Genomic DNA, 144,179 nt, shown 5'->3' with positions numbered 1-144,179 from the left:
TGAAATAAAATACATTTAAAAGAACCAAATGAACAGATTGATTGATAAAGGGATTTCTAAAATAAAGTCTCTCCACTCTGCCGAGATTTTCAAACATACAAATAACTAGAACCCAGAAATTGTGAATCAGCATATTTGAGCAGTGCCAGGATATGTGGATTTTTAAAAACTTACCTACATTTTAAAATGCAGTCTAGGTTAAGAATGGCTAGGATTAAGAAAATATTTTATTTAAATTCTTGGATTGAGAAAATAGTGATATTTCTATTCAGGTTACCAGCTACTAAAAATATTTATACTCCCAATTTTTTTTTCTTCAATTAGATTGTAAATTTCTTTTAGAGTAATTTTTTCTTTTTCTTTTAACTTCCTGGTGTGATGCATAGTGGTCAATTCACTTTGGAAAACAATTCTGAAACTAAGTTTACAATTGTTTGTTAGATGGTACATTCAATTTAATTGTATTATTTTGGACCAAAACCTTTTCTCTTTTTAGTTGACAATTTCTCTAGCAATTCTCCTGATACCTCTTAAAAAAACATTGTGTACATACACACATGTACAAATATATATAAACACAAACCTGATAGAAACAAATGGAAAAAATGTGTGTGTGTGATGTGTGTGTGTGTGTGTCTCACTGAAAGAACAACAGTTTCATGTACTTATTGAAAGCTATCACTTGTTTGACCAGCCCCATATTATGAGTAAATCTTAATCAATTCACTTTTTTTCTTCTTTTTTTTTTTTTCAATTCACTTTTTGTAACTGGTATAGCGTATTCATTTCAATGCAATAAAGATCAATATGAGGGGCTCCTGGGTGGCTCAGATGGTTAAGCATCTGCCTTCGGTTCAGGTCATGATCCCAGGGTCCTGGGATCGAGCCCCACGTCCGGCTCCTGGCTCAGCGGGGAGCCTGCTTCTCTCTCTGCCTCTCCCCCTGCTCGTGCTCGTTCGCTCTCTCTCTGTATCTCTGTGTCTCGAATGAATAAATAAAATCTTTAAAAAAAAAAGATCAATAAGAAAGAGCCATTTCATAATGTAGTGATTGAAAGTATTCACATGAGCACAAAGAGCACATATTTAAATATTGGCTTTAACAGTTATCTTGGACCAATCCCATAACTGTTTTGCCTCAATTTTTTCACTTATAAATGTAGGAAATACTAATACAATGGTAATTATATGAGTTAATTTATACAGAGGAAATGCCTGAACTTTCCTTTAACCAATAAACAATAAGTTTTAGTAATTAAAGTCATGAAAATTTGTTTGCTATGAAATCATCTATACATTTAAAAAATCCCTAACATTTAATTTGTTCATAATTTTCATTTTAAATTGAGTTTTTACAGGATTCAAATATATGTTCAACAGTCCAACTTTTCCATTTGAAAATGTAACTTAAACTATTCTGTTTCAAAAAACTTAAAAAAAGTGTTAACATAAAAAATAAAGTAACATAAAAAATAAAGTAATAACTATAGATATAACCATGATTAAATTTCAATTAAATTTAGATTATTTTTAATAATTTTGCACCATTAATTTCTCCCACTTCATAAACTTCTAATCATGAAAAATGTATGCATGAAATAAGGCTTTAAAAAATCTTTCCATAATTTCCTTTTAAATCTTAAATTTTTGAACCTCTTCCAAACAAGGCCAAGATAATGCAGAAAAGAATTATTTCAGATGAAAGATAATGCCCACAAACTTGCCCACTTCTGACCATTAAAAGGTTTTGATCATTTCTCTGCTTATGTTTGATGATGAAGGTGAAATACACTAATTAGGCTTTTCACTGTTACTTGCTTAATCTTTTTCTTATCCAGATTTCAGGAAATGTGTTTGATCTAATGATGTGATTTAAAATAGATTTCAATGAGTACAAGATGGAATTTTAAAAAGGTAATGAATTTAACTTCTGATGAACTGGAAATTTCATATAATATTGTGTAATATCAGTTTGGGATATTCAAACAAATGAATATGTCAAGATAATGTATATTTATAAAATGTCTTAACAATTTCATGTAATTTCTATATAAATTTCATTAATTAAAATATTACTGATTCCAACAGTGGAAACTATACAAAATATTTAAAACATCTTAAATGAAAAATAATTTTAAATCATTTTTGAAGCATTTTTGTTTTGCAACGTTTAACTGAAAACTACTAAAGTTTATAAATCATTGCACAGTTAAAGAAAGGAAGAGAAATTTAATTTTCTTGAGCTCTATTTTAATATATGTAATGGTAAAAGTTGTTTGTAGTTTCCACAAGTGGGATATAAAATCTTTTATATAGCTTTTGGACTTTCTTATTAAAGAGCTGCTAATAGATCTTTAATCCAACTGAAAGATTTTAAGGTTTTAAATCCAAAACAAAGATCTGAACAACAAAATCGAATTCACAAGAGATTAACAACCCAATCCAGTATTATCAAACATCAATAAATAATTCTAGGAACAATGAAAAGTTTAAAAGCACAAAAGAGCATAATTGTAAGAGTTGGTATGTTAGCTAACATTCTCTAGAGAAACAGAAATAGAAGATTGATGTATAGATAGATAGATAAAATTCATGTTTGTTTGTTTATTATAGAAATTGCCTCATATTTTTATGGAAGATGAAAAGTTCCGTGATCTACTATCTGTAAGCTGGAGAACCAGGAAAACCGTGGGAAATTCAGTTTGAGTCAAAAGGCCTGACACTCTGGAGTGCCGATGTCTGGGGGCAAGAGAAGATGGATGTCCCAACTCAACCAGAGAGAAAATTTGCCTTTCCTCGTTCTTTTTGTTCTATTCAGGCTCTAAACAGGTTGGATGGTGTTAACCTGCATTAGTAAGGGTGCTATTGTTTACTTGGTCTGGTCATTCAAATGCTAATCTCGCATAATCATACCCAGAAATAATGTTTTACCAGCTATCTGGGCATCCCTTAGCCAGTCAAACTGACACATAAAATTAATGATCACAACTACTTTATACTATGTGTTTTAGAGTTCTGAAGAGACTGAGAGATGAATAGATTTTAAAACAACATACAAATGTTTATTACTCAAAAAAATATGTAATTTGAAAAGGAATCCAAGCTACCTAAAACATTATATCAATTTATTTACCATAGTGTACAATATATGATCCTGACTTGGCACTTATATCTCTATAATGAAAAAAATGAAAGTTTAACTTACTATTATCCTGTGAAAACATCTCTAGAAACTTAGTAACCAAAGTCATTAAAAGAAAAAAAATGTGGGTCAAGCATATGTATTTTGATCTCGGGGTTGTAAGTTCAACCCCACGTTGAAGGTAGAGTTTGCTTAAAAAATTACATTAAAAAAATGTGGGTCTTTATTGGAGAAAGAACTTTTTAGCTACTTTTTTTTTCATTTAATAATATTGTCATTTATAAAAATTAGTAATTTGGCACTCTAATTTTCATATGACTCACAAAACATAGTTACCAAAGCAGCAGAATTATTATGGAAAGTAATACTGGATGTTAATTTAAAAAAAAACAAAAACAAACTATGCTTGGAGTCTTGTCTTCCATTTTATAGCTTTGTGTCCTTGGGCAAGATACTTAAGCTCTCTGATCATTAGTTTCTTCACATGTAAAATGAGGGTATTAAAATAGGATATCTCTCGGGGCACCTGGGTGGCTCAGTCGTTAAGCGGCTGCCTTCGGCTCAGGTCGTGATCCCAGGGTCCTGGGATCGAGCCCCGCATCGGGCTCCCTGCTCAGCGGGGGGGTCTGCTTCTCCCTCTCCACTCCCCCTGCTTGTGTTCCCTCTCTCGCTGCGTCTCTCTCTGTCAAATAAATAAATAAAATCTTAAAAAAAAAAAAAAATGAAAAAAAAATATAGGATATTTCTCATAAGCTTAAACTTAGGTACTTTACCTAAGCCAGGAAATAGATATTTGCTAAGTGAGAATATTATAACCTCTGAGTAAATTAAAACTGGAAAACTTTAAAAACATTGGGTTAACAGATAGCAGCCATATAAAACGTAAAAGCAGGACAGCCTGCAGTGAGATACCACTGTAATGCCTATTGAATTTAAATGAGGAAAAATTATATATATAATCAATCTATCTATCCCAACAAACTACACATCATAAATTAATTATTATATTATCACGGACTCACTTTTAAATGCTAGTTTAAAGACATGATAACAATCATTGCCACAGTGACCATTGAGTGTGGTTCTCTATCAAGATGAGAACAATTATTCTCGTTTAAATTTTTTAATGTCTGAACATTTCCAGGATTGAGCAAAATGCCTGAATTACTCATTACTCAGTCACTAAAATGATGTATTAACATCCTTAACTGAACCCAGATATTTACATGCCTTTTATCCCAACCAGTGCATTTTATTGTCTGTAGAATCTAGATATAAGAATTGAAGAGAAGCTGAAATATTGATGCCAGTGAGCTAAGAAGGCAAATGCAAACTAATGAAAAAATTTAAAGTGTTTCTTTTTTTATTTTCTTGTATTAGTATTGTGTATAGTGACCAATACATTATAATGTAAATCTAATTAAACAGCAAAGTATGAACAAGTTAAAGTATATTTGTTTGTGATAATTACATTTGTTTTTTATGCAATTTTATCACTTTAAAATTAATATATAAAACTTATAAAACTTTATTCATGTTTCTGGACAAGATATTAAAAAATATATAAAGTTACGGAGTTTGACACTTTTGTTATGTATTCCTAGTCCCAAAGAGGCAGAAGAATGTGCAACGTAACAACAGGACTCAGGTCAAAAACATTTATTTTTTAAATACTTTACAAAATATATGTGAATGGAGACTAATTATAATGCTATCTAAAGGCTAAAGAAATCGCCTTCTTACAAAGGCATATTTTATTTTATATTTATATATTATTTTATATTTTATTATAAATTTTCTTAGTAATATATATAATATCATATATATAATATATAATAAGCATAAATCCTTGAATATTTTCCAATGATATCCTTTTATATTAAATTACTTCATATGCCAAAATAGTTTATTGAAAATGTCCAATATTTGAAAATATTTATATGTGCATATAGTAACACAAATTTAGGCATATAATGCACTTCTTAATCATTATGTGGAGTTCCATAATGGTCAAATATTTAATATTCCATATTATATATAACCAAATAATATGCTATATGAACTAAGTTAACAGTAAGTAAGAAGTTAATATTGCATTATCCATCTTAAAAAATATTACTGTAACTATGTTTGGCATTCTCAAGAGAAATCCGTATTAAGTGTTGGGGATTGGTGTTTTCTGTCTTCTCTGTTTTGCGGTCATTTTTAGTACTTTCATAGCTGATTCAGTAGTCAACATGAACTTACTGAAAACAAGTTATGCCAAATTGCTTTCACTTTATTATTAGATGGCGTTGCCACTTTTCAATCAAAAGGAAGTCCTAGATGTAGTAGATCTTGTTTTCTAGAAAAAAAATGCAAACAGGCTAGCCATTTGTCAGGATTCTGAAGGGATTCTAAGAGTGGATAGAAGAGATGATGACTTTCCCATGTGACTTCCTCCAACTTTAATGATCTATGACCACATCCTTTTCAGTGCCATCCATTGGTTTATTGTGTACTAGACAAGACCTGCAATAGGTGTGTCACTTGTTCAATGATATGACTTTATTTGAATGCTTAGCTTTATGGTTCCTGTTTCCCCACTCATGTCCCAATGTAGATTTGTATTCCACTTGCTTACCTGACACAGATTAATAATAGGCATTGAACCTCAAACTTAACTCTAGAATCAAGTCAAGACAAACTTGTCATATATAAAGAGAAATAAAATATGTGATGAAATCTTTTGTGAGGATAATACTGACACTCCTATATGGTCTTGGCCTTGGCCTTGGTCTTTGTACACTGTCTATACAGACATATATAGGATATTCAACTATCTATATGTTCTAAACAATGTTCATCTGTCTAAATTTTATTAAATGTGTCCTGTCATGTCCCCATATGTGTTTTATTTATAGATCATTTTACTTACTGTTACCTAAGGTATAAACTTTGGAATATTTGTCTCCATGCTCTTAACTCCAAAAATAATTATTAATTTCTATCAAGTTTACCTCCAAAGTTACTTTCAATGCTATTTCATTTTCTCAGTATCTGTTGTTGCTATCCTATTCTGGCCACATTCTCAGCTGTATTACAGCAACAGCCTCAAACTGGTCTCCCTGGACCCAGTAGTTATCTCAAACCTACTAGTCAATCCATCCTTCACCCACTCACCAAAACCACTATAAACTCCAAGTCTGACCATACCCATCTGTTGTGTAAACCCTTAAATTTTTCTGATTTAAATTAAAACTTCTTAACATGATTTGCAAGTTTCTCAAGATCAAGAGCCAGTTTTACATGCTAAGTACATCACTGAATTTTCAGGGCCCTTAAGGTGCCATGTTCATTATGCCCTTACTCACCTCTTTACCTTCGAGAAGACTGTCTTCTTTCCTGGAACTATTTTTCCATCACATTCATCAACTTTTCCTCAATCTACATGATTCACCCATCAGTTTAAATTTTCCTTCCCTGAGATTGCCTTCTCTGACCCCCAGAACACTCAATTTGGTATATTTCAAATGTGAATTTATGCAAACTTAGGACCAAGTCCCTACCCTGTAAGCGAACTTGCCCTGCATTTTCTTATTTACTCATTCCTTTCTTCTAGCAGAGTCTTTAGCACAGACTGAACATCAATACTGTTTTTGAGAGAAAAGGACTAGAGAAAGGGAGGAAGTAAGGAAAGGAAGTAGGGGTATAAAAGAATGGCTAAAACAAGAATAAAAGTAAGAAAGTAACCTTTTAATTAAATAAAAAGTACTTAGCTGAGTTATCAATCTGTACCTCATTTGTAAGGATTAATTCAACCATAGTAGCAATAATACCATGTTTAATGAAATAAACATATTTTCATTTTCCTCATGATGGCATGCTAGGAATGACCACCAATGACATTTTTCAAAATATGAAAATTATAAGCAGGTTTTGACATTTTTTTAGATTGTTCTTAAAAATCTGTTAAACCATTATGTGTTAAGCCAATTCACACGAAGGAAAAAAAAAAGATATTCCAGGTGATAAAATTACAATTTTAAGAGAAAAACAGAAAACAATCTATTAGATATCTTTTCCTTAGTAACAGTACAATTTTTAACATTTTAAAACTTTGTTATTTTAAGTGTTATAATCAGGTATTTAATTGAACAGAGCTGACAAAATATTAAAACGTGTAATATATTTGTTCAATACTTTTACTAATTCAATGAGATTCATATTCAGGTTAGTAATTTACTCAACTGCATGATTCATTATAACAGAACACTATTTAATTTGAAAGTCTCAGAGATAAAGTGATGATAGTCTGTATAAACATGTAAGTTAAATTATCTTGCTAATATGAAATTTAGAAGACATTAGAATGAGAACATAAGATACAAAGTATGGGAAAGCTACAGTCAGGAAATACTAAGATAGGTTGCCATTTATAAAATGAGAGAAAAAAATTCCAGCAATATCCTTATTCCAACTCGTTTTCAAATGCAGGTCCTAGCCTAGTGGTTTGAGGTGACTAATTCTATATTCACATAATGAATATATTCTCTAACACCATACACAAAGATAATTCAAAATGGATGAAAGACCTCAATGTGAGACAGGAATCCATCAAAATCCTAGAGGAGAACACAGGCAGTAACTTCTTTGACATCGGCCACAGCAACTTCTTTCTAGATACATCTCCAAAGGCTAGTGAAACAAAAGCAAAAATGAACTTTCGGGACTTCATCAAGATAAAAAGCTTCTGCACAGCAAAGAAAACACTCAACAAAACAAAGAGGCAACCCACAGAATGGGACAAGATATTTGCAAATGACACTACAGACAAAGCACTGATTTTCAAGATCTATAAAGAACTTCACAAACTCAACACCCAAAAAACAAATAATCAAGTCAAAAAATGGGCAGAAGACATAAACAGACACTTCTCCAAAGAAGACATACAAATGGCTAACAGAGACATGAAAAAATGTTCATCATCATTAGCCATCAGGGAAATTCAAATCAAAACCACATTGAGATACCACCTTACACCAGTTAGAATGGCAAAAATTGACAAGGCAAGAAACAACAAATGTTGGAGAGGTTGTGGAGAAAGGGGAACCCTCTTACACTGTTGGTGGGAATGCAAGTTGGTACAGTGTGGAGGAACCTCAAAAACAGTTGGAAAACAGTGTGGAGGTTCCTCAAAAAATTAAAAATAAAGCTACCCTATGACCTAGCAATTGCACTACTGGGTATTTACCCCAAAGACACAGATGTAGTGAAAAGAAGGGCCATATGCACCCCAATGTTCATAGCAGCAATGTCCACAAGAGCCAAACTGTGAAAAGAGTCGAGATGCCCTTCACCAGAAGAATAGATAAAGAAGATGTGGTCCATATATACAATGGAATTTTACTCAGCCATCAGAAAGGATGAATACCCAAATTTTGCACCAACATGGATGGGACTGGAGGAGATTATGCTAAGGGAAATAAGTCAAGCAGAGAAAGTCAATTAACATACGGTTTTACTTATTTGTGGAACATAAGGAATAGCATGGAGGACATTAGGAGAAGGAGGGGAAAAATGAATTGGGGGAATCAGAGGGGGAGATGAACCATGATAGACTATGGACTCTGAGAAACAAACTGAGGGTTTTAGAGGGGAGGGGGCGGGGGGATCGTTAGTCCGGTGATGGGTATTAAGGAGGGCATGTACTGCATGGAGCACTGGGTGTTATATGAAAACAATGAATCATGGATCACTACAAAAACAAAAACAAACAAACAAACAAAAAAACTAATATATTGTATGGTGACTAACATAACATAATAGAATTAAATGTAAAAAAAAAAGGTAAAAAATATTTGAAATCAGTGCTTAGTAATTCTTTGTGACCAAATTATGAATTCTATTTAGGAAGAAAAACAGTATATAAATCTCTCACAAAATAACATGTTTGCTAAACTGTCATTTAAAAATCATCATGGGGGTGGGTGGCTCAGTTGGTTAAGCGTCTGACTTCAGCTCAGGTTATGATCTCAGGCTCCCTGCTCAGCAGATAGTCTGCTTCTCCCTCTCCTTCTGCCCCTCTCCCTGCTCGTTCTCTGTCTCAAATAAATAAATAAAATCTTTACCAAAAAATTAAAAAATAAAAATCATCATGCGCACTGTGGAAATATCAAAATAAATTTCAGAAAACATGTAATTGTGAAAAACTTTTTTCAACTATAAGTGAGATCAAACTTACTTAATATAACAAACTTCTTAGAAAAAAAGGGGAGGAATTTCACAGAACCGTTCTTCTCCCTCCCCTCCACCCATCACTCCATCCATCAGCTTGCTTTCCCTCCCTCATGCGTCTCCCTATCCCCCATCCCCTTTTATTCTGTTGTCTGTGTTTCTGGATTTTCCTTCCTTTTTATGCAGACCAGATTCTTCAACTTGACATGGGCCAGGACTACCAAATGCTCTAGCACCTCACATCTCTCTACTACCAGAAAAGAATCGCAGGTCACTGTCCTGGGAAATCTTGCTGATTTGCACAGTTTGAGCCAGATCCACTTGCCTGGGCTAAGCAACTGTGAATGGAGGAGGGAATGACTGCCTTAGACTAGAGCAAGTACTTATTTCCAAAACCAAAGATTCTAAGAAGGTAAAAGCTTCCATTTAAATGACATGTTTAGGAGAACTTTCCAAATACAGGGGGTGCTGTTTTTGTCAGAAAAAAACTATAGATGGCATTTCACAAGGTGTGCTGGGGTATATAGGAACTGAAAGAGGCAAAGACCAACCTATGACATTTTTCTGAAAAAAATATTTTCTAAAGGAGCATAATAATGTCAATATATCAAGGGAAGAACCAAGGCTATTTCTCTGTGATCTAAAATTAACTAGAATTAGTCAATACAGCCATTTAAAGCTTTTTATAAAAGCTACTTCCTTCTTGTTCTCTTTCTACTGTCCAAACTCCTTTCACCTGACAACGAACTATTATACTTTGGCAAATTTACTTTCTGGCATTCATAGGGGAGTTTCACACAATCAAACAGCAGAAAGGCATGTCTATCCCTGTCCTAAGTTAGAGTAAAAGCAAATAAAAAGGCTTGCCAGGGCATAATGCCTCACAAACCCATTTCTGGCTTGGGATTTAGCCCAAAGTAGAAGAATGGATATTTGGGCTCCTGGTTTGCCTACTTCCATCTTGAAAGTTTTTTACTTTTTTATAACTCATGATAATATCGACAGTCTCATAGTGCCTTAATTTTAGATCCACAAATTTATTACCTTTTTCATTTCCACTTAATCAGCTAATATCGACATTTAAAACAATTTGAGGTTTTATAAATTTTCCAGATATTATGTTTACATTTTCTCATCAAATTTTTTCTTAATCATTATAATGGATGTGTTAGCTAGTTATTTTTATTCTCATTTTTGAAGTAAGAGTACAAAGAAGCAAGGTTAAAGAAAGTACCCAAGTTCATATAACTAGGAAATGTGTGTGAGTTTCACTCCCAGCTATGACTGACACTGTCGCCCATGTTCTTTATACCTCAACAACTATAGCATTCTAATAGTTCTCAAACACATCGTTATTGCCCCTACCATTGCTCTTATTAAGTAATGCTTAGATATTTCTTTATGTATATAGTCTATCTCAGGTGTCTCCTTCAGTCTATTCTTCAGATCCCTGCCATATCAGAGTTCTTTCAGATCACTGTAAATGGTGCCCATTCTCAAAAACCATCAGGACCAAGTGGGATAATTTACATACCATTTTCTGATGAGAAATAGGTATCCAATGTAGCCATTAATAGAATGAACACTGGTTATTAATTGCAGTCATAATCAAATCCAAATAACCCCCAATTATACTCTATATTTAGCTAAATGAGCATGTATTTAAGGCCCCTTTGAGTCTCTATATCTTTGTGCTGCCTGCTCTGTGCCAGAAGTCATTATTAGCTCTTCTGAGCTCCTATAGAACTCCCTTTACATGCCACATGCTTTCTGAGATTTTCTTTTTTTTTTAAGATTTATTTATTTATTTATTTATTTGAGAGAGAGAGAATGAGAGAGAGTGAGTACATGAGACGGGGGAGGGTCAGAGGGAGAAGCAGACTCCCTGCCGAGCAGGGAGCCCGATGCGGGACTCCATCCCGGGTCTCCAGGATCATGACCCGAGCCGAAGGCAGTCGCTTAACCAACTGAGCCACCCAGGTGCCACTGAGATTTTCATATTAATGTTTTATGTGGCTGTTTGGCCATGTACTTGAGACTTGAGGATTGAGATTGTGAAAATTTTGTGTACTGAAGAACATCTACCAATTACCTTGGATGTAGATGCTCTGATAAAAACCTTACTTTCTCTTAGTTGTTCGTGACCTTATTTAATTAATCATAGGTAATTTCATTATGGGATTAAAATATTCTCAAGTAATCATTTTTGTTTTCTAGCCAAGATTTCACCTTAAACCTGCATAGGGATTTTTTTTAAAATTGCAAGAAATGAAAGAGATGAATTCAACTGGGACAAGGAGAAGGCTATGATGATATAGAGGATGTCTATACCAGATATAAATACAAAGCAGAACAGATACTTCCATTCCTGTAAGGAGAGAGGGAATGGGGAGAATTCATATAATAAGAAAAATATGTTCTGGCTGCTATCCTCCATGACAAAATCCTAGAGAAATGCTGCATAATTTGGATAACAAGGAAGATATTGTGCCTGGATACACTTTTGGAATTTTGGAGGTAAGCACGAAGCAGGCATTCCCAAACGAAGCTGTGGAGGGGGGAGAGGGGAGTATAAAACAAACTAAAAATGCATCGTGACATGGCAGGCTGACAGAAGACCAGAGTAGTATCCAAAGGTTCTTATAAATTCTAGTCATCAAATAAATAAATAAATAAATAAATAAATAAATAAATAAATAAATAAATAAATAAAAATTCTAGTCATCAGGAAAATCCTCCAATTTTCAGTATGTGTCAAGGCTGAGTTGAGACCCATAGGTCTGTTATACAAGGGGAGAGATGATCTTACACTGGAGGGTGATTATGGGTGGGCATCCTAAGCCAGACTCCGGGTGGAGGACATGGCTAAAAACTCAAGAAAAGCCTGCTGAGTGCATGTGATTAAAACTGGGTTTGGCAGGGAGAAAGCATTGGCACTCACCCAACAAGCGAATGGAAAATGTCATCAGTGTTCATCTTGACAGATAAAAGTACAAGCAATTTAGAGACCACTCAAGCCAAAAGCCTTGCACCTGAGTCCAGCTCAAGGACAAAGAAAAAGCTCTGTATTATGTCAAGGAGTATTCTCCTTCATCCAGGGTTTATGGAAACTTTCACACTCAAACCCCATCTGGGACAGGGAGAGGGAGAAGGGGACGGTTATAAAGAGACTGGTTAAAATAGAGAAAAACTGCCTCAAATAATTATAGATCAAGATACCTTAATTGGAAAGTTTAAGAATGCCTTCATTTTTGTGACAGTACCATACTGTTTTGATCACTATAGCTGAGTAGTATATCTTGAAATCTGGAATTGTGCTAGTTCTAGCTTTGTTGTTCTTTCTTAAGATTGTTTTGGCTATTAGGGTTTTGTTTCAGTTCTATACAAATTTTAGTATGATTTGTCCTAGTGTTGTGACAAATTCTGTTGGTAGGGATTTCACTGAATCTGTAGATTACTTTGGGTAGTCTGGACATTTTAACAATATTAGTTCTTCGAATCCATGAGCATAAAATATTTTTTCATTTGTGTCATCTTCAGTTTTTTTAATCAATGTTTTATAGTTTTCAGAGCACAGGTCTTTCACCTCTTGGGCTAGCCATATTTTTTTTTGTGGTGAAATTGTAAATAAAATTGTTTTCTTAATTTCTCTTTCTGCTACTTTATTAGTGTATAGAAACACAGCTGATTTCTGGATATTGATTTTGTATCATACAACTTCACTGAATTCACTTACTACTTCTAGTAGTTTGTTGGAATGAATAAATCATGGGATTAAAAGGCACAGCATAGAGAATATAGTCAATGATATTGTAATAGCGCTGTATGGTGACAGATGGGAGCTACACTGGTGGTGAACATAGCACAACATATAGAAAAGCTGAATCACTATGTCGTACATTTGAAACTAATGTAATATTGTGTATCAATTGTACTCAAATTTTTAAAAAATTAAAAAAAATAAAAGAACTCCTTCACTCCAATAACCAGGAAAGAGAAGGATTCTTGAGAATAGGTTCAGAGAATGTATACAAAATAAAAAGTATTTTTTTCTTTTTCATATAAGTAAAGAATACTAGATTTTGGATCCCGATGTAGTTTACATTATATCAGCGATAAGTATTGAAGCATTTTTGTCAAAGATTCTAATCCAAATTTGAGGGAAAAAATGTGAACAGACCCTTTGGCAGAGACTGGTGTATGTCTACTCCAATGTCTACTCTCCGCTAGTGCTTTAGAAATAAAAGCTTCTAAGCACTTTAATGAAACACGTGGTCATTCCAAATAAATACTGCAGTTCCTGACAACCTTCTTACCAGGGGGTGTGACTAAGTTCTGGGCAGTAAAATATGTGAATTGTTAAGTGAAACCTTCTGGAAAAAAAGTTATTAACCCTCAGTGTACCAGGAAACATGGTTGTCACCAGTTACTATCTGCTTCCATTGGACCCTTTGAATTCTTTTTTTATTTTTTTAAGTAGGCTCCATGCACACAGTGGACCCCACCTGAGGCTTGAACTCAGGATCCCAAGATCAAGACCTGAACCAAGATCAAGAGTAAGATGCTTAACCGATGGAGCCACCCAGGTGCCCCCTTTGAATTTTTTTAAGTCATTTTATAAATAATGTTCTAGACTAAAAAATAAAAGAAGAGTTTTTAAAAGCTTTATTAGAAATTTTAATAAAAAATAAGTTAGTAACAGGGACTTTTGGAGCACAAATATCATAAAGGTTAAAAAAGACGTGGTCATTTTTCCTTGGAGCAAAGAGAATGGCTCAAATCCTTTTAGAAACGTATAATGAAGTCCTTTCTGCTGGATGACTAACTGGATGAGGATATCATATATTTTTCATTAACTAAGAAATGTACATTTCACTTGTGTATGAGAAAATTTAACTAGGATATTGGAGTCTGAGAACTCATATTCTGAGATTTCACTTATAGGATCAATTTCACAATCACTGTTAGAGTCCACAGGAGTGCTAATAGAATTCTTCGAATCACATATGTAATTTTAAAATGTTTATAGTCACATTAAAAATGTAAAAAGAAATAGGTGAAATTAATTAATAATATGTTTACTTAACCCAATACATCCCAAGTATTATCATTTCAACATGAAATAAATGTAAATTATAATGATATATTTCGCATCCTTTTTCATACTAAGATTTCAAAATATGGTATGTAATTTATGCTTACAGTCCATCTTAATTTGAGCACATTTCAGGTGCTCACGAGTCACATGTGACTAATAATGACTACATATTGGATAGTATAGTTCTAGACAATTATTTGTCTCCTTGCCTTTATCTTCCAATAATTGCAAACATCTAACTTCACCAAGTTTCTTCTCTTTGTCATTATAGGTGGAAAATGCAAATCTGAAGTCTCAACTGTGTTCAGTAAAAGCTAACAGCTGACTATCAGCTTTCTTTATACCTTCTTGAAATAATGATGCAATACCTGGGACAACTGAACAAGAACACTGAAGGATGGTGACACCATTATAGCATCTTTTCATATATTGTCTTTTTTTTAGCATGGTTTGGAATAATTGATGAGTGATGAAATAATTCCTAAGATGATGATAGCAAAAAATTTTAAGACGTAGCAAAAATAAGGGAAGAACCTGTAATGTATTAAGATTGGTAAGAGGATCTAGTGAACACCAACAAGTAAATTGCCAGATACAATGAATTCTGTTCTAATACAAAATAAAATGATGTTTTTTCCTCTGATCTTTGGAAGATCTCAAAGAAAATAATAAAATACTAATCTTTTTTTTTTTTTTTTTTTTTTTTTTTTGACAGAGACACAGTGAGAGAGGGAAAACAAGCAGGGGGAGTGGGAGAGGGAGAAGCAGGCTTCCCGCGGATCAGGGAGCCCGATGCGGGGCTCGATCCCAGGACCCTGGGATCAGGACCTGAGCCGAAGGCAGACGCTTAACGACTGAGCCACCCAGGCTTCCCTAAAATACTAATCATTATGAATAGTTAGAAATGTTCAAAAATGGAAACAAAAAACCGAAATTAAATACAATGGACGCTAATAGCCAACTGAAGGCTAAAGATATATGTTGCACGCCACTTGCCATTTTGTCTCTGTGCATTCCTCCATTGAGCTGCCTACAATGTGATGTAATTTTAGAAACTACAGCAGTCATCTTGACCCAAAAGCACAAAGTTCACACACTCAGAAATATTAGAATGTTGAGATGAAAGAATCTGGTTACGAAACCAGAAGCTACCTCCTGACTTTTTATTATTATTATTTTTTTAACACTTGGCAGGTGCCTTCAGTATGGCCCTCTTACAGAATGGTGTAAAATGAGGATTACGCCCATTTTTTAATGTTATTCCCCACCCAAAGAGACTTTCACATATGGCAGTGATAAAGTCAATACTAAATTACACATTAAAGAAAAAAAAAACTGTCTTATTTATTTAAAACATCTTTCACCTAACTTCAATTGTCTTCTCATTTTACTCTCTACTTGTTTACTGAATGACCAGACAATTCGAATGTCAATCAGGGTTTCTTTCATTTTTAAGAATGCATTGATGATGGGCGCCTGGGTGGCTCAGTTGGTTAAGCGACTGCCTTCGGCTCAGGTCATGATCCTGGAGTCCCGGGATCGAGTCCCGCATCGGGCTCCCTGCTCGGCGGGGAGTCTGCTTCTCCCTCTGACCCTCCCCCCTCTCATGTGCTCTCTCTCTCTCATTCTCTCTCTCAAATAAATAAATAAATAAAATCTTTAAAAAAAAAAGAGAATGCATTGATGATCATGGAACACTACATCTAAAACTAATGATGTAATGTATGGGGATTATCATAAGAATAAAAAAATTAAAAACAAACAAACAAATAAACAAACAAAAAAAGAATGCACTGATGTTGGGGCGCCTGGGTGGCTCAGTCGTTGGTCGTCTGCCTTTGGCTCAGGTCATGATCCCGGGGTCCTGGGATCGAGCCCCGCATCGGGCTCCTTGCTCTGCGGGAGGCCTGCTTCTCCCTCTCCCACTCCCCATGCTTGTGTTCCCTCTCTCTCTGGGTCTCTGTCAAATAAATAAAATCTTAAAAAAAAAAAAAAAGAATGCATTGATGTAGAAATGATGAGAACTGGTGAATAATTACCATGTAAAGTGAAATTTATTGTAAAAGTACTGACAGATCTTTGAACAGATGAAAATTCTATTAGTATGTTTATTGCCATCTCAAAATAGTGGTAGTTTATTCAAACAGGACTATAGTTGTTACAATATGACTTTTAGCCTTTTTTTTTATGCTTTCTTAAGTCTGGGTACTGTGTTATCTATATTTGCTTCATGGTTGAATATGAATAAAACATCAGAAACTAAGTTATATGTCCGGGTAATATAAAATTGCCTTGCCCTTTTGTAAATATCATCAAATCTCACAGAAAAACACATTTTCTTTATTTCCAAACTAGAGGGTAGTTTCTTTTAAAATGAATAGGTCAAATAATAAATCGTATGCATTTTAAAATATGGATATAGGAAACTACAAAGAAGAAAGAGAGCATGTAGGTCAGGTTAATGATCCTTTGCTTATCACAACCTGACTAAAATCTACAAATGGTAAAATATTTTTAGGTTATTTCCTCTGCACAAATTTCAAGTATATGAAAGGCTGCACAGAAATGCGATTTTATACTACTATTTTCTAAACACTCAGCCCAATTTTCCTTTTGGTGTTAACACATCGAAGGAGATATATAAACACCAGGTTTAGGAATACAGGGGTTTCGATGAAGAGAATTAGAATGGCTAAGTCAAAAAAAAAAAATGTTTTATTGCATGAAACAAAAAATGAAATGAACTTTTCTTAAAGAGGCAAAAAAATAACTATAAGCATCTTTCATCTTTCTTCAAAAACATTTTTGTCTTAGTAACTTTTAGCATGACAAAGATGAGAGGTGAAATTTACAAATAAATAAAGATTTTGAGTTTTTATGTTTGGATTATTCATATCTAGTACCTAAAAATACTTGTAAAATATATTGTCCTTTTATTTTAAAAATAAATCTATTTGAGCAGACTCTACAATTGGAATTAATTTATTGAAAATTAAAGGCATGGCAACAAACAGAGAAGACAACTGCATTCTGAGTTCTACTTTGACCTTTATCTTTCAAAACAGTAACTCTCCAAAATTGCTGAAAGGTTAACTAATCTCTGAAAAGGTCACCTGTCTTTAAACTAGCTCCAGTGTATAAATGCTTTTCTGTTATCCTGGAGCAATTCATCAATAACTCATTAAAATGGCACTGTTTCTTTCTTAAAGTTTTTACTTTCCTGAAAGGCTATTTCCTCTTGGTCAATATAACATTTAACATAAGTCACAATTTATGAAAATATGATTATATAAGGCTATTATAGTGTCGTTTGGTTCATTAAAACTATTTATTGAGTACATAGTATATGCCAGGTGCAGGTCTAGTTGCTAAGAAAAGAGAGCAAAGAAAAAGTCATAGAACAGAAGAAATGTTTGCTGTAATATGTGTTTACGTATCTTACGTTGCGTATCAGCATGTGATATTTAAGCCAACATAATGTTTCATAAAACACTTTGAAAGAAAATGTCCTTATTTTAATATTACTGAATTGATTCAAACATTTTCAAAACAATTTTTTTTCCTAACTTGTTTGAGAGCCTACAGGGTTTCTTTCTTAATATCCTTAATGTTAAATATAAAGTAATGCAAAACTTTGTCCTTGGAGATTCAACTGGATATTTTAATGTGATCAAAAGTCACTAAAATTTAATGGGTTGAATAAGGTGACTATGGTAGATGAAAAAGGGCTCCTAATTGTGGATAAGGAGAGGATTCTAGAGTAATAACACAGAACTTGCTTCTACTTTCTGCAAGTTGATCCAGAAGCTTTTTTTTTTTTTCTTTTTTGGTATTGTTATTCTGACAGGAATGGAAATATTTTCTGTATAATTTTTGTTTATTACTTAAAAATGGATCTCACGAAAGTCCATGAACATGTATTAGAGTTAACCATTACCCACTCATTAATTAAGGCCCAGTATGCAATTCTACTCAGAAGGACAGTGATATGCTTTATGAAGAAAGACCTCTTTCTTTCAAAGGAATAATAATTTGTCCAAATTGTTTAGGTAACAATTACAGTTACTAATACAAGTGCAAATGCAGTTTATAAATCCATTTTAATTAAAAGTGTCCTCATTTTTGGCATTTATTAACTTTATGTTTTTTTCAAACTGTTTTCAAACAGTTTCAAACAGTTTTCAAACTGAAAAAATATGTTTTTTTCAAATATAGGATCTACCATATATTATCTAGTTTTTCCCCAGCATAAAAAACTATAAAACAGAAAATGCACCAATAAATATCAGTGTATCACATGTAGTAAAGCCAAGAAGTGCTTTATGAAATTTGTTTTGATTATGTTTATTTCTGTGTACCTATGTATGTATTTATGCATAATAGGTTGCAGTATAAATACTTTTCTTATCAAGTGTGTTTTTTTTATTTGAAAGACACTAAATTCGAATATTAAGTCAGTCTTGAAAGCATCAATAAGAAATAATGTCTGATTTTCACAAATACTCATTAATTTCACGTCTCTTTTCCTGCAGATAAGCTGGAAGTTTTAGCATTCATATAAAAATTCATGTTGATTTGAAAAGAGAATACAAAGTTGTGGTCTGAGTCATAGGAAGAGAGAAAAACAAACAAGTTATTTAAAGGAACTTACCTATATGGGCATTCAGAATATAAAAGTTCATTCATTACAACACACAACTAAGCTACATGACCAGAAGATAAACTCAGATAATACAGTTCATTTAGAAAAGCATTTACAACTTTAGCTATGTTAGCTATCTAACAAAATTGTTTTAAATGCAATTTTACATATCATATCTACGCATTTTAAAATATTATATGCCCTCAGGTTTCCAATTCCATGCAGGAAATTGAGGCAATAGTTTTTGATATTAGTGCTATTATTGTTGCCTTTTAACCAACGAAATGAAATCCTGAATTATTTACTTAATTCCTTACTTTTGAATTCGCATCCTTGCCTAGGAGTGAGTCTTACCTCCAATGACACTCCGTATGAGAAACTTTTCCTTTTACTCTCCAAACTAAAGTACTATTGCCTTTTGCAATGCCAGTCACTATTTAGAATGTCATTCTGTTTTATTTTCTTGATAGAAATTTTGTCATAGGAATGACAGCACTTGATTTAGGAAACCAACAAAAACAATGAAAGGTTGGAAGTCCTTCTAATGTAAAGACATTTTTTTTTTAACCTTTCTGTAAAAAAGAAGCTATACAGACAAAGCAGAGGACAGATCAGTACATTGCATTTCAGATAACCTTCCCAAGCCCTTAAACTCTACCACATTCTATGTTTCCCTTTATTCAGGAGGAAATGAGGCAATTTAACTGGAGAAGAAGAAATAGGCTTCAGGCTTACTTGAAGTCCTTTCCTGTAATCTACCTCACCTGTGGTTCAATATTTCTGCAGTACCACTAGTTTTATAAGTATTTATCTTTCTAAAATGTTTCTTATAGTTTGTATACCTATCTTTTTTACTATGATAAACTGCATGCACTGCACAACCCAGGAAGGGAAGGGTATTATATTTAATTAAATATATCAAAATATTCCACATTTCTTTGTGAGTTGAAGGTTGTTTCTACTTTTTCCTGTGGGGAAGTAGGCAACAACTGACTGACATGAGTAGGTGTGTATTAGCTGTAACACTCCTGCTACTTAACCACTTGAGGATCATTATGGCCCTACAGCCATTCACAACTCATCTATATACGGTGTTGTTTTTCTGCTCTAATTTTTAGTAGTATATATATAATATATGATGTATACTATATTTAAATATATTACATTTAGCATGCATTTATACATATTTATATATGTGTTATATTTAGCATGCATTTTATATATAATATATATTTATATATATTAGATATAGATATATAGATAATTTTCAGTGAAAAAATGTATATATATATATATATATATATATATATATATATATATATATATATATATATGAAATAGAGAGAGAGAACATTAGTTCTCTGGAGCAATGCATCACTAGCAACTCCAAAAACTTTGATAATATCTGGCATACACTTGACACCTTACACATAAAATTTAAAAGACAAATAATCCAAATCAAGAAACATTTTTCTGTAAAAGAATGATTTCTCTCTTATTTAGGATTTGCTTTATGTTGATGGATTGGTCCAGGTGCAGCTTTGACTACACCCCTGAAATAATTGTTTGGTAGTGAAACACAGACAAAAATTTGACATGCAGACTCAGAAATTTTCTCAGCTCCAGTACTTTTTCTTCTATTAAGTTTTTATTATAACTTTGTAATAATTGTTTTGGTTTCTTATTAACAATATCTATTAAGGTTTAGGTTTGAAATCTCAGGGATGTCTACCATTCATACTTACCTCACATCATTTTGATACTTTCGCCTCTTGTTTCACCCTTAAATCTTTTTTGCAATTTCCAACTTTTTTTTTTCTTAATCTAAGTTAGATATATTTGCATCATCTTTTGTTTTTACCTTAATTTTAGATTATTCTTTGGAGGATATTTTACCTTTCTTTATAGAGCATCCTATTGAGGATTTCTAATCATCCTCTATCTTTTTTTTCAATACTGGTAACAACTCATTTTCTGAGTTACTCTTCCTTTCAGTTACATCTGATTACTTTTCAACAGGCATAGTGCTGTTTTTCCTTTTTTCTCCTCATGGTCAAAGATACATTTATCCCTCTCTTTGCAAATAAAGTGATACATCTACTTTGTTTCCATTTTTCCCTGGTTTCCAAATATTCAATTGTTAACATGAAGTGGTCACATAAATCTTGAAAGTTAGTTTCTACCACTTGCTCACCTATCCCAAAGGGGAATATTTCCCAACACCTTCTTGACCTAGAAGCCCCCCTCAAAGTAAGACATAATCCCATTAAAAGTGTAAAAAATTACTTGAAGAAGTGTTTAGTATGAAATGTATTTCATAACAGCTTTTTGTTAAAGAATGCCTTATAAAGTTCATTTTGATAATATTCATAATATAATATACAATATTCATAATATAATACAGTCAATATTGACTATTTTATATTTAATAGTGACACATTCTTATTTACTTAATTTAAATTAATTCATTTTAAAGTATAGATATATTGTTAAATTTTTAAATGGTACATTATATTGTATTTTGGGTTTTCATGAAAAAAAAGATTTGCATGTAAATTTAATTTTACATCAATGGTACCAAAATAGACAAAAGCCACTATCATGTTTTGAATTACTTCTGTTTCCCCAAAAATAAAAACTTAATTTATTTTTATAATTATATAGATAATTTTTCAAGTGAAAAATTTAGAAATAGCTTCAGGATTCTATTTGCTAACTCCTTTTCTCAAAAAAATTTTGAAAAAATATTTAAAAAATTTATGCACAGTGAATAAAATCCACTTAGCAAGAACCATCATTTTACTTTCACTTTATAATACTGGATTTTGACATAAAAGAAATATTTTTGTTTGATCATATGAATAAAAATTTGAGGCCTGTTGAAGTTTATCTTGAGACTAATTTTTAAATTCTAAGATCTTTGTATCTTAAGATTGTAGTATTCCAACTTCAGTGGTTGTTTTCTTTTTTTTTTCCTCCAATAGACTATTTTGGGTATGAAATAAATAATACATAGAATTAACAATAGAGGGCGCCTGGGTGGCTCAGTTGGTTAAGCGACTGCCTTCGGCTCAGGTCATGATCCTGGAGTCCCGGGATCGAGTCCCGCATCGGGCTCCCTGCTCGGCGGGGAGTCTGCTTCTCCCTCTGACCCTCCCCCCTCTCATGTACTCTCTCTCTCTCGTTCTCGCTCTCTCAAATAAATAAATAAATCTTTAAAAAAAAAAGAATTAACAGTAGAAATAAATGTAATGGACTAACAACCAAAATACCACATTGGTGAGCAAATTTTGTCTCAGTGATTATCAAAGTTAATGAATGTAACATTAATTTTCCCAGCTGAAATTCACAGTTAACTGCACATACTCACACAATACATACTTCTAAGCTCTCAAAAGATGGCAGGAAGGGTATAGTTATATAGTTAAATGTAGATAAAATGTTCTAAGTTGCTTGCATCGTCTGGGAAGCAGAAAAAGTACTGTTATATTAGACTTTAATAAGTTAAGGAGCCAGCTTTTGTAATTTAAAGTAATAATGGTAAAGAACTACTAAAAGAAAGTATAATTCACAAGCTAATAGACACAAAATGAAATAATAATAAAAAAGTTGATTACTCTAAAAAAAGGCAAAAAGTGGGCTACATATTCCAATTAAAAGAGAAAGTCACTGTAATGGGTTGAATTGCATCCTCCTAAATTTCAGATTGATGAAGTCCCAAACTCCGGAATCTCAGAATGTAAACTTATTTGGAAATAGGGTCATTGCAGATGTAATTAGTTACATTAAGATAAAGTGAAACTCAATAAGGTGGACCCCTAATTCAATGACTGATATCCTCATTGGACACAAAGACACACATACTTGAAGAACATCATTTGAAGATTGGAGATTTGTTGCCATAAGCCAAGAACTACCAGATGCCGGTTCTCTGGAATAGACCCCAAGAGGGCTATATACAAATGATATGTCTAGTAGACAAATGATATGTCTAAAAGGATGCTCAACAGTCATCAGAAAACTGCAAATTAAAACCACTTTAGATATAATGACACACAGCAAATTAGCTAAACAATCTGATACTGCCAAGTGTTAGCAGAGATGTGGAGCAACTGAAATTCTCATACATTGCTGGTGGAAAATTTCTGTCTGTGTTTACTCAAGCTGGGTTTCCGTCATACAACAAAATATTGCCATAAGGAGAGGAGAAAAGACAAGACCACTATTCCACACTGAGCAATTGTCAGTTGTCAACATCGCTGCCGTCAGGACCAAAAATCTACAAAAGTTTGAGCAATCAAGACTGTGATACTTTGACATAAATTCCAATCTCAAGAAATTTGGCCTAAGCAAGAAGTCTAAGGAAAGGGATAAGGGTAAGAGCAGAACGTAGCATGCTCCACTCAGCTCTGCCAGACATTTTGTGTAAATTGTGCTTTCTACATCTTTAGAAGGCATCATTTCCATGATGGCTATGTTAATGCGGTACTCTGGAGCTGTGCAGTGTACTATCTGACCATATAAATGGTACTTCTATGCAGAGGCAGATATCTAATCACTGACATGCAAAATTAGATCTTGGATCTGAAGAATCATATATTAATAATTTATTTTTTTACATCTAAAAGTAACAGTTGAAAAACAATTGGGAGTAGCCTCTGTCAAATAGAACTCTGCAAATTTTTTTGTAGACTATAACAACTAAGAAAGATGTAGCCCATAACCAAGGTGTATGGCCCAATGTTGAATAACAAACTGTTTGTTTTTGTACATACTTCTGGATTTCATTATAAAAATAATAATTTAAGTAGCAGTAATATTGTAAAGTGAAAGATATGTGATACTATATATTCAATAATTTATAAAAGAATAAAATTGAAGAAGACAGTGTGCAAACGAAAGAACTTTACATCTCTAAATTCATGTAATGGAAAACAAAGCATGAAGTCTTTTCTGCCAGTCACTGTAAATTAGATAGAGAGCAGTAACAGTATTAACAGATAACTTTTTCCTCCTGTTGTATGATACATAAAAATGTTGATTACAAAATAGGTTATATCATTTTTAAAAATGCATTTTTCCTTTCAGTATTAGTGAAGCAGTCTCTGAAAGCTTATTTTCCTACTGAAGTGTTTTCTAAATAAATATATTTTTCAAAATGAAGTTACCTTAACACCATGTTATATTAGACAACCTAAAATATACATGGAAATTAGCTCATAGAGTATTCTGTTCATTCTGAAACTTAAATCATTGCCTAGTAAAAATATAGATACTTCAGAAGGCACATTTACTCTTAAATATTACTGCCACATGTAAGCTAGCCCTGTGTAGCAGCGGTGTGCTAAAAGGCACCCATTAGGGCGCCTGGGTGGCTCAGTTGGTTAAGAGACTGCCTTCGGCTCAGGTCATGATCCTGGAGTCCCGGGATCGAGTCCCACATCAGGCTCCCTGTTCAGCAGGGGGTCTGCTTCTCCCTCTGACCCTCCTCCCTCTCATGCTCTCTGTCTCTCATTCTCTCTGTCTCAAATAAATAAATAAAATCTTTAAAAAAATAAAATTAAATAAATAAATAAATAAATAAAAGGCACCCATTAATGTCTCCTTATGTAGAAGCTTATTTTAGAAGAGCTTCCACTCTCCTTCAGAACCCATGGAAAGGACACAGAAAACTTCATTTTCAGTACTAACCACTAAGTAAAGTTGCCAAACTTAAAATAAGTGCTCATTACAAGTACAATTAATTTTTTAAAGAAAGGAACTAATCGTTAGCTTTGTGGCCAAATCTTAACAAAGTATTAAATATTTTTAGAAACTTAGAAGTGATCTATAAGGTCTCAATAGAAATCTGTTCCTTACTCCTATTGTTAATTATTCCCTAATTAAAAAAGTGATATGAAATACATTTGGGAAACTCTATAAATCAAATATTGAATGAAATGACAGAGTTTATATTCACTTTTCAAAAGAAACGGCACAGATGATAACCTATTATAAAAGACATTAGACAGACTTTTCCATAGTATTACAAAGATAGAATCAGAACATGGAATTATCTTCCATTATCTCCACCAGGTAATATTTCTTGGATACTCACCTTCTATACAGTGGAAGAAGTAATAATTTACCAGAGATCATTTTAATTTATTCAATATCCATTTGAAGAAAAGTTATTAAGTACCTTCTGTTTTAATCAGGATGCATTTGGGGTGCCTGGGTGGCTCAGTCGTTAAGCGTCTGCCTTCGGCTCAGGTCATGATCCCAGGGTCCTGGGATCGAGTCCCGCATCGGGCTCCCTGCTCCGCGGGAAGCCTGCTTTTCCCTCTCCCACTCCCCCTGCTTGTGTTCCCTCTTTCGCTGTGCCTCTCTCTGTCAAATAAATAAATAAAATCTTTAAAAAATAAATAAATAAAATAAAAAAAATAAAAAAAAATCAGGATGCATTTGGTTGCAAAGAATAGAACACCATGGCAAAGTAATTCATGATAAAAAAGATCATTTATCTCATCTGGATTCTAAAATGCAAATAAACAATGTTATCAGATATTTTCTCTCTCATTTGCTTAGTTTTGCCTGTCTTTGTTATTCTTTATCTCTTGGTTGCATTCCTTTCTTCTTCAAATAGGCTGCATCTATTTTCCAGGAAGGGTAGACTTCCAGCAGCCCATCTTAACACCCTTATGAGATAAAACCCAAAAAGAAAAGGAAACTACCTTTTCTAACTACTACCTACTAACAGTTCAGAAAAATCTAGACAGCGGGATACTTGTCCTACTTTTGCACCAAAGACTACACCCCAAGTCTAGGTTCAGTGAATGATAACCCCACCAATACCACAGGTGGTGGGAAAGTTCTCCAAAAGAAGCATTCTGGGTTATTTTAGAAGAAAATATATGGGAAAGCACGATAAACAGACAAAACAAACAAACAAAAAATACAGTCTACGACATCTACAACGAAGGCATTTAAAAATTCTATACATACAATTCATACAGTCGTCTATGAGATATATAAAGTTAGTATATATTTTCATACAATATAGATACTTAAAATTTTATTTTGTTGGTATAAAATAATAATACACAATCATAATGATCAAGTCAAGCATTTAAAAAAAAAAACACAAATTCAGGAAATGACAATATTTTAAAAATAATCATTTCCAGGGGCGCCTGGGTGGCTCAGTGGTTAAGTGACTGCCTTTGGCTCAGGTCATGGTCCCAGGGTCCTGGGATCGAGTCCCACATCAGGCTCCCTGCTCGCTGGAAAGCCTGCTTCTCCCTCTCCCACTCCCCCTGCTTGTGTTCCTGCTCTCGCTATCTCTCTTTCTGGCAAATAAATAAATAAATAAATAAAATCTTTAAAAAAATAATCATTTCCACTTATGATTTCCAAATTATTATTTCTCTCTTTTTTAAGATTTTATTTATTTATTTGAGAGAGAGAGAGCACAAGTTGGCAGGGGGTGGGGGCAGAGCTAGAGGGAGAAGCAGACTCCTCACTGATCAGGGAGCCCAATGCCAACAGATCCCAGGACCCTGGGATCATGACCTGAGCCAAAGGTAGATGCTTAACCGACTGAGTCACCCAGGTGCCCCCAAATTATTATTTTTCTTGATTTACTATTAATATTAAGAGATATATGAAGAAATAAAATATTTTCCTTCACATTACAATTCAAAATTTATTACTGTATAAACCATGATATCTAGCATATACAAGGCCATGTCTGGACTATTATGTGCGATTTGGAGGGGCAAGATTTAGAAGAGATGTGGATAAATTAATTTTATTCATAGGAGGCTGGCCTGATTTTAAAAAATGTTTAAAAATCATATTCTGTGATTAATTTGAAGAACAAAGAAAATAGTTCCTAAGTGTCAGAAACTTTAGGTATAAAGGATTAAAAAGTATCTACAAATAGTTGAAGAATCTTTTGTTAGAAGAAGATATCCACTGTAGTTCCAAAGGCCATTAAGAATAATGAGTGGAAGTCATAAATAGGTGGAATTTGACTCCAAATAAAATTTTAATAGCATAAATAATAAAGAAAAATTGAATGAGTTTCTCCTAAACTACCCCTCACTCAAAATACTTAAACACAGCCAGAATAAACATTCTAATAGTGATAAAGAAGACTTCGAGTTGTTACAAGTTAGGAAAATGAATGCCTGTAGGCTTAATATTAAAAAAAAAAAAAGAAAAGATGTATTACTTCTATTTTTGTTTTAGGTAGGTTATTGAAACTAAAATAAAATAAATGTTCATCTTGATCAGTAATGGAATAATTGATGAATATTTTAGAAAGAATGTCAATTAAATATTGAATGTGTTAACCTTTTGACTTCATTCATGGATATTTTTAGAGTCAATTTTGTTTAAGGGAATAATGCCTGAAATATAATCAACCTAATTAATATATGATTGCTGACAGGAAGTGATATTAATTGTAACTTAAAGAAAATGTTTAATTAGTGATACTTTTCCAGTAATATATAACAAATTATTAAAATATATTAGTGTTAAAGAACATGTAATACTAATACTGTAGTAGTATTTTATCATATCATTATATGAGGAGACCAAAAGGACCTAAAGGTAATTTCTAGATACAACTTATCTTACTGATGAGAAAACTGAGTCAGGAAGAAGTTATTTATTCCAGGACACAATTAATAATTTATTCCAAATCAATGATATATTCAAATTTCTTCACATTATTAATGATCTCACATACTGATACTCTGTACTGATCCACTCACTTGGAGATTTTATATTTTTTTTTAGGACCACAAGTTTCCAACATTATCAAATTAGTGTTCCTCCAGAAAAGTGTGATCAAAATGCAGGAGATTTGGTGGAAACCTGTGAGAGGCAATTTTGGAAACTAGGGATCCTTTTACTGAAATCAGCAACTATATCTCAAGTAATGAAATGTTGGAATTTGAGAGCTCAGGGTAATTCTTTTCTCCCTTAAATCCAGCACAGTCAAAACCTATTGAAAGCAGCTTTCCATAGCCTTCACTATTTTAGCCCTTGCCCTAACCAACATTTTCCTACATTAGTGTTGTGATCTCTCAACTAGCTAGCCTTCTTCATGGTAATCTTCCAGAGAACCTAATACCGTGCTTTCTACATAGTACAATCTGCTTTAAAATTACATTGTTCTAGGGGCGCCTGGGTGGCTCAGTTGGTTAAGCGACTGCCTTTGGCTCAGGTCATGATCCTCGAGTCCCGCATCGGGCTCCCTGCTCGGCAGAGGGTCTGCTTCTCCCTCTGACCCTCCTCCCTCTCATGCTCTCTGTCTCTCATTCTCTCTGTCTCAAATAAATAAATAAAATCTTTTAAAAAAAAAATTACATCGTTCTATGTGCCAGTGGTTCTCAAAGAATGGTCCAGGAATTCTCAGGGTCTCTGAGATACTTTTAATAGGGTCCAAAATGTCAAAAGCTCTTTTCATAAAAATAGAATTTGAAGAAGTTTATTTATTTATTTATTTATTTATTTTTAAGATTTTATTTATTTATTTGAGAGAGAGACTGAGATAGAGAGAGCATGAAAGGGGGGAGGGTCGGAGGGAGAAGCAGACTCCCTGCCGAGCAGGGAGCCCGATGCGGGACTCGATCCCGGGACTCCAGGATCACGACCTGAGCCGAAGGCAGTCGCTTAACCGACTGAGCCACCCAGGCGCCCGCCAGAAGAAGTTTATTGATACTGCTTCAGATTCCGCATTGCCACTAACCTTTGGAAACAACAGTTTGTCAAGTTTTAGTGTGGTATCACAGAAAAATACCCACGATTATCTGAAAAGACTACTGAATGCCCCTTCTTTTTCCAACTACATAACTGTGTGCCTTATACAGACATTCTTTAGTCATAAAAATATACAGTAAGAGATTAAATGTGGAAGCAGTGGCTAAGAATCCAGCTTTCTTCTAATAGCCGGGCACTAAAGAGATTTACAAAGTTGTGAAACAAAGCTCCTTAAATAAATTCTTAAAATGAAATATTTCATACTCATTGAGACAGCATTACTACTTACCTAGCATATAAACCTGAATAACTAAGAAAATGTAAGTTTCTAGCATTACCTGCCTTATCATAGCTATTTACCATGACAAGCTCTGCTTATGAAGAATGTAGGTATTCATTTATATGTTCATTCATTTCACTGATTTTGACAAGTATTTATTGAGTCCCAACCTTGCCCCATGCATGCCACTGAGCATTACAGGTATTCACATGGAAGGGCAATTTCTCTGCTTTGTAGTCCACCACTGGAGTCTACTCATATTCCAGAACTAAGGCAAGGACACTTTGGATAAAAAATGGCTTCCAGATTTCAGACTTTGACATTTTGGGACAACTAGTACCATCACCTAGAGGTGCTAAGGAAAAACTGGGAGGGAGATCTTAGGACATCCATGTGGGGATGTCTAGAAGGATAGGCAGATCTGGAGAAACTTTGAAATTCAATCCATAGTGAATAGTTATATCAATGATCATTTAAGACATGAGTGTGAATATATAAACCCAGCAAGAGTAAAGACTGATACCAGAGGCAGAGCTCAAGAAAAGAAATATATAAATAAAAGGAAAAGGGTGTATATATGAAACTGAGTCGATACAGACAAAGATACACATACAGAAGTAATGGAATACAATACCATGAAAACCAAGAGAGTGGTGTGTTGTGAGGAGTGGAGAATTAATGGGTCCAGAGCACACATGTTTGAAAAGCGTAACATTTAAATACACTTTGATACAGTGATGCAAGATGAAGGAACAGAATATAGCAATCCTTCTGTTCTCATGAGCAATGGTCATAATTTTCCTAGGAGAATGTGTAGACTTTTGAACAATGTATTTCAAGAGAAAGTTCTTGGAGGAAAGTTTGAAAGTTCGAAAGATAGTTAAAAATACTAGAAGATTTGGTACAGCAAAGGGAGATTAAAGAAAGTAGAGGTCTTCAGTCTACAGAAAATATGATTTAATGTAATTCTTCAAGCAGTCCATACATGAAGTTCTCTTAAGGGGACTCTTCTCTGGAACATACCTGTGGAAATTAAGAAGTTAATACCAGAATGGTATTTCACTGGGAAATGCTGTATTCTAATTTGGAAAAATAGAACAGGTTTGTGACTAATGAAGTAAATTATGTGTTTGAATTTGTTTGGAATAGGAAGAGGTAGGGCGAAGTTATAAAGATACATAGTATGGTACCTAAGGGAATGCCAGTGCTTAATTGAGGAAAATAATATTTTACTGAAGTGGTTTTATTTTCAGAAAAATAAATATACATGATTTTTTTTTTACAGACTAACCAAATGTAACAATTTATGGAGATGAAACAGGCTTTGCTTCCAGTTATAGATTACACTATGTCATTTTTATATTTTCTCAAAATTTCAACTGTTGATGCAGTTTCATATTTCTAGAACGAGTATGGTAAACACATAAAATTTTGCATTTCATCTTCAATTTTTTGTGAACCTGGAAACCATTGTAAGTATTAGAATCATTATTTAATCTTTATTAGGTACTGTAACTTGCATGCTCTGAAAGCATATGAAGATTGAAATTATAGTTCAGTAACAAAAGGAAATATAAACCTGCTAAATTACTTTTTTAATCCAGGAAAATAATGTAGATCTAAATCATCCTGATAATTCCAAGTTTGAGTGTATATTTTTTTTGTGATTGCTTTAATATGAAAATGACAAGAAATAGTCTGCTTAGCTGTATATAAAAACTATTTAAGACTTAAGTGGTAGAATAGTATATTTTAGGGAGACATGATTGACCTTTCATGACTAATGGTTTATGATTTATCATTTTACCTCCCTTTGATAAAAATGGACTGTAAGAGAGTGACAGACACTTAAAAGGAATTGAGGGTCTTTTTCCTGGCCAAATTTTTGATGGACTTTACAATGCTTCCAAGAAAGAAAAGGATATATTCAAGGATGGTCATCTTAGGCATAAATTTAGCCATTATTGATTATATTGTCCTCTAGTTGAAGTAACTAATCCTTCAGCTGATGGCAAATGGAAGTAAAATGGTCTGATTATTTCACTTTGAATTTTAAAAGGCACACAGTCAAGTTTAAACTTAGCCAGCTAAAAATAAAATAATGGAAAAAGGTGTTGTCAGCTAACTGGACAAAAATAGAAATGTTTTCATTACTTCAAAAATAATGAAAATATATTTTAGCAAAGAAGAAATCAACACTCCTTTTCCCAGCATTATTTTGGAAACAGATCATAGGATGATAATGTAAAGAAGACCAGATGGGAAACACAAGAAACAAAAATTAGACTTTCAAAATAATTCAGTATAAGGTACATGAGAACCTGGAAAATAACTCCATGCATTAGAAAAAATTCATTATTAATTACACAAAGATTTACCAAAGAAACTTTATATTAGGACTCATATGGAAAAAATTAAATAAAGCATGTGTATGTGTGTCTGTGTGTGTGTATGTGTGTATGTGGATATATATGTGTGTGGATATATATGTGTGTGGTTATATATGTGGATTATATATATATATATATTATACACACACACACACTTTAAGCATATTTTATTCTTAATTAATTGAAACAAAATGAAAATGATTCACTGGTTTTATAGACTGTATTAAAAATTACAAAAATCTTTTTTTTTAAAGATTTATTTATTTATTTGAGAGAGCGAGAATGAGAGAGAGAGAGAGTACATGAGAGGGGGTAGGGTTAGAGGTAGAAGCAGGCTCCCCACCGAGCAGGGACCCCGATGCGGGACTCGATCCCAGGACTCCAGGATCATGACCTGAGCCGAAGGCAGTCGCTTAACCAACTGAGCCACCCAGGCGCCCCTAAAAATTACAAAAATCTTTCTCAATGTTGTAACACATAGCATGGTGCTGAATTTAATCAACTGTAGCATATTATAAACTTTTCCACAAATAGCTCTCTATTATGACTATAAGGAAACTTATGGCTAATATTTTCCTCATTGGATCTTGTGCTTTATATTTTAAAAGAATTCAAAAGAACAATAACAAAGAAAAAATATGTACTACTTGATGTAAGGTGTAACACTAGTTGCAATTTAGGGTATTGCTTTTGAAAATAACAGGGTCAATCACTTCTTTTCAGTTCATATGATAAAAATTGCACACCACTTAAATTAGGGCTAATGCATCACATATTCAATGTAACATTTGGTTAAATAGACCACTTACCCAAATTTCAGTGCCCACTTTTAAAAATCAGAGTCTGTAATTTCTTAATCAAATAGTATTGAACGAAGTTATTTGTGAATTTTTCACAGATGTGAAATATCAAATATGATCAGAACTCTGCAGTTAAAAATAAATAGAAAATTTATGAAATTACTTTGATACTTGAGACCAACATGCCAATATATATGTTTTTTCATATGACTTCTTTTGCCAAAACAAAAAAAAAAAACAAAATGACATATGTAAAGAGGAATTATGGAATTGATGCAAATGACAATTAAAATTAGGCCCTTATGGTTTCAAATGACGTGATTAACTCTAGACAAATCTATGCTGAAAATGAAGACTACCAGTCATGAGATGATTTTGACCTATTAACATATGTTCCTGTGAATACAGTTTAAGTTATTTATAAATAAGGAAATCACAGAGCTTTTTCATATATTTATATAAAGTGTTGTCCTTAATTCACTCATTACAAAATGAAACTATCAGCCTAGGACTGTGTAAGGTACTTAGAATAAAGAAATGCATAAAAAGTGGCTCCTTGACTTAAGTAACTGAGGATCCTGTGCAGGAGATAGACACTGCAATCTAGCCTTCGTACTTCTGAATCCGTCATCCACCACAGCCCATCTTTCTCACTCCTAGCAAGTCATGATAGCCTACCTTTATCTTTCACATGCACAAAAGACTTTCCCACCTCAGGTGCATGTGCTGGAGGTTCTCTCCGCCTGAGTTGCTTGACATAAACAGCTATTTCTCAACATAAGTTCTTTGGCATTCACTAAATAGTTGCTGACTCAGTGTGCTTATCTCCTGTCTTTTTGCTTAAAATTTTGCATGGAGGCAAAGATGATGTTCATTCCAAGCCAAATGTAACAAAAATAGTCTAGTTTCTTAAACTCTTCTGCTATTAGTGCATATACATATTTCCCAGTTGTGACAGTACAATGTAAGCAAAATCTGTTGGACACTTCTCTGGGAAATCTGTCCGTTCCCTAAAAACATACAACGAATGTAATTATTCTTTAGTTCTTTCTGCTTTGAACAGAGGCGGGATGGATGGAAATGCAACAGCTATTGGGGAACCATGAGGCTACAAGCATGGGGGAGAAAGCCAACAGGCTAAGAATAAGTCAGTCACGGGTTTCATCACTGCATAGCTAAACCACCGTAGCAACGGCCTACCTCTGGAGTTCTCAGATGAGGACAAACACTACCTATTTTTTAATGCTACTACAGCTAAATGCCATTACTGACTGGGACAAAGCCCCAGTTCAAGTTCTCTGCTCAAACATAGAGCATGTTTTCAAAAATTCCTTTCCCAACTAGTTATGTTCAACTGCCTGAACCTTTTTATTTATTCCCAAGCATGTATAATAACATGTGATTTTCTCATGTATTTATTTGTTCACTTGTTTATTGTCTTTCTCCAACTCTGGATGGAATGCAATCTTCCCAAAGGGCAAGGGCTTTGTCTTTCTGTGTACCCTTTTATTCTCAGCACTTAAACTTATCAGAGAGACAACACAGAGCAAGTGAAAACTGCCTGAATCTAAGAGATAGAGGAGAAAATTTCCATGTGCACGGAAAGGAAAGATAATCTAGGCAAGAAACATTAATACGGGGAAAGACAAGGAAACATGAAGAGAGGGCATGCAGTTCTTCCCGAGTGGAAGTGTGTGGCCAGAAGTAGTACAATATGAGCTTGAGAAAGGTGTTGTCACATTGGTGGGAGTTTATACTTCACCTGCTATAACATGGCGAATCTCTAATTGAATTTAGGAAAGCAAGTAATGTGAAAGTTACATACTTTTGAAAGATAAGTTCGATGCCTTGTGTATTAGAAGGGGAAAAGATACGGTTGCTACCAGTAAGAAACAAAATTACTGCAGTGAGTTATGCAAAAAAGCTTCAGTCAGGTTAAACATATTTGGATGGAAGAGGACAGGCATAGCAAGGAGATTTGGAGCTAGAACTTGTGCTGTAGTGATAAATTATAAGAAAAAGTTAATTTCATGCTGGTATTTCAGAAGAAAGAACATTCTTGGTATAACAGTTAAATTGGTTTTATTAATCTTAATTACAAAGTGCCTATAGACCAGTAAGGTGCCGATATGTAATGGTAATCGATAGGCAGTAGCTAAGCCTAGATTGGAACTAAGATAAGTTGTCAGGTCTGAAGATGCATAAAGGTACTAGTTAAAAACGTGGAGGTAGATAGATACCTTTCAGACAGAGAATGTAGAGGAAGCTGGGAAGTCCAGGAGAAACCCAGTACTGAATGGGAAAGGAGGGGAAGAAATGAGATGGAGAAGTTATAGTTAAAAAAAAAAAAAAAAAAAAAACTAAGAAAATCAGAAAAAAATAATTCTTCAGAATACAAAAGGACAGGTAAGCATCTGGTGAGAAACTATTTTAAATGCCACCAATATATCAAATTAGAAAACAAATTCAAAATGCTTGTTGAATTTAGTAATTAAGATAATCTCTATTCTTGGAGCAATAGAAAAGTTTCTGTTACACGTAAATCTTTTTCTACTGATAGGCATATACACGCACAACATTTTGCTCTTGTCCAAAGAAGGACGACAGGAAAAGAGGAAGGATCTACATTAGTTGGACACCTCTCCACTCTGGCAAATGTGACAGGAGAGCCAAATACAATTTAATTTGGGAAATCATAAAATGCACTGTTTCTGGCCCACACATGTGCGGCATGTCATACCTGTGGCACACAAATCAACAACACAGCTGTGACCGCCCAGTGCACAGTAAGTAGAATACCACTTGTCAATAGATATAATTCCATCAGGAACAGTCCATCCATTCTTAATTACCACTTCAGTTATTTGTAAAATCTGAAAGGACAACTGGTGGTAAATGTTACGGAGTTGGGAATAGTGGAATGCATAATTCTCTCCATATGAGAGAAAATACTCCTCTACTAATGAGGGTTAAATCTAACTTACAGTTACATGGAAACAGCTGAATTTGTACCTCCAAGTTACATGGCCATTCATGCACAAATGTTGATTTATCTCTGTCATTTTTTATTCCTTAAATTCTCTTGGCTATTACCTGTTTTTGTGTCAGATGCAGTTTATTTCCACAACAGAATTCTCCAACATTTCTGAGAAGGGCTTTCTTGTTTTTGTATATCTATGGAATAATTGTGTTCTTTAGTATCTTTAAGTTTTTGCTGAAATTAAAGTGCATATCAAAAACTGCACATATAATCATAGAGTTGCTCACAAATTAAGCACACCTGAATAATCAGCACCTGAATCAAGCCATAGAATTTTGCCAGCATCCTGGAATCCTTCCTTATGCTTATTCAGATATTGCTGAACAAACTATAACCATTGCCCTGAATTCTAACACCATATATTATTTTGCCTCTTATTGTACCCTAGATAAACAGAATTTTACAATGTGTACTCTTTTGTATCATATTTTATTAGCTCAACATTCTGTTTGTGAGATTTACTCATATTATCATATGCAATTATAGATGACTCATTGTCATTGCTATATTTCATTATATACTTATAATTGAAATGTATTTAGCCATCTATTTTTGCTGGCCATTTGAATAGTTTTATTCTGTTTGATTTCTCAGAGTAACCTGTTTGTTTTTCCAGGTTTTATTTTTTGTTTTTGTATTTGTAGGTCTGAGTGTATGTTTACTACAGATAGAATTTCTAAAAATATTCTCAAACATGTCTTTTGGTGTACTCATGTAAACCCTTCTTTGGAGTGGTTGGGCTTTAAAATGTTTATGTAATTTAGTAAATATTACGCATATTTCCATACTGTATGAGAGTACCCATTGCTCCACGTCCTGCCCCCAAATTTGTCTTGTCTGTTTTTCGTTTTAGCCAGTACAGTGAATATGTAATATATCTGATTGTGGTCTTGATTTGCATTTATCTGATAACCAGTGCAGTCAGCATCTTATATATGTTTACTGATTTTGGTTATTTGAATTTTGTATTTTGTTAAATATCTGTTGAAATCTTTTGCCCATATTTCCACTGGGTGTATGTGTTTTCACTATTTGTAAGAGTTCTTTATTTTAGATAAAAGTCTTTAATCAAATATATGTATGTAAAATCTCCCTTTTATGGGTTGCTTTTTCACTCTGTGTCTAGTGTCCTGTGAAGGTAGAAATTCTTATTTTTAATGCAGTCCCAATTATTTTCACTTATCATTAGGTCCGTTTAAGAAATCTTATCTACTTCAAAGTCACAAAGATACTGCATATTTTCTTCTAAAATATGCAAGCAATCTACAGTCGATTTTTGTGTATGATGTTAGGCAAGAGTATGTGTGTGTGTGTGTGTGTGTGTGTGTGTATAAGTGAATATACATATGTGCATGTGTTTCTATATATTACCTGTACAGCATTAGTGCATAGAATTCTAAAGCTGTGCATTATACAACTCATTTTCTTTTTTTTTTTTTTTTAAGATTTTATTTATTTATTTGTCAGGGAGACAGAGAGAGAGGGAGAGAGCACAAGCCGGGTCAGTGGCAGGCAGAGGGAGAAGCAGGCTCCTCTCTGAGCAAGGAGCCCAATGTGGGATTCAATGCCAGGACCCTGGGATCATGACCTGAGCCGAAGGCAGATGCTTAACCGACTGAGCCACCCAGGCATCCATATACAACTCATTTTCCTAAGTATTAAACTTAAACCTTTGAAACTTTCTTACAATTTTAACAAGGGAAAAAATGTTGCTGTAAGAGCAGACCTTACCATCCTGAAACCTAGGACAGGGAGTTAATTACACAGAGGATCACAAACTAAATCTTCATCTTCATTATAAAGAAAGGAATACCCACACAGAGAACACAGAGCCCTGGATGAAAGGAAACACACAGGAGACTGGAAGGCAGAGTAGAGAGCTATATAATAGAGATATGTTTAGTGGGGTTTTCACAAGAAATCAGGCAGACTATATAATGTAAACATTTTAATATGTTTCTCCTACAAAAATCTTTGGGAATTTTCCAATAATACCCACTAAATAAAAAATATTAATTTGAAAGGATACCAAGTTATTATTCTGCATATGGCAGGTCTTTTTCTTTCTTAAATTTTTATACATATTCAAGTTGACCTTGTATTATATATCCCATCATGTTTCATATTTGTTTGCCAAGAACATGTAGTCTGATACAATGTATGAAAATTAAAAAAAAAAATTGTAGCTATGCAATGACAAATATAATATTAATAGCAGATTTGCATAAAAGATTTCAGTAGTCTCCCTTGTTGAACACATAATTTGGTCTATAATTCATTAGATGGCCCAGGATATTTTCTACCAAGTAATGAAATATCAAAGTTGTGCTGTTTAAAGTGTGTAAGTCAAATGACATTGATAGTTTAAGTTATCTGTAATATACAAATACGTAAAAGAGAAATAGTTTCTCCAAAAATCAATGAATTAATGAATGAATAAATAAATAAATAATAAAATCTGTCTCTGAACAATCACAGTTAACTATTCAAGGAATCAATGAATTTATCATTATCAGAGGTTTCTTTTGGCATTTTAAGTATGTAGATCAATTACCACTGATGTTTAACTTGCTTTGATGGGAAAATGAAGTCAGCATTTGTTGCCCATATAATTTAATAAAAACTTCATTAGAGTCCTCATATTTTGCTCCATTTCAGTCTTGCTTTCAAACTTGAAGGATGGTTGTCTAGTATGGAGCTCACAGCAAAACTCAAACCAGAGAATATGCTCAAGAAACATATTCCATAGTGATTAGGAAAAGAGATAAGGAGCACACTATCCTTGACTATACAGAGGACAGATTCTTCTTAGTCACTGTATGCTTACATGTGTAATATAAACCAAAGGGTATGTTAGTTTGTTTATATAGTTTAGAGAATTTTTTGCTTACTAAAGTTTCCTACTCCAAAGTAGTGGTGGCTTCTTGAGAATGGCAGTTTCCTGACTTTGGCAATGACAGTATTGAGACACCTGCTGATCATGGACAAGGCAGTGGTTCTCTTAGGTACTTGGTCTTGCAGCATAAAATTAAAAAGGGTTCCTAAATTATCAACCAAAGATCTCTTTTCCTTAACCCTCCCTAAGATTATGTGAGGCATTTCATAATCTGTAATAAATTCCTTCCTGCTTAATATAGCTAGAGGGGATTTCTTTCTCTCTAACGTACTTGGACCAATAGTGTGTCGTGTAAAAATCAAATGTAATGTAAATTGTTTAACACAGTGACTGGGATATAGTTAATATACAACAAGTGATAGTGAGTATCACAATTATTGAAGAGTCCTCAGATATGTTTGAGGTATAAGCTATAGCTAAGTAATTGTAGATAAAATACACTTTTTTTTTTTTAAGATTTTATTTATTTATTTGACAGAGAGAGACACAGCGAGAGAGGGAACACAAGCAGGGGGAGTGGGAGAGGGAGAAGCAGGCTCCCCGCAGAGCAGGGAGCCCGATGCGGGACTCGAACCCAGGACCCTGGGATCATGACCTGAGCTGAAGGCAGTCGCTTAACCAACTGAGCCACCCAGGCGCCCTGATAAAATACACTTTTGAGCGAAGTTAAAAGCAAAGCAAATTCCTGGGAATTTTAAGATACCTCTGGCTATCTTTTACAATTTCTCCTTATTGTCAGTTGTAATTTACTTTAATCTGGGGGTGTTGACTTTATTCTTAGCTTCATAGGTGAAAATTCTGATGCCATGCTGCCTCAGTCATATTTCAGAGACTCTATAAAACTCATTTATGATAGCTTTTAAACAGATTCCAGAACTTAAGATATACTTGTTGATCGAATGAAGGAATATAACTTCTCTTTGGATGTCCTCTAAGTTTATTCATCTAAGTATTGATTTCTAAGTAAAAAGGATGTTATTCTGCCCCATCTGATATGAAGAAAAGGTGAAATCTTCAGATCAGATGAAGAGAATTCAGTAAGTCTTGGCCATTTTGCGTCATAGTTTTTTTTTCATAATTATGGAATACTTGTGCAACCTGGGAACGTTTGAATATGAAGTCCTGAACTGTTATCATCGTATCACATGGTCTCAGCCCAGGGCTGGTCTGGTGGCTCACTTGAAAATCATCATGCTTGTCGCCATCAGCGTCATAGCAACACAAAAAAATCTACCGATTACTGTCACTTTCTATATAGCTTGTCCATATCAAATGCTTGGGGAAAAGTATTAAAACCCAAATTTACTCATGAAGTCTCTGAGGCTCACTGAGATTACCCACTATTACTAAGATAGAAAATGTTAAAACCAAACACTGGACACAGGTTTGTCTAAAAAATCTCAATGAATGAATAATAGAGAGCTACTTCAGTGTGAAATATCATTTTTTTTCCTATGGCATTTCAGAGACGTTGCTAATATTTGTCTTCCCCAACTATCATTTTTTTATCAACTGAATACAATGGGGATTTACTGAAACTTCTGCTTCTACAACTAAAGCTATTGTGTCTCTTCAAGTTTCTACTCTGTCTTAAAGGAAAAAAAAAAAAAAAAAAAAACAGACCTACAGGAATTCCTGCTTACTATTAGCCCACTGTTGACTAAAAGACTTACTGGTAACACAAACAGTTGATGAACACATATTTTGTATGTTTTATGTATTACATATTGCATTCTTACAATGAAGTAAGCTAAAGAAAAAATATTAATAAAAAAATCATAAAGAAGGGCGCCTGGGTGGCTCAGTTGGTTAAGCAACTGCCTTCGGCTCAGGTCATGATCCTGGAGTCCCTGGATCGAGTCCCGCATCGGGCTCCCTGCTCAGTGAGGAGCCTGCTTCTCCCTCTGACCCTCCCCCCCTCTCATGTACTCTCTCTCATTCTCGCTCTCTCAAATAAATAAATAAATCTTTTTTAAAAAAATCATAAAGAAAAGAAAAAAATACCTTTACAGTACTGTACTGGATTTATTATTATTTTTTTAATCCATGTATATGGGGCGCCTGGGTGGCTCAGTTGGTTAAGCGACTGCCTTCAGCTCAGGTCATGATCCTGGAGTCCCGGGATCGAGTCCCGCATCGGGCTCCCTGCTCAGCAGGGGGTCTGCTTCTCCCTCTGACCCTCTTCCCTCTCATGCTGTCTCTCATTCTCTCTCTCAAATAAATAAATAAAATTAAAAAAAATAGTAAAAAAAAAAATCTATGTATAAGTAAACCTGCAGTTCAAACCCATGTTGTTCAAGGTCAATTGTACATATAATTTTCTCTATAAAATTAGAGGATATAGTTATTCAAAGAACTCATATAATTTCATTAAAGGCAATTAAGTCATATGATGAAGACACAATTTCAAAGAGTTGGAAAGATGTCCAGATATTCCTTCTGTTGCCAAAATAAACTTTCTCTGCTTTTATATAGCATTCTAGGGAAAGAACTACATTACTTCTCAGATTAATGCTGAACATCAACCTGAATTGAGCTGCTTCTTTCATAAAGGCTTTTAACTTAAAATAAATATTTAATGTATACTAAATATTGGGCATAATGCTAAACTCCTGGGATGATAAAAATGAATTCTTTATTGTTCCTGATATTGATAACACTACTGTCAAACTAAACCTTGGAAATAGAAAATCCTTCCCAAATAGTTTAAATGAACATGGGAAAGAAACCTCAAAATGCCTTTTATCCCAATGTTCTAAAAAGTCTAGTCTTTATTTTGATGACAATACACAGATAAGATGGTAAGTGATATATTCAGCAAAAAAAAGAAAAAAAAAAAAAACACCTATTCATACAGCAATATAAAATCCCTGCAGAGGGTGCCTGGGTGGCTCAGATGGTTAAGCGTCTGCCTTCGGCTCAGGTCATGATCCCACGGTCCTGGGATCGAGTCCCGCATCGGGCTCTCTGCTCCTTGGGAGCCTGCTTCTCCCTCTGTCTCTCTCTCTCTCTCTCTCTCTGTCTCTCATGAATAAATAAATAAAATCTTAAAAAAAAAAAAAATCCCTGCAGAGCTGTTATATTAAATTGTTGGATTTTTCAACATATTGCTTTAATATATAAACATTATTACATTAACAAAATAAAGTGAAGTGGCCTTTACCACATTTATAAAGAACATACAGCTTATTACTGATGTTATAATAGAGATCACATAATAAAGTTTCCTTTGTTTTTTTGTATTCTCTAAAACTAATATCTATAAATAAGTCTTCTCCAATAAACGCTACATAGACTTATTCAATATTTTCTCACCTCACAATGTATCTTGCTTAAACAATGATTTGTAAATTGTCTTCCTCATTCTTAAGCACTTTGCATGTGATTCTCAGATTTGTCCAGATTATAAACACCGTGAAGGCAAAAGTCATGCTTTTATTTGTTTTCAAGTCACTTCTAGAAGAAGAGGAAGAGGATCAAGTAAAAGAAGTGTAGACATTTGCCTAGATAAGTCAAAGATGTTATAGAAAAATTAGCATTTCAAATATTGAGGAGTCAAGAATGAATAGGGGTTCATTAGACAAAAAACGTGATTGAGACTGTTCCACACAAAATGAATACCAGTGCCAGGGGCAAAGAGATTGAGAAAGGTTTGTTCAACTAAGGAGAAATACAACTCGGGGTTCCTAGACTGAAAAATGTGAGGCAAACTTAGGAAGAAGAAAGGTTGAATTCATTGGTCAGGGTATGAACTGAAGTTGTTTATATTTTATCCAATAAATCAATGGTATTAAAATATTTTAGTGGTAAAATCTTTTTAAATACTCTTGGTATCTTAGACACAAAATAGACAAAAGTGGAACATCAGTAGTTGAAAGGCCAGGCCAAATATCCAAAAATTTTTTTGTCTATCCTTCTCACACAGAACCACTTCCCAGCACAAGTGATTGATCATCTAAGTTTATTTTATTGTGTTCAGATAGTGGCTTTATTTTTGTGCAAATACAGGTGTACCTCAGAGATAACATGGGTTCAGTTTCAGACCACAGCAATAAAGCCAGAATTAAAATAAATCAAGTTAAGTGAATTTTTTGGTTGCCTAGTGCATATAAAAAGTTATGTTTAGGGGGAGGAGCAAGATGGCGGAGGAGTAGGAGACCTAAATTTCATCTAGTCCCAGGAATTCAACTAGATAGGGATCAAACCATTCTAAACACCTATGAACTCAACAGGAGATCAAAGAAAATAATAAAATCAACTCTCTGAACAGAAACTGACCACTTTCTGGAAGGTAGGACGTGCAGAGAAGTGAATCCGAGGCAATATTCGGGAAGATAGGTGGCGGGAGAGGGGGCCTGCATCAGCAACTACCGGCAAGTGATAGAGCCGCAGAGCACAAAATCAGAACTTTTAGAACTCTGCTCCGCTGAGGGACGTAGCTCCAATGGCTAAGTGGGGGGTGGAACCCTTGCTGGGACAGTGTGGTCTCAGGACCTTCAGGGTCACAGAAAGACCGGGGGTGCCTGAGTGCAGCAGAGCTCCCAGGTATTGGAGCAGGGAAGCCGGCTGCAGAGACGGAGCTGAGGAGGGGGCTCTCAGCTCGGGGTTGCCCTAAACTGTGATCCGCAGCACAGTTGGGCCACTGCTCCTCCAGTAGGGACCCAACAAGCAGCCGATCCGTGGAGACTCCCCTTCCTTCCCCGGGAGGAGTGGTGCAGGAACGCACTGCAGGGATCTGCTGGGTTTGGAGACTCCACACGGGGTCGTAAGCCAGAAATAGAAATGCTCGGTCACAGGCCTGGTGAGCACGGAGTGTTGCCAGAGACCAGGGAGAGGGGAGTGATTGACTGCTTTTCTCTGTGGGCGCACTGAGGAGTGGGGCCCTGAGTTCTAGGCTCCTCTGGGGTGGAGATTGGGAGGCCGCCATTTTCACTCTCATCCTCCAAAGCTGTACGGAAAGTTTGCAGGGAAAAAAAGCTCCAGAGAGCAAACCCGAGCAGATTACTTAGCCCGGCCCCGGAAAGGGTGGGGCAATTCTGCCTCCAGCAAAGACTTTTGGGAACCATGGAAACAGGCCCACCCCCAGAAGATCAGCAAGAACTGCCAGCCAAGATCAAGTTTACCAATCAATGAGAACAACAGAACTCCAGCACTAGGGGAATACAGTACATAGAATTCATGGCTTTTTCCCCATGATTCTTTAGTCTTTTAAAGTTAATTTTCTTTTTAACTTTCTTTTTCTATTTTTTTTGAATATTTCTTTTTCCCCTTTTCAACCAACATCTTATCAATCCCTTTTTTAAAATATCTTTTTTATTTTTCATTTTTAGAGTCATATTCTCTCCTTTCATAGTAGTTAACTTTATTTTTGGTATCTATATATAAGTTGGTCTCCCTTTAAAATTTGGGATACAGTTTCTTCTAACAGACCTAAATATACCCTAAATCTCTAGTGTATGACTTTGTTCTAGTCTCCTGCCTGATCACATTCTCTCCTGCCCCTTTTTGTTTTAAATCCTCTACTTTCCTTTTTCAACCATCTTCTTATCTTTTCAGTTCCTTTTATAAAATCTTTTATAATTTTCATCTTTACAGTCATATTCCATCCCTTCATCGTATTTACCATAATTTTCTACATATATAAATTTTTCTTACTTTAAAATTTTGGGAGACACTTTCTTCTAACAGTCCAAAATATGCCCAAAATCTAGTGTGTGGCACTGATCTATGCACCAGCCTGATCCTATTTGATCATATTCTGTTTTTTGTTTGTTTGTTTTTATCTTTTTCTTTTTCTTTTTTTTTTTTCTTTTGTCTGTCTTTCCCCTTCTTTTTCCCTAGTTTCAGGTCTCTTCTGATTTGTTTAGTGTATTTATTTCTGGGGTCATTTTTACCGTGTTAGAATTTTGTCATCTCATTCATCTATTCTCCTCTGGACAAAATGACAAGATGGAAAAAAATCACCTCAAAAAAAGAACAAGAGACAGTACTGACTGTCAGGGACTTAATCAATATGGACCTTAGTAAGATATCGGAACTGGACTTCAGAATGACAATTTTAAAGATCATAGCTGGGCATGAAAAAAGCATGGAAGTTATTAGAGAAACCCTTTCTGGAGAAATAAAAGAACTAAAATCTAACCAAGTCAAAATCAAAAGGGCTATTAATGAGGTGCACTCAAAATTGGAGGCTCTAATGGCTAGGATAAATGAGGCAGAAGAGAGAATTAGTAATATACAAGACCAAATGATGGAGAATAAAGAAATTGAGAAACAGAGTCAAACAACTACTGGATCATGAGGGCAGAATTTGAGAGATAAGTGATACCATAAGATGAAACAATATTAGAATAATTGGGATCCCAGAAGAAGAAGAAAGAGAGACAGGGGAAGAAGGTATATTGGAGGAAACTGTAGCAGAGAACTTCCCTAATTCGGGAAAAGAAACAGGCATCAAAATCCAGGAGGCACTGAGAACCTCCCTCAAAAACAATAAAAATAGGTCAACACCCCAACATCTAATAGTAAAACTTATGATTCTCAGAAACAAAGAGAAAATCCTGAAAGCAGCTCAGAAGAAGAGACAAATTAAGGAGTCGATCCCATTTACAACTGCACCCAAACCCATAAGATACCTAGGAATAAATCTAACCAAAGAGGCAAAGAATCTGTACTCAGAAAACTATAAAATACTCATGAAAGAAATTGAGGAAGACACAAAGAAATGGAAAAACGTTCCATGCTCATGGATTGGAAGAACAAATATTGTGAAGATGTCAATACTTCCTAGAGCAATCTACACATTCAATGCGATCCCCATCAAAATATTAGCAACTTTTTTCAAAGAAATGGAACAAATAATCCTAAAATTTGTATGGAACCAGAAAAGACCATGAATAGCCAGAGGAATGTTGAAAAAAGAAAAGCAAAGCTGGCAGCATCACAATTCCAGACTTCAAGCTCATTACAAAGCTGTCATCATCAAGACAGCATGGTACTGGCACAAAAACAGACACATAGATCAATGGAACAGAATAGAGAGCCCAGAAATGGACCCTCAACTCTATGGTCAACTCATCTTTGACAAAGCAGGAAAAAATGTCCAGTGGAAAAAAGACAGTCTCTTCAACAAATGGTGTTGGGAAAATTGGACAGCCACATGCAGAAGAATGAAACTGGACCATTTCCTTACACCACACACAAAAATAGACTCCAAATGGTTGAAAGACCTCAATGTGAGACAGGAGTCCATCAAAATCCTAAAGGAGAACACAGGCAGCAACATCTTCAACCTCAGCTGCAGCAACTTCTTCCTAGAAACATTGCCAAAGGCAGGGGAAGCAAGGGCAAAAATGAACTATTGGGACCTCATCAAGATAAAAAGCTTTTGCACAGCAAAAGAAACAGTCAACAAAACCAAAAGACAACCGACAGAATGGGAGAAGATATTTGCAAATGATGTATCAGATAAAGGGCTAGTATCCAAAATCGATAAAGAACTTATCAAACTCAACACCCAAAGAACAAATGATCCAATTAAGAAATGGGTAGAAGACATGAACAGACATTTTTCCAAAGAAGACATCCAAATGGCCAACAGACACATGAAAAAATGCTCAACATCGCTCAGCATCAGAGAAATCCCAATCAAAACCTCAATGAGATATCACCTCACACCAGTCAGAATGGCTAAAATTAACAAGTCAGGAAACGACAGTTGTTGGCGGGGATGCGGAGAAAGGTGAAACCTCCTACACTGTTGGTGGGAATGCAAGCTGATGCAGTCACTCTGAAAAACAGTATGGAGGTTCCTCAAAAAGTTGAAAATATAGCTACCATACGAACCAGCAATTGCACTACTGGGTATTTACCCCAAAGATACAAATGTAGGGATCCGAACGGGTACGTGCACCCCGATGTTTCTAGCAGCAATGTCCACAATAGCCAAACTGTGGAAAGAGCCAAGATGTCCATCGACAGATGAATGGATAAAGAAGAAGTGGTATATATATACAATGGAATATTATGCAGCCATCAAAAGGAATGAAATCTTGCCATTTGCAACAACGTGGATGGACTGGGGGGTTTTATGCTGAGTGAAATAAGTCAATCAGAGAAAGACATGTATCATATGACCTCACTGATATGAGGAATTCTTAATCTCAGGAAACAAACTGAGGGTTGCTGGAGTGGTGGGGGGTGGGAGGGATGGGGTAGCTGGGTGATAGACATTGGGCAGGGTATGTGCTATGGTGAGTGCTGTGAATTGTGCAAGACTGTTGAATCACAGATCTGTACCTCTGAAACAAATAATACATTAATGTTAACAAAAAAAAAAGAAGAAGATAGCAGGAGGTGAAGAATGAAGGGGGAGAAATCGGAGGGGGAGATGAACCATGAGAGATGATGGACTCTGAAAAACAAACTGAGGGTTCTAGAGGGGAGGCGTGTGGGCGAATGGGTTAGCCTGGTGAGGGGTATTAAAGAGGGCATGTTCTCAGGGCATGGAGCACTGAGTGTTATATGCAAACAATGAATCATGGAACACTACATCAAAAACTAATGACGTAATGTATGGCGATTAACATAACCTAATAATAAAAAAGTGTAAAATAAAGAAGAACATTCTTCTCTGGAAAAAATAAAATGTAAAAAATTCATGAGTTCACAGTGATTGTCAAAATAAAAACTTTAATGTTAAAAAAAATAAGATGACAGTGAGGTTTGCCGCATCTATTGATTCTTCCTCTCATGAATGACTTGTATTTGATAGCATTTTACCCACAGAAGAATTTCTTTCAAAATTGAAGTCAGTCCTCTCAAACCCTATTGTTGCTTTATCAGCTAAGTTGATGTACTATTCTAAATCCTTTGTTGTCATTTCAACAACCTTCACAGCATCCTCACCAGGAGTAGTTTCCATCTCAGTAGACCACTCTCTGTGCTCATCCATAAGAAGCAACTCCTCATCCCTTAAAATGTTATCATGATATTGCAGCAATTCAATCATATCTGCAGGCTCCACTTCTAATTCTAGTTCTCCTGCTATTTCCACCACATCTGTAGTGACTTCTCCCACAGAAGTCTTGAACCCCTTGCATCATCCATGAGGGTTGGAATCAACTTCTTCCAAAGTCTTATTAATGTTGATATTTTGGTCTCTTCCCATAAATTACAGATGTTCTTTATGGCATCTAGAATCCTTTTCAGAAGTTTTTTTTTTTTTTTCCAATATACTTTATCCAGATCCATCAAAGGAATTGCTATCTATGGCAGTTATACCCTTATTAAATGTATTTCTTAAATCATAGGACTTGAAAGTAGAAATTACTTCTTGGTCCATGAGCTATAGAATGGATGCTCTGTTGCATGAATCTTACCATCCATCTCCAACAGAGCTCTTGGATGACCAGATGCATTGTCCATGTGAAGTCATATTTTGAAAGGCATCTTTTTTTTCTGAGCAGTAGATCTCAACAGTGGACTGAAAATATTCAGTAGACCATCTTTAAACAGATATGTTGTCATCCAGGCTTTGTTGTTCCATTGACAGATCACAGAAAGAGTAGATTCAGATAGTTCTTAAGGGCCCTAGGATTTTCAGAATGATAAATGAGCATTGGCTTCAACGTAAAGTCACCAAAGTAAAGGCATTAGCCCCTAACTGTCTTTTAAAGTTTGAAACCAGGGTGCTCACTTGGGCAGCACATATACTAAAGTTTGAAACCAGGTATTGACTTCTCCTTTCTAGCTGTGAAAGCCCAAGATGGCACTTCTTCCATTAGAAGGATGTTTCTTTGAAAATCTACTTTGAAAATCTGTTGTTTAATGTAGCCATCTTTTTTTTTTTTTAAGATTTTATTTATTTATTTGAGAGAGGGAATGAGAGACAGAGAGCATGAGAGGGGGGAGGGTCAGAGGGAGAAGCAGACTCCCTGCCAAGCAGGGAGCCCGATGCGGGACTCGATCCCGGGACTCCAGGATCATGACCTGAGCCGAAGGCAGTCGGTTAACCAACTGAGCCACCCAGGCGCCCTAATGTAGCCATCTTTATTAATTATCTTAGCTAGACCTTCTAGACAACTTGCTCTATCAACACTGACTGCTTTACCTTGTACTTTTATGCTATGGAAACAGCTTCTTTCCTTAACGTCATGAAACAATCTCTGCTGGCTTCAAACTGTTCTGCAGCTTCCTCACCTCACTCAGCTTTCAAGGAATTGAAGAGATTTAGGGCCTTGCTCTGGATTAGGCTTTGGCTTCAGGGAATGTCTGTGGATGGTTAGATCTTCTATCAAGACCACTGAAGCTTTCTCCACAATCAGCAATAAGGCTGTTTTGCTTTCTTATCATTCATGTCTTCACTGAACAGCACTTTTAATTTCCTTCAGGAACCTTTCCTTTGCATTCACGGCCTGGGTAATTGGCGCAGGAGGCTTAAGCTTTCAGCCTGTCTCAACTTTCAATATGCCTTCTCACTAAGCTTCATAATTTTTAGCTATGATTTAAAATGAGACCCATAAAAAAATAAATAAATAAAATGAACACTTAGGGACTATTGTAGGGTTAATAATTGGCCTAATTTCAATATTGTTGCACCTCAGGGAATAGGGAGGCCTGAAGAGAGAGAGAGAGGCGGGGGAATTACCAGTCAGTGGGGGAAGCAGAAGACACATTTATCAATTAAGTCTGCTGTCTTATGTGGGTGCAGTTAATGGTGCCTCAAAACAATTACAATAGTAGCATCAAAAAATCACTGATCACAGATCACCATAACAAATGTAATAATAATTAAAATTTGAAATATTGTGAGAATTACTAAAATGTGACACAGAGACATGAAGGGAGCAAATGCTGTAGGAAAAATGGCACCAGAAGACTTGCACGATGGAGTCCCTTGCCACAAATTTTCAATTTGTAAAAGATGCACTTACCTGTGAAGGGCAATAAAGCAACATATGCCGGTCATTCCCTTAGTAAGATGAGGCCTTGGCTCATTTGAGTTGGAAGTGAGACCTGAAGGGCTCCTGAAGAGTGCACAGAAGAGCTGGAAAACAAGGATTCTCAGAGCTTGAATTATGTATAGGCTCTAGCTTTGGAGGGTAGCTTGACCACTTTTGTGGCAGGGGTAAATCAGCAGTACTGGGACAAGTTCTACAGGGTCCAGAGTGAGGCTTTAATCTTCAGGTGTATTGAGTTTGTGGAGTTGGCCTGATAAACATGAGGGTTTCAGGTGCAGGGACATCGGAGTGGTTGAGGTAGGATATGTTGAGACAAAGTGAGAGACTACACATGTATGAATCGAGATGTTGTGCAAGGATGTAATTTTTAAGTTAGGGTAGCTCAAACATGTTTATATACTGAGGGACAAACAGTGGAGAGGAAGAAGGAAAGGAGGAGACAACTGATGGAGCAAGATGCCAAGAGGCAAGCAGGAAGCAATGGGATTAAAATCATCAGTGAATAGATCAACCTGGGAATTTAAGAATTAGTCTTCTCATTTGGATCCTTGAATACACCCATGCGTAGACCTTTCAGCTACCTGAGTGAAAGTCATCCTTTCCTCTTAAGCCCATGTAGGTTGAAATTCCATTGCTAATGAGGAGTCTTGACAAATACAATCAGTGACAAAAAAAATGTTCCTTTTAAGATGTAAGGATGTATGCAGGTGATGGGGAAATTATGAGACTTTTAGAAGTTATAGGATCCTTTCTGATGCCTAAACTATTTCTCTGAATTAGGAAGCAAGGTCATCCACTGAAAACTATGGGTGAGTCACACTTGGATTTCAGGCTTGAAGAAAGTAGTGAAGATTTAATATTGAAAAGGAAAGGAATAGAAAATAGTATGAAATGAGATGACATTGCAATGCTTAGACTGTGTGATACCTGATTTGATGAAATTTAACTAACTATACAAGTATCGTCAGATTTTCAAATTTACTAAAAACCACTTGTCAGAAAAAATTTATTGTTTTATGTTAATTTTCATATCCTTTGGTTCTTGAATTGGGAATATATGTATACTTGCCCTAGATGAACTATTCAAACTTCAAAAAGGAGTTACAAGATCTGGCACTATGATAATTGTACACATCAAATATTAATTAGGTAAATCATGTTAGAAAGGCTTCCTGCTAGAAAGGCTAAAAAAAAATATCATTTTTTCCAATGCTTATATTAATTCCCCTCTCTCCATTAAGGTGTACTTTCCAATCCTTTTAATTAAGAATAAGTAATGAATGCAATTTATCAGTGTCTTAAAGAGTTCCTTATTAGACTTGATTTCATGTAAATCAATTACAAATAATCTGTTTTTAAACAAAAAGCATTTTTTTTAAGATTTTATTTATTTATTTGAGAGAGAGAATGAGATAGAGAGCATGAGAGTGGGGAGGGTCAGAGGGAGAAGCAGACCCCCCGCTGAGCAGGGAGCCCGATGCGGGACTCGATCCCAGGACTCCAGGATCATGACCTGAGCCAAAGGCAGTCGCTTAACCAACTGAGCCACCCAGGTGCCCCAAAAAGCATTATTTTTCACAGCATTTCTGAAGGATGATAGACATCCTTTTGGATCATGAGGTGAAATGTCTATTAAATTTTATATATGTACATGCACTATGTATATAAACATACATGTAACATTCCTGTCTGTATATACATGTGTATATACATACACACATACTAGGCTAAAAAGCATTAAACAGGACCTTTTTAAGTTGAAAGACTCCTATGAGACTTTTAACACAGTGAGGTGAATTATAAATCTTTCAGAAATAGATGTAGCATGAAATGCCCATTTAAAAATGAAAAATCCTTAACTTCTTTTTCCCCACCTTTGATCAAGTGACACTGAAGTTTCATGTAAACTGCTTTGGGAAATTTTAGACAAGGATATCTCTAAATCACATTTTACTGCAACATATTCTACTGCACTCTATTCTATACTATTTTATTTATGTCCAATATTGTGACCATCAAGTTCCTACCTCATTTCATTCACACACACACAGACACACATGCACACAGACTCAGTACAGTGTGAGATGTACTATTGTAGTTTGAAGCTGTAGGAAAAAGCATACAACCTACAATTTAAATCTGTTAGTCTTTTTATCATTTCTAATACTTGCACCATAAACTTTGTTTAGACCACATGGCCATGTGGTTTAAATGTGAGAGGAAGGTATATATCTTAGTTTATCGTGAAAATTCAGCATATATTTATTATGGGCATTTCTAATGAAACATTATTTGCTTAATTGCTTCATTTTATCTTTTCTTCTCCCATATTATTTAAGCCATATATCAGAAGTCACTTTTAAGCTCAACACTCACTACCTTTGTCATTAAGAAATAATCAAGTTTACATGCTTCTCATAGTTTCATCTGTAAATTGATTAAAAGTATCACTTTTCATATAAATGTGATGAATAGCACAGTACTTGTCACAGATGGAATACTTAATAAATATTAGCTTTTATTATAATTTTAAAACTATCATGGTTTTGATTTTAATGCGAGTCTTATATGTTAATCTTGGTTTGTGCCACAATTTGAAATTATATAAAAATTCATGGTAGAGATGGTCTTTTATCATCTTTATCAAGAAAAGATTGTCACTCCTGCCAATATAGCTTAAAATATAGCTATTCCTTATCACTAAAAAATAGAACCATTTTAGTAGGTCCTTCACAGTATGGCGAGAGTTTTTTAGTTTGTTTTTTATTCTTACCCAGAACTTCTACTGAACATGGGGTTTCACATGAATTTATGGAATAAGTACGCCCCCCCCCAAGCAGGTCATAAAAGATTCTCTCTATAAAATGGAGGTTGTTTTGTCTTAAATTATTCCCAACTGAAATTTGATTCATCACCCTAATTTAGATATAAGAACTGATTTTAGTTTCCAAATCAACTGCAGAACTCTACCAAGGTCGTAAGATTTTCAATAGTAGAGCTAGGAGATAATCCAGTTTGAAATAATTTCAGAGGCATCATGCTGCCCATTACACATTGTCTGTATATTTTCTATGGTATCAAAGTTAAGAGTGGTACTAATATAATATATATATTAAGTTACATGTTTAAAGCCTTTGATTTTTTTTTAAATTCATCAATAATTTCAGAAAAGAGACATTTTAGTAGATTGATATATATGTTTTTAATTATAGTGTCAGATTAATTAACAATTATGTTTTTCTAAACTACTACTTAAGTTATCATCATCTCCTTTCATATATATTTTGCAGATTAGTAAGTGTTAAACTTTGCAAAGTGCCAAACATGGTACAATTTCCTAGCCTAAACTGAATACAAAAGTATTATATTCATCATCTACTCAGTTCTGTTTGAATCAGTATTAGTATCAAAATGTGTATTTTGTTCAAAGTTTTAAGCCCCGCCCTTGTTCTGATTTCAATTATACTTACTTAATATCTGCACATTCTAGAAACACCAGAATTTAGGGGATTTTCATCTTCAATTTTAAGACATATTTCCCTTTACTAACAAACACAGATGAGATAAATATTTCATTCTTTTCTTTGGATTATAATTTCAGGAGAGGATGTGCCCTTTAAGCAGAAAAAAAAAATGTCTGTATTCATGGCTGATATAAAGAACAATTCTAAGATGTACTTTTACTTAACGCAAAGCAGTTGGGATATTAAAAGTGAGCAGTACATATTCTTTCAACATAAAGTTAGGTTTTTTAGAATCTTCTTGTAAATAAATATGGTATTGATTTCAAGTGTTTGGAACGTACAAAAATTCACTGGGTTCTTTTTATTCTTTTATCTTCCTGCTAGTTATAAGGAAGAATGTGGGCGCTTTAAATCCTCTTGACATGTCTGTCACCGGCACAATAAACTCCCCTCCTGTGCAGAAGAGACCCTTGTCTGTCACTGGGATCTCTCCGGAGGTGACGATTGCCAAGTGGGTTTTCTGTCAACTTCCTAAAATGTAACCTCCTCATCCAGGCTGCCACCTCTAGCGTGACAGATTGGGTGGATGATTCTATCATCACGTCACACGATGTTTTACCATTTGGGGCCAGATGTCATCTTTGGGGAAGAGAGTTAAAGCTTTTGTCAGAGAGTATTTCTCTTGTTTCACTTAACATCTACTCACCTTTTGGTATTGAAAGAATAAAAAATACAAACTGATAAGACTATCCCCAGGCAGAGTTTTCATGCTACCCAAAGCAGTGTCTGCAGTTATAAAGATCCTTCAATAATCTGTCAAAAATTGACATCACTGTGTAAAGAGCTGTTCATTTCTATATCTCATTTTGGATTGATGTACGTGCACTTTTATATCCTTCAGTTCGATATAACATTTGGCCTTTTATGTTCTCAGTTTAAGCTACAGGGGATTCAAAGCTATTTCAAAGCATAATTATATCAATCTGCATATAAAAGGCTCTATGTCCTACAGAGGGTTCGATGGAAAAGCAAACTCTTTCAAAGAAGAAAATTAGAAGTAATTCCCACAACTAAAATTCACAAAAGTTAATACATTTTTCATCTGATGAGAACAGTTTTATTTTTTTAAACCAATAGAAGATTAATCAAGAAAGTGATGGGGACATTTTTTGTGAGGTAGGGAGAAGAGGAAGAAAGGAAATTTGGAGAGGAAAGCAAAGACATGATGCATGTACATTATACATATTGTTTCGTTATACACATCACATCAGAAAAATCAATATTCATATTGCTGTGGCAGACGATAGGATTGCCACTTCCATATTGTATTAGTTGTCTGTTGCTGGAAAAAAATAGACGCCAAATTTGCATGATTCAAAGCACATTAACTGGGAACCTCCGACTAAGGGCTCCTTTGAGATTGCACTCAAGCTGTTGGCAGAAGCTGTGGTCTCCTCTGTAGATGCAACTTGGGGAAGTGTGTCTGCTTCAGAGCTCACTCATGTGTTTGTTGATGGACCTCGGTCTCGAGCCACATGGGTCTCACCACAGAGCTGCCTCCACATCTCTGCAAGCAATCCAAAAGAGAATGAGAGAGTGTATAAGAAGATTCCCAAGATGGAAAACATAACCTTTTTTATAATCTAACACCAGAACCAAATTCTGTTCCATAGAAGTGGCTTCCATAGCTCAACTACCTTCAGGAGAATGGGAGTACTCAAGAGTTCAATACCAGGAGGTGATAATCATTATGGGCCATCCCAGAGGCTGCGTACCCTACATATTACATCCATGTTAAGTTGCTTTTGGTACTTTGTTATATTACAAAAGACTCTTCAAAATATAAGTCCTGTAGATGTGGTTTTAAACTGAAAGTAATTGCCCCTCCACAAATATATTTTTTCCAAATACCTGCTCTCCAAATATGACCTTAGTAGTTTTTGAATGTTTCTTAACTTGAAAATGACAAGTACGGTTATTTTAAATCTTTAAAGTAACTCTTTGTTAATCTTTTTTTTTTTTTTTTTACCATGGCAAAAGGAAGATTAAAAAAAAAAAAAACCCACAAACATAATTGTGTAAATTCTGAAGCTAACAAAATACTTAGCACCGAAGTTATGTAGCATATGGTTATCCTAGTCCCAAACAGTAAAATGTGTCTGTATGTGCCAGCTCTTAATTACTGGCTCATTAACACTCAGGTGTCAATTGCTGGTGGCAAAGGCAATACCCAAATGGCCTAGTTTCTGTCATGCACAGTGTAATTAAATTGACCTCAAGTACTAAAGCTTGCAAGTTGCCTGATACTCTTTGGACACTAATTTCAGGCACTATTCGAAGTAGAATAATGTGGTAAATAAACCAATGTAAGAGAAATGCACTATCAGGTTTCAAATTGTATTTTCATACATAATTATATCCTTAAAAACAACTGAATATATAATCACCATTCTAATCCATATCAAATATAACAATGTATATCACCTATTTGGTTTTACCATTATCAACCTAAAATTTTTAAAACTCAAGATAATGATGAGCTTGTTACAAACCAAAAGTGAAAAATAAATCATTGTAATACTCACATTTGGGAAAATAGAAATTGCATATCACATTTTTATAATTTCATTTATTGATATATAATGAGAGAATTATGTATATCTTACATTTAAAGTATTAATTCCCAAATGTAACCAAATGTGAAGCATATCTGGGCTTTCTGTATGGTTCTAACAACAAAGAAATATGTACTTCTAGCAAGAATCCCACAAACTCTCAATAATCTAAGAGCAGATTTTTTTCATGACTTTGTGTTATAAGACTTAGCTCATTATGTGAAAGCTTATTTTTAAGCTTCCTGTAAAAAGAGAGAGGAGCTGAATTCATGCACAAGCCTTAGCTTTTCATAAAACTTCACAGAAATGAAAAGAACATTTTCTATGGAAAAGCCTACAAGAACAAGTAAAAGACAAAGAAACCAAGTGAGCAAACAACTATAACAACATTTTGGAAGTTTGGAAGTGGATCAGTAAGTTGCTATTGACTTACTAGTTTTAAAAATATGTAATCTTGAGCTGGAAGTTAAGACTATGAAGAAAAAAATCTGATTTATCCCACAGAATATTCCAAAGGCTAAGGAATTAATAGAACAAATTAGCTCTGAAGTGGGAGTGAATATAAAAATAAAAAGAAGGATCAAAAAATGTCATTGAGAAGCAATTAGACTCCCAGGTTTCTCTCATCGACTGTGCATATGTAGGTGATCAATTATCCCCTCTGGTTAGAAGACAGGAAATTTATTCTCTAAGGAGGTTAAAACAGAGGTGCCTACATTGGCAGACAGCAGGTACAGTTTAATGTGAGATCATCATACCCAGAAAACTTAGGCTCTTGAGTCTCCCAGTCATCTTTCCCCCAATTAACTTTCAGAATGCAAGTGCTCAGGCTTATACCTCCAGGCAGAAGACCTGAAAGCATTTCTCTGGATATCTCTAACTAGCCGAAGAAGAAAAATATACCAAACATATTGACATTGGGGTTTCCTTAATTAAATGATCCAGAAAGATCACCCTATAGACAAACATACTCAATAAGCTTTCCACACAAGGACAGAGTTTACCTTCAGCATTTTAGAGTATTGTTCTTAATTATGAGCACACAGTTAAGTATCACCAGACATTTGCAAAAAAAAAAAAAAAAATCTTTATTGTACATTCCTGGAAAGAGACACTATTCTGGGAAAATAAAATGCAATATAAGCTATCATCGATATCTTCAGGTGAATAAGAGAAAATATTGCCTAAGTGAAAAGGGTTCAAAATACCTTTAGAGAGGAATATTGAGAAAACATAAAGAACTCTTAGACTTAAAATAATAATAAAACAATGAAATAAACGGCTAAATAAAAGTTTGGAAGATAAACATAAGAACATCTCTGAGAAAGTAGATTTTAAAAACTGTAGAAAATAGGGAAGAAAAAGTGAAGAAAATTGGTAGGTCAGTAGAGGAGGTTCAATATCCAAATACTAAGGGATAAAAAAAGATGAAAAGAAATAAGGGAAGAAATGATGAAAGCAATAATTCAAGAAAATTTCCAAAAACTGAAAGCTTGGGTTTAAAGACAGAAAGAGCTTACTAAGTATCTGAAATTTGGATGGATGTTACATCATCCATCTACATCAAATCATGTGATGCTATGACATTTCAGAACTTGATGACAAAGAGACCCTCCCATAAGTTTCCATAGTTGCTGGGGGACCTATGTTCATAAAAAGTTTAGTTTCCACTTTGGAAAATGTTCTACTTTGAAAGACAATATAGAAAACCTCTCAAAGAACCTAAGCTTAATATCTGACAAATTTGGCTTGAAGCAAGGCTGACTAAGACTTAAATTCTTCAAGGGCTCTCAGGGATTTGGGTCCTTTCCAACAGCATACAGCTCACTCTTATGGTATAATCAAAATTAAGTCCGATATATGTGTTGTCTTGACATCTGGCACCACTAGGAAAACTTCAAATAACCTAACTCCCAAGTTTCTCTTTCCACTCTGCTCCCAAAGATAAGATCCCCTAGACAGACAGCCCTACTTATCAGGGGGGCCAGGTGAAGGTGGGTGTCAGTTCCCTATACACTTACAGAACAAGCCAATTCAAACAAGCCAATCCTATCTCACCAGAATCAGGGAACACCTCACCCCCTTGATACTACAAAGCCTGCCTCCTACACAGCCCCCGGTTGTTCACTCTGTTCCTGAGTGCAGTCCCATGTGGCCATGTGCAACATCCTTCCTGCTACCTTCCACCCCGGGCTGTGACCCTCTGTGACTAATAAATTGTTGTTGGCCTCTTCTGTCCAGTGTTAGGTGCTACGTATTCTCCCACCCCATAACTCTAGGACAGATATTTCTCCCTCGGCAAAGGGGTGATTAAGAGGCAAGTAAAACAACCCTTTACACGATGATCCAACCATGACCAAGGACACCCGGTCAGTTTGAATTAACTGCTCTTGGATAACTAAATGGTTTCATGATAAAGGGAAGGCTGCCTGGGACCAAACTGTCATTGCTGGTGGACTTGCACTTTTGCCTATTGGGTACTGTGTTGTCTTTAGTAGGCATTGCCCTCCCCTCCCAGTGCAAAATGCTCTTGTCCTAAAGAAGAGAACTGTTGTTAATTGACTATACCTCAGCACGATGCTCTGTTGGAGTCTGTCTACATCTGGCAGGCGTCTCTGGGACTCCTGCCTATAAAAGCAGTGACAACATAGCACCTTACCTGGCCAGTCGGTGCTTCAGTTTCACTTACCAAGGATAAGCTTGAGCTCTCTGGTCACTGCATCTAACTTGAGAACCATCACCAGCTACTTGGGGTAGCCATCTGGACATTGTTGTGATTGTCCACCCTCAGGGACAATCCAGGGATGGCTCATTATGAGGTTCGTGGAAAAGAAGGAGATGACCATCCTAGCGAGAATTAATCATGGCACCTGAGTCATTTAGTACGAGTCGTTTGGGCAACTGTAGCTGCCTTCCCCATTCCCTGTGCTGCCGTTTCCCTTGCCGCTAACCCAAGTATTTTACTGTGTTCCAAGGGTATATACTTCTGGCAACCCATGGACCAGGCACTGATGGAAAAAAAAAAAAAAAAGAAGGGGAGAGAACATGGGGCACCAGCCCCTCCCCAAATAATGGAGAAAGTGACACAACTGCTGTCTTAATGAAACTGCCCCAGCCATCATGCCTGGGCTTGTTTTAGTGTTGCTGGCTACCAGCAGGCCAAGGGGCTAATCTCCAAATCATGGGGCTTGATTGCCCAACTAGCAAACCAACTAGCAGTGGTAGTTGTTGGCCACACACTGAGCTCCTCTGTGAACAGTCTCCCACAGACCCTGAGCATCTATTCTTCCAGACCACGTTGGCCATTATGCCTTGGGTCATGGGAACAGAACTCACAAGTTGTGCACAGTTATCAAGCCCTCCATTCTACAGGCTGGAGTCAGATCTGAACCTCTGACACATCCCATCTGCTGGAAAGTATAGCCTCACCTCTCCTCAGATCCTCACCAGATGCCATGGTGTTAGAGGAGGACAACCCTCTCCCAGGACCCCTTAGCAACATGGAGAGCCCCGTAGGAGCAACTTAGTGCATAATTGATGGAGTTTACCCACTTTATCGATCATATTGCCACCATTATATAGGACGGAACCTGGTGGAATGTTGTTGCTTTTCATTCCTTATCCAGGAAGTCTCTGATAAATGCAGGATCTAAGTAAGGGTCAGCACAGTTGACCATATATCAGGCCGTCATCTTAGCACCAGATACCCTGGCCAGAAAATGGCTGCATATGTACATTTTTCTAAACTCTTGGTGTATTTTATAAGAATTGCTCCCTTGGAAGTCAAGGACTCTGGGAAACTCTTGTCTTACAGAGACCTGAAATATAAATCAAGGGGACAGATGTCACTATGTGTACTAAGGTACAATTCGGCCTCACCAGGACACTCCTATTCTCCCCTTCGGAACTTCAGAGATTATTGATGGTGACCAAGGCGTTCATTTGACTTCTCAAAACAGACAGTGTTGGGCTCTCAAAGAAGACATTCAATACAACTTCCATGTCCCCTGTAAACCCGAGGCAGCCAGCTTCAGTTACAGACTTAATGGCCCCTTCAACAAATTCCAAAGAAAGGAAATAAGCCTCTGCTATTGCCACAGGCATGGGTTAGTCTAAATCCCCATTGCCTGAGGACACGCATCTCTGTACTACCGCACACAGGTTCCTCAATTTCCTTTATTGGCCAAGAAGGGAACACCTCTGAAGTTTATGTTTTTGAAGTTCACCTCACTATGCGGCCCTCTGTGTTGGGGGGCCCATGGCTGATGCATTAAATTAAAAATATACAGATTATGATCTGCTGAGTGAAGAGGCATAAGCCACCCACACAAGGTTGACAGATATCTCCTTCAGTATCCGAGCACCCACTTTGGGGAAATGAACCCACGGTCATTTTGATCAAAAACACAGTTTCAATACACTCACACAAAGGAAGTAAAGTCAGATTTATTACTTACAAATCTCAGGGAGGGGGTCAAAGAGCCAGGGAAAGGACAGACCCCTGTCCCAGGCCATGAGCAAGCAGGTGATAGAGAATAGGGAAGCAAGCACCTAGAAAGTGGTTGCGGAGGATGTCACTGACTTTTCACTGGCTTAATTCTAAGTGGTTATTTTAAAAGGTGCCCCAAGAAAAGCAAAGTGGGAGCTTCTGGGGGGAATCCTAAGCTCAGGTCCTTATCCACATGGCCAGACTCTGTGCAAGAGCAGGGTTTATCGCACTGTGAAATGCCTAGGCAGCAACTCAAAATAGTTGTTTTTCTCCTCACACTGTCTTCCTCCTGGTCAAGTGCTAATTCATGTCCTGGAGAGGTACTTCTACTACCTAGAAATCTCAGTTCATCACCAAGGTAAAAATTGGTGTCAAGACATCAAGGAGTCAATTACAGTATAAGGACTAAAATTAGAGCCCAATATTATGTGCTACCTTGACATCTGGCATATCTAGGAGTGCCTTGAATGGTCTAACCTCACCTTCCTCATTCTCCTCTGGAAGATAAGACCCCCTAGCCAAACAGCTCTGCTTATTAGGGGGACCGGTCACAGTTGTTTTTTTTTTTTTTTTTTAAAGATTTATTTATTTATTTGATAGAGAGAGAGACAGCGGGAGAGGGAACACAAGCAGGGGGAGTGGGAGAGGGAGAAGCAGACTTCCCGCAGAGCAAGGAGCCCGATGCGGGGCTCGATCCCAGTACCCTGGGATCATGACCTGAGCCGAAGGCAGACGCTTAACGACTGAGCCACCCAGGCGCCCCCTCACAGTTGGTTTTTAAGAAGTGTGATTTCATTTCCCTGCTAGCTCCATTGAATTCTCCCTAGTCACATCCTCCAGCAGGCACCAGGGAGAACCCCTCCCTCTTGATACCAAAAAAGCCTGCTTCTTATAGCCTCTGGTAGTGTGGCCCTATATTTTGTGTGGTGTCCTCCCCCAGCCTGTGAGAAGATGTGACTCGTAAATTGTTGTCAATTTCGTCTGTCTCTCCAGTGTCAGATGTTCTGTGCTCCCCATCCCCAAAACCCTAGGGTGGAAATCTCTCTCTCACCAACAGGGTGGGTAGTTGACGATTAAAACTACCCTTTACCTACCTTCTTACTCTGACTAAATTAGTTAAAGTAAGTTGAGCTAAGTTGGGTGAATTTATTAGATGGGATGATGATGATTTTATGAAGTCAGGTTATTCAGACCTATTCTTGGTGAAGTAGTAGTTATTAATAGGATTTCTCTGGGAGGTATACTCCTATTTGTCTGACTCTAGCTTTGCTTATTCACTGCCAACATAACATGTTGGTTAAGAGGAATAAGAAAGCATATATTAAAACAACATTTTTTTCTAAATATAAATCATAAAAGGACAGTCAGAACTGTCTTCAGTTTCTTAGGCCACATTTCATGGTGCCTTCTACATGAGAATCATCCTTAGAAATGAGCATGTGGTGTAGGGAGAGCATTGAAATTTAAAAATATAAAGTGGAGTTCTAGATGCTATAGCTTATTTTTATATTTTTAAATATAGTTACTCCTAGAATTTCAAGTTAAAATAAGACACAGAGACTAGAGATGCAGCCTGGCACAGGTTAAGAATTCAGTCAAGAGAAAGGGTTTGGACCTTATGTTTATGGTTATGTTTTTCCAATAGTTGGCCTGTATTTGTCTCATTTGCTTCATAGGTAGGTTAAGGACCAGAATATTTTCAAGAAACTGCTCTGCACTAAAAGTCTATTATTCTGTGGGTCCACTTAAAAAATAAAAACTTAGAAAGTAAAATTAATTGCTAATAGAGTTTAGATGGGAGTTGATGAATATAGGTCAAACAATATGAAGGTATTATGGTTTTGTTCAAAAATATTTGCTGAAAATGTTATTTAAATAGCTGAAAAGGAAAGATAAATCGCTTTTTTACAGTTATTATTGTAAATAATTTTTATTTATACCTCTTTCTCTTCATTATGTAGTGTCATGCACATCACAAAAAAAAGCCAGAGATTTTGACTTAATCTGCGTCCTTTTTAAATTAGTCAAGACCAGGCACCTGGGTGGCTCAGTCGTTAAGCGTCTGCCTTCGGCTCGGGTCATGATCCCAAGGTCCTGGGATCAAGTCCCACATCGGGCTCCCTGCTCGGCGGGAAGCCTGCTTCTCCCTCTCCCACTCCCCCTGCTTGTGTTCCTGCTCTCGCTATCTCTCTCTCTGTCAAATAAATAAATAAAATCTTAAAAAAAAAAAAAAATTAGTCAAGACCACTTTGGGCGTAAACACTAGCCAAAGTTGCACAAGGGAAAAAAAGAAAACCTTTAAAAATATTTCTAATTTACATATTACATATTTATATAATTATTTCCAAATAAACATAATGAAACAATTCAACTTAAGAGTTTTAATTTAAGTGGTCATAATAATGAATTACTATCAAGAGAATGAAGTAAAATACAGTAGAGAAACTATCATTTGATATAAGGGTAAAAATCTAAAATTCTCTGAATATGTCTTTTTTTTTTTCAAGATTTTATTTATTTATTCATGAGAGACAGAGAGAGAGAGAGAGGCAGAGGGAGAAGCAGGCTCCCCGCAGAGCAGGGAGCCCGATGTGGGACTCGATCCCAGGACCCTGGGATCATGACCTGAGCCAAAGGCAGACGCTTAATGACTGAGCCACCCAGGCGCCCCCCAAGTTATGCTTCTTTTTTTTTTTTAAGATTTTATTTATTTATTCATGAGAGACAGAGAGAGAGAGAGAGGCAGAGGGAGAAGCAGGCTCCCAAGGAGCAGGGAGCCCGATGCGGGACTCGATCCAGGGACTCCGGGATCATGACCTGAGCCGAAGGCAGACGCTTAACCATCTGAGCCACCCAGGCGCCGGAAATTTTCTGAATATGTCTTACAAAATGCAGTTAGGGTTCCAGTTGGATAACAAGCATTGCAAAAATTGAATGATAAAGAGAAAATTAGCAAGCCCCCCTACAAATAAGATTACCCTTTTCTTTCTTTTGTGTTGTCTTGTTTGAAGGCAGCATGATCCACTCAGGCAAACCAAAACTCCCAGTCATAGTTGCTTCTCCCTCTCCCTCATCAATGTCAGCTGACCACCTAACTAGGGAGGAAGTACCATCTTTTTGCTTTCTGAATTGTTTTTAGATTCTTTCCTTCCACCTCCATTTTTAGTAGTCCAGTCTGTAAACAGTTACTTGTGCTCACTTGCTTCGTAGCTAGTGATTTACAACAACAATGGGTCCCTTGTTATCCCAATTTCTCTTTTTTTTTCTGTTTTTATTGTTATGAGTTATCTCATAGCATCATCTAAATCATAATGTTTTATTATTTGCAGCATTTATTTTCATCCTTTAATTATTATTATATCTAATACTGGAATAGGCTCTTCTAGAGTGTTAAAGGAAGTATTGTATCTAAACTAAAACTGTGCTACATACCTAAACTTTAAAAATACCTAATATCCTAGTTCTCTCCACCTCCCTGATTTGCAATTGAAAACATTCTTACCATCTCAGCAGCAATACTCTTGACTTGTCATCTAGCTTTGTGAAATGTTGTGCCAGAGCACATGATTCTGCATGATCTCTTAATGGCATTTCCAGTTTCTCCCCTCTTCCGGTCCCTATAAGTGCAAGTTCATTTTCTTAAGATTATCGAGACACCTTTGAATTTAATATTTGCAAACACTGTTATGTAAATCCATACATCCTTGCCAGAGACACAATGGACACAAAACACACCTCTACGGAGGCATCCCAATGAGATAGTTTGGTATTCCTATATTTTAAAATAAAATTTATATATCCTTTCTCTGTTTTACTCCTTTTTTTAAAGATTTTATTTATCTATTTGAGAGAGAGAGATAGCAGAGCGAGAGAGAGAGCGAGCAGGAGCTGGGAGGGAGGGGCAGAGGCAGAGGGAGAAGCCGAGCCCAATGCGGGGCTCGATTCCAGGACCCTGGGATCATGACCTGAGCCGAAGGCAGAGGCTTAACTGACTAGCCACCCAGGTGCTCCTGTTTTACTCTTTTCTAAGGAATTTTTTACTTTGCCTCATTCTTTATTGTATTTTAACTGGAATTACCCAACCATCGTTTATTTTCGTTAGTTTTCTCCTTGTTTTAACTTACATATGTATATGACTACATGAACTTTAAAAATCATAACTGCTTCTCAGTCTCTTAAAACTTACTGGAGAATGAAGGAAGACAATGGTTGTATTCTCTCTCCTTTTTCGCTCTCATTTCTCATTTTTTCTCCCTAATTCAACTTTACTTGGTATATTTTATTATAACCATTGTGTCATCTCTTTGTGGTCTATGTAGCCCAGTATAAAATAAGGGTGGTTATCACACAATGCCAAAAGAAATTGATCATTGATTGCCCACGTGTGGAAAAGCCCATCCAGCTTGTTGAAGATCAAATACATCATTACCTTCCAACCAGACATTCTGATAATCTAAAGATTAATAGAGTGCACAGAATACATGTGGTTGCCTATAAGATGATTTTCTCCATGCATTCCTCCATGAGTCACTTTTGTGTTGGTTAATACCTCTCCCCATCTCACACACACACACACACACACACACACACACACACACACAAGCACGGACATCAATTTTGAAAGTAATATATTGCCAGAAAACCTTGAAGTTGGCCATTCATTCCACTATTAATTAGGAAACACAACTAAGAATATTAAAAACTCTCACACTTCTAGAACAAAATTTAGTTTTAGTCTTATGCAATTCACCACACCAACACTTATTTTCTTCCCTTTTTTCATGATTAAGAAAAGAGTCACTCATCATGAGAAAGGGAGAAAGAGGATGGAGATGGTGTTCCAAATTAGATAATTGCAACATTCTTTAAATATTTTTTACTCCCAGGCAGACTGGGAGAGCAATGACCCAATGATTAGAAACTGCTCTCAAAGAAAAGTGAATATGTAAGATGAAGCAAAATAAAAAGTGTCTTCATCGATACAATATTCTCAATAGAAGTTTTTACATGGATTAATATATTTCCTTTAAAATATAAGTGCCCCTTTAGAAACACTAATTTAGTCACAGGTTAGTATGAACTGCTTTAGTTTGGTGATAAATTTAAAAACCTCGTTTTCATCATAAGGAAATAAAAGTTTTGATTAATTAAAGAGGAAAGAAGAAAATAAAACAATTTTGAACAACCCAAGGACAGCTCTCGAGAACAGGGTCTGCCAAGCTAAGAAATGACAACTTCAAGAAGTCTACAATTAGAACCACTGGGGGAAAAAAAATCCATTCAATAGAACAGATACTGAATACTAAAGCTTTACACGGCACCCCTTTAATCTTGATTTAATCTTGTGTGTTTAAAGGTCATACTGTAGAAATAAAGAATGAAATTTCAAAGCTGGTTATGTGGTTACTATCCAACAAGGGCTATTGAAAAGGGCATCTCCCACTGGCTAAGTCAACCCAACAAGCAGAGCCCCAGGCCCTTACCAGAGCATACCAGTTATCAGAAGGACAAACTGTTAATATTTATACTGACAGCCAGTATGCCTTTGGGGTAATCTATGATTTGGGGTTGTTATGGAAACAAAGGGGTTTTCTTATGTCCTCTGAGACCCCAATCAAAAAAAGGACCACAAGTAAATGAACTTCTTATTGCTACTCTTTTACCTTCTGAAATTGCTGTCATCAAAATAGAGGCCCACATTACAAGGACTGAACTTGAATATCAGGGAAATGCCCTGGCTAACTTTCATGTACAGACAGCAACAATAGAATATATAAAAGTTGCAACTCAGGTGGCAAACTCCATTCTGCTTCAGCAAAAAATAGCCCCTCATTGCCAGACTTTTGTCATCTTGATGTTCTTGTAACATAGCAATTGCCTGCTCCTGAATCAGAAAAAAATAAGATGGTCAAATAATGGCTGTAAATTAAATAAACAGTTGGTGCTATGGAAAACCCAAGAAAATGGTTTTTCCTGGCTCTCTAGTAAACGCCAATGCTCAGTTTTTGCATTCCTTTATCCACCATGGTGCCTTTAAGGTGACTCAAATTATGAATAGACATTGGTGTAGCAACTTCTATAAAATTGTGCAGTTTACTACCAACATGGAACCTGTCAGGTCTATAATCCTGCAGAAACTAGTTTTGTCCCAAGGGACCTCAGACTTACTCCTTCTCGTTCTTTTGAGCACCTGGAGCTGGACTTCATTCAGTTGCCACTTAGTGGGGGTTATCGATATGTACTTACTACTTTCTGTATGTTTTCTGGATGGTTTGAAGCTTTCCCCTGGCACAAAGCTGATGCTCTCACAGTGGCAAAGAAATTATTAGAGAATGTGTTTCCCACTTGAGGATGACCTTCTGCAATCTCCAGTGATCAAGGCACCCACTTCACTGGACAAATCATATGAGCCTTAATGAAAACCTTGCAAACTTCTTGGAATGATTACTTGGCCCCATCATCCTCAATCATCAGGAAAGGTCGAGAAAACTAATGGGATCGTCAAACTCAAAATCTCTACACTTGTTGAAACTACTGGACTCCCTTGACCTATAGTATTGCCTCTGGCCTCGCTGACTGTTCTCAGACCCCCTTTGGGAAACATAGACTAGGTCTACATGAGCTAGTCACTGTACACCAATTTCTGTTGGTATACAACTTTCTGCCGCTCCCTCGTTGTCATGCTAGTATGGCTAGCTACTGTAAGTATTTAATGTCTTATGCTAAAGGGTATCAATAGGTTAAAGAAGCCTTCCCAGATCCCAATTTAAAGGATCCCTGTTTGTTGGCCATTGTCTGAAGACTGGTGACTGGATATTCTGGAAACATCATCATCAGAGGACTCCTCTTGAGTGCCAGTGGAAGGGACATTACCAGCATTCTCAAGCACCAACACTGCTGCAAAACTGGAAGACATTGAGCCTGTAGTACACAGCTCACAAGAAGGCTGTACCTGGCATCTGTAGACTACTTCCACCCAAGACACCAGATCAAAACTGCATCCTTTAACAGAACATGAAAGTTTTTCGCCTTCTCTTTCTTTTCTTTATTCCAGCATTGGCCTGGAAAGCTAATACCCTCATCCATATTTCCTAGACCATTGCTAATGGGGGTGACCTTCAGTCAGTCCCTCTTAGAAGTCTTTTACTACGTTCAACTTTTGTGACAGAACATCAAGTGCCTTGTTTTTTCCCTTCTCCAATTATAACTGTACTTATGCAATTAAACTCATATGCCTATGTAAATCTTTGTACAATCACACTCTCACAATCCCATGAATATCTAGATCATATCTGCTGCCTGATCACTAAGAGATCTCTCCAGCATCAGCCATCTTTGCAAGGTACTCAGAACAACTCTTTATTTTAGGCTATGAGATCTACTTTCTGAATGTGCTGAAAACCTAATTGATCCCTGGGTTGTAGGGGCAAATGCACTAATCTCTATGAATGAATCCATTAATAGCACCTCCTTAATGAGAATGGTTTGTGCCCTAGCTGGGTTTGTCTTTGTCTATGGTATTTATCATTCTCTTTGGACCTGAATACCTAGATGACTGGTGCATAACTGAGCAATGCCTCTTAGGTTATCCAACTGTGCCCCAAATTTTTCACAAACTAACTAAGACATCTCATTAGTCGGCTCCCCTGAATTTACACCATCTAGTTAGAAAAGACCTCCCAGGAGGCATTCATGACTCAGGATTTGCTTCCTTTGGCAGGGCCATACTTCCCTGGTTAGGGATAAAATGTAAATGAGAATATGATCAGAAACCTCTCCTAATTTTTGAAGGTAGCATAGAATCTATTGCTAAGACAATAGCTACCCAACAATGATCCTTAGACTTTCTGACCAAGGTTGTTCTTGACAACAAGATGGCCCTCGATTTTCTTTTAGCTGAGTGAGATGTCTGTGCTGTGGCCAACACCACCCGCTGCACTTGAATTAACACTTCTGTGGAAGTTGAAACTCAGGCATATAAGATCACTGAGCAAACCACTTGGCTTAAAAAGGTTGCTCCTTTAGTGGGGTCTTTCTTTGACTTATTTGATTTTGATTGGTCTGGGTTTTTGGGGACCATGGCTCCAAAGTGCACTCCAAACATTAAAAATACCCTGCCTATTATAATCGTAATAATCTCCCTAGGGCATTGTATTCTCTCAAAAGCCTTAAATGTATGTTCACAGCTGCTAACCACCAAGAAAATGATCTCCCTAAGACTAGAATTCCAGAAAAGAAGCAAAGAGAATGACAAATTTAAGGACTATGACCCTGGAACTGTGACCTATGGATACCACAAAAAGAAACAACGGAAGCTGCCAAGTGGTAGCTGAGAGTGGTGCTAATGTCTTAAATTTTGATCACATCTCTCAGTCAAGCTGACAGTCTGATCAAAAGGAAGGAATTGTTAAAAAAGGAAACCACAGGTCCAAAATGGAGTCACTTCTGCTAAGCCCACATCACCAAATGGGGGCTTTATTCCTAACCTAATTGCAGTTTCAACCTTCCCCAGGAATGCAATCTTAATCAGTCAGTCTGGAATTTTCTGCTCAGTGCCAGTGAAGTAACCCACATAATAAGACCCTTTTATTCCCCAAAGGGAAGTGACCTTGCCTGAAATAATCCTTTATTTTGTTTATGACTCCCTTGTCTGGCTTTAAAAACCTTTCCCTTTCGGTAGCCCTTTGGAGCTCTCTTCTACTTGCTAGGTGGGATGTTGCCTGATTTATGAATTGTTCAGTGAAGCCAGTTAGATCTTTAAAATTTACTCTGTTGAATTTTTGTTATTTCACACTGCCCAAATTCATTTTATAAGTCATATGCAAAAAATATCATTCTGTCAATTATTCAGTTACTCCAACAAACATTTATTTGCATGGAAATAGAAAGTTATTCAAAAAGCACATTGGGGGTTGGGGGAAAAAACAGGTAAATATATCCTAGTGCAATCATACATATATATTTTTCAATAGTAGGGATAGAGGGCTATTTGAGAGTTGCAAAGGGAAATGACTGGAACTCAGCAGCTGTGAGTTTTATTTCCTGGACTCCAAACCACCAATAAATAGAGAGGCAAATGTGAACTGAGCTGATGAGTGGAAACCAAAGGCAAGTCAACTTGCATCTTGAGATTGTGCAATAAGCCCTGTTTAAATACAACTCGAAAGCAGTCTGGAGTGTTGAGAAAGGAATGATTTCCATTTGGATACTGTATTCCATACTTTTGGTAATCAAGAATAGGGGTAAAGAGTTGAAAGTGATATTAATAATAAAATACACCACCTAATGTGCATTAGCATTGTTGCTACGCATTTCACATTTGTCAGTTTACTGAATTCTCATAAGACTTTTTACAGCTAAGTGTACTTCATATTTTACAAAGGTAAAGATCAAGACTCAGATGCAAAAGAACTTTTTGAAAAGATCTTCCCTGACTTTCTACAGCATTAAATAAATTTAAATTTGAAATAGTGATCATATGGTGCAGTGCTTTTCAAACACTTGGGCAATGATTCACAGCAAGAAATATATTTCACATTGGGACCTATATCACACATGTATTGGAAGAAATGTTTAACAAAGAACTGTTTGTTTTTATCATGAGTGATGTGTTTTCATATTCTTCTACTCTACATTTTTTCTATTCTATTTACTTATAGTTTTGTTTTTATGTTCTCATCTTAATACATTGACTTACTCTCGTGACCCACAGTTGGGTTTTGACCACAAATTTGATTATTTCATTATCTGACCATTTAATTATTTAGTATTTTCCTATAATTTCTTTGGTTCTCAAGGCAAACTAGAATTTTCATGAAGGCAGATATTACTACCATGCATCCTTACCTCCCCTCATTGTTGGACCTTACTATAAGTGTGTAATTCAATAAAATTTAATTTTTATGTCTGAAAATTGATAATCTTGGTTAAATGGAAGAGTCTGTGATATGATTCCCAGAAAGGGTAAAAGTAAGGGATAGGAGGCACAGGTCTAGAGGAACAAAGTAACTTGTAGTTATAGCTGTCAACATTTCATTGAGAATCATCATTCCTGGGTATTCAATGTCCAAATAGAGGAAATACCTAGTCCCATCCCTTGTTGCTTCATAAAATGAATTTCTGTCCAGATATGTGTAGTCTGAACTCAAGAAAATCAGTTACATAAACCACACACGAGATTACAAAGCACATTTCTTCTATATTACCTTTTAGCTGTTTCAGACTGTAATTTCTGAAAGATTCATTCAGATTATTTTTACATTATAAAAAAATCTATACCTTAATTTATATTTTCTTCTTGAATAATGATACCCATCTGTATTTTATTTTTTCTTATGATTCCATTGACTTTAAATATGAAATAATTTCTTTCTAAAATTTTAGATAAAATGTTTTCCTCTTATTGCTTGAAGGCATTCATATCCTGTGTACAACTTCTCAATATCATTCCTTGTGGACCCTTGGTATTACTACAAATCAAAAAAATTAAAAAGAAAATATAACATTATGTGGAAAAATATATATATTTAAAATATTCATTGTGGGTACAATGAGAATCATATGGAACTAAATGCCTACTTTCAAAAGTATAAATATCGTGAAATCCTTTAAACCTAGCATATGTTTCTTCGAATAAGACTCAGTTTTGAACAGATGTCCCCTTAGACCTGTTATATTAAGACTAAAATTACTAAATCAGCATTAGTTGTTTTTAAATTTAGGGCCATATTTTGCCACTGATTTTTATTCAAAGCTCCCACGGGCGTCAGTGGAAGATCCATGCATGGAGAAATGGCATAATATGTATCCTAGTTTTATTTATTTCATATGTATACAGCAGTATAAAATAATATATTACATTTACACTCATTTTACTTATGTATTATTATAGCATTCACAGTAACAAACACTATAGTTAAGATTTAAACTCATCTTTTGTTATAATACCCTGTTTTCACTCACAGATAACTGTCTCAAAAATGTGTTTAGAAGTGAAATTCCCTGCTTACTTTCAGCTCTATGATGTACGGCTATATTGGAAGTCTGAGTTCTGTCATTCAGATATTTTTGAGTCTCATGTGAAATTTTAATATTTGCATCGTTAATGCAAAATTTTCATGCAACTCAAAAACATCTGGAGTGTAAAACTTCAAACTAAGCATGTGACAGATTTTCAAGAAATAAAAGTCATTTTTCTAATTTTACAAATACTTAAAAAATAACAGTGTTTAGAAATACATGCATGCACACTAAAGGTATTAGAATTTTAGTCATATTATTGCCTGCAATACTCTGGCGGCACCCATCTACCAGCATCCTCATAGAATGCTATAATCTAAAACCTATGCCAAGTTTTAGAAGAAAAAAAATACTCTATTGAACAGTAGTTTCACAAATTACTGTATAAGGATTTTGTTCGACCTAGCAGAGGGAAATTCCTGGAAGAGCTAACAATATATAAAATAATTTTACTACTCCATGGCATAAAAAATATGGAATTTTGTCATTTTCTGTTTTTCCTTGTTAAAAAGGAACATAAAAAGGATGTTAAGTGCAAAGCCTTTACCACTACAAAATTGGAGTTGAAAAAGATAAAGAACCCAAGAAACTGTAATATGAAAAATACAGGATTTTCAGAAAAATTATCAAGTATACCAATGTTTTAAATATTTTTGACTTCCTCGGGTATTAAAAGCACACATAGAAATATGACGGTGGAGAAAGAAAACCACATGAAATGACAATTAACAGTGCTCTTATCAGTCAGTACCGTAATTTTCTTTATCCTGCCTAACATTTGCAACATTCTGAGTAATTGTATTAAATATTACATTTACTCCAGCAAATAATTTTTGTAAGGTGAAATGGTACAATGCCTATACAATTATTAAAGTTTTTGTTGAGAATTGTGAGGATTTTTGTTCCTCCTCTTGTTGGAGAAGTAGGAGAGTTTCTACATTACAAATCTGATGACAAATGATAACACTATTAAGAAATGAAGCAAGAGGATGAGTAATTAAAATATTTAAATCTTCTACTGTAGTACTTAATTTGCAATGTTTGATAAAGGCATTGCATTTAATATCTTCAAAAAACAGAATATACATGTTTCCTTTATATTTCCCAAGAAAGATGATACACTTATAGTGACACCATTATATCTGTTAAGTAATTCTGATGTGATATTTAAATATTAGATTTAAAATGATTTCACAGAATTATGTTCACAAGGTAAAAATTAGAATTTTACATGTGGATAAAATATCTCTAAAAATTGTCTTTTGACATACCTTTGAAACATTAAGACACTGTTTCCACAGGAAATTATTTTGACATTTTTACTACTCTAAAACTAACCATGTTATCAAGGAGTAAATATCATGATTATTCATTTTGGAAATAATTAATTGATGAAATATTGTCTAATAATTTAGATATTATTTTCCTCTGATAAGTATAAATGATGTAAGATTGGATATTAGGATGACTAGATTAGACAAAAAATTAATCTAAAATTCCTTTCCGTGCTAATCTAATAAATGCTTACTTGGAAACCTTTGTTATTAGTGGATTGCATTTTTCTGTTTCATAGTCCCCCCATCGGGGGTAGAGCTCAGTGGTAGAACATTTGACTGCATAGTCCCCCCATCAATTGGTAGATAACATTTTAGCCAATTTGCTAAAATTATATCCTTACTCTATTGTAACTTCTGATTTATTCTGGATGCAATAGATAATTGATTAATAACTAAACATTTAGTATTTTGTTTTAAATATTTTTCTCACAAATTAGGTAAAATTTCCTTGTTTTTTCTTGTTGTTTGTTTTTATAGATTAATGATATAATTTTAAAACTTAAATACAAATTAGAAGAACTCTTACTATGACATAAAAAAACTAATGCATAAATATATGGCATAAGAAGTTTGTTCAAGGGAGATTACATACAATGACATAAAGGGCTAAATAAATAAAAAAAACTTTCTTAAGGTTGAATGAATGAATATAACCGTAATATATGAAGTGAGTATATCCTCATTTTTAATGCATGTGATAAGGTAGATGGATGTGTGTTTTCCCCCCTAATTGTAAAAGAATGAAAGGTTTTAATTAAAGCAGAGTGATTCAACAAGAAAATCATTTTCTTGTTTAAAAAGCAATTACAACAAATAGACGCTTTTCCAGCTAAATTATATAGAAACATATCCTTACTAAAATAGTCTATCATTCAAAATATTAACGTAGTAGTGCCCAAAGTTTGAGAAAATGTTACTGCTGCACTGACGTGAATGCGTGTGCTTTTTGTGTCATATGTGATGGATTAGGTTTATATATTTTTCAAGGGTCCCCAAAAGGCTGGAACATTATACATATTATTTCAATAGATAAAATGATTGGGATTATGACATATTAATATCTATAATTTGATAACAGTCAAATGAGTGATGCCGGAAGCCACTCAAATATATACATATCAAGGACATATAAATATGTGTATGCATTTTAATGTTAAATCGAAGGAAAATAATTCCTATTTAAATGACCATAAAATTGGATGGGGAACATTTGTTATGTGTTAAATTTTAGTCTGTTCTTTAATAATACAGCACAGCTCAAACTATTGCTGAATTCATAAGATCAGTTGACAATTAAGGTAAATATTGCCAAATTGATCTGTAATTTGGATTGGGCAAACATTCAGATATGTTGAAGGCTTTTTTAGAGGGGAGCTATGAGAATTCTGTTTTTTGCTAAGAAGATTATCTCACATTCTCCAATTTGTCTCTCTTAATTTCTCTCTTAGTTAAGCAATAAACAACAGCAGGAAAAAAAAGAAAAACATGTACAAGAAAGGAAAATACACCTTAATGAATTTAATAATTAACTTCATCGACCTGAAAATAAGAGTCAAGCTTAATCTTTCAAGGCTGACTCAGGAAGAATTTTTCTCATTAATAAAACACTGACTATATTTAAGCTATAAAACTCTCGCATGTGAGATAATACTAAAACAATAACATACCATGTTTCTATCTCCAAATTTATTTAATTTATTTTAAATTTAGAGATCCCTTATATCTTACAGTTACTCTTTACCAGTTCAGATATTGATATATCTCTATATATTCATATAGAGTTATAAATAGATTTTATATTCATGTGTTATTAGGAGTCACAAAACTATGTAAAACTATGTAAAATAAAATTCTGTGTGAGTTCTATGGTTGAGGACTTCTTAAAATATTATTCTCAATGACGTATTTTACATCACAAAATGTACAGACACCCAGTGTTTGTTTTTGTTTTTTTCTAACAACAAATACAGGTGAATTTATAGATTCCTTATAAAAGCTTTAAATGATTCTAAATTCAAAGCCATAGAAATAGAATCGAAAGAATGTAGATTGTTAGAGATTTTGATATTACATGTTCAGTGCTCTTCTGATAAAATCGACAGCTATATCTTTGGCATTGAAAATTCAGTACGAGTTCTTGACAAAATTTTGTAGCTTAGAGCTTCATTTTCTTTTCAACAAGGAAAAACAGGGTTGAATAAGATATGAAAATTGGGAGGAAGTTATTAATGATTTTTTTTTTCTTAGTAAGTTTATCTTTGGGACCCTGAATTACCTTTTACTTTACTGTATAATGTGGACTGTATGAATCCATTTAAAAACCAACTGAGTTGTACCACATTTTAGGAAAATTATATAATATAATATATATATTTTATATTTATTTAGAAGCTTTGAAATAGTACAGTAAACACTTTGCAACACGGTGTATAAACTACAGAATGTCTTTGATATTTTGTGGGTCTTCAGAATACAACATTTTTTAGAACCCACAGGTGAAAAGAACATAATCACAATCTCTCTTGTAAAGTTGGAATAGTTTGGGGAACACTTGATCACACAAAAATAATATAAAACAGTCAAGTTTAAAACAGTGATATTGCATTTATAATGCACAAATTTCCTTTATCTTTATGACTGGCTTCTCGTGGTGAATATAAACATCTAAAGGGCTCAGTGACATTTGGAGAGAGAAAGATATATAGTGCTGTAAACAGGCACACACTGATCGGAGAGGCAAAATCAGTTGCCTCTAAAGTTTCTACAGTTCTGCACATTTCAACTCATTTCTCAGGCCTGCTGAGAGCAATTAGGTCCTATAATTGGCCACGACGACTCCGCCGGCAATCTAAAACTCAGTTACACACAACTAACTGGATGGCCAAGATAATGAAGTTGAAAAGTTGATGCTTTTGTTGGTCGACTTTGTGCAAATCATGCTGCTTCAGGTAAATCCTGTAGAATTGACTAGCATATCCTTTTCCGTGCTGTGAAAAAGAAAGAAAAATACTCTAAGAAAAGGAGCCTGGGTTTTGGAGTTTAGAATTGCATGTCATTTTAAAAAGAAACAAATACAGTTGGAAATAAGTTGTGTCCCTATACCAGACCCATGTAGTGTCAAAATATTTCAGTGATGACCTTGGTTTCTAATAGTTATAGAGAAAAGTTGCTCTGGTGCTTGGCTTCCTAAAAATTACAATTTTGATATTTTGAAAAATCAGTTTCACGTGGGAGATGTATACATATGTACCAACCACGAGTAATGTGGAGACTAACCTTTTAAAGGGACATAGAAAACAATCCCTACTTCACTACTTATGCAGGATCAGAGTATAGGAAAAAATGTGTGGTCCTTAAACATTCTAGAACAATCCTTTATAATATCTATGAGCAACTGGTTATACGTCTAGTTTAATAAATTCTAAATTATATATATATATAAAATCAATATATAATACAGAAAACTGTACCAGAAAATATTTATGTAATTAAAAAGTTAAAGGGTGCTTCACATTTTCTAGGTTTACTTTATCTCATCTTTGAAATTACGCAAAAACCAAATCTTTTTATGTCTACAAAATAAAAAAAAAATCTAAATGTGTCCCCTAAAAGGAATCAGTTTTCTTATAAGGAAGGTAAAGGTGAAAAGAGAAAAAGATATTGAATTTGGCCCAGTCTTATACAATGTATTGAATTATGAAGTAGAATTTCTAAATTCAATCATTTAGGTTTTATGATTTTAAGTATTTTATTTATTTATAATGATAATGGTTATTTCTTCCCACCTATCAATAATCTTTATATTTGGCAATGAGCACAATCAGAACAGAAACTGTACCCCTAGGTCAGTATCTGACACATAATAGATATATGATAAAAAGGTACTGAAAATTGTGCACAATTGTGATAAAAGGCAATTTGGTTGTGTAAAATCAACTATAACAAAATTAGAGAGAGAGAGAGAGAGAGAATTAAAAATTAAGAACTACTCTAAATAGCATAACTGAATTGTTTCAATCTGTGAATAGTTGGATTTTTTTTGTTTGTTTTCGGGCTTTCTTTACACAAATAGAACATACTGGTCAGTTCAATTCCTCGTCTATGGTATTTTTCCATTAATTTCAAGTAGATTATCTGGTTATATATTTTTCTTAATTTATTTCCCTGATTCTCTCATTTATTTCTACTCACAAGCTCAGTTTGTGACCAACCAACCTAAGATTTCTTCCTTAGGCCACGGTTTAACAGACACATCAATTAAAATTGTAAAAGTCAGGCACCGCCATTGACAGAAATAAAGTTGAAAAGGAATGTATACATGTACTGTGTAGTAACTAGTATTGAAAACAATCAAAACATATTTTGTTTTGTAATAATATATAACAACATGAATTATAAAATGAGTTAACTCTAACGCAGGACTACATGGTAGTTATTATAACTTACCTGGTCATAATGCTACAGAGAATATTCTATAAAAGCAAATAGAAATTTGGTCTTTTTAAATAATCAAATCCTATTTTCCTATATTGTTGAATTCAAATTCCCTGTTTCATGAGAAACTTCAGTATATCTGATTTAAATATATTTGGTTTATACCAATCGGAATTTAAAATTCTTCAGTAAATTCAAATAATTAAGCACCGTAGTAATTCAGGTTCATAAAATGAATTGGACAAATAATTACAGTGACCAAATAATTTATTGTTCAACCTGAAAAATTGTATGAGTAAGAGGGAACACTATCAATAATTACATAAGACATAATCTTGTGCTTTCTTGGACAGGAAATATGAACACCCCATAAACAATACCACTTTTCTCAAATTAAGTTAGAGATATTACTTACAGGATGAAGTTTCTTTCTTAAAATACTCATTTAGAGGAAACTAATTTATAGGAAACATCTCGAACACTTATAGTTCGAGGACAAAAGAAACTCAAGAGTGACCTATCCTCAACCTATAATTTATTATGTGCAAAAATTAATATGCTGAAAAGCTACATCTTAGTATAATGCAGAAATAAGTCAACCTGATACATATTTAAATCAGTAAAATATTTCTAATTAGGTTAAAAGATTACTTATGGGAAAAGCTATTAGCATGGATAGGATATGTTCCTTTGATTCAGTCAAAATACAAAAAGAAATTGTATTATTAAAATAGTTCAGAGTTTTAAGAACACAGAAGTTTAGCACACTTTATACTTGATATCTTAAAATCTAAACACAAGCTTAAATGCATATTTTAATTACCGCCTAGAGTTACGGGTGTGCTGCTTTTATTTAAAGTGCACCTCTTCCAGCAGTTGTATGAATAAAATAATCGCCTTTTATTAAATTATCTTCTCCCACCTATCTGTTAATTCAGAAATGCAAATCTGAATGGGACAGGTGTTAAGGGCTCAGGTTGAAGGTCAGAACAAAGTAGGACGAGGAGGAAAGATTTCCTCCATTTCCAAAGCAAATTCACAAATGTGAAGTACGACCAGACAAACTAGAGGAAATGAAATATTACTACTAAGTCAGAGTCACAAACATTTTGTTTCAAGGCTTTTTAGAGATAGTTTGAATACTGAATACTCATTATCTTTGGGGGCTGTCTGGGTTAATGTTGGACAAGTAGCACACAAATATATATATATATATATGAAAAAGCAATGTTACTACATTTTAGAGTCAGTGCCAAGGTGCACAGTGTTAACTGTTAAGTCTATGCATTTGCTGAAGCATTTCAGGCTCGAGAGAATGGGTCAAATACATTGAATCTCTATGCTTTACGATGTATTCTACATATGTTTCAGAATTATGAAAGCATACTTGAAAATTTTCTGCTTTTTCTTTTCAATTCACAAATGCATTTTTCCCCCTAGTTATTCATCAGCATAGGTAGGGAATTGGTCACTTGATAGAGATGAAAGATTTTCTTTTCAGTCAAATCTAAATAATAGGAAAAGGACTGTTAGTATTTCTTTTTACTTCTACTTATTCATTCACTGCCTTTATTCTTCATAGTGAATCACAGAAATCTCACATTTAAGACATTTATCTCATTGTCTGAACTATGGATGAAAAAATCACTCTTAAGGGAAAAGAGATATTCAAATATTTACTTTTTATAGTTTAACACATATATGTGTGTATATATTTAACACATATGTATGCATACATTTAACATATTTTTTGATGGAAGTTCCAGGATGCGTATTTTTCCTCATATTGTGGAATCATGTAATTGCCTTTGATAATTTGTAAAGTATGATATTAAACTTTGGGACATTTACAAATTCTGTTTGATGACTATAAGCATGTATGTTGCAAAAATAATTGTATAAATATCAGTACTGATATCCTATTTATACCATGTATAATAGTATAATTAGCTTGGTGAAAAATAATTTGGTATAATATATTAAAATGACATTGTAATAATTTGACTATTCACATTTCTATACTTGCATTACAGGAAGCAAAATACCCTTCATACTTTATGACAGTATGAACCACAGGAGCTAAAGAAATATATAAACATATGAAGTGACCTAACCTTATTTCTGTGACTGAAAGAAAGAACAGCCTTCAAATATCCCAGATGACTGAGACTCCATAGCAGTGAAACACTTCCAGAGGCTGAGATCAGTAACCTACTCCAGAGCACACTCAAATGTTTAAGGAGCCTCCCAATCAGGACACTTCTTTATATGTAAAGTGAATTTAGCAGACAAGAGTTAAAGCCCATTACCCTTTACAGAAGTCAGAAACACCTGCCCTCTGTTCCCTGAGTAAAAACGTATCAGAAACTGAAAGATCGTTTAAAAGCAAGCCTCCATTAGAGATCTGTCCAGTTGAATAATCAATTCTTTTAACTTTCCTCTATCTTATTCTTCAGCCATTTTTGAGGATTCTCTTTCAAAATCTTGCTATTTTTTTTTTCTGTTTAACTGTAAAGTCCAGCAATGAGTATAGTAGTGGTAACTATTAAATATGGGTTGCTGCTTGATTTGTCTTTTATCTTCCCCCCCCTGAACAGTATTAGATTTGTTTTTATATTTTAAAATATAATTGTACATGGTTCATATTGTAAATGTTTTCCTTTTCACAAAAAAAATGGCAGGTTTTAAATTTTAAGTTATATATAATGAAAAAACTGATTGAGCACTGTAATTTATTATGAATTATAAAAAGACTGAAAGCCTATTAATATATATTGTCTTTTGTCCAATAATACTAGCTTAGTACAGCATGAACTTGAATTCTTACATTTATTTCATAATATGCACAACATCCTCATGCTAAATTTTGTTTTTTCCTCTCATCAAACAAAATGCTTTTTATCCTATCTTGACAGAGTTAAGGGATTATAGAATATATCTAGAAAACAAGAGTTCATCTGGAGAAAGTGGCTCTCATATATAAACTTGATTAGTCTTTTAGAAAGAAAACTTTGTGAAATAAATGACTCAAACAATCCTTTAGAACATTCATGCCAGAAATATATAATAAAGCCAAGGGTTCAGTTTATATGTGTATGTAATGATTACAATGTAATTTGCAATTAATAAATATTTGTAAAAAAAGATAAATTCATGTGCTCGCTTCGGCAGCACATATACTAAAAAAAGATAAATTCATGGGTATTTGAAGAGGTAAGAAATTGGTGAGCGTAGTTTTGTGGTAGAGAAATTGACATCAATGAATGAGTAAAATGGATCTTTTCTAAGAGAGGAATATGTTGAACATATTCTTTTCATAGACATTCAAGCTCTTGCAATTCCAGCACCCTTAACTACTATTAAGAAGAAAACCACTGCCTGTCATTTCCATCGTTTAAATTGACATCACTTAGACCAAATTCCTAAACTGGAGCCTCATACCTAATCTAAATGCAGTTTCAACCTCCCCCAGAGATGTAGTGTTAACCTGTCAGTCAGAAGAAACTTTTCGATTAGCGATTAGCACCAGTGAGTCAGACACAAGTGCCCTCTCCCTTCCCCAAAGGATGAGGTAATCTGCATGTTAAGACCCCTTTCTTATCCTCCTAAGGGAAAGCAGCCTTGCCTGGAACAATCCTTTCCTTTTGCTAATAACTCTTGCCCCACCTTCCGTCTATAAAAACCTTCCATTTTATAAACTTCCTCAGAGGGCCCCTGTATTTGCTAGATGGGATGCCGCCCAACTGGTGAATCATGTAATAAAGCCAATTAGATCTTTAAAATGTACTCGGTTGCAAATGGCAAGATTTCGGGGTTTTTTTGATGGCTGCATAATATAATGTATGGTGATTAACATAACATAATAAAATAAAATTTTTAAAAAATGTACTCTGTTGAATTTTTGTTACTTAACAATAGTGACCGTCTCCCCTAAGAATCCAGTGTAACCAATACCACTCTATTTTAGTTGTGATAAAGACCGTATACTAATTTGAGGCTATGGATTAAAAATAAATTAGGACTCATTTTCTCACTAAGAATGGTATGTGCAAAGAAGGAATTTATTTTGTAAGCTGGAATATGCCCCCCAAGATCAAGTAGAGTTGACGCACTGTGCAAAGCCCTGAATTTACTATCATCGAAAATTTCAGAACTTATTGCTCAAAGTTTGTTTTCAAGCTAAACTTCATTCTTAATTAAAAGACTTAACAACCTTCAAAAGAGGAGCTTCTATTTGTCCAGAAGCACATTCCACAACCGTGACACTGTTCCATGGCTCTCACATAGCTTTGTATGAGCAAACGAATCCCCTGAAACATCCCGGGCTCCTTCTAGATAGAGGATCCATACGTTTCTAGAGATTTCTATATACTTGCATGTGTTTGTGTGTATGTGGGATGTGCAATTTAAAATCACCTTCACACAAAGGTGATGGTACATTTACAACTGGTTCACTGGGAAGTTTCTAGTCTGTGGGCTACTGCAACCATGTCAACTACCACTAATATTTTTGACAGGGTAGATGTACAATAATAGTAACTCAATTTTGTTTGGTGTAAAAATCTTTACCTCTAATTAAGTAGATTGATTAAGAGTGCTTTCAACTCTACAGCAAAAACCATTGATAGTGTATCAGCTACTTTAATTAGACAATACACTTTGATTATTATCATTATCTAAATTGATTTAAGCAAGATAGCTAAAAACACAGTAATCATGCATAATTTTTCCATCTAAACACAAGAATTGTCAATATTCTAAATATCTGTTTTTAAATGCTAAAAACATTACACTTTTAAGTTAAAGTATTTGGGAAAAAGTAAAAACCTACTATGACAAGGTATTGCATAAAATTTTATAGATTGAAGGGATCTATTCCAAACTCATCTAGAAATGCGGAAAATTATGCCTCAGAAGCTTTACGAATTTTCCCTGAAGGGGGAAAATAATAGGACATGACCCAACTCAGCACACTCTGGCCACTCTTATCAGGCTCTCTTTGATGAACGAAACCACCTTGCCTCACTGGTGTCTTAAAATCAAGTTTGGAGACGGAATTAGTTTTTAAATGCTTCCACCCGACATTGGTATATAGTTAGGCAACGGAACTCTAACATACGTGGTCCTCTATGTTTATGATACCATTGAAAATTTTCCTGGAATCCTTTACATTAATCCACTAAAATATGAACACTGATTTGTTCCAGAACTATTTGAAAATCACATTTTTTACACTGGCAATAAAGAAATACCATTGAAATTTCTTTTGAAGACAATCCACTCAATTATCTGACTTTAATAATGACAAAGAAACTTTCATTCAAATTAGACAAATACTATCATTTTGTGTATCTAAAATTCTAACATGATATCCATATGTTCCTTTAAAGAATAAATGGTTCTCCTTTTTTCTTTGAGAATTATGAATGATAACATTTACTGACATTTAGACACTTGTATTTCAACTAGTTTCCTTCAAAACAACATTATAAGGAGATCAAATTAGTTATTTCCCTGTAAGGTTGAAATTAGCATTAATTTTCAAAGCAGAAGACATGAAAAAATGCCTGAACGGGATTGGTCATTCCTACAGGTATAGGGGTCTTATGCGTATAGATCTATCTGCAACACACATCATTGTACCGTGATATTAGATCAACTATTAGTGATGTGCTCAACTTTGTCTTTTATATGAAAACCAAGCATAATATCCAGCAAAGATAGGAAAAACTTAAAAAATAAATACATAAGAACTTCATTTAAAAAATACATAGCCATGTATCTATTTATTAACCACTAATAACCTACTAAACAGGGATACAATTTCAAAATAACTTAAACAAAGCCTTAGATAATTAAGCCATGAAAATAAGTGGAAAATCTTCTGGGTTGGTAAATAAAATACTTATAACACAATTTATACAAGTTTATTTTCAAGAAAGACACACACAATACACATGACTTAGAAACTGTGTGTAAAAATATGGCTGCTTATTTAATATTCTTAACGATCTGATTTCCCCTAATATAATTCAGTTGCTTCTATGTCAAAACAAATAGCATATTAAAAACAGGAATTGCAGCCTCAGAGAGGGGTTGGAAGGCTGACACACTGAAAAGGGAAACCTGACCACTCACACTAAAACAGGTTAGGAACCCCAAGACTATGTATATAGACTTCCAAAACCCCTTGAGCGAGATTGGCAGAGGAAATACACAGTGCCCAGTTACATTTGAATTTCAAATCAGTAATGAATAATTGGCTAGGATACATATGCCCCACGCAGTATTTAGGTGTCATGACTTTTATTTGCTAAAATTGGCAACCCTATCTTAAGGCATCTGCTTCATGACACTGGTTACCACTGAGACAAATATTAACAGTATTCCCTAGAAAAATGTTGCATTCTATTTTCTAATTATTTTATAACACTGTAATTCATATATTTTCTATGTATTTCCATCTAAAATCATTTAAAATTAAGATATTGATTTTTTAATTTAAATTAAAATTTAAAATTCAAAAGAAGAAAATATATAAATATATAAATAAAATTCAAAAGATAGAGAAATGAAGCTCAATTATCTACAATATAATTTCATATTTAATGAATTAAATATCATACATGGATGCAATCTTAATTGTCATTTATTTCTTTGTATCAGGATTAAATTTTAACCTTGTTTTGAATGAAATTTTTGTTTTTGTGAAATAGATATAGCATATTAGATAAAATGTTCTTTCTTCTTTTGCATAGTAAACATAATTTTAAATCATTCACTCTAAATTCTAAGCCTATGTATACATTTTCATTTTAGTTATCCCCTAGAAACTCATTAAACCACCTCCCCCTTGCCCTTTCAATTTAACCTATCATCAGATAATTAAAGATTTGAAAACTGATATGCAGGGCACCTGGGTGGCTCAGTCAGTTAAGCATCTGCCTTGGACTCAGGTCAGGATCTCATCCTATGCATTGGGCTCCCCGTTCAGCCGGCAGCCTGCTTCTCCCTCTCCCTCTCTTCCTCGCTTCCCCGCCCCCCGCTCCTGCTCTCTTGCTCTTTCTCTCAAATAAATACAATCTTTGAAAACTGATAGGCAGTGAGCTGAACTCATCTTAAAAAAATCACAAAAATGATAAATTGTTGAAATAAGATTATATCATGCTTGTTAAAGTTTAGTTACGTACTAATTAAATGACAAGATTTGGATCCTTAAATAGTTATATTACATCTCATGACTTTACACTTTGTGTTTACATAGGGTTCATCTTAATTACTGTAAATATTTAACCATGTAATAAATAAAAGTCATGCTATACACTTACAATTTATGAAAAATATCACAATAAATCTAGGAAAAAAATCAAATTTTAAATAGTCAACCTTTGCTGAGGCCAGTAACAGATTCTGGTTAAATAGTATTGACAATGTATGTATATATATAAGATACCTATAACATTATTAAAACATGATAAATGTACAAACCTACCTGCATATTTAATAAAGTTCTCACACACAAAAAATCAAAATTTGGTCTTATTAAAAAAAAAGTATTTGAGATATTCAGTTGCCAAAGGCCATAGAAAAATAACTAAGAAAACAATCTGAAAATAACTTAAGCAATAATGATGATGAGTAAAAATACCAAACACTTAAAAATTGTTACACTGGAACCCCCAAAACCTAAAGGAAAGTCAGATAAATTGCCTATAGCCATAGTTATCCTGTACTATGAATAATCTCCTGTCCCTGCCTATAAGCGTGTGTTACAATGGATCTCCATTTATGCTCATGTTTAATTACCTTATATTTACTTAATTTTTTACATATATGTTTGTAAATGACACGCAACAGACCATTAAAAAAAGATAGACCCTGATATTATGACCTGAGCCAAAATCAAGAGTTGGATGCTTAACCAACTGAGCCACCCAGGCACCCTGAGGCTTAAGTAGTTTTTAAAGAAAAAGTGATCAGTCAGAAAAAAAAGAATAAAAGGACTAATATAGTTAAGGCTAGAATAAAAAGGACATGGAAATTATGGAATGTTGAAAGATGATGAAATCAGGGAAGAGTATGTTAGGAGCGGAAATGGTTAGGTTTGGAGGGTTTTTTATTTGTTTTGGCATTAAGAAATTATTATAATTATATTAATTTGTGTGAGTTGGGAAGATGCCTACCTAGATAACTAAAGAGAAAAGAAATAGCACTCGCTTTCTTATCTTTAAGATGTTTCATTTGTTGATTCATTGATGTAGTCTACAAGCATTTATGCCTGTTTACTTTGCTTGAGACTCTAAAATGAATACACATGGATTCTGCTTTAAAAGATTTAACAATCCAATGGTAAAAACAATTGTTTTACAAGATATTTTAAAAATAGCAATCATGTATAAAAATCTAGAAGTTACAAGAAGAATGTGTATCTGTCTTTGTCTGGAAAGGCTTCTTATTAAAGGTAAAATGAGTTGAATCTTGATTGATGAGTAAGAGATGGCCACACTGATGTGGTGAGGAGTGGTTTTGGAGATGAGAGAGACGCCAGAGGGAGAAGAGAATGTGTCAAAGCACAAGGACCTGGGGAAAATGGTGTATTGAGAAGCTGACAATCACTGAATGACATGAAGCAAAAAGTGTAGACAGGGTTTAAACAAAATAAACTTCTAAAGCTAGCGAACATTATTGTGGCCACAACAGGGAACCTCTCAAATTTTTTAAAGGAGACTATCGGAGTCAAATGCCTATAAATATAATTAATACTCTACTTGACAGTAGAAGCCAGATGGAAAAACAGAGGGGTCTTCATTAATTTTGGTGAGTTGGGCAGAAAGGACTGGAATTGGGGAATGCAAAAGAAAGTACACCTGTGTCTCTTCACAGAGCCCAGCAAAGACTCCAGGGTTTATACTTTACATATCTAGAAATAGTTTGCATTCCATCACCCTAAATCTCCCAAATGTAACAAAATATTTTGCAATCAAATGATTACCTGGGTGTTTTGGAGCTGATAGCTCAATACTAAGGATAACTGTGAAAGAAAAAGTGGTAAAAGGAGCTGTTCAAAGAAGAGATTCTGTCCCAAATCTCAAGCCTCGAGTAGTATCAGCAGCATTATGAACTAGGTACCTATAGAAAAGCATGGAACATTTTTTCCCACACGTTTTAACAAAGGAAAAAACAAGGCAGATAATGATCATAGACTAACATTACATTTACTTTATAACTGTGAAACTAATTTTTTTATTAAAATATAGCTTCTGGTTTATTCTTTCATAGAGAGACACAAGTAAATCTCATCCTGGGAACATCTGGTTGGCAATTCACAGAAATAGTGAAGACAGGGACAATTTTAATTATGGCATTTAAAATAACATATTTTAAGTGATTAAAGCTCACATGCATTTGATCAGATCTTTCCTATCTAAAAATAACCCCAGCCTACAAGTATTTTCAGTTATCACCGTTCCTTGTATCTACTTTTCACTTCCAAAAATATTAAATGTTAATTTAATAAAGTACACATATTTCATCTTTCTCCATTTTACTGAAATGTACTTTCAAGGGTGTTCCTAGTTAGTTATTAGTTTTCCAATCAAAATGCATTCCCCTCTGGGGCGCCTGTGTGGCTCAGTCAGTTGAGCTACCCACTCTTGGTTTTGGCTCAGGTCATGATCTCAGGGTTGTGAGATGGAGCCCTGTGTAGGGCTCAGCGCTCAGCACGGAGTTTGATTGTCCCTCCCTCTCTGCTCCTCCCCTTGCTCACGCTCTCTCTCTCTCTCTCAAATAAATAAAATCTTAAAAACAAAAACAAAAACAAAAACACATATTCCCTTTCAACACAAGAACTGCAGTAGTACTATAGTGGTGGAGCAACCATTTCCCAATCATTTAGTCTGAAGATTTCAGAACCATCCTGGATGACTACTTTATCTTTTATTGCTACATCGAGAATTCTAATACTTTCCATTTGTTTTTTTTTCAAAATTTCTCTAATAGTAATCTTTTCATTGTCATTCTCCACCAGGCTCTTATTGCCACAAAGCCTGAAAACTGCAATAACACTCTGCTGATAAAAAAAAACAAAAAAAAAACAAAAAAAAAAACACCACACAACACATCCTTTCTGACTCCCCTCAGAATAGTGTCTAGTTTCTTAAGCCTGGGATTCAGATAGGGAATGGGTTACAAATAAATGCTCCCTCTAGAATCAGGTAATCTCAAATAAAAAGTCTAGCTCCCCCTCACTAGCCATCAGACCACAGACAAGTTACTGGACATCTTTTTTTCTTAATTTTATAATCTGTAATTCGGCCAGAATAATTATTTCATTTGGTTATTGTAGGGCTTATATGTATTAATATCTGAAAAGTTCTTAGAATCACTAGTGCTAGGCTGATAATAAGTTCTTAACAATTGTTAGCTACTATTACTATTGGTATTATTGTTTAAAATGAGTCTTGATCTATCCAAAACATAACTTTCAAACTTTAACTTCCACTATTCCCCCTGGATTTATGTTATAGATTTGGCAACCTTTATTATTCACTTCGTATGCATTTGCTCCCTAGTTCCACACTCTTGTTCATTCAATTCTGTACTCCTAGAACGCCTTTTTTTTCTCTATCAGTTAAAATCATTCAGATAGTGCTCCAATATTGGCCCCAAAGCAGAGTTCTATAAATCCTTCCTTGGTTACACTCTAAGAGATCTTTTGCAAAGATAGCCAAAGCCATTTATTATAAAAAGTAAATATCTTCTGTATCTGTTAATGAGATGAGAAGCTTAAAGTGGAATCATTGAAAAACAGTGCATTTTGAGAAGAGAGAAAATGCTTAATTGAAGTTGACATTGCGATTTCATTCACAGATATGTAAGTGAAAAAACAATTAAATCTGTTTTAAAATCTCATTTTTTTCCCCCTAGTTGGGCAACAGTACCCTTTAGCGCAGGAATTCTCACCATTTTATAAAAAAAATGAGAGATTTTTGTTTTCATATGAGACATGCACATAAAAAGAAGAATATATAATGCTGAGTTATAATCGGACACTAAAACGTAGTTGTTAGGGCTATTATTATTCGGGCAAAATAGTGATATACATGCAAAACGGACCTGGCACGCGGGAGATAAAAAACACACGGACTCATAACATCATGAGCAGTACACAGAGAGCCCAATGAATAAATCATAAACAGAAAGTAAAGTTTGGATAGTTTTAGGCATTTCTCCAATAAACTTGTGACACCATTTGCTAGTTCTACGTGACTTTTAAAGACAAAGTTACAAAAACATAAATATACAATGCTGAGAGAATTAGATTTATCAGATAGTAGGATTTTAGTGAAGAAAAAGAGGCAACAAAATTTTTCAGCTTCTGCATGTTCAAATACTGATTTATGGCAGACAGATATCTTTCATAGATCTTATAGAAAGACTCAATTTTCACATAGTAACAGACTTTTTTTATTACTCTATGTGATGATCTTTGGGTATCTGTGTCTCCCACACAAGGATGTCAGAACTGTTTGGAGTAACAATGTCCTGTCTAAGGCCAGAATTTACTCTAATGTGCTTGTACAATCGACGAAATGCAGCCTATGTCAAACTAGATATGGGCATCTATTTGTATCACTTAAAAATTCTTTGGCCTGAAGAAATTTAAATAAAATAAAGAAAATTCTTTATTTTCAAATATAATATGCTGCTTCTTTTACTGAAATAAGAATCTGTCAACTCAAAAGTTTATTCTTTGTCAGATTATTTTTACTGTTTGTTGTACATGATCAAGTATCTTTACCCATTGTAAATACACAAGTTAAGTAAAATAATGAGAACATGACATTTTAAAAATTATAATTGTGCTTTGTGACTAACATCACCATAAAATGAATACAACCCAGTCTTTGCTGGGAATCATACCTTTGGTTCTATTCAATTGGTTTCATTGGTTTCACAGATGAAAAAGGGATACTGTACTTTTAAAACATATGTATTATGTGAAAGAATATATACTGCAGATGTAAAATAGTGATATATCGTGAAAAGAACATTTGGAGTCTGATTTTTCTCTGGGAGTAAAAGAAAGCATAATTAGTTCTATTTAAGCCAGGATTTTAATTTTCTCTATACTCAGGCTGATGTCATTGTTCCAATTTTAACTGAATGTATGGTTGCCTTGAACACTTAATGAGTGCTTCCTTTGGGCCCAGGCACTCATTGCTTCAGATATGTTAAATAATTTAATCTCTACAATGAGCTTTTGAGGATCTACGTCACAGATGAGGTAAATGAGTTACAGGAAGGTTAAAGAAATTACAGAGGTCACAAGCTAGTAACTGGCTGGGTCAGTATCGGAACCCTGGCAGATCGGCCCTGTGAAAGGACTTCTTAACTATACCACATCACATCTCTGATATGAGGACAGATATAAAGTCCCACTCTTGTAATTATGTAGTGGGCTACAAGTCCAAAGGAAGTACACACATACCGTAAGAACAAAATCAGAAAGTGATATTTGCTGAAATTGAAAATTTCAAGTTATCATAAGGTCAAAATGGATAAAATTAGTGATGCTTAGAAAAACTTACCCTGAAAATAAGACTAGAGTATTTTTCAAGTATTTGCCAAGACCACAGTCCAACTAGGTTAAGTAGGTTGTGCTTCATGTACATCTTAAAAAGGGAGTTGAGAACTTTTCACTAGTGTGGTAATATGCCTACGGTCAGTTTACTTTTTTTTTTTTTTTTTTTTCAAAATTATCTCAAAAGAGGGCTGGTAGTTAGCATGACGTATAGGGTGGGAAGATATCAATAATTAAAAATCCTTTTGCATATTTCTAGAATGGCACAGAGCAGGTGACACTGAGATGACCTGATTTGAGTATGTTGATCTATGCAGAAGATACTGTATCCTTCTACTGCATGAGGATGCATGAAGCTATGTATGCTCACTAATAATGAACCTGATCTGATGCCCTTTACGTTTTCAACCAAAGTTCTCATAATATTTCTATTTTCCCCCTGGATATCTCTCAAGAGTATTTCAATTCATTCCATTATTACATACGTATTTAAATTAAGATATGATCTTATTTTCACATCTACCTGTGATGAGTTCATGAGCCATAATCATTTTCCTATATAGTTGGCTTAGAGAACATTTATATAATCTAGCTTTAGGGTGAACAAAGCCGAAAGTCACCACAGCTGGACTATAGTAGGTGCTCAACAGTAAGTGGGTCACCCTGTTTTTGTCAGTAGCTTGGGAAGAGTTTTTCTTATAGTTCTAAACTGCCAGGGCACTATTTTCTAATAAATAATAGTATTACAAATAATAGGACCTATCGACAGCCTTCTGAAATTAGAAATTAATTGAAATATGAAAACCTTTAAAAGATTAATAAAGGGCATAGAATTAAAATTAAGCTCAAAGCAATATAATGTATCTTTTATAAACTACATTCAATGTTTTAAGGGGAAGATAATATTTCCCCATATTAGATATATTAGCACACCCTCTCTATAACCATTATGAAAACATAATTTCTATGAAGAATTCCTACAAAGCAGGCAATTTAAGTTCTCAAGGATTATGTCCCTAGATCCCAAGCTCAATATTAAATGCGAGAGATGAAAATTAAATTATTTAATGTCAAGTGTTTCCCAAAAATAATTCTAAGTAAGCCTGCATTAAAAAAAAATACCTTTCTCAGTAATTTCAATGAGTTAATATTTTGTTCTTATAATTTGAGAAATAATTATCTTCACACCATCCCATATATAATTAAAAAATATTGATTTCCGGGCGCCTGGGTGGCTCAGTTGGTTAAGCGACTGCCTTCGGCTCAGGTCATGATCCTGGAGTCCCGGCATCGAGTCCCGCATTGGGCTCCCTGCTCAGCAGGGAGTCTGCTTCTCCCTCTGACCCTCCCCTCTCTCATGCTCTCTCTATCTCATTCTCTCTCTCAAATAAATAAATAAAATCTTAAAAAATATATATTGATTTCCCAAATCCTTAGCTTAATTCAAGTTCAAGGGAGTTAGAATTCATTCCAATCTATCAATAAAAGGCATTTCTACATGGTCTAACACCAAAAAACCCCTTTGCCTCTATATAATTAAGTATATTTAAATAATCACAAAATACTCCTGTATCTAATTCAAAGATTATTTCATCACCATTGATTGATAAAAATAACTATCACCTTATAACATTGGTTGTGTATTTATGAAATCAGTGCCTTGACTGTGTCTTATTTCATCTTTTCATGACTATAAAATGGGCACTCAGTAGTAGCTACTAAAGTTATTAAATTTAGACTTAATGCTTAGCTAATACAATTTCCCATTTATTTTTCTTTTCATTTTATTTTTCTTAAGTGTGTAATTAATTCATGCTTTCATGTTATCAAGCTAATGCTACATTTTAACTTACTCTCCAAAGTAACAAACCGAAATGTAATGATCATGTACAGTGTGCTTGCTATATCTTCCAAAATAATTAAGAAAGCACCTATTACTATGAGGTTTAACGAGTAGCCAACTTGGGGCGCCTGGGTGGCTCAGTCAGTTAAGGATCTGCCTTCAACTCAGGTCATGATCTCAGGGTCCTGGAACTGTGCTTCCTGCTTGCAGAGAGCCTGCTTCTCCCTCTCCTCCCTCCTTGTGCTCTCTCTCTCTCTCTCTCTCTCTCGCTATCTCTCTCTTTCTAAAATAAATAAATAAAATATTTTAAAAATAAAAGGAGTAGGCAACTTGACCTTGAATCATTATTAATCTTGGTTTCATTTTTTATTTAATTGTGAGCCATTTCACAGTAACTGACACCAAGGATTTTCCTTAAAATTCAGCAGAAGATAAAATGATACCACAAGTGGAAAATTCTTATTAAAAGAGAAATAAGCCAGCTCAATGAAGATTCAATATTTGACAAAGTCAGATATTTAAAATCTATAGTCATCTCTCTTCCTTTTATAAATTATTATTATATATAATATGGAGCCTTACACTTTTAAGTTGTAATGCATACTTTTAATAGACATGATCTATGTTATATATTGCATATCTATATCTCTATGTATATTTATAAATTTAATAGACAAATTTTATACTCAGCTTTTGCCCTCTACACATGTCCCCACATTTCCTTCTAAAACTATGATTTCTTAATTTCTGGTACTGGATATTTAATCATCCGTTGCAATTCAATGTGTGAGGGGGACAAAAAAGGCTTTACAAAACCAATTTTTTTCCTTTAAAAATCCCTAAGAAATATAAGAAGTCATCTACCACAGAAACAGGAAGGGAATGAAATTGATAAAAACCTAGGCTTTCTCACTTCCCTTTCTTTCGTCCTCCAGTAAAACTGAGCCTCATCCCCTTCACTCCTTCAGCAGCCCCAGTGCTGGGAAACGCATTCTGCAGGAAATACATCTCAGGGCTAGAAAGTGCCATTCCACCAAATCACAGCTGACATCTGCCTACGTTTGTAGTTTACATCTGCCTACGTTTGTAGTTTATAAAGCTCTCTAGGTAAAGCGTTTCCATATCTCTTGGGAGCAAATACCAATGTCAGGGTCAGGATATTTCCCATAATGTGTAATTTACATCTCTCATGATGCAATATAGATCCATTTTCTCTTTTCTGCTCTCAATAAAGACAGGTTAACTGATCCGTATCTTATCTGTGCAGTATTTGTTTAAACACTTAACATTTGTTAATATTCATATATATATATATAATATATAAATATACATTTATTTTATTTATATTAATATATATATATATACACACTCCCCTTTTCTTCTCAATTCACAGTCCCTCAATCCTTTTAAACTCTCTTCAGATATGCCATTTTCCAAAATGTTACTCTCTTTATTTTAGTAAGTCTCCCCTTAGCATCATGAATGCCAATTTGCCACAGTCCTCTAACTTAGACTCAAAGAAATGTGAAATACAGATATTTCAATTTTTCTACTCTCTCATTATAATCTGGAATTCAAATGAACATATTTAAATATTTGCTTCTATAAAACACCACTAAGTTAACAGATAATGTTTCCATCAATAAGAAAGATATAAAGACAGGCATTTATGAAAGGCAAGACATAAGAATTCCAAAAATAGTAAGAACAATCATGTTCAAGGAGAATACATGCTAACTAGTTTTTTTAGTTCACACATTGGTGTATTTTAGGCTCTGCTGATTGCTTTCCCTATATTCTCAGAGAGAATATCTGGCTATTACATTTTAGTGAAACAAATACATTATCCCATTTCACTTATTCAAATTGTATAAAATTTAAAACCCAGAAAAATTCATTTTTGGTTAGAGGCCGGGACAGTGGCACCTCATGGGTTGGTAGTAGTTGGAAGAGGACAGAATATAGGACTTTTTGAGGTACTTTTTGAAGTACTAGGACTTTTTTACTACTGGACATGGTACCCAGTTAATGTTGTGGTCACTGATTGCACAAGTGAGCTCACTTTGTGAAAACTTGGGTTATACTTTTGTGATTTTTGTACCTTTCTACATGTATTTTATACTTTAATAAAACATATAAAAATAAAAAACTAAATATGGGTTGCTATGTATGGAGCTTATTTTAATCATGAATCAAATTAATTAAATATAAATAATATTAATAATATTTATGAGAAAATTATAAATAATAAATGTAAAAGTAAATAATATTTATGAGAAAATTATGGAATTTGAACAACAACTAGACAACCAATGATAGTAAGAACTTTCTTTAAAGAGGAATACTATTCTTGTGATAATGTTAAAAATAAACTTTATCTTTAATAAACATATGCTGAAATTTTAATGGATTAAGCAGTAGGATCTCTGGAATTGCTTTAAAAATCTGAGTGAAAACACAGTGTTTTAATGTTGGATGAAACAAGTATGGCTAAGAATTGATCATTGTTTAGGCTGGAGAACATGGAGAGTTTAGAACTACTCACTGTATTTTTGTATATGCTTGAAATTATCCACCATTTTTATGTTTAAAAGTATAATTTAGTAGAACTCTGTAAGCTCTATGTAATATTGTTTTCTAGTACCATTGTTCTTATCAAAAAGATTGAGATAACTCAAGAATCAAGATACATCTACCAAAACATACCTTGATTTCATGACCTTCAGTGTAATCATCTGATGAGTATTTCTCTGGCAAATAAACCTTAAACCCACACCATCGGTGACTAGCAAGGGGACTAGTTCTGGCATCGGATTTATTAACAGTGGGGCAGAAAGCGCACAATAAATTTATATTAATTTTTTTACAGGTCAGCCTCCAGATTTTCTATACATTTTCTAAGAATGCATCAATAACAACAGTTAAACTGTAACATTCACCTTCATACCTATGGACCTATTCCTAACACTATTTTGATTAAAACTACATGGGAAATATTGTATCTTATATACACCAGCAAGTACATCCCATCAAGATAACTTATTATGTACACTTCATATACTGATGCCGTTGTTGACTCAGAACTTTCTACCATGTGTTGCACTTTGAGACAAAACCAATGATGTTTAGTGAGATCGAAAAGAATCCCTTCACCATGGCTATTTCTTTATCCAGGGTGATTCAAAATTTAACTCAAGAAATATACATTTGATACTGATTTTATTTATGTATTTCTCCTGGGCTTGGGTCTTTTTTCCTTCTTAAGAAACTTTTTTTGAAAATTAAAAAAAAAAATATTTACAACTATGCTTTTTATGAATAATGCAGTCTTTATCCAACTTTCAGTTGAAATATCGTTATTGGTATAAATATGAACCTTAGACCACTTGATGACAAACTAACTCACTTTTCTAGTACGTGTAAAATATACCATTAAATATCCAAAACAGGTAATACTGGAAAATCTAGGGTAGGATTCTGTCTAATAGCAACATGAAAAGAGGAAAAAAGTCTTACTTAACTACATTTTTACAAACAGTAACAATAATGTTTTCCTCAGAATACAGACATCTATTTCCTCTACAGTGTCACGATTAATTTTGCTATAATACGCAGTGTGAACTGGTCCTAAAAAAGTACAATCGGTACCTTAAAAAATAAAGAAACAGACCAAAATTGATTACGTCACTTATCTGTTTCTCAAAAAACACTATATTCTCAGGTTTAATAGCTTCTGATGATGAAGTAGCCATTAGTTAAATAATCACGCTGTTTCTCCTCTGGTAATTGACAGATATAATTAAAAATTAAATTAAATTAAAAATATAATGCTTCTATATGGGATATGTATATGCACAAATGTATCCATACAACAGAATCATGAAATAGAACACAGAAAATATGTTTACAATCACTTGTTGAATTCAATGACTTAAAAGCTGTCATTGATAATTTTTTTTGTCCCTGATAATTTAATAACACTCGACTGTACAGATTATGGAAATTTTGTTGAAATTAAGTTCACATATAGTCTTTTCAATCTTCACAGTTTAAAGAAAGGTGTCTCTAAGAGAAGAAAAATTGTATGTGCCTAAGTAGTACAAACATATTGTCATAAATGTATCGATGAAAGATTCAGAAATAAAACCCTGATTTTCATCTGTGAAAATTTCTAGCTTATAATTTGTCCTTATCCATATCCTTTTGTGTGTAATTACATTTGGGATTCAATTTTTTTTTTTTAAGATTTATTTATTTATTTGAGAGAGCGAGAATGAGAGAGAGAGAGAGTACATGAGAGGGGGGAGGGTCAGAGGGAGAAGCAGGCTCCTCGCTGAGCAGGGAGCCCGATGCGGGACTCGATCCCGGGACTCCAGGATCATGACCTGAGCCGAAGGCTGTCGCTTAACCAACTGAGCCACCCAGGCACCCCTGGGACTCAATGTTTTCAAATCCTCCATACTCTCCTCATTTAAACTGATGGAGGTGATTAGGGGCCACTAATGCAGTAATTAGGAAGTCTTATTGGATCTTGATATAGAACTTCCAAGATTTTTATTATACTTTGGGAAACATTAAATTGACTCCCATTATGCTGAGCTTAGTCCTAATTTGATAGTATTTCTTAATCTTGAACAATGAACTTCATAGTCCAAAACAGTTTCCAAGCTATAGTGTCTAAATGTTGCTATCTAATTCCTATTAAAAGGACTTTAAAAGACGCAGACTCACCCAAAAAACGTCTGGCACATTGAGTATTGAATAATGTTTAATGATATTTATAAGCAATTGAATTTGTATGTACCAGACTTCTTTACAATATCTTTATAACTTAATGCATTTAAATTTTGACCCACGCATCTTCAGTATGATGAGGCAGGAAAAAAATCCCAAGTAGATAATCCTTTTCATTGAATAATCCTATTTATATTTTAATAGATAATCTTCCTTTGTCAGGCTCACACGACGGACAAGTGTTTATATGGATTTACTTTCAATGTACAAAATAAGAAAGAGGATGGAAATGATCTGTAATATAAAATGAGGTATATAAATAATATTAATATGCTAAATGATAGCTCAATAAAATGCAAAGTAAGCACAAAATAAACAGCTTTTATAGGGTAGATGGAGACTCAGATACTAAGGAGTGCAAAATATTGAATAAAGATATATATTACTTTTATCAATTAAGTCTTCTCTATATACCCTTAAATATATATTTTTATTTAGCTATGTATCTGCCAGTTCAAAAATATAATTAGTAACATGCAAATAAATAATTCCTACATGGGAATTATATAAGAAAAATAAGTGACTATACTAGGTGAATATTTATACCTATTAGCTTTACAAAGAAGTGAAAGATAAGACCTAAACTATGAAAGCTGCTCGTAAATAAAATATGTCAAGCAAAGATTATCTCAAAGATCTGGTAAGAAAGAGGAGTATTTAAAATTCTAGGAGAGTTAACAAGTATGAAACAAATTTAACACCTTTTTAGAATATAATTTCTTAGAATGAATCAAAAGACGTTTAAAGTCTCAAAGTATTGAAAAATGCCATAATATTTTACAAAGCATCTTGTTTATGGGCATATCAATATTTTGAATGAGTTCACAATCTCCTTCCCCTTATAAAAACTTTGTAGGTAATAGCATGAGAGAAGTATAACTAATTTAAAATATATTTTTAAAATTATGAAGAAAAGAAAGTTTGCCTAGGGATTAAAAAAAAAAAAACTGTGTGCAGACGCGTGTGTAAATGAAAGAATAATGACTGCACTAAAGATTATTTGGGTACTTTAAAAACACTCATTCAGCCATTCATTCATTTTTTATCATATAATTTTTTAGCATTTATAATATGCATAGCTGGGTAATGAGTCTAAATACGCCAAGAGAGTACTGTATACAAACCAGTTCCAATGCACCCAAGGGCACAAATTTTAAATGACATGTCATAAGTCACTGAGAAGCACTGATGTCTGAATAAGTGAAAAACAAATTGCCTACAGAAATTGCCAGATGTATAGATGTAAAATGAATGTCCACCTCGGAAGGATTTTTATAGCTTTCACTTGAAGTCATTAATTGAGGTAGACCATTACTGAATAACTAGAGAAGAAATAAGATAATATGATTATATCTCAGTTATCTGGAGTTACGGAAGTTTCCAGGCAGCTGCTGCATCAGCTAACTGGAGTAATGATACAAATTGTGAATAGATTATCATTTTTCAAAGAAGTAAAATATCATAAAATTCAGTGAACATTAAATCAAACAGTAGATATACAGAGAATATGACCTGGGATTGGTTGGGGTTTTTTCTGGCCCTGAGTTATCATTTATTTCCTGCTCACAGAGCTGAGGTGAGTAAACTATTTTGATTATGAGAGATCAATTCTTAATTACTAAACAAAGGAATTTAATGAAAAACAGAAGGACTGGTGTTATTCAAAGACCAGAGATTTGTCACAAAAGTTTAAACTAAAAAAGTGAGAAAGTTAGGTTCACAAATCTAGAGCTATTCTTATAAAGAAGAGGGAGAGAAGCAAAAGTCTCAGAAATAGGATATTATAAAAAAGTAACACAACTTGGAGAAAAAGGGAACAGAAATTAACATATGTACTTGGAAGAAAATATCCTGAAAAAAAAATGTCCATTCATTTAGTGGTGTATGGACCTTTGAGAGAAATGTTTAAAAGGCCATGTATAATAATGCTTATTTATGGACTTTATTATTTGATAAATGGATGTTATGTTTATGACATTACAGGAATATAGAAATCCCAGAGAAATCATATACAAGGATTCATAAATATGAGAGTAATGTGTACCAATAGGAAAAGTGGTTTTATTTTGAATCTTATGTATGTTCTTACCACACTACTGAGTTCAACAAATTACGAAAACTCACAGAAGGCAGATTGAGATAATGAAGGGATGGAGAGATGTGTCTAAACAAAACATGCTCTACAATTTTAATCAACTGAAAACTTGAAGTGCACCATAGAAATAACATAGATGCCCAAAAGAATTTTCTCAAAATGAGGTTTACTGAAAAAAGTCTAGGTAAAGTGTCAGCAACTTTTCAAATGGAATGTTTCAAAGTTCTGACATCTTTTCTTGTGTTAAGATTGAGTTAAATTGAAGTTTCAAAATGACTCAAAAAGTAGGCAAAATAAAATTAGTTAAGGAGAAAACTAGCAATTTTTGCACACATGGACTAGTCTAAATGTTGTGTAATGTGAAAGAAGGATAGACTGTGACACTTCAATAAATGGTTCCCTACAGTCCTATGAGTCTAGAAAATTTCATGGATTTAGGGTTTAAAAAATTCTAATGTCAATGTATTTTTTTCATTTCATTCAATATAATTTATTATTGTATGACCCTTTAAATAAATGAAAGAAAGATTTTCACAAATATATTTTAGATGAAATTTCATTGGTTATTTGTTTTTTGACTATTATCAGTTTTTAGGCACTGATTATGTTTATTGACAAGAAAGCAGTGATGGGGGTGGGAGGGATGGGGTGGCTGGGTGATAGACGTTGGGGAAGGTATATGCTATGGTTAGCACTGTGAGTTGTGTAAGACTGATGAATCACAGGCCTGTACCTCTGAAACAAATAATACATTATATGTTAAAAAAAAAAATAGTAGGAAGGGAAAAATGAAGGGGGGAGGAATCGGAGGGGGAGATGAACCATGAGAGACTATGGACTCTGAGAAACAAACTGAGGGTTCTAGAGGGGAGGGGCGTGGGAGGATGGGTTAGCCTGGTGATGGGTACTAAAAAGGGCACGTATTGAATGGAGCACTGGGTGCTATATGCAAACAATGAATCATGGAACACTACATCAAAAACTAATGACGTAATGTATGGTGATTAACATAACATAATAAAATAAAGTTTTAAAAAAAAGAAAAAAAAAAGAAATCAATGAGTTTCCAAAGAATGAATCCTTACATCTTTACTACTGTACTGCTTATGCTGATTCGAACCAAAAAATATGCTTATTTGCTGACAAAAGTCACAAGCGATGATACTTAAAATGTGAAGCCGAAATCATAAGTAAGTATGACTGCAAAAGTAATATTTAAGATATTGTTTTAAATATTGGGTTTTTCTAAATTATCTTAATAATATAGCTTTTATCAATTATATTCTTAAACATAAATTATTTTTATGCTACTTAGTTGCTGAGACTATCCAGATTGTTTTCTGTAAAACGTTTTGTCATTTGAAAGACTATTATTTTAAATAAGAGGTCTATAATACTAAAGAAATTCTTGAATTCTTCACGATAAAATGTGGTATTATTTTTAAACTCCAGGTAATAATTTTTTCAGGTTTCATTTTAATAAGTGTCAAAAACAGTGATTAATTTTTATTAAAAGTTAAGGTGATATTTTCTTTATTTCTCTGAAAAAGGTAAATTTATTTATGCTAAAAATTCATTAGTATTTTAAGATAAATCTAAACATTGAGTTTTGAAAACGACCACATTCTGCATGTTTAAATTTATTTCTTCAATCTTTCAGTGTATTCCTTTGGTATTTATCAGGGCATTAACAAACTACAGTATTATAACAAAAATAAGAACAAGCATGCTCATAAAGTACTCATGACTAATGAGTTTGAATAGACGTTTTCAAAATTATTACCAACTTAAAAAATAACTTCCATTTCACTAAATACATCATCCATACTCTTCATGGATCTTTTCTTACACATTAAAAAAAAAGGAAATATGGTTGTATTTGGGCATACAAAAAGAAACACAAACTACTTGTTTTTTAACATGTGCATACAAGTACTTTTGTGTAGAAGTTGGTTTCTTGCGATTTTTAATTTTAAATTTAGCAACCAGAAGTATAGAAATGGGAAGTTCTTGGGTATAGGCAATGATTTCATCTGTATTATTAAGCATATTACCATTTCCTGATCATTTTATAAATGACAATGGTAGCTTCATTAGGCCTTATTTTTAGAGCTCTACAAAAATAAATATACAACTACTTTCTTAACATTAAATAAACATTATGTTCACCAAAGAACTAAATGCATGTTCAGCAAAAGAAAATTACTGCCCCAATAATTATTTAAACATTCTGATTAAAAACAAGTTATAGGTGCCAAGTTTTTAGTTTAACTATGTAAGTGACATGCTTTTCAATTTAGAAGATGAGAATATTTCCATTCCTGAAGTTAAATATTACAAGTATTAACAACCATCATCAGGTGAATTTGGAGGGCAAAATGGTCAGTGGTGTTTTTTTATTTGTAGTTTATGCTATCAAATTAACTGTAAAATTGCCTATGTCTATTAAATCAGAACCATGATGTAATTTTAAAGATAATTGTGTGAGTCTAAGATAACATTAAACACTAAAAGTTGAAGTTCTATGAAGAGCTAAGGATGGTATAAGTAAAAACAACAAAATACTTATATTTGGGCTTATTTTTCAACCAGGTCACACTTCATCCCAAACCCTAAAGTTTGAGTGGTGTGAGCTGGCTAACACAGGAAAAAAAAAAAAGTTTTTAAAAACTAATTTATTGTACCATATCTGAGTAATAAACAAACAAATCTTAATTTTCTTAATTAAATAACATATGCATTCTTTGACTTCTAGCAACACACATAATTATTTTAGGCTATTTTAAATCACTCATATGTGCAGATGTGTGAGCTAAACTTTAGGACTTTAGCATCCAAATTTCATCATAGTTATTATGTTAGACATTTCAATACTTCCCTTAAGTATATGTGCTCTCCTTGTATTTATTAACTTCAAAAGATAAAGCAAAACAAATATCAATAGCTAATAGGCAGGAGCAATTATTTGGTCTGAAAAGCTAAAATACTACATCATGCGTGGGGTAATGGTATTTCCAAGTAATTTGAAAAGTTGAAGGCAATCCTTCATAAAACAGTTTAATCACTGTTGCCATCACAATGTATTTAGCCAATGGCAGATCCATTCCTTTATTCATAGGACACTTTTGACTCGTATTATCAATGTCTAGAGTAGTAGTCTTGTCCTCAATGTATTCAATCCATGGCTTTCATATTTACATTCATAAGAGCTAAAAAATATGTTCTTCTAGCTTTTTTTCTTTCCTTTCAGTACTTTTTCCTATTTCCCTCCTATTCCATAAATTGTAAAAGAAATGATACATCTGCATTCTGCTCATTTTTGTTCCTAGCTTATGATTCCATGATTTTTTAATACTAGAAAACGAAAGAAAGAAAACACCATATATGCTGGATTTCCTATACAAGATAAAAGTCATCTTTTGACTGAGTTTTTAATGAGTTTCCTTCTCATCAAATATTAGTTTATATAGTTTGACCAAACTATTGAATTGTCAGCGGTATTTACCCATTAACTAAAAGGAAAAGATAACTATGTAGCAGAGAATATAATTTCATCACCGAGATCCTCAAAGGAAATACACTACAGAATCTCTAAGCATTTTTATTTTCACAGTGGTTGTATAAAATAATCTACTTACAGAATGTGGTTCCAATATTGAAAGAGCTGAGTACAATTTTCAATGTCTCCACGTTAGAAGAACATACTATTTTAAGTAAATGAAGAATATTGCTTTATTTATATGTTTCCATCACATAGTTCCTCTGATTCCGGTCAGAGACTTACTCCATATGAACATATTACTAAATTGCATTGAATGGTCAAAGTAATGGCTGCACTGATTTCCTAATTTAGCCTAAAATGTTTAATGTCACTATGGAAAAAGGATGATTATGCGATAATGCTGGCATCGATAAAAAAAATGAAATCTCCCAGTGACTCAAGTGTCAAGAGATGTTTTTCCATCTTAATTAAGCCCTTCAAAACACATGGAAATCAAGTCAGCAAGAGATCAATATTCAAAGGAAATATGAAGCACATTTGAAAAATGTTTTCAGCATCAAAAGTTACGTTTGATTGTTGTCAACAACCACGTCCTAACACAGGAACCTGTCTTCCTGTTGAGTATATTCATTTTTCCATAGAAAAGTACTGCCTGCATCCGAGAGTCACTTTTATCTTGGTTTCTGAAAACAACTTGAACTCTATTTTTACTAAGAAGAATGGCGTGTTGAACTTATTCCCTCAAAGGGAATACTCTGATAAAGCCTTTTATGTAATACTTACTCAAATATGGTGGTTTGTAAGGCGCTCGTGTATTAGACAGCAGTCCATCCAGCTCCTTCCTCTCCAGAGTGTTGTGAAGGGCCTTCTCTTTGCCAAAGGTGGAGAAAGACCTCTCCGCCCCAGGCTGCGCTTCTGGAGTTTCAAACACCTCAGTGTCTGGAACAGAGTCCATGCCAGGAACATGCAGATTGCTGCGATAATCAGCAGCTTGGCGTCCATCAGCAGGGACAAAAGATGGCATCCAGCACCGGTCTGAGTGGCCCAGGGCTTTGCATTCCTCAGTGCAGTTGGAGAAGAGATCCATGCCTGTAAGCAGAAAAAAAAGAGAAACTACAGGTTCAGGTTTCGCTAATGTGAGATTACAGGTGGCATAAAGGGTGCTGGGTGAATGTGCTTTGCCAAAGTTTTCCTGCCTTAACCTCACAGGAACCAAAAATGTCTTTGTACTATTTTCCAAAGGGTTAGACTTCTAGCAAAGAGGACCCTGAGGAAGATGTTTCTAATATTCTCAGAGTATTGGGAAAAAATTCTGGCTCTAAATTATTTAAATAACTAGGGAATGGTGAGTAGAAAAAGAATGAATATTTTAAAAAATCTCTGGTGAAATTCATAATAGAGACAAATGCAAAGTGTAAAGCCTTTATAATTCGTAATCTCTAATGATGATAAGGCATCCAACACTTTTTTTTTCCTTAGAGACAAAAACATTAGAACTATGTGTAGCACAAATGATGGTATTTAGATTATGAAATCTGGACATGAAACAAAAAGTGAAATTCAACAGAAATACGGCACACATATTGATAAACCAATAAACAACAAGAATGAAACATTTCTTGAGTGGTCAGGAGCATGCTTTCTCGGGTTCTCAGAAAATGACCCTAAAATGTATATGTCAATGGCATTCTGGTAGCCCATATTACTACAAACCACTTATCATTTACCACTGCAGACAAACCAAAAACAAATGACTGTAATTAGTGAAACCAAGGTAATCAAGTGTAATGTGAGTCAGCTGCAGATACTATTGACAAATACCTTATTACTTGTTCCATATTGGAAAACACTTGTCCTAGTCAACACAGAACTGTTTTCCCTATTAATCCGAGAATACGAAGATTTCAAATGACATCTTCAAGTTACGTTGTCTCCCACAGATTGACAAGACTATTCAATATTATCTGATTATGACTCAAGAAAGTTTAGTTCTTAAGCAAAGCATAACAATTTTTTAGCATTATAAAAGACTTTTTGATATTCATTTTGATAACTACCCCTACTCAGAAAAACAAGCACATAAACCCAAATCACATTTTAATATTTTTCTAAACATACTAACACATTTATTGTGCATGTTTTTAAACAGGATTAATTGAAAGTAATTTGAGTATGATTACTCTTATAAAAGAAACTCTCAAATGCATGAGTATGAATTTCTTTTTTTTTAATCGACAGACTAATATTTATTTAATGAACCCATCTGATTGTTTCTTCTTATAAATACCATTCGTGATTTGAACTCCTGAGTCAGGTTTAGTTTATAAATTCCTGATGGCATTGTGTCACAAACTGCTTTACCTGTTTATGTGTATATGTTAATATCTGCATATATAAAATACAGAAAAGATTTTTTTCAGAGTATTAATCTTCTAGATTATCCACAAGTATTTTGGAGTTCAGAACAGTTAATTATGTAAATTATGTTTAAAGAAATGAAATGAAGCTTCTTATCATATATTAATCTCACTTTATGACTTTTTTATTTTAAATTAAACTATGTATAATGCCAAGTCTGACTTCGATTATAATGTTTCATTGATAATTGTCATGCATAAGCCTGGAAATAAATTACTGATCAGTGAACTGTTGAGGAACCTAAACGTGAGCTGAAACCAGGATAAGGAACCAGACTAAGAAAGCATGTAAAACACGTCAGTGTTTTTCTAGACACCAGAATAGCTCAGTTTTTTTATCCTATTTCTTCAAAGAGATAAGTAGAAAGAAAAAGAGTAAGGGAAGGAAAATGTCCCTGATACACAGTGACATACCAGGTAGGTAGAAGCTATAGAACCAGAGAGATTTATAGTTTTGTTTTGTTTTGTTTTTAGATTTTATTAATTTATTTGACAGAGAGAGACACATTGAGAGAGGAAACACAAGCAGGGGGAGTGGGAGAGGGAGAAGCAGGCTTCCCGCAGAGCAGGGAGCCCGATGCGGGGCTCGCTCCCAGGACCCTGGGATCATGACCTGAGCCTAAGGCAGACACTTAATGACTGAGCCACCCTGATGCCCCTGTATTTTGAATACTGTACTAGAAATGCTCCCTATTTGCAGTGTGATAGAGAAAAAAAAGACTTGATAAATAAAACTACTGTTAAAAGTCAAATTATGATGACCAATCATTTGTTTGAAAATTAAATTCAAGGCATAAAATTTAAAGTTGGTGGAATTAATTCAAATATTAAGATTGAACTGCATTATTATACCCTAACAAAGATGGGTATATAATGCAAAATTTGGAATAAATGCAATTTTCCTCACATGACTGATAAATATCATTTTAAACACTACATGGGACCATTAATAATCTTTCACATCTTTTCGAGCACCTGTACCCAAGGACTCTCATATTTTTAAATATGATCCTCTATCTCATAGAAAAATTTTAATAAACTAGTCTTTCAACATTATTAAGATGCTGTTTGATTATGTTAGAAGGTACTTTCAATAGAACTTGTTTTTATATATAGTACATATTCATTTGTGCCCATTTTCTTCTCTTGAAGTTAATGGTTTTCTGGTTTTCGGCTTCTGTAGTTATTAGAGGTGATTTAAAATTCCCTTAGATGATGTAATCAAGTTCTCATGAGTTGAGAACCTGTGCAGAAAATATGTCATGTGCATAACAAGAAAAATGAGAAATACGATAAAGTTTTTGTTGGAAGAACAATTTTACTTGACAGAAGGAAGAAAACACTTAGAAATAATGTTCTCAATAAATTTATGAACTAGTCCTTTTAAAGTGTGATTCCCATAGTAATAACACACAGCTTTATATAACCAGAATGAGAGTTATGGTGTCACAAATTGTGCATGAATATAATTCACCAGTTTTACTGATAATGCAAGTGTACTGATTTCTCATGAGGAAAAAAATATCAGACATAGAAACAAAATTAGAAGAAAAATAAAAAATAGTACATCAATAAATTTCGAATCATTTGCCTTTTAGATATATAGTTTGAGAACCAGATAAATGATCCTATTATCATTCCTCATGTCAGGGAGTCACTAAAAGACTAACAGTATTTTACCTTTTTTCAATTATCTCCAGTCCCATTAAATATATTATTTAATCTCCAAATAAGCAGAAGTATATTGAAGTTTTGTTATGATAAATGACTACATGATATACAGGAATGCCAGGTATTATAGGGCAGGTGACATATTAAAATTCATGCCTTTCACATTGCTCTTGGAAATTTTTAATAGCTCAAATTGAAAGCCGAAGAGAAAATAAATTTAACTTGATTTTTAGTTTTTCTTATTCAAATGTCCTTACTATAGAACCTGTGATATTTGTACAGCAGAAAAATACAGGCCAAACCTCAGTTTTGAAGTTTTGGTATTTTCTAAGAAATATCTGAACATATATAAATATATATAATTTGAAATTTCTTCTCCTAGTTATTTATTTTTCCAACTTCTCAGAAATAATCTGTTCTACAAGGCATGACAGCTGACGTGATAGACTGCCTGTTATGCAAGGATATATTTAGAGAAGTTTTAAAATACATATTTTTAACCAGCAAGTAACTTGTTCCTTAGAGTCAGAGGCAGTGATATTACCACTGAGAACAAATTGTGATTTCAAAAATATTATAATTGTATTCAAGTTGTGTTGTTTTCTGATAAATGTAATAATATAAAATTACAGGTACATTTCTTTCTCATGCACCTTCATAAAAAATGCTTCACTTTTTATTCAGCCTTCATAAAAAATGTTTAATTTTTCATAATTTCATAAATTAATTTTAAAGAAAATCAATACTTAATTTTTGAAGAAATTTCCAATCCTCCTTTAACCACTTAGCACCAAAAAATGATGAAAGATCAATTACAAACACAAAAGTTGTTGTAATTTTTAGGAAAATATAGCTCATCGGCAGATATTTATCAACATGATTCACTCATGAAAAAATCAAAACATGTACATCAAAATTTCTCCCTACTTATTCAAAATGTTCGTTTTTCTCCAATTTCTCTAATATTTTGTCATATATTTTTCCAATTATAAATCTTTCTGTAACATCAATTTGTAGTTCAGATTTTCACCAGAAACCTGAATAAGCTTTTGCAAACCATCATGAAAATTCAATTTATAAGTCCAGATGCTAATCTGCCAGTATCTAAATTCTTACTGGAGTTGGGAAAGGGAAATTTGTACTTAACAATAAATCAAAAATTGTCTTGCTGATATTGTAGTAGTTGTGCAATGGCTGAACACATTTCATGATATACTTTATCTACTAGTTTGAAGATACTGACAATTCAAATCACTTTTTTTTTATGTATAGCCAAATTTTGACCACGTATCATGTATCAATCTCAATAATTAGTTAAAAAATAAGCACACTTAGAAGCTAAGTTTCCTTGTAACTGAAAGAAAAATTTACAAGAAGGAGCAACTTAACAATTTTCAGGTAAACTATAACAAGTAACATTAACAGAATCACTTATTAGGGTTATCTTCTTCAGTATGTTTTTTACGAAGGCACAATTATTAAAAATGAACTGATAATTCCAGGAGTATGCATATTGCAAATATTTAATAAATGAGGCAAAAAAATTCTTACAACTAAATATATCTCCTTAGACTACCTACAATAATGTTAAAATGTTTAAGAATACACAACTAAAATTTTTGTATCAGTATGGCAAGTCAGAAAAAAAAAAGATCTTTTAATCTAACGATACACTAAACAAAATTGAAACTATTTTTTTTAAGTTCACTTTGACTCTTTTTTTGGCTATTTAAGCTGTGATTAATAGGATCTTCCTCCTGTGATGGTTTATGCATATATTTACCACATCTCCCTGGACTTCTGCCATATCTAACCAATACATCAATAGTGCACTGAAAAACCGGAAAGCACCTTGACAAGGCTATGGAAAGAAAATGCCACAGAGCAGTGGTCAAGCCGAAGAATTTCACACATGGAGCCAGGTGCAGTAGAAAACTGAAAAAGCTTATGTGATTCTCTGTGCAGCTGCCTCCGTGTTTAAAGCCCTTCTATGAGCAAGACTGGTGACGGCAAATGACTTAGAAAGGAGAAATGCAAGGGGGGTAGCGGAGAAAGAACAAAAAAGAAAACTATTCACAGAAGAATAAATAGAAGGCATATCTAAATAAATGAATACAAAGTAATGCTAACATAGAAAAAGAAATTGAGAATAAATAAAAAGTTAGGAAGTTTAAACAGGTGAAACACTAAGCTCAATATTGTATATAATGTAATATGGAATGAGGTACAGACTGAAGGACAGAATTCAGGGTCTATGTGTTTCTAGTATTATTTTTCCTTGATAACCTGCTGTTCTCCCCCTAAAAATTGGCTGAGTAAGATTTGCTTATTGGTATGATTTTTTTCCCCATATCGTAAACCTGGAAATAGATGTGCTGTGAATAATATTTCCTAAATATTACAAAATTGGAAAGTCATTAATACCTGGCTTTACAAGAAAATAAAACAGATGTACTTATTCACCTGAAATGGGTTTAACTTTTAGGAAATACTATAGCTACTTGCTATGAAGTTTACAGTACACAACATCAGTATGAACTGGAGAAAGTCATTAAGTAAATGCATTTCAATTCTCTGTATTTAGGGCTTTATACCTAAAGAAGAAAACACTTCAAAATCATTCTTACAATAAAATTAGACATATTAAATCTGATTGCAATTCAGCACACAAAGGTGAGATTACTTCTTAATACAAGTGTGTCATTACAATTCTCAAACAGCAATTACTGTGCTCAGTATGTTTCAGCTGCCCTAGAACTGCCAATGAAATACAAAAATAAATTCATTCTGTAATACTTTTCACATGTAAGAATGTAAAGACAGGGAAAAATTTTTGCCATTGATAAAGAAAAATACAAACCGCCTTGCTTTTTAAAAATGTTTTCCAGAACACAGTTTGGCATTTTAATTTTCCTTTTAATGCTTTGACATCTCAAATAATTTGAAAGAAACATTACCAAAAATGGCAACATTGAGTCCCTGAGAAATAAAATAGCTACTGGGAAGGCGCATTGATAAGAATCTATCCCCATCCATCTTCCAAATATAGCACTTTTTGCAGATGTTTATTCGTTTCTTTTTCTTTGGTTAGGTTATTATAGCTCATTATGTCTGAGGGACTAAACTAATTGAAATGTTCATTGAGACTGGAGTGCTACAGAAAAAAACAAAGCAGGGGGTGGGGGAGTGGGAAATGAATAAAATGCACCCAAGGATACATGCAGCAGATACTATTTTAATATTAAACATTTTGTTTTAAAAGTTTTAAAAGGCTAACTTAAATTAGAAACCCTGAAGAATGAATAGGAATGAGCAATTCTAAACGTACAGCTTTTAAAAGATAACGATAAATCATATGCCATATATAGGCCAAAAATGAAAGGGACTTTGTACTCAAATATAAACTTCTGGCAAGATCTGGTTTGTTGTCAGGTTCCCAGACACTAAATAGATGCTCTGTTCACTTAGCGTGAAGGCCCGCAAGGGGCAGGGACCTCCGGGGATTCTTGGCAGTGTTCAAGTCTCATTAGGTCTGCATATTAATGACTTGCAGCAATATAAAGAGACCCTTGAGCAGCCTCTTTCTCCCCTCCTCCTGCCTGTGTTTCCCAAGGCTAAGGCAGCCTCAGACACAGCACACATTAGCCAAGTGAGAGGCTTGAGGTAACCACTGCTGCCAGGCGACCATGGGGCGGGTACTGCCCTTTGACACGCTGCCTCGGCACCATTCAGAGGTCCACCAAGTGTGTTCAGGAATGTGTGCTCTCTAGGACCAAGGTTACCTTGAAAATGAGGACTCTGTCACTCTGTGGTTACATCATTAACCAAAATAAAGCTTAAAATCAAGTGAACAGAGTTGAATCTAGAGATGGCCCAATCATGGACATTTTTATAAGTTACGAAGGTTAATTTGCCTTTCCATTTATTTACATGTCAGAAAAACACAAAACTCAATCAAAAAAGGAAAAGTAAAAAAAACAAAAAAACAAAAAAACAAGCACCCTTCTTAGTTGAATTGCGAATGAAGTAGTAAGAAAATCCAACCATTGTGGAAATCATTTTCATTATTATAAGGTATATATTTCATTTTTAATAGTGTTTTCTTTAAGGATTAGTAAACAGAGTTATCAGCATCTTATAAAACTTAACAGTTAAATTTATATAGAAAAAAGTAAAATAAACAATGCAAAATATATGTATCACACTGCAACCCCATCAGTGTCTATTGCTAACCTCATATACAAATACACATGGGGTTCAACTTTTGACAGGTCATGGACCCTATTGAAAATATGAGGAAACCTAAGGTGCTTGAGAAAATACACACTATCAAATGTTTATTAATGACTTGAAGCCTAAGAGCCCAGCATTGGAAATCCTGCTTTCAGACTATTCATGACTTTTAATCACCTTTCTTTCTCCCATTCAATACTCAGTGGCTTGCAAAACCCATTGCTCTCAAAAGGAAGAAATTTGGATTCTAGTTCCCAATCATCCACTTATTCTCTGTGACTTTGGGCAGGTCAATCAATTTCATTCATCTTCAGTTACCTCATCCATAAACAAGTCTAATAATACCTTAATTGACTGAAGAGTAAGACTGAGGCCTGGACCAGGTGAGAAAGCTATAGGTTTTTGTATGTAATATAATTGCACTAAAGAACATTATGTAAGGAAGATATAGCTCATATTCTATCATATTTCCCAATAAATCTCTAACCTTACCCATTAGATTTTTATAATCATCTTTGAATATACAATTATCAACATAGGATGACACACCATTTTCCTGTGGACTTACTACCATTAAACCTACAGAAAATTCCCCAGGATATCATTCTTTCTAGAATGACTTTTAACAACAACAACAACAACAACAACAACAACAACAAGAAACTATAAAAGTCAGCATTGCCCTTTGAACACACTTACCAGCTGACTGGCCGCGATTGGTGGCATCATGATCACTATCTCCCTGTTCACTGTCTCCATGACCACTGTCCTTAGAGCTTACTATGTCGGCTTCTTGGAAGGCAGAACTAGAAGTACAAAAACGTGAATATTAGAATAAAAAAGGCAAAGAAACACAGAAAACATTCTTCTGCCACCACATGGTCACCAATGGTGCTGCAGATTCATAGACCTCTGGGCTTTATTTCTGCAGAAAGCTAGTTTCATCACCTTAAGCCTAATTCTTTAAAACTGAGCAGAGCAGTCATTTTGAGCCTTTAAGGTATGTCACTTTAGTCATTATTCTATGATTAGTGTTTTGTTTATGTGTATATCATTTTCATAAAAGAGAGTATTTATTCACTGGGAATAGGGAGACTATCAAAGCAGTGTGAGTATAAATTGACAAAATATTCAAATATATTCAGTAAGTTGTATATAGATGGAATATATCCATATTTTTAATATATTGTCTAGGAACCCCAGCATAATCAGTATTTATGTTTTGACCTAGCTGGAGATCTTATATTTTAATATTGGATAATACACCTAATTCCTAATTTTAGTAGGTAGGAAACTGTCCACACATCAAGCTAGGGGAAAAAAAAAAAAAAAAGAGTCCATACCTGTTAACTCGGCGAGGTCTGTCAACTAGATAGCTGAGCTCTGCTCGCTGGTGTTTAGTCTAGAAAAAAGATAAATAAATCAAGAGCATTTGAATGCTGAGGGCTTAACTAGTAGTCTTCTTTTGAGGTTAGGAATTGAGTTTCATTTAAGGACTGTGTACAGTTTTATGAATTTTCAAGCTATTCTAAGGCCTCACCCTAGTGATTGCTGGGTAAGGGGAGGGCAATATGCAGAGACACTTCAGTCTAGATTTTCAGTAAAGGTTAAAAAGCATTGCAAAAATAAAAAAGCCAATTTTAAACGTGTGTGTGTGTGTGTGTGTGTGTGTGCTTAAGGAGAGATTGCAAATGACCTCATAGCTAGGGCTCATAAACTATTGTCCCTAATAGAGTCAACCTAGGTATACTCTGCAGTCTTTCAGTGGCCTAAAAAAGTGTTTAGGTGCATACTGGTTGACACAAGAAAAACAGCACGCTCAATAAGCAAAAAGTTTGGATATTTTATGGAATTATTTTGTTGTTTATTTTCAAAATGTGCTTAAGATACAAATGAGCTGTACAAATATTCATGAAAGTCAATTAATATCTAAGACTCAAATAAATAAAATAACCTGCCAAGAAAAGAATTCATAACACCCCCCCCCCCAGACTTTTCTCCCTCCAAATACCCTCTGCATTCTCCTCCCCAACTCCACCATCCACACACCTTTTCTGGTCCAAACTTTCTTGTACATAAATCAACTCTGTTCTCCCCCTCCCTCCCTCCTCCCAACTTTGCCACTTCGCCATCTTTTAAAAAGAAATCGGAATTAACAAGCCAAATTCTTTGAGGAAGAAAGCCAGCAGTAGTGATTTATCAAGAACAGTGGCAAAAGGTGATTATTAGCTAAAAGATATATTTAAGGTAACAATTGTTTAAGCCTTCCGTTAGTTTACTCTTACAGGGGTTTGTGCCAAAGCAACTTCATTCAAATTCACACTGTGTGGGCATTGGGCTTCAAGAGCGTCTGTAAATGCTGTCCAGAGCAGAACTGAAGGTTTTTCTGCAACCCGAGTTCAGAGGAAAAGATCTGATAACTTATTCACTAAAACATGCGTTCGAGTTTAGACAACTGTGCGAAGTTAAACAATCTATAGCTTACTTTTACACGCGACTGAAAGCATCGATAAACAAAGCAAACAGAATTAACTTTATTAATGCCTGGGACAAACGCAAAGAGAAAAAGACCTTTGCCAGTACCAGAAAGTCCCTCCATCGCAATTCCCTCGCTCCCCCCGCGCACTTTTCCCTTTACCCTCAGATTTCTGAGAAGGGAAAGGACTGAGAAGGGGTTAGGATTTTAAAGGAAGGATGCCAGAGGGAAGAAGGAGGGTCCAAGGTGGCAAAGCACCAAGGGGAGGAAATGAAAGTAAATGTGGAGGGGTGGAGCGCAGAAAATTAGGGACAACACGAAGTTTAGGTTACATACGAAGGGGTGGGATAGCCTCCCCCCAATTCCTGCCCCCACAGAGATACAAATAAGTTAATATCCTAAATATAAATACACAGTGCACCAGAGATACAAGGGCCGGGCTAGAGGAGGCTTTCAGATGGAGGAGATGAGAGATGGTGGTCCTTTCGCTTCAGCCTTACCTCGTTGGACAAAATGCTTCCGTTGGAGATGATGTCGGGCTGCTGGTCTGTGTAGCCGGTGACGATGGCCCCACAGGGGTTGTGCTCAGTGTCCGTACTCCGTGAAGGGCTGCAGGGCTTAAGGAACATCAGGTCGGTCTTGGCGGACTCAGGGGTCAGGCAGACCTGGTAGCAGTAATTCTGGTTGTGGTGGTGGGAGCCGAAGCCCCCGGACTCCTCCACCGGCACTTGGGCCGGGTTACTGGGTACATTGGAGCTTTGCACCAGCATGATGTCCGACTTGCTGAGTTTCTTCTTGCGCGCCCGGGCTTGGCGGCCACAGCAGGTCGAGCCCCCGCTGCCACAGCAGCAGCAGCAGAGGCAGCAGTCGCTGGCTAGACACGTGTAGATGTTGAGCTTCTTCTCTTTTTGGCAACGCACGGCAAGCACGATCATGGCTAGCAGGAATATGAAGGACACCGAGCCCAGCGCAATGATGAGAATGAGGGTGAGGTCCAGCGAGGTCTCCCCGCCGCCCGAGCGGCTGGGGCGCTGATGCTCCCCTGGCCCCCCGCTACCGCCCCCGCCCCCACCCTGGGGCTCCACAGCTCCATCCACCAGCTGCACCACCAGTGTGGCAGTGGAGGACAGGGGCGGCTGCCCGTGGTCGCGCACCTCGATCACCAGCTCGTAAGGCCGCTGGGGGTCGCGCTTGGCCGGCACCCGACGCGCGGTGCGGAGTTCCCCGGTGCGCCAGTCCATGCGGAAGAGGTTCATTTCGTTGCCCCGCACAATGCTGTAGGTGAGCCGGGCGTTCTCGCCGTCGTCTGCGTCCACTGCCGCCACGCGCGTCAGCAGGTAACCCGGCTCCGCCGACCGGGGCAGCACCTCGCGCGCTGGAGTCCCGTTGCGCCCAGGCAGGGGCGCCACGATGGCAGGGGCATTGTCGTTCTGATCCACGATGAGGATGTTGACGGTGGCGTTACCAGCCAGAGCCTGGGGGCTGCCGGCGTCCCGAGCTTCCACTTGGAAGCTGAAGTCCTTGAGCTGCTCGTAGTCGAAGGAACGCAGGGCGTACAAGTAGCCGTTCTCAGAGTTGATGGACACGTAAGTGAAGACACTCATGCCCTGGATCTGGCACTCGAGGATAGAGTAGGCTAGCTGGGCGTTGGCGCCCTCATCGCGGTCTGTGGCGCTCACCGCGTAGATGTACGCGCCCGGCACGTTGTTCTCGGTCACATACACGTCGTAGACGGGCTGGCTAAACCGCGGTGCGTTGTCGTTCACATCTGACACTTGTACCTGGATCGACTTACTGGTGGAGAGCGCCGGCTCACCCCTGTCCCGAGCCACCACTGTTAGGGTGTAGGAGTCTCCAGCCTCTCGGTCCAGGGGGGCCTCGGTCACGATGGTATAGTAGTTCTTGAAGGAAGACTTGAGGCGGAACGGCACATCCCCCAACAGCTCGCACTGCACCTGCCCATTTTCCTCTGAGTCGCGGTCGGTCACGCTAAACAGGGCCACCACCGTACCCGGCGCCGCGCCCTCGCTCACCGCCTCCTTCACGGTGCTGAAGCTTATCTCTGGCGCGTTGTCGTTAGCATCCAGTACTCGCACTAGCACCTTGCAGTGCGCGGGCACCGCGTTGGGGCCCAAGTCCTTGGCTTGTACGTATACTTGGTACACTGGGCTCTCTTCATAGTCTAGCTCGCCGCTCACCTCCAGTCGGCCGGTGCGCGGGGAGAGTCCAAAGAGCTCCCGCGCCCTGGGCGAAATGTGGCTGCTGAAGGAATACACGACTTCGCCATTCTGTCCCTCATCTGGGTCTGTGGCGTTGAGCTGGATTACAAGCGTGCCCGGTGGCGAGTTCTCTGGTAGGGACACAGTGTAGACGGGTTGGTCGAAGGCGGGGACATTGTCGTTGGAGTCCAGCACTCGGATGGTGAGTAGGGCAGTGCCGGTGCGCTGCTGTTGGGGTGGTAGGCCCCCTCCCCCGCCGCCTCCCCCTCCTTCGCCTCCTCCTCCCCCTCCTCCCCCGTCCACCGCGGTCAGCACGTAGCGGTGCACCGCTTGCTGCTCTCGGTCCAGGGGCTTCTCCAGCACCAGCTCGGCGAATCGGTTGCCATCCCCCTGGGTCTGCACGTCCAGGGAGAAGTAGCTGTTGGGGGTTATCTCGTAGTCGCGTAAGGAGTTGGTGCCCACGTCTGGGTCGAAAGCGCTCTCCAGGGGGAAGCGGGTGCCCGGCGTAGCGCTCTCAGAGATCTCCACCGTCAGGTCCGGCTCTGGGAAGGAGGGGGGGTTGTCATTGATGTCCAGCACTTCGATCTCCACCCGGAACAGCTCTAGGGGGTTCTCCAAGAAGACCTCCAGGTGCAGGACGCAGGAGGGGCTCTGCTTGCAGATTTGCTCGCGGTCGATCTTCTCATTCACGTACAGCACCCCGGTCTCCAGGTTGAGGTCCAAGTAAGGGGTCCGCGAGTTGGGCACCGTTTGAAACCTGCGAGCTGAAAGTTTTGTAATGTCCAAGCCCAGATCTTCAGCGATATTCCCCACGAAAGTGCCATGTTCCTGCTCCTCCTGCACTGTGTAGTGAAGCTGGGAAAAGACTCCTTCCACCATCCAGAGCAAGGCAAAGAATAATAGCACAATCATCTCCAAAGGGAAAGGAAGCAGCTTCCCGCAGCCAGCCAGCCACCCAATCTTCTCCCCCACCACTACGAAAAAAAAAAAAAAATCTTAAAAAAAAAATACAAATAAAAGTGCGCTATGTGGGGGGCTCCTGTGGCTTTCTGTCCTTAAAAATCTATTCCTTTTGCTTCATTTTAGGGCTTCCCCCAATTCAGCCTCATTTTTCAATCTTAGCTCAGGAAGGGTGACAGGCGTCCCCTTTCCTCATCTGTAATCTTCCCACTGACCAATTAATAAAATAATAATACAATAGTCAGCGTCCTTTATTCCGACAGTCTTGGCGCAACGCGGCGCTGGCAAATCCCAAGGAGGAAATTTCGATATTTCAAGACTGTCCTCGGTTTGTCTTCTTGATGATGGGAGGAGAAGGAGGAGGAGGAAAAGGAGGAGGAGGAGGGGGTGGATGAGGAGGAGGAAGATGAAGAGGAAGAGGAGAAGGAAGAGGAGACGCTGCTGGCACCGTTGAACATGCCTCAATGTCAACGGCTGGCAAATGCAAAAGGGCTTAAAAACAGCAAGAGAATTTTGTGCCGGAAAAACATAGAACGGCTCTGCAGCATAAAACTTTCATTCTCTTCATTTCTCCGGATGGATGTTCTTGGCATTTTCTCCTCTTTCGCTCTATTTGTATTTTTTGGCTTTCATAGTTTTGTCTCTCTCTGTCCTCATCTCCACCATCATTTGCCTCTCTATAAGTGTGATGAGCAGTTTCTTTCCTGCTGTTTTCTTCCCAAGCCTCTTTCCCTCTAACCTGTCTCTCTTCCTTCCAGTCTTTCCCTCCTCCTGCTTCAGCCCTAGAGCCTGTGATCTCGGCTGGCAGTTTCTGAGCTCCGAGCGCTCCGCTTTTCCGTTTTTGCGCAGCGCCCTCATTCTGCCAACCAGTAACTGAAGAGCACCACCCACCGAGCCACCGCTAATTGGCCAATCTGGCTGTCAAGCATGAGCGTCACTCGGCAGCCGGGAGGGGCGGGATGGAACTCGCGACCGGGCGGGCGGCCGGGGTGAGTGTGAGTGTGAGAGTGAGAACAGCCCGGCAGGTCCCGAGGCGCTAGCTGGGGACTCTGCTGCGGAAAGTTCCCAGTCCCCAACCGCAGGTAATGGAGAGGGAATAGAGAGGTTCCCCTGTTTGCATCAGCAAATGCGAAAACATAATAGCAACAGCAGCGGTATCCTCTCTCCGGAGCGGGGTTTCCAATGACGCCTAACATTCTTTTTTCTTTAAGGTATTTTCCTTTACTACTGATCGTGGAAATAAATCACCAGGAAGGGGAAAAGTTGCAGAGGGGCCACTAACTGCAGGGGTTACCTAATTAAGGGGCTCTGGCAGAGACTGGCTGGACATTTTTTTTTTTTTTAAGAGATATAATATGGATTGGGTAAAACTAAGCGTGAGGGTCTGAAGGGGCTGTGTGGAAAGGAGTGAAGCAGTTGGAGTGTGGGGCGGAGGTAGGTCCTGAAAAGCTGAGGGATCCACGCCAAGAGACGTGGGCTGGCAGCTACTATAGATGTGCAGACGCGTTAGACTTGTCTCTTCCCTTCCTCGGTGTATATCCACGACATTCTTACCAAATAGATTAATTCCCTTGGGGACCTAGTTCGAACTGCGAGCGCTTTGATCAATGACCGGAGTTTCATTTGAGCACTGCCTTCAAGCACGCCAGCCTAACGCCCGACTCGCTGGCATCCGAGCATCGCTGGGCGCTGCAAGGCGCCCCGGATATCCCTGCGCCTCACCTGGCCAAGTGCTACGCTGCGGCGGCGCGCTCAGGCTGTTTTCTGCTTTTCCTGACATTTGGAGATCCCCCTCCCCGCCCCCATGCTAAACCGAGGCACCGATTGTTGCCCAGTTTGAGGCAAGACCGCTGGATGAGAACAGCAGGGCGGCTGAGAACACGGGCAGGGGTGAGGATGAGTCGGTGGGCAGGGGCCGAGCACATACGGCGCCCGAGTGTGTGCCGCTGCGGGTATCAGCGAACGTGCTTGCACACTTACTGTGCTCACACCCATCCTCCTTGACCCGGCGCACAGGGCTGTGCAAGCCCCAACGGAGCCTCGAACCACACACCCAGATATCGAAGGATGCGCTTGAGGAGCGTTGAGTGCCCACTGCCGTGACGTGGGGGCAAAGCAGCGCATCCATGCATCCAGTTCTTGTGAAGTTAAAATACAGCGCGAACTCTTCAATGTTAGAGAGTGGAATGAATGCCAATTCTCCAAGAAACATTTTTAAAAGCGTATTTTTTTTATATTAATTAATGGGCTGTAGGGGGTTGTTTATTCACTAAAACTGCCCCTGTTCAGTCTTCTTCTTATGCCACAGTATAGAATGGTCCCCTGCGGCTTCCTGGTAATGAATGACCCGAGAGTAACACCGCCACGACCCGCGAGAAAAGGAGAGCCTTTTGCCCATCCCGAGGTACGTTGAGATTTCTTCGTGGCAGGGAATTAAGGAGAGCGAGTGTCCACGGGCGTGATTAGAGACTGAGGCATGGCTCTGTGAGTCCCGCGAGTGCGTGTCTAGTGCCCTGGTGCCCCCACCCTTGGCTCTTTCATGGATGGGTCCTGCCTTTGAGCGGTTAGAAGGAAAGAATGCCAGCAAAAATGGCTAATCCTTTTTCAGCTGCAGTAAATTGACTACTGGCCATAGCCAAGAGAAAACCGCTGCAGTTAAAATGATTTTAGCCTCGCGTCTACTGCTGAGAATGGAGTGGCAGTTTATAAAAAGGACCTGTGGATCAATGAAAGGGAGATTATAGTGTATCTGAATATTAATAACGGCATTGCGTCTGTACTTTCTACCCCTTCCCCCCCCCCCTTTTTCTTTAGATCTGCAAGATTGAAATGAAATATTTTGAGTTCTTCCAGCTGACTCATCAGAACCCTGGAGCATTTTTTAAATGACGGTAATTTTCTAATGTTTTCATTTATACGTTTGGAAACACTTGTGTGTGCGTGCGTGTGCACGCGTGTTTGCGTGTGAGAGACATGTGGCTGAATGACAATGCAGATCCAGAAATTGTTTGGGGGAGAGGGTTTGTGTTTTCAAAATGTAGATGAAGTTTGAGCAGACTTGGGGCGTTCGCTGAGAGCCACAGAGCTTCCAAGAGGTGGAGATGAGAACGTGGAGAGATGGCCGGATTTGCCTCTAAATAATCACTGCATCCCCTGTAACACTTGAGCTGCCTTTTTTTTTTTTTTTGGTAGCAGTTGTGTTTGAGCCGGGAACTCTCTCTGCAAACGTGGGTTACAGGCGTCTCCTAGCGGCGAAAGCAGCATAGGGCAAGCCAGAGAATTTTGCTTTGGAGCTCTCTCGTTCCGCAGGGTTCGCCTGTTGGGGGCTCTGCAGGATTTCTTGGGTCGAAAAGGCCTGTGTCCGCTCAGGCGACACAGGCCCAGGTCCCCTAGAGGTCTCGCCTTTGACTTCTGGTCTCTGAAGCTGCCCAGGACCTTTGGGGTGACGACGGGGTCTTCTGCCAGGGGGAACAGACCCGAGCCCGGCTGTACACCTCCTTCTAGGTAGCTCCAGCCAAGGGCAACTGAGAGAGCATTTTGTTCAGGGCAAGAATCATATACTGGCATTAATAGCCTTTCCTGCCTCCTTACCCTGGAAACATTATACACCCCCACCCCGTCACCCACAAAACAAAAGCCTTTTAAAAATGCCTCTTAATTCCTTTTCCTTTTACATTCCCTTCGGTGAACCCGGAATTTAGTGAGGCCATGATTACGTAAATAAGAGCCTCGGTAGTGGGGTTCAGGACCTCTTTGAAGTGGAGAATATCCTGTGATACTGCATCCCTCTCTCCCCCCTACCCCCATTACTGGACCCAGAAGGGAGCAGCAACACCTAGGGAACACAACCTTACCCCCTACCCCCAACATCCCCTACAGGGGAGCCAACTATCTGGGCCAAAACAAATTAAATCCTAAATCAGAAGGGGAAAGTAGTTATATTTCGAGGGATGTATCAAAATCAATTTTTATAAAAGTCCTGGTTGGTGTATGAGAATGATAATGCGCACTCATGTATTTCATTGGCCTCTAAGTACAGCAGAAATTGGGGGGGGGGCGCTAAGGATCCCACAAATGCGTTTTATATACATAGTTACAAACTTTGAAACTAGGTAACAGGGTTGTTTTCTTCCCTACCCTTTTTTGGAAAAGGCGGGAGGGAAACAAGTTTGTTAGCCAGCGTTTGGATAAATGAGTGTTTGCAGTGATTTAACTTGACTTGAAAGCAATTTGTTTCTAAATCCTCTTATTATTGCAGTGTGCCCAGAGCTTTGAGAGGAGATTTTTTTTTTTTTTTTTTTTTTTTTAAGAAATGGAAGAAAAAAATTTAAATTATCAATAAGAAGTCTTTTAAACACCAGACCCGGCTAAGATTGAGCTGGATGATTCCTGGCATTTGTCATTCCCAGCAAGGACAGTGCAGAGAGCAAACTCAGAGCACCTGGACCATGCTGCATCTCTTACGGGTATCCATGAAATAGGTTTATTTGCAGTAGTGTAACCTAACTTAAGAGGTGGGAAGGCAAGGCTTTGGAGACACAGACACTGTAATTTTTTGTTCATCTACTTTAGAGAGAGAATGTTGACTAGAGTTTCTAGAAAGATTTATAGCATAAACTATTATAAGCCTTTAGGTTACTCTTTAGATACTATGTTGTAATGTTCTGAAATCAACAGAGAACAAACCAATGTGTGTTTTGGGGACTGGGAATACTAGATTTTCCATTAAAGCATTGCTTATATTCAAAGTAAAAAATGTTCTTCTCCATTTTGTTTAACCTAGTTAATATTGGTGCGGCTTCACATTTCAGTGTCTTTTCAGTTATCAGACAGGGCCAGCATTTTGTTAAACTCAAAACAGTGAATTAAAAGCACTGATGAGCTGAAACAGCCCTCTAATGCAAAATGACAAATTGCACTTAAGCAATACATGAAGAAGAAAATGATTTATGGATTTTTACAATGGTCTGAGCAAATGAAAGCAACATGAATTATACATCCTAATGCTCACGATATCATTTTCTAATAATACGGTTTCAGTTCAGATGCTACACTCTCATCCTTTCTATAAGAGATATTGATCAATAAGAGGTCCAGGAATATTTTTAAATTAGGCAATGGTGTCTGATGTGGGTTCCAAATATATATATTTTTCCTGAGTATGGGGGGGAGGGTGAACATGGAACATACTAACATTCTAGTCAGCTCCTTCACATTTTTTGTCTTTGGGTGATAAATAGTCCTTCTGAAACTTACGTTTTGTTCCACACTTTCTTTCAGAATGCAAATAAATAGATCTAATTTAGAATGACGATCTTTGTTACATCATGACCTCTTACTCTGAAAATCAAAATGCATAATCTCATCTTAGCTTTTTCTTTCATTGCTTTTGATATTGAAAAATCTGATTTCTCCAAAATGTCTCTTACCTTCTTCATATTTGCTTTATCCTATTTTTCCAAAACATTGTTTAATTCCTTAGTGTGTTGAAGACACACCTGAGTTAGTAAAAAGGTCATACACCTTAGTTTTATTTTGGTCTTAGTAGAGAGAATAGATCTTATGGCTGTCTTAAATTATAGAAAAAAAATCAGATAAAATTTTATGTGATGCTTGCTTTTTGAGTCTGGGGAAAAATCTAGTTACCTCACCTCTGTGTTATGATGAGTGACTACACCTAGCACTTTTATTTAACCATCTGTGGCTTATATAAGTATTTTAGGGCATGGTAGAATTTTAAGTGAAGACAGTTTCTTTGCTGTCTCACATACTCAACCACAGGAAACTTCTAATTACCCAGAGGCCTCCAGAGCCACATTATTAGGCCTAATTTTAATTATCCAGGTTTATAAAAAAAGAAAAGGAAAAAAAAATTGAATCACAGTTTCTGCTTTTGACAGCATTAATAATCACTCTTACTGAAAGTTTACTGAAATCAATGATGTGATTAGGATTGTAAATAAGAACTACAAGACATCACATTTAAAAAGCAAGCTGCTTTGCTAACATAAGTGATGTGTGGGTTTTACTGATGGGGCCCAATGGTAGAAATGAAGGTTTAAACATTAAGATCGATTCAGAACAATATCGAAAATTAATTGCAAGCCCTGATTAAGTTTATATAAGTAAGAAAAAAGGTGTCTAGAATTCTGTGTTTTTTCTTCCCCAGTGTGTTTTGCTTCTTATTTGACAATGATACAGTCAGCATAATGCCAGTGTTTGTCTGGTAAGTATAAATTGTTTTCTTAAGGGGAAGCCCCTTGAGTTTATAAATACAAAATGAGATTATCCAAATTGTGATTAGGGTTAAAAGGCATAGCATTATTTTCTGAAGAGTTTGAAAATTTTATTGGAGACAGACACCATGCAAAGAATGTCAAACATAACTTGAGAATTACATTAGTAATTAGTAATTGGAATTACAATAGTAAACAGTCAATAGATACTTCAATAAAAAAATATCTATTTCAGTTTGACTGCCTGCCTACTTAGTGTAACTCTTTATATTAGAAACTTGATTTTCGTGATGTCTTATTTCAATGGGCCTGACAATGCTACACTGTAAAATGCTTTATTTTATTACAGTTTTGGGGGGCTTTTTAGGTGAAACAGAATAATGACTTTTAAACAGCCAATGTATTCCAAGCATCCTTACATAAGTTATCATATCCCTCCCCATGTCTGTTAAGTATTATCACTTCAACATTATAGGTAAAGATACTAAAGATGTTCAGCATTTAAGTTACTCTTCAAATTAATACAAAATTCACATCTAGGCCTTTTGATGCTCATGTTGAGGTTCACTTTCCTACACCATGATGTTTTTCTAGTGTGAATTAGATTTATTTAAGAGGTAAAACAAACCAAATAAATGAGCTAATTTAGAGGTGGGGTTCATCCAGATTTTGTACAGACAACAGTACTGGTTTTATCCTAGTCAAAATGGATAAGACATTGAGTTGAGCCATGGAGAAATTCATAAATGAATTTAAGGAGGCGGTGTGTGTGTGTGTGTGTGTGTGTGTGTGTGTGTGTGGATGAGGGAGTATTGTCAGGAAACCCAAGCTTGAATATGTTTTCTTACAAGAGTGAATGGTTCATAGCAGCCATCTTTTTCTCATGCAGAAGTGCCTGACATGGGAATTGTAGGTTTTAATGATTGAAAATAGAAATTGATAAAACATATGTGTCCAAAAGGAAGGCATCTCTGCTTCATCCAGTCCTGAAAAATACAATGTTGATCAATGGTCCCAAAAGTATTGCCTTAGTTTATTAGAGTTTGTTGAAAGCTAGGGAAAAAAAAGAAGTATATCAATTTTTTTACAATGCAAATATTAGTGTTTATTTTGTATACATTTCTGAACTGGTCCTTAATTTAAAAGGAAACCTGTTTCTTTAAGCAAAATTTCTACTATCACTTTATACTAATTTCTTCAGTGTTGCTCAGAAAAGATTGTTTTAACTTGAAATTTCAAAGTTAAATAAATTTGTCTGACAATTTTATGCCAGCAGAAAATGGAAGAAAACAACTTTAAAACAATTTTAATATGGAAAGAAATAATCAAAGGAAGATGATTATGGAATCTTATTTACCTACTGTAAGTAAAACACATTATTATTTTGATAATAAGTATGGACAGAGGAAAATATCATATTTCTTTTAGAAGTATACCCAGTCACTCAGAGTATGTGCAATGTAGGCTCTACAGGGTAGTTCTATATCTTACTCATTTCTCAAGGTACACAACTGTGGAAGGCAATGGTACAGTAAAGTACGAAGAACATAAACTTGACAATCAAGCCAAATTGGGCTCAAATCCCTGCTTCTCAAAATATTTGAACTTGGACACATTACTTAACTCCTTTGAAACTCTGTCAAAGTGTATCAAACATGCTGAACATCTGTTAAAATATGATGATATATAATGATTTTATTTCCTTTATGAAATGCAAACTAAAGTATTTACTTTGAGGTGCAAAAACAGTTTCACATTGTTTCTATTTACAGGAAATTATAATTTTGAAGATTGGATGCAAATAATAAATGAAGAAGACTAAACTAACAACATTTTAACTAGGCACCAAGACATAAAAATCAGTAATGACCTTTTCTCATAGTTGCGTTTTATTTTAAAACTTTTGTTTTCTTCCAGATAAGTTTAAATTTTCTACTTAATTTAAAAATTATCAGAAAATATCTAATTTCTATTTAATTTGTATGATAATACTAATACTGATATGTAAATAGATTTTAAAAATCATTTTGATAAGAACATGCTCTTTCATTGTAGAAATTTGTTTTTCTTACTTCTGTATTTATCAAAATTTTAGGATTAAAGTACACTAATTTGATAGATTCACTTATTTTTCTTCCAGTTCCTTGATATAAAGCCTTAATACCTACTACTCTATTCATGCTAATGAGTACTAAAATTCTCAAAATTAAAAACAAATTAGTGAAAATCAATTATTTAAAATAGAATGAGTTTATTAGAATGACCAATTCTGAGTCTCAAGCCTCAATTGTATTTGACTTTCTCCCCAGCATCCTTCTCCTTGCAATTTTTCTGCCTAATTATTAGTATTCTCTTCAGCAGCTTCTTATAATTTTAGAAGCAAAAACATGCATGGGTGCTGGTGTGATAAGAGCACAGTCATAGGAATACTGAAAGAATAGAAAAAAATGTAAATCATGGATATTTTTTTAAGGATTCATACTCAATTTGATATATAAAGAATATACATTAAAAAAGTTTGAGGGCGCCTGGGTGGCTCAGTTGGTTAAGCGACTGCCTTCGGCTCAGGTCATGATCCTGGAGTCCCGGGATCGAGTCCCACATCGGGCTCCCTGCTCGGCAGGGAGTCTGCTTCTCCCTCTGACCCTCCTCCCTCTCATGCTCTCTGTCTCTCATTCTCTCTCTCGCAAATAAATAAAATCTTAAAAAAAAAAAATTAAAAAAAAAAAAAAAAGTTTGAATAACTTTATTGAACAGTATGAAAAATCCTGTTAAAACATATAATGACTATGACCACCAAATGCATAAGGAATAAAGAAAAGACTAGAATAAAACCAATTAGTTAAGCAAAGATTTCCAGAAAAGGGCAGTTTTTGTTATGATTGATTGATTGATTGATTGATTTTTGAGTGAGAGAGAGATAGAGCATGCATGAATAGGCAGGGGAGGGGCATAGGGAGAGAGAGAATTTCAAGCAGACACAGAGTCTCACCCATGGTTTGATTTCAGGACCCTGAGATCATGACCTGAGCCGAAATCAAGAGTCGGTCACTCTGACCCACCCAAGCACCCCTTGTTATGATTTAAAACTATCTGAAGCAGGTTAGAGGGATTTGCACAGTGAAGAAGTGAAGGCAGTGATAGCAAAAAGCTTTTCTATAGAGATCATAAAAACAGCAAATTAATCTTTTCAATTGTGGGGCAATATCCTGACTCTGGACTCATTTCCTTAAATCTACAATGTCCGAGGACCTTAATTTTGTTTCATTGGATTTTTTTCCTCCCCATCACCACCTGCAAGAACTTGGCCAAATTTAAGGTCAGCAGACAAGGGTGAGATCCTCATTTAGCGTATATACCTGAGTAATGTTTTTGGTATGGTTTGGGCTAATAGCCAATGTTCAGCCTTAGAATTATGATAAGACATAATATTATTGCTTGTTCATTAGCATACATATTTGAGGACCTTGGCTGTTGCTAATCTAATGATGAAGTGCTGATTGCTGATTTTCTCAAACCATTTTTTAACCTTTCCTACTCAGACTAAGTTAATTAGATACTAAGCATCTAACTTAACAAGAACATATTTTCATTCTGCTGGACAGATAAGAGAGAGAACTATTACTTAAGTCTAAGGAACATAACAAACATTCAGCTAAATGGTCACATTTTTGATGGATTTTTTGGCTGCATAACCAGTACTTCATAAAAATGTGCTGACTAAGTAAATGAATGATTGATCTTTTAACTTTCTATTATTATTCATCTTAAAAGATATTTCTAAGATATTTTGCTCAATTCCACAATCTATGTTTTTAATAATCCATATTTCAGAAAGGTCTTTTGAAGTCGGTTATTGCAAAGGAAACTAAGATGGAAAGTTCACTGTTTAAGTGCTTACAAATAATGAAATGCATTTCTTCTCCAACTACTACTCAAAAGTGATATATCATTATGATTTTGTTTTCTAATTTTCACCCTATTTCATATATACCATGTTGACCTTGCATACAAATATGAATAGAGTAAGTAAAATGGCCAATATTCTGAAGTGTTTTATGCCTTTTATAAGGTCATGACAAGCTAAGGAGTCCTCTGTGATTAGAATGTTAGAGGTTAAGGGTAAACATAGACGAGATGGGAGGACATTTGCTGCTTCAGATAGAATCAGGAGATACTACAATTTAGAAGAGTACTTCAGGGTTCAGTTAAAAAGAAATGTTGATTAACTTCGTAGACTCAAAGAGATATACTGAATTTCAAGCCAGTGGAGACACTGTCTTGCTTCTAGCTTCTCTATTCCTCAATCACCTGAAGTGGAATTATGTCTCTTCAAGAAAAGGCTATTGGTTGCCTTAGTGTATATAGATACATTTTTTTTTTTTTTTTCTTTCAGATCCCCCAGCTTCCTTATTCCATAACTGCCAGACCTATATTGTGGTTTAGATGTTATGGAGTTTGGAAATAATTCTGTAATAGTTTGACAACTATTTTACATATGCAAGAGATTAAGAGTAATCCTGTGAGCTTTTTCACAGACTAGTAAAGTCAGGATTAGTTGACCAGAATGAAAGGATTTCAGTGTAAAGGTAAAGTACACACTTTAGGAAGAAAAAAGGCATAGTAGTTAAAACTATGTTTTTGGTATAGGAAAATTAAAAAAAAAAGTATCAATGAAACAGGATAGACCACACAACATCAGGTGATGCTATATGTTGACGTTTGCTTGGTTTAAAATGGAGAAGTTTCATGTCTGTTGTGAAAAGGTTTAGTTTTTCATCTTTCATGATATATGAAAATGAATTCCCCGCTGGATTTGAGCATTTATTAAAAGATATAAAACCATGGGATAATTAGATTTATGATAGCATCTGTCAACTGAAAAAAAAAAAAAGGTAAACTTGAATTACCAGAATTGAGTTTATTCAGGAATAGCGAAAGAATTGCATATCAGAAGGCAAAATATACCAAGCTTTTGCGAGCCTGAGGGCCTCAGCAGGCTGCAATGGGCAAGGAGCGCAAAGAATGGGAAGTCCAGCTGGAATCCGAGCAGTAAGTTTACTGGGCTGGAGGAGAGGAGGAGATTCTTCGTGGATGTCCCTTTGCCCAGGGAGAAGTTTCCCTCTTTTTTAAATGGAGACATTCCAAGTGGAGAGTATTTTTTTCTTATGTATTCATTTGAGAGAGAGAGAGAGCGAGCGAGCACAATTTTTTAACGGGCATTCACGGGAAATCAGGCCTAGGTTTTCCTAAGAGCGCATGCGTGAGATACTCCATTTCGGAACCTCAGAAGCTTGGTTTCGGTTTTATACTGAAATCCTTCCGCACGTGGCGCCTTTACATCATTCCAGATGCTTTTTTTTTAGATTTTATTTATTTATTTGAGAGAGAGCATGAGAGGGAAGAGGGTCAGAGGGAGAAGCAGACTCCCCGCCGAGCAGGGAGCCCGATGCGGGACTCGATCCAGGGACTCCGGGATCATGACCTGAGCCGAAGGCAGTCGCCTAACCGACTGAGCCACCCAGGCGCCCTAGAAATAGACTTTTTTTTTTCTTTTTTTTTTTGAGAGAAAGAGAGAGAGCACATGAGAGGGGGGAGGGTCAGAGGGAGAAGCAGACTCCCCGCCGAGCAGGGAGCCCGATGCGGGACTCGATCCAGGGACTCCGGGATCATGACCTGAGCTGAAGGCAGTCGCCTAACCGACTGAGCCACCCAGGCGCCCCTCCAGATGCTTTTCTTGCAACCGGGCTTGACGTTGTGCTCTTCGGGTTTACTCCTGAAGGCAAGTAAAAGGACTTCCCGAGCAAATATGTGAGAGACAGCAGAAATTGTGCTCTTCCCACAACGTGAGGCCCTCAAGTGGAGAACAGCAGCCTTCTCCTGGGGGGCAATCCTGGGGTCCCCTGCGACTGAAACTGCTGATGGTGGCAACAGATGGAGACTCTGCAAGGGGAAATCGAAGCTTGCAACTTTTGGACCCTTATTGCAACGTGAGTTCCTTTTGACATTGACGTGGGGGGAGGGGAATTAATATTGTTAGCCTTTCAATATATTCCTCATTACCAGGGTTAGAAAAATTCCCAATTTTTGGTGTGGAGATCCCAGAAACTCTTAAGAGGTTTCTTTCAGTTAGAGAGTCTTTGAAATAATAACCTGTTTTTCAGATTCCAAGTGGAGAGTTTTTTTTTTTTTTTTTTCTTATTTGTTCATTTGAGAGAGAGAGAGAGAGGGAGAGAGCGAGCACAAGCCAGGGGAGCGGCAGGCAGAGGGAGGGGGAGAGGCAGCCTCCCCGCTGAGCAGGGAGCCCAACGGGGAACTCCATCCAGGACCCCAGGATCATGACCTCAGCCAAAGACGCTTAACCGGCTGAGCCACCCAGGTGTGCCCCCAAGTGGAGAGGATTTCTAACATGCTTAGATAGCTTTGACAATGTCTTCTTATTGGAAAGCTAAGTTACTGTTGTTTTTATGGCTATTTCTTACTGAAATTCACATTAAAATTTGTCTAAAGGGTTTTTGTTTTTTCAATCATGTTTTAGTATATCATTTTTTATTTAACTGTTTTTGTAGAATTAAATATATAAGATTTACCTCTGAAAGGCAAAAAAAAAATAAAAAAGGTAAATATCAACCTAGAGCACATGATTTATTTCAAAAATTTGTTGATCTTTGCCATGATTCTTTTTAATAGCACACCTGAATTAATCTAGGATGGGAAAATTCATTTATGATTTTAAAATGAATGCCCCTTTAAAAAGGTGCTCTTTTTTCTCACCCTTAAAGTTAATAGCTTGGATTTAGGTGGCTTTCTCATAACTTATGTAACATTTTTATGTTTAAAATAAGGACGTGCTTGGGAGCATGAGATCTGATTTATAGATTGGAGACTATAACAAGAACTCTGTTTCTGTGCTCTGAAATTTTACATATGAAGAAGAATTTTAGATATAAAGACAAGTGTTATTGATTTTATAGTTTATTCTAACTTTAATAATTATGAATAAAATGGATTAAAAATTAAAGGTTATGGCATTTAAGAACATCATTTTAATATGGCACTGTTCTCTTAAATTGCTGATGGTCACAGAATCCCTGCTGATTTGTATTGTGTTCAGCAACATTTGCGAATTTTCTTTTTTTATCTGAGAAGAATGTGTTATATTTCAGTGAATTATAGGTGGCAGTATACACAGCTAAATTCTATGTTTTATTGCAGGTAGATAGAAAATATCTCAGTTGGTTAACAATTTCATATTTAAGCTTATTGTAATTCTAACTCCTGTTCTAACTCCCAATTCTAACTCCCCTCTCCTTTTTGTTTTTAATGTAAGAACATCAGATAAACTCTCTCAAATAAGAGCATGCTCTTGGGAAGTATTTTAAAGCTCAGGTTTATTCTGAAAGGTACAAAGTGTTTTTTTTTTGGTAATGTTGTTAAAGATACATTAGAAACAGTATAATATTCACTGACCAGTTGACTTAATATTAACATCAGAATTTTAAAGCTGAAAGTCTCCTTAGAATTACATATCAAACCAGTGACAAGAGACTTTTTATTCTGTCTCTACATCTTCTGTTTTAAAAGTTACAAGCAAATGTGTTTTGACTGCTAATTGTAAAACTTCAATACTTTCTTGATTTACTATCTTGAGGTGTGATATCTATCTTTGAGAATAAGTACAAAATTGCTGTTCTTTATGCCTCATATCCACTCTGAAAGCATTATATTCATGAGTATGATTATAAAATTATACATGATGTAGAGAAACAGAAAAACTTTAAATTGATTATCAATACTCATACCCATCTTACAGAGAATAAGAACATTAGGCATTAGAGTGGTTCATTGACACTATTCCTTCCAGAAATTTTCACAAAGTGCATCCAAAGGTTTTATGAAGGTTACTCAGAGACATAAGGGGGTTGAAAGATGGGGCAGAGTGGAGGTGAGAGCCAAGAGGCAAGCAGGTCAAACTCTGGTGCCCTGCAATTTTCCTCTTGCTTTGTTTTACATATTGAACTTTGTAAAATAATCTCTTTCCCTTTTAAACTAAAACCATTTTATCTAATCCAAAATCCTATGTATAAAGGAGAAAATTGAGAATGGAGTAGATTCAGCTACTTGCTGAGGGTCAAGTCAATAATTAGTAGTGTAGGGCTGACATTACCCAATACTGCTACTGTACTGCTAACCAAGTAAGTGGTATTTACTTTGTGTATGTGTTTCTCCATTGCAGGGAGTTTTTTATGTTTGTTTGCTTGCTTGCTTTGTTTATCCCTTTCCCCACCATAATTTGTTTATTCATTTTAATGCAGTTACTTTGCAATTTTTGGCCTCTATGTAGCTTATAATTTTCAAATAGATTTGCTTGCTTGCAAATGCTCACATTAATGCTGGGCAATTGTTTTAGGATCATTTGGTTCTCTCAAGCTGATATTGAAGCATTATTAATTCTAATAAGAAATAAGTAGACTTGGGGGGCGCCTGGGGGGCGCAGTTGGTTAAGCGACTGCCTTCGGCTCAGGTCATGGTCCTGGAGTCCCGGGATCGAGTCCCGCATCGGGCTCCCTGCTTGCCGAGGAGCCTGCTCTTCCCTCTGCCCCTCCCCCCTCTCATGTGCTCTCTCTCGTTCTGTCTCTCAAATAAATAAATAAAATCTTTAAAAAAAAAAAAAGAAATAAGTAGACTTAGAGAAATTCAGGAACTGTTTTTCAGATTTTTTTCAAGGTCCAAAAGATAAGTTCTCAAAACTTGAATGTTTCTTAAGTACTTTCCAACAGGTTTTATTGTTTTTTGATAAGATGTGGTTCTCTAGCATTTGGAAGTCTGAATACCCTTAAGCGTTTGGAGCCTGAAGTAGGCGTAGACCTGTAGAAATGTAAGAAGACATTAGCTAAGTGTATTGAGCTAAGTTCATTTGAAAAACAAATTGAAACCATGAAAATGTTAGGAGACCAACCCCAAACCTCCTCCTATTTGGGTTGGAGAAATGCAGTGGACCCCAGGATTTAGCCTCCCTGTTTTTGAATAATTTACTCTCTTAGATAGCTTTTGAGTCGAATAGTTATGTTAAGAATGAAATCTTTTCACCTGAAAGAAATACTATGCTTGGAGCTGTCATATTCCCACAGAATATGTCTTTCTAAGAATGTTTTATTATTATATTAGTTGAGATTTCAATCTGTCCCACTATGGATGCCTAGGTTTAATAAAAAAATAAATAAATAAAATCTTCAAGATGTCGATGGATATTGCAGTGTGAGTATGGTTGACTTATTTTGCATGTTTGGCTAGAGCCTAGGAAAACATCATTTATTTAGGTTGTGCTTGCATGGACCTGTATGATAATCTAGATTTCAAGTTTATGAACTCAAGTTTATTAAATATAGGGCCTTCCCCAGAAGTTAATACATTGTTATGCTCCATGTAACTTCAATTTGAAATAAAAAATGGCAAGAAATTTTGGTTCATTCATTTATTCATTCCAAGAAATGCATATTCAGCACCTACCATGTGTCAAGGTGTTCAGGATATATTAGTGAATAAAACAGACAAATGTTCTTGCCTTCATTTTAGTGTGTGTGTGTACAGACAACAACAAATGAATGTATTAAATAAATAAATCACCTAGTATGTCAGAAGGTGAAAAGTGCTTTGGAGAATAGGAAAAGCTGAACAGGTTAAGGGGATCTTTTAATTTAAGAGTAAGTATCTCCCAAATTTGTGAGGGTTATAGAATTCAGAGATGAAATAGAGTGTGTTATTAGTAAGTGACTAGGGTTGTTTTGCCATGGGAAGAGAAAACAAACACAAATTTAGCTGTTCTTTTTTAAGATTTCCTTCAGGAGTTGCTTCAAAGTAGATTTCTCATTAGCCATTAAATTGAGTGTTTTCCCACTAGGCTATTTGCCCCAAACACTAAATTAGTGGGAGAACCACTAAAATAACTTTGTCATTCTAATGGCAAGAAGGCTTTTAAAGAAAAGGTAAAGGGATATTTGGATAGAGAGTAAGTTTCCTGGTTTTTTTTTTTTTTTTTTTGGCAGAAACGTAAGGTAGTATTTAAGAATGTGTCAGTGGAGGGCACCTGGGTGGCTCAGTTGGTTAAGCGACTGCCTTCGGCTCAGGTCATGATCCTGGAGTCCTGGGATCGAGTCCCGCATCGGGCTCCCTGTTCGGCAGGGAGCCTGCTTCTCCCTCTGGCCCTCCCCCCTCTCATGTGCTCTCTGTCTCTCTCATTCTGTCTCAAATAAATAAATAAAATCTTTAAAAAAAAAAAAAAAAAGAATGTGTCAGTAGAGGTAAAACTGTGGTTTAAGTTGTTGAGTTCCCAGAAGGAGACCTTGGAAGAATTTCTTGGTTACATTATCAAAACCCTTATTTTCCATGAGGAATGGCTAAAGAATAAAAAGATCAATTAAAAGTGAAAAAGAAAATGTAGTTATTGTCATTTGAACAAGTAAGTTTCATATGGAAACTGACGACAAAGAACTTTATCAAACTTAACTGGTCCAAGAGCCTGCCTCCATTGCCCTTTGCAAAAATACCATTCTTAATGCAAGCAATGGTCTTAGAACAACTCATGTCCTCTGTGAATGCGTACTCTGTGATTACAAAATGCTCACTCTTGTTTTAATGCTCGAAAGATTTTCTCCTGCCTGCCTCAATTTCCTAGTTTTATTTTAGCAAAATGCCTATCTCCCAAGCTTACTTATTTATTTGCTACTAACTTCATATACTTATTTACTCACTTATTTAAAAATGTGAAATGAAGTCCTGTATATTTGGGACATTGTGCTCGGTGCTTACAAAAACTTTTTCTAGTTAAAAAATTTCATATGAAAAGTGGTAAGGTGATATGACTAGTCTGAGTACCTGATTTGAGAGCCATTGTTTAGCTTATCGCTATATAGATTAGAAAAGAAGAGATGGATGACAGGCAGGATGTGGGTAGAAGTAACACCAGATTTGAAAGCAGAGAGACAGAAATCTGTATGAATTAAGTTGAGTGCTGTATGTACATAATGAAGACAAAGAGAAGAGGTTAAATGTTTTTGCCTATAGTCCTTTTAATAAGAAAGAGACATTTTTAATACGTATCAGAATGATTTCAACACAGTGGTCCACATTTATACAAAGTTAATAATAAATTACATTAATGGTAATCCTTTACATTTATGTATTTAAGATGTTTGTGAAGTCCTTGATTAGTTATTTTTAAGAAGTTCTTTTGTAAAGAAAATTATTTTGTGGATTATATTTTTAGACTTTGATGAATGAATTATACCATTATAGATTATATTTAATCTATTTTTTAAAAGATGCTCCATATATATTTAGCTTTCTGATTTGCCATACTTGATTTGCTGCAAACCTATTTTTTACAAAAAGAATTTCCTATTTTACAGATTTGCAATGCAGTTAATGAATATATTTTTAATCCTAAATGTTAAAACAATCATGTTTAAATCATTCTTGCATTTACATACACTGAGCTCAGTACAGTACACCATATATATAATTATCTTATACATGCTTGAGGATGTCTTGTTTCTAATAATTTCATCACATGCACTTGGAAATGTGTGTTTTAGTTTCTATAGAATGATTGTTAAATTTCATATAATATCTTTCTGGGAGAAATGTGAGTAATTAAGAAGCACAAAGCTACCTATTTAATTAGCCTACTTGTATCCACAGAAGAATCTTTAGTTGTAAAAAGTCAGAGAGAGCTTGCCTTTAGTTAATTGAATCAGGGGATTTTTCACCTTTTTACATTTCTCTGTACTCATTTGATTTAGTTTTATTCACTCTAAATGACTCACTAAAAAATTGCAGACTGCATACTTTTGTCTAAGTAATATTTTGTTGAAGCCTCTCTATGGTCAAATCTAGGGTCAGTATCAGTCATATTTTGTTACCGGAAAGGCATGAATATGTTTTTATGATAAAGAAGTATTCAAATATGGATTTCATTGATATTTAGGAGTAAGGGATTTAATATTTTGACATCTACTGAATAGTTGAAAATGCAGTTTGAGAGCTTCTTAATCTTTCATGTGGATATTGGTAAACCACAGGTGTGGAGAACTTGGCTTACATATAGATTCTTCCATCCGCAGTTCATTGTAGTGTTTACGAAGATGAACTTTATCTGTTTCAGCTTAATATTTCTTTGAAAGGGCAGTCCTGATTTAGAAGAATTGAATAAAAGTCATCATGCTTTTAATTACTTTATAAAAATAACCTGATCTTTCCCCCTTTGAATACTCTAAATTAGATTAAACTTTTCAGGGAGAAACAAAGCAGAGGGGAGTTGCTAGTGGAGAACGTTTTGAGGCCCAATACAAGTTACCAATCCTTTTATGGAATAAAGGAAACTAAGAAAACAGCTGCTGCCATTTCACCTCAATAACTCTAGTGGCTCCTAGTGAAATCATTTTGAGACTTCTGAGCAGAAATAGTTTAAAGGTCTATTGTAAAAGAAATAATAATTTTATTCATTAATTAGACTCATCAGAGACTACTTTGATTTTGCAAAAGTGAATAACCTTTTATTCCCTGGTTATAGTTAAATCCTTAAGCTCATTTGATTTCCTGTGCCCCATTCGATTTCACATTAAAGTTTCACCTTTACAAATGCGTTATACCAGGCCAGTCCAATTAATGTTTTCCTTTCCCTTTCACTTTAATAAAAAAGCAAAGAATAACTTTTCTTAAAATGAACACAAGACAGGCTGCCTGGGTGGCTCAGTTGGTTAAGCGACTGCCTTCGGCTCAGGTCATGATCCTGGAGTCCCGGGATGGAGTCCCGTATTGGGCTCCCTGCCCAGCAGGGAGTCTGCTTCTCCCTCTGACCGCCCCCCCCTCTCATGTGCTCTCTTTCTCTCAAATAAATAAATAAATTCTTAAAAAAAAAATGAACACAAGACAGGGGGAACATAAATTGTGGAATTGAATGCACAATAGAATGAGTAACATTTTGTTTATGTGTTTCCTACCTCAACTCAGATAGATGATGAAGACTGTCTTTTTTTTCCTTACCAGTGATTGTAATATTGGGTTTTTATGGAGATTATTTTCAGTTTTTTTTTTTTACTTTTATTTGAGGTTGATTCAAAGGCAGAATTTATGCCAACATTTGGGATTTTGCTGTCTGGCGTCTAATACATATTAATTCACCCTTGATTAATTTAGAATTCTGAAAATTTCGGTGTAGTATTGAACTTTTTTGACACAGTGGAAAAGAGTATACTAAACAAATAGCGTAAAAAATTATATAGGAGAAGTACACATACTTAGAGATCAAGCAGTTTTCAAAGTTTTAAAAATAGTTGAAAATGTTCAAAGCATTATTTTTCAATCACTGACATGACAGTTTCTACTTATTAATTATAGCATTTATGTTCCTAAGAAATATTGCTTTGTTTTAGATTTTAGCATATTTCAGGTTACAGTTGCTTAAAAGTAACTAATTTTTAATTTAATTTTTTAATGTAATACATTTGCATAATTTTAACTAAACAGTTCAGTGTGCAAAAAACTGGGATTTTCTGCTCCCACCCTCCCCATCCAAGATACCCAGTCACCAAGGACAAGTATTTTGAACTTTATAAGCTTTTTCTTTTGACATTTCTAGCTATGTATTTAAATGCTTCGTGGATATTTTTATTTCTTGACCTCTAAGTCTTAGGCTGCATATAGCTGTTGATATCCCAGAGCAGAAGCTCTTTTAACAATCCACTCATATGGCGTGCCTGGGTGGCTCAGTCGTTGAGCTTCTGCCTTCAGCTAGGGTCATGGTCCTGGGGTCCTGGGATTGAGCCCCATGTCAGGCTCGCTGCTCGGCTGAAGCCTGCTTCTCCCTCCCCCACTCCCCCTGCTTGTGTCCCCTCTCTCTCGCTGTGTCTCTCTCTGTCAAATAAATAAAATCTTAAAAAAAAAAAATCCACTCATACATATAAAAACATGCTTCTACATTTGTCCCACTGGGGTCTTATAATTTTGGTTAAAACATTAGTTGGTATTTACATTATTATAAGTATGTAATTTGTTTATATCTAGATGAGTTAAATGCTATATACTATGAATGTTAATTGCTTTCTTTTGCAATGGATTTTATCTGGAGTGGATGATAAATTATGTCTTTAATTTGTATATACCTATCACTCCAAGTTCTCCAGAAACAGTATAAAATTCCCTCAATACATATGTATCAGATAATCTGTTAGATTCTTTTGTTGTTTTCCCTTTTCACTACCAGCGTCTTACTCTATTCTGCAGCAACTGAGCTGCAGGTCAGAGATACAGTTATCGATTCCTGGACTTCCTTTAACCATCATCCTATGTGTTCTCTTGTGTTCACTTTACATTTATCCTCCTTCTAGATTATTCCTTAATTTTAGGTGAATGTGTCCTCCAGAAACGTATGAGAAAGGGGTGTGTCTTGGGAGTCACATTTTTGAGATTGTACAATTCTGAAAAACATTGTTGAACATTGTATTTGACAGAAGATCTAATTCTAGTTCAGAAATGTTTATTTTTCCAAAAGTTGAAGATTCCATTTTTTCTAGCTTCCAGGGTTGCTCTTGAAAAATCTGACATTCTGATTCTAAACCTAGCTCTGTGTCATGTGACCTATTGTGCTAATTTATCTTTCCAAAAGATTTTAGGGTTATCTCTTTATCTTTGGCATTCTGAAATTTCAAGATGATACAACCTGTCTGCTATTCCACATAAAACAGAAAAACACATTTCATTGAGCTGAGTACTCACTGGACCATTTTGCATTCTAAAATATGTGTGTTTTAAAATTACATACATTTAAATATATATATATATGTATCTTTCAGTTTGGGGAAATATTTTGATACTATTTCTTAAACTTACTTTATTTTGCTGTTCTAATTTTTCTTGAAACTTAATTAACTTAGTGTCTTAATTTTATTATATTTTCCATGTCTTTGTGATTTTTTCCCTGCTGTCTAAATTTTTTCTCAGTTTGATCTTCCAAGTTTTCTACTGGGTATTATTATGTATAAGAGAGTTCATTGGATGCTCAGTGTATAAGGGTCACTTTGGGAATGATACCTGTCCCTCACAGTAGGGAGAATCATTTAATCAAGGATCCTTAAATATGAATGTTTGGGATCATTTATCCTGGACTAATTTTCATAGAGCAGGATCTTCTAATCTCTTGCAGATAAACATAACATGGGTCGGGAATGCCACTTCTGACTGCAGATTTTCGTTCTAAATCTTCTGTTTTTATTTGAGTACCTCGCCCCCACCTGTTACCTTTGTCTGGTGACCCAGAGATATAAAAGCCTCTTGTACTTACCATTTCCATAAAGTTAATGTGTGTTGAGGGGAGAGAGGGGTAGTTTTAGGACTGGGGGGAAGATTAAAAAGATCTGAGAAGTGATCTATACCATCTTTTAACAAATTTCCTTATTTTCAGTCGTATCCCATATGTTCTACTGGTAACTCCAATTCCTGAGTTATTCAGTGGTGTCTAAGGAGGGATATGGCTTGCTTCCTGTGAGGGAACTTTAGCATTGGCTTTGTTTGCAATGCTATGTCAGTTATCATGTATCCATCTACTTTTCTTTTACCAAAAAATTTCCTGACATCTCTCATCTGCTGTGGTTTCTTCTCTTTCTCTTCTGTGTATGTAACTTCTTAAAAATTAATTTACTTGTCATTTTAATACAGTTTTGAGAGGCATCAGAGGGAAGCCATGTTCAACTAGAAGTCATGTAGTATAATTTTAATTTGTAAAACTCACGATAATTCAAAATTGTTATTATTTTATTTTAGTGAATGCACATTAATAACTGTTTACGTTAGCTGAGATGGCAAAATGTTCTTGTGAGAAATTATTACTTGCTAACTACAGAATTCAAATCTGATCTTTCTTCCACTGGAATAAAATAGGTATGATTTAAAAATACGTATATTTATATACTGATTGAATTCCTTCATCAGTAAAAATGTATCACTAATCATACCAGAGTGTTCAATTTGATTTTCTATAGTATTCAGTTCCAAATTTTAAAAAATGTATGAATGAGACATCCTGTGAGTAATATTGGAATCTGTGTTTAGCCTATTGCTAGAAAAATTGCCACTGTTGTTGTCTATGTGTTTTAGACATTACTAATGCTTATAAAAATATTGATATCATTGGCCAATATCATAAAATATCCTGTTCAAATGCATAGAATTCAGTAAGCATATTGATATGTAGCATTAAATTTCTGTAATTGAGTTAGACAGAAGATTGTACTATTGAAATGGGGGTAAACTCAGGGTGGAGATGAATTCAAGTCAATTCAAAGTAATATCGTTGACTATTTCATATTACAAATGAGAGATGAAGTATCCGAGGGAATGTAGGTTTTGAATAAGTGGTCATATACTGATATGGTTAATTGAGACATGATACATGGGAAAGAAGTTTGGGGGAGACAACTGTTTTGGTTTCAGATGCATTGACCTTGAGGATCTTTTGAAATATTAAATAGCAATCTGTAATATAGGACTGGACCTCATCAGAAAGGTTTGATTCAAATATATAGAATTGATTGAATTAGCTGAGCTGCACAGAACAGGAAGACTCCCATATCACAGGTGCTTAAACAAGATAGAGACTTTTTTCACTTTTGTGGAAGATGCATAGTGGGAGGCAACTTAGGCTGAATTGAGCACTAAAAAGTCATTCATCCAGACTTAGTTCAGATATTCATTCTGCCATTCCAAGGTGTGGCACTCCTTCGACAAGGTCCAAAATTTCTAGTGTAAATGCTCTATCACAGCAGTGTCTCCAGTAACAAAATGGAGGAAGACATAGCTCCTGCCTTTTAAAGAGTCTTAGCCAAACTTTCACCCCATTCTGTTTATACCTCTTTCACAAGAATTTAGTTGTATCTCAGCAGGTTACCAGGAAGCCCTGGAAATACTGTCTTTTACTCTGGTAACATGGAAGGCTAAAAAGAAAACAAAAAAAAAAGGCTTTTTATATTTAAATAGAAATAAGGGAATGGAATGGAGTATGCATCTCACAGTCCTATATTAAGTCACTGGCATATAGATTGCATTTTGAAATGTGGATATGTATAAATCACAGCATGTATATTAAAAAACCTTATTTTGAAGTCAGATTTTTGTGGATTGAGCAATGAATGGCAGATGAGGAACTAAAGAGAAACAGACAAATCCTTCAAAAGGCTTGGATGAGAGATGAGAGAAATAGGATAGTAGTCCAAAAACATAGGGTTTGTGAAGAATAAAGCTAACTCAGAAAGAGGTGACTCAGGAATGGAGGATGTGTTAAGGCTGATGACCAATTAATATTTATTAGGTGATGCTATCTATCGATGTATTTATATGCACTAACCCTTTGCTGTAGGTATTATCATCTCCATTTTATAAGTGAATAAACTTAGGTCTGAAAGATTAAATGACTTAAAATGAGACCCAGTGTTGCTAAATACTAGATCTAAGAATTTTATATGTAAGTGACCCTTTGTCAACCCATAATCCCAATTTACCTATTTCTTCTTAATTAGGCGGGATCTTCCTAGGGGCGCCTGGGTGGCTCAGTTGGTTAAGTGATCGGCTCTGGGTTTCAGCTCAGGTCATGATCTCAAGGTCATAATCTCAGAGTCGGGAGATTGAGCCCCGCTTTGGGCTCTGTGCTCAGCGCAGAGTCCGCTTAAGGTTCTTTCCCTCTCCCTCCCCTGTTGTCTCTTCCTCCGAACGCTCTCTCTAAAAATAAATAAATACATAAACAAACAAACAAACAAACAAATAAATAAATAAATAAATAAATAAGTCTTTAAAAAAATTAGACAGGATCTCTACTCTGAACCACCATCCAACTTAATACTTTTGTTTTTAGTTAGGAAGGTAAGGAGCTCAGTGAAGGTGAATGGATAGATTTAGTCAGAATGGAGAATGAATGAGTAAGCTTTTAGTGGAAAAAATACTTCCTAAGATGACAAATTTCAAAACCGTTTTACCAGGAAACTAGATGAGGTGCCAAAGGTACATGTTCTAATTATGTTTCCAAGGCAGAAGCTGATCATCATATTTTAAATAAAATTAATACTACTATCCTCTTTGAACTATACACATTGCCTTAATAAAGGGAATTAGCGCTTGTGTTTTGCATTTCATTATTTTTAGTTTTAGTTGGTCTCTCATCATTTAAAAATTTAAATAAAGCACAATTATGATAACTGCGATGTTAGAATTAATTTTGTTTGTGTGAAAATGATACCATGAATATCTATGTAGTTGGTGACTACATTTTTAGATGATTTTGTTCTTTAGAACCATGCTTTGCACTAGAGGTTCAAAAATAAGTGTACAGAATAGAAAAAGAGTATGATTTCTTCTTAGGGAAGGACCGGTAGTTTATTTCCTAAGAAGTCTTCATTTAAGTGGATTTTTCAAGGTTGCTGAATAACCCGATTCTTTGAATATATTGAAATTGTTTCTGTTTCTCAGGTATCATTTCTTATTGACCAACAGTATAAGGCTGATGCATATTAGCAGAATGTATTTAACCACAACAATGAGTAACTTCACAGAGACCAGAGATGTAAAGACCTGTGTGACTAGAAAACCTTCTTTACTTCATGTAGTTAAGCCTCCGCTAGGACCAGTTGCTAGGTGTTCCTGAAATGAGATTAAGGCAAGTTTATTTAATTTAATTTTATAGTATTACTAACATTATTTAATTTATTCATCTCTCATCTCATGATGGTCTTCTCTGAAGAATAGTCCATTATTAGTGGCACACTGTGAGGAGAGTATGTAAATGTGTATAATTATCCAGGCCCTCAGCATGTACAACGTACTGAGATCTTTTAATGCTTTTGTTTACCCTTTACCGTAACATTTTCAGGTTGGTGGTATTATTCTACATTCTGTTCTCATTCTACACATGAGAAAACTGAGGTTACAAAATATTATGAATTGTCCAAGGGTTGTAAATTATTGAGTCAGAATTGTAACCAAGGCCATTTCCACAGCCCAAAATGTAAAAGATTCAGTGTACAGTATTGTCTATAGATTGTGTGTGTTCGGTCTTCAGGCTGCTGTATCAAGTTACCACATACTTAGTGGCTTAAAATGACAAAAATTTGTTCTCTCAAAGGTGTGGAGGCCAGAAGTCCAAAATCAAGTGTTGACTTCCTCCAAGGCCTCTAAGGAAGAATTCTCCTTTGCCTTTTCTAGCTTCTGGTGGCTCAGTTTTCCTTGGCATATGCCAGCGTAACTCCAGTTGCCTCCTCCATCTTTCCATGGCCTTCTTCCTTGTATCTCAGTGTCTCCTTTTTTCTGTGGATAATAGGGAAACTTTTTATTGGATTTAAGACCTGCCTTTATCCAGGATGGTCTCTAGAGATTCTTATCTTAACTACATTTGTAAAACTCTTACTCCAAATAAGATCACATTCTGAGGTTCTGGGTGGAAAGACCTTTCGGAAGATCACTTTTCAACCCATTACAGTGGGCATGGCCAAATTTTTAAAATATTTTAAAATTTTGAAATATAACAAAAGTACAGAAAAATATATAATACATAATGTACAATATAATTAATAATTATAAAGTGATCACCTAGGTAGCCACCACCCATATCAAGACATAGAACATTCCCAGCAATCTGAAAATATGCTGTTTCCTTTAATGATTATCTCCCCATCTGTGTTATTAGAATTGTTCTGACTTTTAGTCATGTAGTGAAATAATAATTTTATATATTTTTTAATTTTATATAAATGAAACATTATTACATATTTTATTTTGTGTTATGCTTTCAATTGAAACTATATTTATAGGAATCATAGATATCATTGAGGGTGGCTGTGGTTAATTTGTTTTCTTTACAACTTGTAAATTTTATTTTTATTGCATATGTTTGTTATATTCTTTTTTTTTGCCTATCACAAACACTATTGTTATGAACATTTCTGTATATTTATCCTCGTATAACTGTACAATTTTATGTGAGATACATGCTTATTAGATGAAAATGTATTTTCAAAGCAACTGTAGCAATATACCTCTGATCAACAGTTTATGTGAGTTTTTCATTGCTCTCACATATTTAATAACCCATGGCATCGGCTGAAAATTTAGTTACCTGATAATTTCATAGGTGTGTAGCCAAATTCCATGACAGTTTTCACTTAAGTATCTCTGATTATCCATGAGTATCATAGATTTTTATTGGATTTGTACTTTTATGAACTGCCAGTTCAGTTCTTCTTCCCATTTTTCAATTTGTCTTTTCTTGTTACTTCTCTTTTTTCTTATAATTCTGGGTAGGAGCCCATTTTTATTATATGTAATGTAAATATTTCCTATCATATAATGGTTGCATTTCTTCTCTTTTAGTGTATGTTTTGATGAGCAGTTCTTTTATAACATCAGTTCAATCCATCTTTTTCTTTATGATTAGTGCTTTTAAAAAAATTTCTTATTCTTTCCTACCAATGCTACTGTTTGTAATTCCTTTTGTCTGTGTTTCTTTAACCAACCAAACCTTTTCTGAACATTCTTTTTTAGAGATGGTGGTATTTTTAGGTTACAATCAAGTCTTGCTTATTGGGAGCAATTCTGTCACTTTCAGGTGTGTTGTACATTTCTTGCATATTGATTTTTCTAGGTTAACTTGGAGGCCAGTATTTTTTTTTTTTTTAAGGTTTTATTTATTTGACAGAGAGAGACACAGCGAGAGAGGGAACACAAACAGGGGGAGTGGGAGAGGAAGAAGCAGGCTTCCCGCTGAGCAGGGAGCCCGATGTGGGGCTCCATCCCAGGACTCTGGGATCATGACCTGAGCAGAAGGCAGATGCTTAACGAATGAGCCACCCAGGCGCCCCTTGGAGGCCAATCTTAATTTGCTCATTTTCATCTTCTTGGGAGATTTGTTTACAGTGGGCCTTCACTGTCTAGTAAGTATGGATAAAAGTGGGTTGGCTTTGAAGTTGGTTTTACTCTGATGGTGCTTTTTGGATAAAGAATCTCCCCAACTGATTTCAGCGTTGGTCCTACTTCATGTTAGTTAGGAATCTGACTGCATGGAAAATTTCTTCTTTACCAGATATTTTACATATGACATTTCAATTATCTCATGAAAGCTATAAATATATGTATATTTATATATAATACTTATATATAATTATCATATTATTGATGAAAATTATGAGATTGAGTCACATTAAATAATATACTCAAGGAGAAACTAGTAAATTATGAGTCAAAATATGTTTTCAACTCTCATTTTTTTTTTCAGACTCCTTTGATGTCTCTCCTTAAATGCAGTTTCAAACTTTAAAGTTACAAATTCACATATTTTACATGGCATCGCCAATTTAAAAATAAGTGAAAGAGCCCTGCTCTAATTTAAACTACTTCCAAATTTCTCCCTATGAGCATTCTTGCCTTATCCATATTCAAATAAAATTATTTACATTTATAATCTTTTCAAAAGTTATTCCTGTTGTTTTACATGTTAGCTAATGTATTTTCTTTTTCTTTGAGGAATTTTGGGGTGAGTCATAGGGAGTCTTTCGAGGACAACTTGCTTAGCAAATAGACTTTCTTCCTTGTTTGCTTTTTAGCAAGTATTTTGGACAAGTGAAATAAGGGCAAGATGGGCAAGACAAGAAAAAGATCCAATTAGAGAAGTTCACTTACAATTTGTCTGCAATAGATTTGACTATGGTTGACATTTTGAAAGTTGATTCCTAAGAAGATACTTATTTCCAGTTAAGCTAATACAGTTTTACAATACATAAGTTTTATTTGCTTTAAAACCTTGAAAATCACACTTAGATGTTTGTAATGGGATAAGTTCCAACCTTATATCTCAGGAATTATTCTTTAGAAACAGACTCAGTAATTCCAAATGCTTCTACTAGATGCAAATCAGCGATGAAAGCTATACCTCTGAGGTTATGGGATAGCCAAGGGAAGTGGTAAAAAAAAAGAAAATGGGAATATCTATCAAAAGTTAGATATCTTTTGAACCTATTTATACAAAGTTATGAAAATGTAGTAATGAATTGATAAATTTTGAGGAAAAATGTATAATGTAGTGTCTAGTTCAATATAGTACTTTCAGATAAATATGCTCACAGTTGTGAGATTTTCTAATCCCCATATGTCTTCTAGCATAAGGCTATTAATAATTTATTGTTTAACTAATTCTTAGAAATTACTATATTATCCATATAATACTGAATTCTAATGAACCTCTAGTTATTCAAAATAAGACTGAACCTAGACTAGCCTTAGCCACTAAATGATAAGCTGTATTCTGCACATGCTCCTACCTATGGTTTCTTCTTAGTATGATTTCTCATTTTGAAAAGTTTTAGTAGTTCCTAGGTTTGAAATCTAATTCTTTCAAAAGTTTATTTGTACTTTATAGTTGCAATCACTTGTCTTTCAGAAGAGCAGTAGAAAAGGTGGCTATTATATGCTTGTCTCTCAGATGGATTATATTCTATGCCATGCTGCTGTTGTCCAAACACAAATACATTGTCTTACTAGTTG

General features: G+C 35.4%; 1 protein-coding gene across 2 annotated transcripts; it reads right to left on the bottom strand.

Annotated features, from left to right (window-relative positions):
• Positions 1 to 53,891: 53,891 nt before the first annotated feature.
• Positions 53,892 to 116,368, bottom strand: PCDH10 (protocadherin 10). Of its 2 annotated transcripts, none has more exons than XM_064585069.1 (5): positions 112,690 to 116,368; positions 111,057 to 111,115; positions 110,413 to 110,519; positions 102,176 to 102,481; positions 53,892 to 54,248 (listed from the first exon to the last, which is right to left on the bottom strand). In XM_064585069.1, the coding sequence occupies exons 1-5, from the start codon at positions 115,318 to 115,320 to the stop codon at positions 54,181 to 54,183; spliced, it is 3,171 nt and encodes a 1,056-aa protein (XP_064441139.1). In that variant the 5' UTR covers positions 115,321 to 116,368; the 3' UTR covers positions 53,892 to 54,180. The 2 variants fall into 2 exon arrangements, with proteins under 2 accessions (XP_064441139.1, XP_045735344.2); XM_045879388.3 differs by lacking the exon at positions 53,892 to 54,248 and adding an exon at positions 74,510 to 75,128 and having other exon boundaries at positions 112,690 to 116,163.
• Positions 116,369 to 144,179: the final 27,811 nt, after the last annotated feature.

This window comes from Mirounga angustirostris, unplaced genomic scaffold, assembly GCF_029215605.1.
Source record: "Mirounga angustirostris isolate CCGP_5_RB_7025 unplaced genomic scaffold, mMirAng1.0.hap1 SCAF_2, whole genome shotgun sequence".
Lineage (NCBI taxonomy): Eukaryota > Metazoa > Chordata > Mammalia > Carnivora > Phocidae > Mirounga > Mirounga angustirostris.
The sequence above is the reverse complement of the archived record's forward strand: the minus strand, read 5'-3'. Positions and strand labels throughout refer to the sequence as shown.

Coding starts and splice junctions, on each gene's coding strand:
- PCDH10 (XM_064585069.1), bottom strand. CDS start 115,320: ATGATTGTGCTATTATTCTTTGCCTTGCTCTGGATGGTGGAAGGAGTC. Junction 111,116..112,689: donor GAAGCATTTTGTCCAACGAG/GTAAGGCTGAAG, acceptor TCTTTTTTCTAG/ACTAAACACCAGCGAGCAGA. Junction 54,249..102,175: donor TTACAAACCACCATATTTGA/GTAAGTATTACA, acceptor GATTGCTTGCAG/AGATGTGGAGGCAGCTCTGT.